A 106,989-nucleotide genomic window follows, 5' to 3' on the forward strand; every position below is an offset into this window, starting at 1 on the left:
TTTTTCACAATTGTGTTCAACCTATTTTTCACTAAAGCAGTAAGAAACGATAAGCATGTGTTATTTTGGGGACGAAAGATTAAAAATGAAGTATTATCTGATTTCTTGATCGATATTTAATGGTATAAATGGTGAAAACTATTAGAAAGTTGAAAATCTACTTAGAAAATATGATATGATTAACTTCACCATAGAAATTCTTTCAAAAACACACCATTTATTAGTTAGAAAAGTGTGTGCACAAAAGCCATGAAAAAACGCTAAGATGGGTGTTTACCTTCACAAATACCTCAGCAGTGATTGGTCATAGATATGACCCATCACAAATGAGTCATATATAACCGGTCATAACTTACGACCTATCATTGATAACGAGTCATCCCTCGTGGGTCAAAGTTATGACCTAGGAAAAATATTTGAATTTCAAATGTGCAAAAATTAAAAAAATATATTCTAATGAACATCTAGGGATGGAAACCTAGTAGGAGCCCCAACGGACAATTTTTTGAGTCAAATTCAGATATATAGGGCACATGGGTTCAAACTCAAGAGCACCTAACTTAAGCACAACGCACACTAAACATCTCACCTACAAGCACACGTCAAATAAAACAGAGTTTCTATTCATTTGACTATTCATATATGATTGAATAATGTAGACTTTATTTGATATTCCATATAATTTAAAAGAAAATATTAGTCAATCACAAACTTGTGTGCTTGAAATAAAAGATCTATAATTTACAAACACGTAGATCTTCATCCTAGGTCGTTTGAAAATTTCACAATTTTATTTTTGAAAATAAATATCACCTTGTAAAGTTAGAATTAATTTGTGAAGTAAATGATTTGAAGTGAAAATATTATCAACTATAAAGTTATTGATATGGTTAAAATTTATATATTTGATATAGGGCATGTCTTTATCTGAAATCAATTGAAAAATTCAAAATTCCAGTTTTCAAAGTTCTGATCACTGATAATGTATATTCGATGACGTCAGCTACCTCAAATAAACATATTATTATTTATAAACTTTTAGATATCGATGAGTAACTATAATTGTTTGCAAAATTTAAAATTTTGAATTTACCTTATGTTTCACGGGCCGTAGCTACCATCTTAAAACATAATGTTATGTCTAATGAGTAACTATAACGTTATCTATTATCTAACGGTGTTAGTTACGACCTATCACGTCTTGCATATAACGGGTTTCATAAGTTACGCTTCATCGGGGACCGATTATTAGCTGTAACGGGTCATTCTATTACGTGCTAGGAGTGACTTGTGCTTCCCTTTTAGGTCATCCTCAATATTAGTTTCATGGACATAATTGTTTAGAGAGACATGTCATCTAAAAAGTTTGAAACTAGGATAAACACCCTTGTCTCAATGCATATTTTCATCTATTATTGTTTTGTAGGTTACATGCAATAGACAAGTTATCTAGGTGACAATGACGTATAGAAGATTTCATCTCTATGAAACTCATTTCATATCTCTCTTTATTAAGGACACTCTATTTATTGCTAATGAAACTTCTATTGAGATTGGCCTTAGGTGTAGGTAAGGACATATCTCTAATACCGAATGTAGGGTCTAATCTATGACATATGATTAGGCCACGTGGCTCGACCTGATTTGAGAGTTTAGTCACATCCCATCCGGAAGCATCGAATTGAAAATCAATAGTATAAACGTGTGCTCTTCTAGATCTATCGTGTACAGACATTAGAGTATTTGCCTATACCAAAAACCCTTCCACGCCAAGAGCCCATGCACTCTGCTATGTCCATGGCAAAGCGTGTACCATATGGGCCGAGCAGCCAAGCTCTCGGCCATGACGTGGCGCCACGCACATCTGCATGAGCTGAGCTAAATTAAATGCATGTACCCGCTTCCATCTCCATGCACGAAATCAAGGTACCAACGTTGGAATACAGCGGAAAAAAATCTCAATGACAATTTTAAAAATACATCTAGTTATTTAATATAAAACTACAAATTTAAATTTACATGAATTTTACATTTATTGTAAATACATTGTGAAAATATTAAATATTAAAGTTTAACGATAACATCATTGTAAAAGCTAATAAATCTTATATTTTTCAACAAGAGAAAGTATCTCTACTGCGGAGTAAAAAAAATGCAAGTACATAGACACATTACATTGATTATTTAAAAATAATAATAATAATTATGTATAAGGAGGGAAGAATACGAAGTATAGATAAATACAAATACCAAAAGAGATAGAAAAATATTTTGCGCTAATTAAACAAAAATATAATTCTATAAAAGTCAGTGAGAAATGTTGCAATAAGTATGTGTGACAAAATGATAGGTTAAAATTTGGAAAAAGTAACTTAACCATTGTTAATTCCAGAATTTAGAAAATTACCATTAGAGATTAAACTGTGATTAAAGACCGAATAAGATAGGAAACATGACAATCGAATAGAAGACCAGGCGGAATATGGCTCGGATTCAGCCGATGGAGTCTGGATCGGATAAGAAATAGAGTCTGATTGGACTTAGAATATTACAGATAGATTTAGGAATAATCAGAGTCCATGTAATTTAATTTTATCTGTTAATTAGAGTTAGTTTAGATTTTTCATTTATCTCTAAGGGAGTTAGAGTCCGATCTGGATAGGTGTGTTAGAGATAGAGTTTAAATAGGAGTTTGTTATTCCTTTTTATCTATTAGGAGTTGTATGTCGTGTACAACATGGTCTAGCATCCGCCCGAGGGTATAAATATGTATGCCCATGGCCATTGTAAATCGTCTACAATTAGATCAATCAAATTTCGGCGCATTGCCACCCTCTTGTCCAAGGTTTTCAACTCCGGCGGAACTTGGCACCTGACGCGGAGCTGTATCGCTTCGATCTCCGGTGGAGAGGTACGTTCCGCCTGGCCACGGTAATCGCATCGGCTAGATTAGGACTGTCTCGGTTCGGTCAGATCTTCTAATCTAGTGCGATTGCTAGTTATCGTATCAGTTTAAACTTAGATCACTTTTGTGTTTTGAGTTGATCTGGTCGACCACTTTGGGCGATCTACGTTGGTTTGATATTTGCTATTTGACATATTCAATCTAGTATTGTCTTGGTTCGGTCTGATCTAGTAGATTACGTTTATCAGATGGTTTATATCAGATCGATGTATTTTGTTCATTGATTTATCGGAGTACCAGTCGATAAGTTATCAGTTATTGGCTCATTGACTTGATAGCAGTCTAGATCTGTTTAGTATCTAGCCTGACATTGCTAGGCGTAATCTTGAACTGTCTTGGTTGGGTCCGATCTTCTATGATTACTCTTAGCAATTCATGCTATATATTTTATAGATCTTGGTTGTTTGTCTGCCGTCTATAGCCGATGATTTTTACCGATCTACATGTTTATCATATTTACATCAATAGAGTAGTCGATTGCCTTACTGTGTTATTTTTATATTAATCGGCTTGATTTAGTTAGATTGGCAGTTATTTATGTTGCATCGGCTTGTGAGAATCATACGCAAATTGGGTCCAGCCGATCATAACATATGATTTATTGTTTATTCCAAGTAATTCGTCGGTTTATTTATTAGCCTTATCGATCTTTATGTTTCCTATATTTATATCGTGCTCGACTGCAGACTGTCTCGGTTAAGTCCGATCTTTGTATGTGTGGTTCGATCTGGTTATAGGGGCTCGTCCACTCGACTAAGATTAATAAGTAACTTGGCGAATTACTTTGGTCTAATATTTACTTTAACTCTATCTCTATTGAGTTTCTGGCCGATGCAAGCTTTTTACAGCCGATCGTTCATCCTATCGGCTAATGATTGCAACATCAACACCCGATCGGCCGGATTATTAGTTATCTATCAAGTCGATAGCCGATTGGCCAAATTTACTGTTTATATCTTGTCAGTTATAGGATCAAACTGACTGGCATGTCCGTGCATTCTAAGAATTAGGTCATGCACTGGAGTGGTCTAAGATTAACTCCCAAGCCATCGTGTGTGACACGTCAACGTTCACATTTTGACGTCAACACGTTTTTGGCATGTCCAGTGGGACCCGTGTGTCGTTTTTACTCGCAAACGATCGTCTGGTCACAAGTCGGATATGTCTTCCAAAGAAATAGATGGCAAGAACTCAATCATGATGGAGGACTTGACGGAAGAATAGAGGGAACTGGTGAGGCAACATGTGGTAGATTTTGAGAAGCGTTGCCTTGAATCTTTCATTGTTACACCAGAGGGGCTAGTTCCGAAGAGTCAATTCCCCAAGCTGATGGTCAAGACACTTCAAGATACAGTTAATGATCGGTTTGTCGTGCCTTGTTCGATTAATCTGGAGTTTTGATGAGCACATTGCTAGATTTGATCAAGACAACAATTGATGAATACACTGGTCGAGGAATTCGACTCGGGGGGCAGTATCGGCCAAAGGAATCTCATCGGTATTGGCACAATAAAGACAACACAAGGATCGATGAGTGGGTCGATAAAGTTGTTGAGATCATGAGGGAACAATTTGGGATCAAGCCAAAAAACCAAATAGATCTGTATCGGCGTCCATATCCTGAGTGGTTCGATGGAGTTCTGTTGCCTCGCCAATATAGGATCCCAGAATTCTCTTTGTTTATAGGGCAAGGTGATGCTTCCACAATTGAATGTTAGCCGATACCTAGCACAATGGGGAGAGGCATCGGCTCATGATGCTCTGAAGGTTAGGTTGTTCCCGATGTCACTTTCTAGATCGGCTTTCACATGTTTTTCGTCATTATCTCCAAATTCTATCATAAAGTTGGGCAGATATAGATAAACAATTTCAAAAATACTTCTTTGCTATTACGGATGAGATGAGATTTACAGATGTAATTTCGGTTAAGTAGCAGGAAGGAAAATCAACTATGGAATATATACAAATGTTTTGTAATGTTCGCAACCGATGCTATAGTTTGAGATTAAATAATAAACAATTGGCAGAGCTTGCATTTGGAGGATTGTTAGAACCTATCAAAGACAAATTCTTTTGTCACGAGTTTGCAAGTTTGGCCCATCTCGTTCAAGCAGTATCGAATCATGAAAGCCGATTGCGGTAGGAGGCAAACGAAGAAAAGTTTTGGAGTCATCACAGCCTGAGGAGTGAAGATAATTTTGAAGCATGAGTTCTCATACTTCAAAACTGGGGGGCATGTGTTAACGCCCGAATTTGGAAAATTGCCGTTGGAAATTAAACTGTGATTAAAGAACCGAATCAGATAGGAAACAGGACAATCAGATAGAAGACCAGGCGGAATACGACTCGAATTCAGCCGATGGAGTCTGGATCGGATAAGAAATAGAGTCCGATTGGACCTAGAATATTACAGATAGATTCGGGAATAATCAGAGTCCGTGTAATTTAATTTTATCTATTAATTAGAGTTAGTTTAGATTTTCTTTTATCTCTAAGGGAGTTAGAGTCCGATTGGGAGATGCGTGTTAGAGATAATGTTTGAATAGGAGTTTGTTATTCTTTTTATCTATTAGGAGTTATATGTCTTGTCCAACATGGCCTAGCATCCACCCGAGGGTATAAATATGTATGTCCAGGGTCATTGTAAATCATATACAATCAGATCAATCAAAATTTGGCGCATCACCACCCTCTTGTCTGAGGTTTTCAACTCCGGCGTAACTTGGCACTTGATGCTGGGCTGCATCGCTTCGATCAGCTGGATTTCTAGTTACCTACCGGCTCAATAGCTGATCGGCCTGTTTTAATGTTTCTACCTTGTCAGTTGTAGAATTAAATTGACTGGTACGTCCGTGTGTTCTAAGAATTAGGTACTGCACTAGAATGGCCTAAGATTAACTCCTAGCTCTTCGTGTGTGACATGTCAACGTTCACATTTTGACGTCAACAACCATATCGATATCCTGTATTATTATGAAAAAGTTAAACAGTCAATCCTGTTTATAAGGTTACAAGATAGTTTGGTTTTCGCTGAATTTTTATAGATATTAGTAATTAATTCTAGACACATATAAAAATCACAAGTTCTAAATAATCTCTAAGTTGTAGGAAGCGGGCCAATAGCTAGGGACGCATATTTTGTAGCGTATATATACACATGCACAGTCCGAAAACAATGCTAGCAGCCGCAAGCATATGCACAGTCATCCCACGCCTAGCTAGCTAGTAGCTCGTTTTCAGGCGGGCAAGGCCGAAATCGATGTGGAGGCTCAAGGTTGGAGAGGGAAGCACGGCGGCGGGGCTGCGCTCTGTGAACGGCTTCGTGGGCAGGGCAGTGTGGGAGTTTGACCCCGAAGCCGGTACACCGGCGGAGCGTGCCCACGTGGAGAGGCTGCGCCGCGAGTTCACCGAACGCCGCTTCCAGAAGAGGGAGGCGGAGGACCTCCTTATGAGGTTGCAGGTATATCTCCATCTACTTCTACTTAGGGAAATTTATTTCTATCGTAATAGCATATTGCAATCCAATTCTATTGAAAAAAAAATATCATTAGTATGATATTAATACTATTTTTTTATATATGATCTTTTAGTTACCGCATATACTTGTTACTAACATGCATGCGACGGGTCTATTTAATCAGATGTTTATTCTCTTCGCACCAAAAAATAGAGTACGTGTTAGTGAAGGTGATTGATATATATACATATATAGTTATTCAATATCATTGTGACGGTTAATACATTTTGCTGCAACTATAGATGTCCTCCCTCGATGAAAAAAGGTAGTTAGTGGTAGCACCTCGAGCGTTGGATAATGTTGTGCAAATTTCGCAAAACTACACCCACTCTCCCCAACTAGCAATTTAGTACGTGGTTTCTATCAGGGAACTACAAAATGTATTTCTCACTAGACGTTTGGGTTTCCCCCTTACAGTTTTAATAAGGTTCACCCAAACTCCCACGCTCTTATAAATCCTTGTTTTAGGCAAAATCAACATTTGGAGGTGTTTTATAAATAATTAAGCTAATAATACATGTGTTTTATGCTACACGCATGTAGTGCCATTATATTCGTCTTTAAAAAGAAATTCATATGCTCTTAATTTTTATTTATTGAAAATATAGTATAAAAATATGGACAAATAATAAATATAAATATCGATACTACTATAAACATGAGTAGTGGTGGTGGTGAGTGGTGAATTTGTCACCTACCCCACCACCAACTCCCACCTAATTTTTGAAAGAAAAAATAACTGAGAGCTATTATGAAACGGAGTGAGTACATAGCTTATCCACTACATTAGTAATTCACTTATCCAACTTTGTTACATTTTTAATTTTCTGATAAATATGACAAAGTACCTATAGTTTTGGTGATATTTAATTAGTCTATATATAATTTGTATATATAATTATATGCATATGATAAATTAAGGATGGTTCTTGTGCGCTTGTATTGAGTATGGACGATTTACAGACTATTAAGAAAACAAAAAAGAATATGATCGCAAGTGATGTTTAGCTTGTAATGCAGACCGAGTATTGTTTACCTTGGAATCACAAAATTATCTATGGTATGGCCTCTATTCAAAAAATACTTGTATATTTAAAAAAAACAAGGTCTAATAAAAAAAAACTATATATTGCGTGCATACGCGCGAGCATGATAAGCAGCGCACACTTAGTCGACACGTACGGGCATTGGAGACAAGTGAGACGGCATGAGTACATCTATGGAAGGGTAGTTAATTAGCAGTAGGACAGCGAGATATTTAAACAGAAGTTGGTTAATAAGGTAAATAATACTTTGGAGTGACGAGTCATTTTGGACGAAATTTGAATCCGAAAGTGACGGAACATTTTAGGACTGTGGATGTATTTCCAACCTAATAAACGTCCATGGATTAACTTGTAAGGTAATCTAGGAATATAAAATAACAGAAAAACAGATATATAGTATAATGATTGTAAGCACCCATGGCTTCCTCGATCGTCTGAATTCCATCATCAAATGCTCCGCTACTGCTGCCATCCCCTCCCCCTCCTCCACCTCACAGTCGCGGGAGTACACCCCCTATGAACCTTGTAGAAGCCGGGACAACAACAGTGGGGAGGCGGCCGGCTTGGCTTGTGGGTGAGACTTCACGCGGCTCGTCTATCATTTGCTTTGTCAGATAAATCTTTTATTGCTGGAGCTAGAGTTATTGTGCATGTCATACAGAACTGTTTGCTCCATAAACTTCTTAGCAGAACTACTGCTAGGTGAAGCTAGCTAGCGGAGTAGAGTAGGAAAAACTAGAGAACAAAACAGTGCCAAATATGCCCTTAGTTAGTATAGATAGCGGGGTATAATTATATATGTTTGGGGATTAAAACAGGACATAGCAATCAAGTTATGCATGCATAATCACTGGTTGGGGAAGAACAGTCACCAGCACAGAAGGGCAATATATAATTGTGCGAAGACTCGCTACCAACTCCAGGACCATCTACTAGCCCAGTCAGCCTTAGTGGCCACCGATATGATCTCGCTCGCTCGTATCCCCACTCATGTCACTTTTCATGGCCTCTAGCCGCCCCCAATGTCATAAGCCTTTTGCCCAGACATTGGCTAAATCTAGAAGAACAACATGGAAGGGAGTATAATCACATCATGGAGCCATGATATGAGCATCCTCTGTCCCAAAATTTATCTAGTTGAAGGGAGTAATACGGACTTTTAATTTTAGTGCACCACAAATTTATTTTGGACCATTCATTATGCCTTTATACAATGGTTGACGGTTGTCTTACCTCATCGCTGGTAAGATCTCAACACAAGGAAATATTTTACATGTCATTAAAACATCATTTAGATATGTATGTCAAGTATTAACAAGACATCATATATTGTATTTTCAAATTTAAATTATAAAATGTATAAATTTATTTACAAAGAAAATTTTATCCTCGTTCTTTCCGAATTATGTTTAAAAACAATCATGAAATTTGATACTAGAATGTTAAAATTTTAAATTTGATTGCAACTCAAATTTATTGATCATGCCGAAATAAATGACTTGTGTTTTAAAATTATAGTAGAGATTTTGAAAAACTCATATATTTGAAATATATTTATTCGAATACCACGGGTTATAAATTTAGCAATTAAAATTTGAAACACCATCGATAATAGATTGAATGGTGCAAGATTTATTTTCCTTAATTTCACCCATGCCTGATTAAATTTAGGAAAGACTCAGATGCAGTTTCTATTTAAAAAATAACATTAACAACCAATTGTTGAGATTTGTTTGTGCTCATACATGCGAGGTAGAGTTATTGGGGTGTGTTAAATGGGTGCACCTATCTGAGTGTTTGTAATGTACGTTCATGTCTAGTAGAGTGTTTTCCCATGTTATTAAGTTATTTCATATGACGCCAACAGTCCAACTACTACTGTGAGTGTACAACACTTCACGTTTTAGCACATATGTATAAGCACTTTGACTATTATTTGCCGATCTTAGCTTACCTACGTGAACCTTATTCCTACGTTGTACAGCTGTTACTTACACCGTAAAATCCAATATATGTTCGACCTTATTCCTAAGTTCCTACCTTATTCAGTACTGATTCTTGGTTATACTATGGTTGTGATCTCTGTTAGATAAAGACGAAATATTTTATTTTTAATCTATTTTATGGTACATATAAGAAAATTAACTATTACAAAGTTAAAAATATAGTTTAAAATGTGAGATGATCAACTTTTATATAGATTTTTTTTACAAAAGTATACAATTTAGTTGTTCGGAAAGTATGCATTGGAAATCCGAGGAATAATCTGGGTAAAAAGAACATAACCTGGACATGTGGGTGAGTGGGTGGGAAACCCTTATTGGTGCCAGTTTTTGTCCACCTGATCTACTCCTTCTGTTCTAAAATAAATTATTTTTTATTTTTGGATACAATGTTTGACTCGTCGTCTTATTAATTTTTTTATGTTGACTAATTTTTTGTTTATAAATTTCCTAAATAATCAAACGCTACATACAAGAAAAAAAAACTCTTTTAGAATAGAGAGAGTATTAATTATGTAGTAGTGCCAACTAGCTCGCACTCGGGCTTTCATTGGCAACTAGACCGACTAAGTTAACCGAACACCCTCATTCGCCACCACCCCTAAGTTAAGTTAACACCCTCGTTTTCTACGTGCACGCTTTACAAACTACTAACGGTGTATTTTTTGTAAAAATTTTCTATAGAAAAGTTGTTTTAAAAAATTATATTAATCTATTTTATATCTTTTTAATAAGTATTAATTTATTAATTACATATCAATTTACTACTACGTTTTTCACAACGTTTTCCACGTCAAGTAAGTTACCTTACTGGTACTCCAAACGAACGTGGCCTGGAGAGGTTGGCAGTAGCCATGGATGGGGCAATGCGCTTGGTGGTCCGCACTGTGGATGGAGGTGTTTGGTGACCGCACAAGTGGTAGACGAGCTTGGTTGGTCGAGCTCATCAATATTGGGCGGCGTATCTTTTTCTTTTTTTTTGTGAAATCGGGGGGCGTATGTTCAACGTAGTGCTCAAGACCTTGGTTCTATTATCTTTCCCATGAATATTGGAATTGTTACATCGTGTGACAGCCATATTTGGGGCACACTATTACAGAATGATGTTTTTGACGCCAGGCCCTATTATTTCTTGGCAGACCGTAAGTGGCGCCGTCTGAAAAAATCGGCAGACCGGCGTCGGGCCGTTACCCGCGCTGAAAGATACATCTTTCCGTGCTGTCGTCTTAACCCAACCGCACGGGATAATCACGTTATCTCATGCGGTTGGGTTAAGACGATCTCATGGGAAAATGATTATCCCACATAGTTGGGTTCAGTTGACCGCACGAGAAAATGTATCTTCATGTGCGGTCGTTTCAATACGTCCGTACGCAATGATGCAAACCTATATAAATTGCAGCCCAACTGCCACCTTTCCTCCTCGCCCTCATCATCGGTGCCTCCTCTCCTCCTCGCCCTCACCGACGTGCCGACGCCTAGATCCGCCGCCGTGACTTATCCTCCACCCGAAGCAGCCTCTCCTTCTCCCCCTCGTTACCACCGACCGCCTCCCCCTCAATGTCAGGCTCCACGACACCTCCTCCCCCAAGACGCTGGCCTCCACCAAGCCGCCGTCGTTGGCCTCCTCCACGACTGCTGCTAGCGTCCACAATGCATCCGCTGCCGATCTCCTCCACTAAGATGCCACCAGCCTCCTCCCCATCGGTGTCGGGTTCCACGACGCAGCCGGCCTCCTCCCCCAAGCCGCCGCCCTCCCCCTACCCAAGCCACCGACCTCCTCCCCCTCAGCGTCGCCGGCCTCGACCAAGCCGCTACCGGCACCGACCACATCTACCTATTTGATATGTGTGAAAATTGTGAGATGTGCTGTTTGGTATCTGGGCAAATTGTGAGATGTGATATTTAAAAATATTCATCTCTTTTGATGTGCGAGATGTTAATTTTTTTCAAATTATAAGATATTGTATTTCCTATATACGAAAGTTGTGACGTGAAACTTGCGACTTAGGGTGATATGTGAAACGGCTAGCATGTGCTAGGCCGAACGCAAGAGATAGCACATGCTAGAAAAATGCGATAATCCATTATCCCGTGCGATTGGGCTACCCGTACGAGAAAATATTGAATTTTTGCAAACCCTTGGATGCAGACGGGCGGGACCTCCGCACAGAAAAATGTATTTTAACCGCACAGAAAAATCCAATCTCTAGTAGTGACATCAAATGATGTAAGTGTTAACGCCAGATTTTGGCAAATCGACGTTACGAGTTGAAACACAGCTAAAAACCGAATCGGCTAAAAGAAAGCGAATCGGCTGGGGGCAGGAAACTGGATGTTGTAAGGCTGGAGCCGATAGAGGGATCCGATTGAGCCCGAGGTTTAGAGATGGATTTGATATTAGTTGTGAATCCGTGTAGATTAATTAGGCTTTGTTTTATAATTTGATTAGGATTCTTGTATTAATTAGAGTCCGAACAATGTAAGTTAGTTAGTACCGGATTCTTATCCGGATAGATTAGTTAATACCCGGGGCTATAAATATGTGTGCCTAGGGTTCTTGTAAATTATCTCCAGATCAATCTAACTTGGCGCATCGCCTCAAATCTTCGGCTTGCTTGAGCTTTCGGCGCGAGGTTTGTCAGCTTCACAACATAAGTTCTAGTTCGTCAACACCCGTCGATCAACTAGGACCGGACTGTCTGGGTTAACTCCGATCCCCTACCTGGTTGATCGGCAGGTTGAGTTCTATTATTGCTTTGATCTGTTTGGGCTTGAAGTAGTAGTAGTTCTCGATCAAGGCCTCTCAAGTTCTTCTGTCTGATTTGTTAGCATGATTCTAGTTAACCCGGTTCTTCAGTTTAGTTCGATCAATCTGGTTCAACGGGGTTTTGTCATCAGATTAGATCGGGGACTTGCGAGGGCTTATTGCTGGAGTTCTAGCCAGCATTATCTTAAGTAATCCATTGATTGGTTTGTTAGTCTCATCGATCTTCGTGTTTCTATAGTTATATCATGCTAAATTACATACTGTCTCGGTTAGGTCTGATCTATGTATGTTTGGTATGATCTGCCCATAGAAGCATGTCCGATCGGCCGGGTTTGATGAACCAATTGGTGAATTACGGTGGTTTGCCATCTTGTTATCCACATATTATAATGTTTAGTTGATATTATGTATAATTGTGCCTAGATTTGTACTGTCTCGATTAGGTTCGATCTTCTAGGTCTGGTAAGAGTATGCATGTTGTTTGTTGTTACTGTTTTATGCTGGTAATTAGTATAGCATCCCGACATATTAAATTTCATATCCAGTCTCGTATTGGCTATCGATTTCGCATGCGATAAGTCCTGTAGTGGTCCGATCGGCCGATTGATCTTAAGACTGTCTCGGTTCGGTCCGATCTTTTAAGATTAATAGGTTGGTTGATCCGTTCAGCATTTATCATGCCTCTAACTCAGCCGATTGGGCATATTTACATTTGCTATCATGAAATTTCTGTAAAGCCGATTGTCTAGTTTATCGACTATGGTCCTGGGATGGTATCGGCTACCTGGCCGATAGTGATTTCAGGGTTAACTCTTTTCCATGCTATATCTTGTCAGTTACAGGATCAAACTGACTGGTACGCCCAGTATTTCTAAGAATTAGGTCCTGCACTGGAGTGGTCTAAGATTGGTTCTCAGCCTACGTGTGTGACCGTTGATTGTTATTTTCAGCGTCAACAGTAAGCTCGGATATCCGCTAATTATAATATCTAGAATTATTAATTTATAAATCATAACAACATTATAACTGAGACTCCAAACCCACCAAGTACAACTTGAAATTATTAATTTCAAATTAATATATATATATATATTAGATATATATATATATATATTAGATATATATATATATATATTTATATAGCAAGACTAATACGTGCACCCCCTTGGTATAAGCTATTCTATACCTGCTCCCTTTAAAGGCCTCCCAAGGCCCATCCCATCTCCCACCACTTTTCATAGACCTAAAAATCATCTCCATCTCAATTAAAGGTTGGTTAAAGAGTTTCACCCGTGGGTCAACCCCTTATGGGCTTCCCCTCATGCTTATCTAAGCTCACCCCTCGTCTCACAGGATTCTGCAGTAACACAAAGGCAAAAATACAGTAACATGACAACTAATTCGCCGTAACAACGTCGAAACATACCCATGAGGGATCTACTTTTTTGAAGTATTTTTTTAACAATGTGGTACAAATATTTTTAAAAAATAATATATGAGGTGAGAGATAAAGTTGTTTAACGTTTAAAATCTTAAGAAATATCTATAGGATTTGTATTAGTACACACTAATGCTATGGCAATAGCTACAGTACCACTATACCATCATGTTACTGTAAAGTATGTGTATTGTAATGACATAATTGTAGTAACATAGTGATATAAGTGCAGTAACATGTGCATTGTTACTGCACATTTGCAGTAACGTCATGATACAAATATAGTAACATTATGATCAAAGTGTAGTAACCTGCACACTACTAATATAATACAATTAATACATATCGGAGAGCTAAAATATTGTATTCCTAATCTTTAGAAAGCAATATCTCATATGTCTTATATTATTTTTTAAAACCGTTTTCACTACAGTGGTTAAAAAACTAGATCCGTCATGGTATTGTTACTGTATTTTATAAGGCATGTTACAGTATTTTTTCCTTCGTGTTACTACACTTTTTAGATAGACATGACTTGACAAAGGTGGGGTGGGGAGGAAGGTTTGACCAGGCCAGGAGAGAGCTTTTGGGCCTTGGAAGGGGGTGTGAGGTGGGTTTGGGCCTTGTGAGGGGAGGGGACATAGAATAACTTATTTTAAGGGGGTGCACATATTAGTTTTGCTATATATATATATATATATATATATATTTTAGTAACTACAAATTTACACAAATGATTAAGTTATGATGGATTCTAATAGGTATTAGTACTTAAGATTTTGTTGAAACTAACATGATTATCTTTCCCATGAATATTGGAATTGTTACATCGTGTGAAAGCTATAGTTGGGACATCAAATGATGTAAGCTTAGATATCCGCTAATTATAATATCTAGAATTATTAATTTATAAATCGTAACAACATTATAACCGAGACTCCAAACCCACCAAGTACAACTCGATATTAATTATTTCACATTATTAAATGGTGAAAAAGATAAGATCAAAACTCCAAACTGATTAGAGACGATGCGTGCTACGAAACAATGTAGCGCGTCACACAACAATCAACCAACCACCCTGCCCACCCCCTCCCACCACCACCACCACCACCTCCAACAAAGTTAGTGGAGTTAAAAAATAACCGACATATACGAGTGTTTGAGTTTAGAAATAACTTATATATGCGTAGGGGTGTCTACTGTAGTACACTGTTGAGTTAAAATTTAACTGATGACAACGTGAAAGGAATGTGTGCGTTTACTGGTTGAGGAGTTAAAAATTAACTGATGACCTCATAGTTTACGGAGTTAAAAATTAACTAATGACAACATGAAAGGAATGTGTTCATTTATTGGTTTATTTGTAGTCGTTTGATGTGCAGTTAAATTTTAATTATTATTCAAAATGTCTGCTGAGATTGCTACCTAGGAAAATGACCTAGTTATTGTAATATTGTACTTGTTGAGATATAAAATAACTTGCTGATGATCACGACAAAAATAACTAACACACACGCCCACATCGGCACCAAATTAATAATTACATGGCTCGGTAGATGATAAGTTAAAAATTAGCATAGTGTTACTTGATGGGTGATAGAGTTAAAAAATAACTCACTCAAATAAGCATGTCTTATACCCAATCTCATTGTGTCATATTTAGTATGAGTTAAAAAATAACTAGCTCAGGTAGTATAGTGTTGCGTGTTGAGTTAAGAATTAAGTCAAAAGTGACTGCCCACTTATTTAACAATGTGTTGGTTATTTAGTTAAAAATTAACTCACGTTCACTTTGTGTCTCAGTAAGTTAAAATTTAACTGAAAAGAGTCAAAACTTAACTCAATTTATTTGGGGCACCCCGCAAGTACTTCAAATAGTTAAAATTTAACTGTATCTTGTACAGTTAAAATTTAACTTTATATATATATATATATATATTAGTAACTATAAATTTACACAAATGATTAAGTTATGATGGATTCTAATAGGTATTACTACTTAAGATTTTGTTTAAACTAAAATGAAAGAAAATCGTTCAGGGTTTGCAAAACTGTAAAAGAATACATTGTTTGTCCAACTTGCGGAGGGGCAGGAGAAAGACCAAAATGGCCTCATGACTAGTGTGGCTCCTTGCTCCAACTGGACTCACCCTCTCACAGATATTACTATCAAGAACATTCACAACATTTTTTTTTCCTACACAACAAGTCACTTACAAATATGTTCTAGCTTTTGTTTACATATTTATTAATTTTAATTATGCGCTCTGAGATTCTACCATTAGATTCTGTAATTGAACTACTATCTATTGTATTGTAGTTTGCAAAACAAAACCGCCCTCAGCCGGACCTTCGAGCCTCTAAGCTTGTAGACAGTGATGAGGTCACAGAAGAGACTATATTGGCATCATTGAGGCGAGCGCTTGCTCAACATTCTTCTCTGCAAGCACATGATGGACACTGGCCTTGTGATTTCAGTGGAATTTCGTTCAATATTCCTATCTTGGTATGTATTTCCTCAATATATGTTATTTTCCTCAATCCCGTGCCCGATTAAGATGTTAGCATACATTAGTGACCTTTGCTAACTGACGAGGACGTTACCCGATACAAATGAGGCTTTTAGCCCGTTAGAGATAAGGGATCCCGTGCCAGTGACTGAATTTGTGGACATTGCTAGCTAGGAGAAACTGTAAAGTTTTTCGGACAAGTTGGATATTTGTGTTATCTTTAAGACAGTCAACATACACAGTTGTAGGTACAAATGTCATTACTAAATTATCATCTCGCAATGCAAGAAAGTCTGTATCTTTTCAACTATTTCGGAGGCAAGTGAGTATTACCAAATAGTATTCTTTTTATTGGCAAAAACAGGGAGTACATGATCCAATAATTCACCGAAATTTAAGGGGAGTAATAATATCGAACAACAGATTAACCTAGTTTCCATGAAGAGTGTTTTTCTTTTGAGCAACAATTTCCCATCAGAACGAAATATTTATATACTAAAACTACTACATTTGATATTATACCTTCTAACATGCAATATTGCCTATCATGTGATACAGCTAGCTAGCACTGTCTTGAGATTTACGAAATAAATGGACACTTTGTATGTGTGCACATCATAATTTCAGAGGTTTCATGCTTGAATAGTGCCAGAAGATAGACTCAAATTAGTTTTCGCTCCTTTATGTGGCTCATCTCCATAGTCTATGGCGATGAAAAACTGTGCAAGTCATATGTGGATGATGCCTTTGTTGCAGATATTTTCTCTATATGTCACTGAATCACTCAATGCCGTCCTGTCGTCAGAACATAGGCGTGAGATATGTCGTTATATCTACAACCATCAGGCACGTCACAGTTAGTCGTAACTACGTACTATGTGTATTTTCACTTATATTTTTCTTTGGCATTGAAAAATGTTACTCTTTGTGCAACATAATCCATATATATATATATATATATATATATATATATATATATATATATATATATGTATGTATGTATGTATGTATGTAGAATGAAGATGGTGGATGGAGCTCATACGTGATAGGAGAAAGCACCATGTTTGGATCGTGCTTAAACTATGTCACCCTAAGGCTTCTTGGTGAGGACAAGAAAAATGATGCATTGACCAAAGGAGTTGCTTGGATCACATCTCACGGGACCGCAGCTGCAATGCCACAGTGGGGAAAGATATGGCTCTCGGTATGCCATTCAATATAAAAATTTACAATACTGTTTTTAATTTTCTGATGTGCATGAAAAGAAATGCTGTCCTCAGTTCTCTGATATAGAATAATATTCCATCTAAATTTATGGCCTTATTTAATAAAATATTTTTTCTCTTCAACTATCATTAAATCATCAATTATAAATTCAATTCTAACGCTATGGAAATAATATTTCTATTAAGTGGCAATATATAGTGCAATATATATCTTTGCACTACACATAATAAAATCTGAATAAATGTATAAAAAACTATTTTAACTAATTTTAACTATGGCTTATGAGATTACGGCCCAGTTCGGCAAGGCATGTAAGTTATCTAGATTCCTTCGTTTTTTACGCGCATGTTTTCTAAATTGTTACGGTATATTTTTTAAAAAAATTCTATAAAAAAGTTTCTTTAAAAATTGGATTAATCTATTTTATACCTTTTATAATTAATAATCAATTAATCATGTACTAATTTATTACTACGTTTTCCGTGCCAGGTAACTACCCATTATTCCTTCCATGCCTAACGCAGCCTACGTCTAGTTGGTTAGATTGCATCTTTTATTGTTTGAATTACTAGATACTGTTTTGGGATATTGTTTGTTTTCACTTTAGTATCTTGGAAGCAAAATTGTTACGGTGTTATTTTAAGTTATCTATATTCCTTCGTTTTTCACACACGTTTCCTAAACTGTTACGGTGTACTTTTTACAAAAATTTTCTATAGAAAAGTTGCTTTAAAAAGTCAGATTAATTTATTTTATATTTTTAATAATTAATAATTAATTAATCCTGTACTAATTTAATCTATTACTACGTTTTTCGCGCCGGGTAACTAGTTCCTTGCATGCCGAACGCAGCCTACGTCTGGTGTTTAATTAGATTGCATTTTATTGTTTCAATTACTAGATACTGCTTTGGGATATTGTTTGTTTTCACTTTAGTATCGTGGAAGCAAAATTGGGGTCCCTATTACATGTCTTGTAGGGATTGTTTGGTATGAACCCCAGAGTTACTGAATGTTCCGATTATTTTATGTACAATTTTATGTACTGATGAAGCAGAGTTAATTGAATCTATTCATATGTTCAAATGAAGGTGATCGGCTTGTATGATTGGTCTGGAAATAATCCGATAATTCCAGAATTATGGCTTGTACCACAGTTTCTTCCAATCCATCCAGGTAAGATAATTTTCTTATGGAATATATGTAGGCAGTTTGACACCACAACCAAATTTCCTGTGAACGAGGTTTATGCTTTAGTAGAGGAAAACCTTTGTTTTATCTATTGATTATTTCATTACGGAAAGATTATCTGTGATGATTCTGTCTGCAATAACTCTGTGGACAAAAAGGCACTTTGTTAATTCTTGAACTGAAGACCCTCTGGACAAAAAACACTAGCCAAATAAACAACTCAAGCTAGACACTGTCACATCACAACATGCTTAAATATTGAAAAATGTCTCCATTATTAGAAAACTATATGCGAAACATAAAGCATGGCTAGCTTGTAGGTACCTGATGAGGTCCTTAAAAAAACTATCATGAAAAATTTGTTGTATTAATCTTCTATGGACCGTTTGCAGAACATATTTACAATCAACATTCCATGCTTTTGGTCCTATATTTTCTTGATATTCACCGGGGTAAAACAATCTTACATATAGCTTTTTGTTGCTGAAACGTGTGCCACAGTCTGGTTAACAATGAAATAAACCCAAAAGAAGTAATATTTTGATGAGCTTACTTAGTCAAACCAAATCAATTTCCCTTTGTTTTAGAGAAGGGCATTTTTACCCGGCCTCTATAGCCAACTGGGTATAGGCAGCCATTTTTTATTTTTTATAACTCAGGAACTTAGTCCAAGTAAAAGACTTAGCCTCACTAGTACAGATCCCCTCATCTATGACGGCCCATCGTATGTCTGGACTATTGAACCGTCAGAACGAAGTCATCTCAATCAAGCCTAAAATGAGCCCGTTGTAGATGTAGTCACACAGCTGAATCCAGTTGCATATGTTTAGAGTCCGTCAGACATGATACTCATCTATGACGGGCACAAAATGTATGTCCGATTGAGATTGTCTCAATTATCTCAATCGGGCCGAACTATCAAGCCCATCAGAGATGACACTCATCTCAATCGGGCCTAGATTATGGCCCGTCATGGATGACTCTCATCTCTGACGTGCCTGATGACCATCATCTCTGACGAGCCTAAATTATGGCCCGCCACGGATGACTCTCATCTCTGACGGGCCTGATAACCCTTATCTCTGACGGGTCTAAATTATGATCCGTCACTGATGACTAGTTTTAAATATGACAACTTCAAACTATATTTTTAAATACTAAATGATTTTGAATGGAAAAATTATCAATAACAAAGTTGTATAACTTACGAAGATTTACAACTTTTATTTTGGTCATTTTTGTATATAACGTCTTTTTGAACAATTTGAATTCGAATTTAAAAATATAACAAGTTCAAAACAACATTTTCAACTACTAAATGATTTCAACTAAAAAAGTCATCAACAACGAAGTTTTATAACTTAGCAAGATCTATAACTTTTATTTTGGTTATTTTCTATATAACTTTATTTAAAACCGTTTGAATTTGAATTTAAAAATATAACAACTTCAAACAACATTTCAAATCCTAAATAACTTTAACTAAAAAAGTCATCAACAACAAAGTTGTATAACTCATCAAGATCTATAAGTTTTATGTTTGTCATTTTTTTCATCCGACAAGTAACATTGTTCATAAAATTGACATATTTGTGTTATAGTTTATAAACCAGATGAGAAATATGTGAATTTTGTGAACAATGTTACTCTCACTTTATCGGATGAAGAAATGACTGAAATAAAAGTTATAGATCTTGATGAGTTATACATCTTTGTTGTTGATGACTTTTTCAATTGAAATCATTTAATATTTCAAAATGTTGTTTGAAGTGTTCATATTTTCAAATTAAAATTCAAACTATTCAAAAACATGTTGTATAGGAAAATGAACAAAATAAAAGTTATAGATATTAATGAGTTATACAACTTTGTTGTTGATGACTTTTTCAGTTGAAATCATTTAGTATTCAAAAATATTATTTGAAGTTGCCATGTTTTTAAATTTGAATTCAAATTGTTCAAAAAATGTTTTATAGCAAAAATTTCAAAGTAAAAGTTATAGATATTGATGAGTTATACATCTTTGTTGTTGATACCATTTTCAGTTGAAATCATTTAGTATTTCAAAATGTCGTTTGAATTTATCATATTTTTAAATTCAAACTCAAACTGTTTAAAAAAAATATTCTATAGAAAAATAAACAAAATAAAAGTTATAGATATTGATGAGTTATATGACTTTTTTGTTGATAACTTTTTCAGTTGAAATCATTTATTATTTGAAAATATTTTTTTGAAGTTGTCATATTTTTAAATTCGAATTCAAATTGTTCAAAAAATGTTATATAGCAAAAATACCAGAGTAAAATTTGTATAAATGTGGTTGTGTTAAATATATTGATGGTTGTGTTTGCGAATGAATGTATATGAATTGGGGATGTTAGGATGTGACCACCTGGCCCAGGGGTTAATAGGATTAAAACGATACTTGTACCATTACAATTTCTTTCCCGGAGGCAATGTTCAAAGAACTACGAGGTTAAGCGTGCTTAGCCTAGAGCAATTCCTAGATAGGTGACCTACTGGGAAGGCACATGAGTGAGGGCAAAAGCTAACAAAATGCCTGTCAGATGAGTGACCTACCGGGAAAGCAATCAGTGACCACCAAATACACATCAGAGATGACCAAAGGCACATATATGATAAAATTTATTTTTTCGGATTATACTCATTTGGGATGGGCCATAGTCTAGGCCCGTCAGAGATGAGAGTCATCTGTGACGGGCCATAATTATTGCCCGTCAAAGATGAGAGTCCACAGATAAGAAAATTTATTTTTTTTGATTATACTCATCTGTGACGGGCTTAGATTGTGGCCCCTCAGAGATGAGAGTCGGGCCATAATCTAGGCCCGATTGAGATATTTTTTTCACATCACTGAGCCCGTTAGAGATAACCGGTTCCGTTCCAGTGCCTCTTAAATATTATTAATCTGAAATTTATGCTCATATGAAGATTTGAACCCAAGACCTTAGGTGTTATTCAGGTCACTACAACCACTATGCTATATGCCTTTCACAAATCAATTTTCTATCCAAGTGCAATACAGTTAGCGTACAGATACATATTTTTCTATAATCAGATGAAAACACACATGTACGTAGTAAGCAAATTTATATGCTTTCATCCTCCTGATCAGATAGAGGGCATTGGTCAAGACCACGCGCAACGTATGGGCCAAACGATCTTCTCTCGAACATCGATTATGCTGCATCCATCACTAAATGTTTGTTTCACGTCGTTGATTTTTTATACACGTTTAACTACTTGTCTTATTCAAAAAATTTACATAATTATTAATTATTTTTATATAATTCTATTTATTGTTAAATATACTTTTATGTATATATACAGTTTTACATATTTGACAAAAAATTTGAATAAGACGAATAGTCACGTATATAAAAAGGTCAACGACGTCAAATATTTAAGGACAGAGGTAGCAAGAAATTAAAAATCTCGAGTGAAGCAGACCCCATTGCTTAAAGAAACATAATATATATATATAGCAAAACTAATATGTGCACTCACTTAGAATAAGCTATTCTATGCATCCCTTCCCTCATGAGGCTCAAATCCACCTCCCACCCCTTTCAAGGGCCCAAAACCTCTCAACTAGCATGGTCAAAACCCTCCCCCGCCGGTCAAACCCATCTTTTGACATTCCTCCACACCCCACCTTTGTCTAGTCTTATCTATTTGAAAAGTGCAGTAACACAAAGGTAAAAATATAGTAACATGCCTTATAAACTACAATAACAATATCATGACGGATCTAGTATTTTAAATTATATTTTTTTACGCACGGTAGTGAAAACGGTTTTAAAAATAATATAAGACACATGATATATTGCTTTCTAAAGATTGGGAATACAATATTTTAGCTATCCCACATGTATTAGTTATACTGAAGCAATAGTATGCAGTCACACCTCGTATTACTGCACTTTGATCATGATGTTACTATATCTATATCATGACGTTACTGTAATTGTACAGTAACAACGCACATGTTTCTACACTTATATTACTATGTTATTGTAATATGCAGTAACAATATACATATTTTATAGTAACATGACGTTATTGCTACATAGAATGTATATTGTTACTTCAGCTATTGCCATAGCATTAGTGTATACTAATACAAATCATATAGATATTTCTTAAGATTTCAAACTTTAAACAACTTTATCTCTTATGTCGTATATTATTTTTTAAAAATATTTGTACCACATTATTAGAAAAAATGCTTTAAAAAAGTAGATCCCTCATGTGTTTAAATCCCTCATGGGTATGTTTCGACGTTGTTACTATAAATTAGTTATCGTGTTACTATATTTTTTCCTTTGTGTTACTGCAGAATTCCTGTGAGACGAGAGGTGGGCTTAGATAGACATGAGGGGAAGCCCATAAGGGGGTTGACCCACGGGTAACTATTTGACCAATCTTTAATTGAGGTGAGGGTGATTTTTGGGTCTAGAAAAGAGGGGTGGGAGGTGGGATGAGCCTTATGAGGCCTTGGAAGTGAGAGGGGTGTAAAATAGCTTATACCAAGGTACCAAGGGGTGCACATATTAGTCTTGCTATATATATATATATATATAGGAAACCTCTATCCTACTACCAGGTGTAGCTACTCTCTTCACGTCTAAGATACAGAAACACATCTATACATATTTTACTCTCTTTTAACATGAAGTACAAGCTGTATACATATAGTTGTATCATTTATATGTGATTTAATAGTGTCTATACTTTCTGTTGAGTGGAAGCAGAAATAGTTATAAAAATGTTTATCATTATGGACGTGAAGGTAGTAGCTACACCTGGTAGTAGAATCTAATTTTCCTATATATATATATACATACATATATATGTGTGCGTGTAAATTAAGCTGACATGTAGTTTAGTCTCGTTCACTCACTGATTTCGGATCAGGTTATCCATTTTGTGTAATACATTGTATATTTCTCGGCTCAAAATACTTGGTAGCATGACATCCTTGTAATTTGATATCAACGTCATTTGTTGAGTGCATGCTAGTCTGCATTTTTCGAAAATTGGTAGAAGGGAATGAATATAGAGAATTTAACATCTTCAAACATTGTATATATAATTATTTTGTAATACTTTTTCTAATAGAGGTGAACTTTTTCTTTGTCAGGACGATTCTGGTGTTTTTGCCGAATGGTTTATATGCCAATGTCATATCTGTATGGTAAAAAGTTTGTTGGGAAAATTACGCCAACAATATTAGCAATAAGAGATGAAATCTATACTGCACCATATAAGGAGATTAATTGGAAAATGGCTCGCAATATGTGTGCTAAGGTTTTGTATCAATGAGATTTTTCCTATCCTCAAACATAAACATTAGTTCGAGAAGTATTTTTTTGTGCAAATAAGTCATCTGTTCAAAATTTTTTATACGTTAAATTGTGCAAATTATTTGTTCCTATGTGCTTCGCCCCACGGTTTCCCTAGTAAATTTATGTTTCTTAATTAATCTTATACAATGACACTTGGTTCCTTCAAAACTGGAAACCAGTACAAAGACAGAAATGCTATGGCACTTGGTTCCTTTGAAATTGGAGAATCAGCTCTACATGTTGCACTGAGTTTTTAGTTGAAGTTCCTCTTACTATTGTTGATAAAGTAAGTTAACTTGATATTAGAGTGGTGTTTTTGGTGACCTAAGTTAATGTTTCGGTAATTAGAAAATATGAGAACTGTAGAATATGGAATTCTAGATTATACCGCTGAATATGGAATTCTAAATTGTGCAAAGTTTACCTCAAATTAATGGCCAATTTAATTCCACATAAGAAATAAACTTGTGGCCTTTTCACTAGTATGTATCGAGACAAATGAGCGTACAACTTTTGTAACTGCTCAACTCGCTGTTCTTTCTATTGTTGCATGCAGGAGGACCTTCGTTATCCACGGTCATTTATACAAAATATTGTTTGGACCTGTCTCAATAAAGTCGTGGAGCCAGTTTTGAATGTTTGGCCAGTTAATAAATTAAGAGGTGCAGCATTAGAAACCCTCATGAAACATATTCGTTATGAAGATGAAAGCACTAATTATATCAATTTATGCCCAATTATCAAGGTAATGTCTGCAGAAGTTCTTATGCAGCTATTGCTGTTTCCAAGCTTCATGGCTTCACCCACTAAATAAACATCAATCTAAACCCCGTTATAAAGAACTGGCAGTGACAAGAGTATCCAGATCGAACATTCAAATTTCGAAATGTACTGGCTGTAATAGTATAATTTGAATTATCACTACCGGTATGTAACCTGAACAAGCACGGACAAATTGCTGACAGTTCATCATATGAACTGGCAGTAGTGATTGCTGGGACCTTGTTTTTATGGCACTAGATCTAGGTTTGTTTGCACAAATTACTTTAATGCTTAGTATAAGTATTGGTCTGTCTAGCACTACGTTTACATCTCTAACTTTATACATTCTCGGCAATACTATTGAAACTAAATAAATTTCAGAATCACACTCATGATGTGTGTATTGGATCTACGGTTTTATTACTAAATTAAGTGTTTGACATTTAGCATTTTTCATTTCATTTCCCTTGAACAATCTAATTTTTTGGACATGATTATTTATTTTTAGGTCTAACTCGTCAACAAATAATGTTTGTTTATTTATAGGGACTCAATATGATTTGTTGTTGGGTAGATAATCCAAATTCAGATGCATTTAAGTTACATCTGCCAAGGATATATGATTTTTTATGGGTTGCGGAAGATGGCATGACGGCACAGGTATTATCGTGTGATTTCTTATACAGATCTTGGTACTTCTCTCCGTGTTCAGCATGCTAAGATTGTTATCTGAAAAAAAAAATGACGGAAAAGCATAGTACTGAGTTGTTTAGAAAGGATGACTTGACTATAAGAAATTGCACCATTCGTTCTTTCCCTAGCTGCCATGGTGAAAGCTATTCCAACAACCTACATGCATGCTTGATTGACCACAGGGTATAGTTCATACTAGCCTGCGTTGCACGGATTATTTATTGATACATATTACAAATATTAGTTGCATATTGAATATATTTTTCTTTACAGAATTGTAACGGTTTATATTAAGAGAAGAGTCTAAGAAAACTATGTTTTGATAATTGTTTAATTCATTAATCTATACTTAATGAAAATTTCAAGATGGATACAGCTACATATTATTTTTAAATTAATTTCCAAAGTTTGTAATTCTTTAATATTGGAAAACAAAAACTAAAGAACCCATGTGTATTTCAAACAATCTTTTGAATACACTATCATTCATATTTTGGATATTCACATTTAATTTTGTTTATCCTTCATATTTTTTAGAAGACAAAATATTTATTTACAAATTAGATTGCCAGATTATATTTGTCAGTCAAAACTGTTTTAATGAGAAATTAAGACAGATGGAAAAGGAATGAGTCAGAGTTTTCATTCATTGTCAATTTAATATATACAGGGGAATACAGTGTGAACCGTGGGAATACGATGTTTGAAAACGCCGTACTCGTTACAGAGAGACGTCTGTTGGAGGGAGAAACCTGAGAATAAACACGTGAATCATTCTCTCCTCCTAGTAACCTGTTTTGTACGTGGATGGATGAGATCTCTCCTATGGATGGATGAGATCACTCCAAATATTTCATAACACTCCACCTTGATCAAATCCAGATTTGGAATATCTGTAAATAAAATCTTTGAAATATAACTATAATTTATTATTTAGATAAATCTAGTAAAACTCCTCAAAACCCAATGGGAAAAATAAGGAGAATAACGTGATATATTAAGGGCTTGTGTTGATATTACCTCGTTAAAAACTTTGAATGAGAAAAACCTAAAGGTGAAAATCTCATACAAAGAAAAGAGTATAATATAATGGAAATAGGTTATTTTCTAGAGAAATACTCTCACTAAATCCTGCAGACTTTTAAGTCTCCTCATACCAATTCCTTTAATACATTTAAAGAATGTGGAATGTGGTTTTTTATGAATAAACAACAAGATTATCACCCGACTTAGTTTGCAAGATTTTTATTTCTCCATGTTGCCGATAATTTAGGAGGAATATGCTTAGTGATATTGATGTTAATATAACCAATTTTCATTTAAACAACACAAGTGGCATTATCTTTGTGGGATACCTATACTAGGGGTATCCGTAGACTACATGAATACACACGGTCATAGGGGTGTTGAATAGGAAGGAGATTATATCTGCATGGTATCAACCGGAGTTTGGTCGGAGTTGTAACTGAATTAGTATAGATATTCGTCTTATCAGATTAGAATTCTACAATATCTGTAAACCCTATGCCTCACTATATAAGGGGTATGGGGCACCCCACGGGGGACACGGTCATACACATGCATTACAATCGCCAAGCAGGATTAGGGTATTATCTCGCTCAGTCGAGAGCCTGAACCTAGGTAAATCGTTTTCTTCTTTGTTCTAACCATCGAGTTCAAGTTCAGCTCGATGGACTTCAACTCCGACGTCATGAAGATGAAGTTTCTGTTAGATTTAACCTTCAAGTTCAGCGGCATTCGGCTCCAAACTAACCAGTTCGGTGCGCTCTCCTACAGCAACTCAAGTTCCTTCAAATCTGACGAAGAGGTTTGCCAGTTCGAGCCCGGCACGAAGGTACTAGATCAAATCCTGATCTAATCTGGGTCGCACAATACTGAGATGCCATCTCCAAAGTCGGCTAACCAGCATGCTAATTATGGCATCATCCTGATGGAGGTGGAGATGAACCCCCAGTTGGTGCCGGCCACCCCGGTTGATGCTGACACTCGCAGTAGCACGAGAAGTTTCGTGCCACCAAGGGAGATCTTTACCACCGTCAAGCCGACCTCAGAAACCTCCGAGAGCCGGCATCAAGAGGAAGAGGTGGCCCGACCGGCTAAGGAGTGCCGACTTCAGGACGAGAGCGAAAACCAAGAACGAGAAGAGAGGGATCGGCGTGCGACACAGTTGCATGTCGAGCTACGAAACCAATCTTGCGGGATGTAGCGAAACCTACTTCAAACTCAAGTAGAGGGGCACGACGTCTTTAAGATGCCCCAGCAGAACGTCCGAGTGGCTGCAAATCTGCTCGGTGATGTGATCCAGCAGCAAGAACTGGCTGTGTTCGACACCACCAATAAAATCAAGGCCATGGTAACTAATGCTGCGATCCAGCATTCTCTTCAATGCACTTGGGGAACACCGACGGTTCGTTCAGAGGGTCGCTCATCTATATCGCCTTGATTTAGGCTGAACATTTCCAGGCAGCCGTCTGGTGGGCAGCAACCAACTGAAAATAGGTCACATCGTGGGTCTCCTAGCTCGGCACAAAGGAGAGACGCCGTCGACAGAAACAAGATCTGCAGACTGGACCGATAACGCCAGGATCTCAAGGCAGAGAAGAGACGACTCAGCCAAGAGGACTGCTCCGACCTCCGCCGCAAGATCGAACACCAATGCAAAGCTCGTCGGGATAGCCATGCGCCATCAGGACCGAGAACATCGTAGCCGTAGTTAGACATCTAGGCATCGGTCACCCGAAAGCTCTGACACTAACATGACTGACGGCGTCCCGGCCTTCACAAAAAATTTATGCCAGTTGACTTGGTCGACTGGTTTCAAGTTGACTGGCATTAAAAAGTATGATGGCTCTACCGACCCTAAAGCTTAGTTGACGGTGTACACCATGGCTATCTGGGCCGCAGGCGGCGACCCCAAAGCAATGACCAATTACCTACCGTCCGCTCTGGATGACTAGGCTGGACATTGGTTATCGGGGCTCCCCAAGCGATCCATCGATCCTAAATAGGAACTCGCGCTCATCACTGTTAAAGACGATGCAAAGCTGATCAAACAATGGTTGCGACGCTTCGCACGTGATTCATAAAAGAAGTCAAGTACCCTGACTAGTTGGCAAATCTGGTCTTAGTCAGAAAGAAAAACAACAAGTGGCGAATGTGTGTGGATTACACGAAGCTTAACAAGGCATTTCCTAAAGATCCGATTGGTCTTCCGCGCATCGACCAAGTTGTAGACTCGACGGCTGGCTGCGAATTCCTTAGCTTCCTCGATTGCTACTCAGGCTACCACTAGATTAGCCTAAGGAAGTCGGATCGAATGAAAACCACATTCATTACACCATTCGGCGTGTATTGCTACATCACTATGTTGCTCGGTCTGAAAAATGCAGGAGCAACCTATCAACGAATGATTCAAGGTTGCCTCCACAATCAGATTGGGCGCAACGTGGAAGCTTACGTCGACGTCGTGGTCATCAAGTCAAGGAAGAAGGACGATCTCTTAGACGATATTCAGGAAACTTTCAACAACCTTCGACGATACGAGATAAAGCTAAATCCTGAAAAGTGTGTGTTTGGTGTTCCCTCTGGGATACTTCTTGGTTTCGTCATCTCCCGACAAGGCATCAAGGCTAACCCAAAGAAGGTTCAACCCATACTCAAAATCAAGCCGCCAAGCGAGCTCTAGCATGTTCAAAATCTACCCGGGTGCATGGCCACCCTTAGTCGATTCGTCTCATGACTCAGCATACGTGGAATGCCCTTCTTCAAACTATTGAAGAGGACTGACCACTTCACATGGACCCTCAAAGCCCAACAAGCCTTCGATGACTTCAAGAAATACCTGACCTCTCCACCCGTGTTAGCTTCACTGATCCCGAGCGAACCACTCCTCCTTTATGTTTCGGCCATCGAAAAAAGTCATCAAACAAGTCGTCCGTACGATTCTAGTGGTTGAATGTGAGGAGGAAGGGCACGTCCAGACGGTAGAGTGACCGGTCTATTTCGTTATCGAGGTACTCAGGGAATCCATGTTGAAATACACCCCAAGTCCAGAAGATGTTGTATGACGTCATAATCACGGTAAAGAAGCTAGTCCACCACTTCCAAGCTCACCCGGTCTTAGTTATCACGTCATACCCACTCGGCGAAATCCTACACAACAAGGAGGTGCAGGGTCACATTGCAAAGTGGGCACTAGAGATGATGCCATATGACATCACCTTCAAGCCCCACACCACAATCAAGTCATTGGAATTGGCCGACTTCGTGGCCAAGTGGACTGACGTTCAGCTTGAGACTACACCCAGAGGAACTACCCCACTGGACAATGTATTTCGATGGATCCCTTCGGATGTCGAAGGCTGGGGTTGGAGTAGTGCTCATATCGCCCAACGGTGAAAAATTCAAATATGTGCTTCAAATTCAATGTATTTCGACGGATCCCTTCGGATGTCACATGAGGCACTCCTTCATGAGCTCTGGTTGGCTACATCCCTCGAGGTTACGCGGCTGCTGGTTCGAGGGGATTCCCAGCTTGTAATCAACTAGGTCATAAACGAGTGGATCTGCATTGAAGAAAACATGCAAGCCTACTGTCAGGAGGTGTGCAAGCTAGAAAACAAATTCGACGGACTCGAGCTAGTACACGTCCTTCGGCACAACAATGAAGCCGCAGACGAATTACTCAACCTCGGGTCAAAATGCCTACAAGTACTGACTGACATATTCGTGGAGCATCTTATGGAGCCGACAGTCAAGCAAAAGGCTGAGCCCGAGTCAAATCCGAGTGATAAAACCAATGAAGGGGAAGACAACAAGCCAGCCGAGGAACTTGGCCCCGGTGACCGCACGATCGCTGTCATAAAATTTGTAACAGAGAAAGAACTCTCGGCCGAAAGAGCGGAAGTCGAGCGTGTCAAACGACAAAGCTACTGCTACCTCGTGTCGGACAGTGAACTCCCACATCGAAGCGTGACTTGTATCTTCATGCGTTGCGTACTCACCGATGAAGGAAAGAAAATCCTTCAATCGGCCCACTCAAGTCTCTGCGGCAACCACGCCTCCGCCAAGACGCTAGTCAGGAAAGTGTACAGGCAGAGTTTTTTCTGGCCAATCGCTGTCTCGGACGCACAAGAGCTGGTTAGAAAATGCGAAGGGTGCCAATTCTTCGCAAGGCAGACACATGTGTCGACCCAGGCACTCAAACAATCCCAATCTCATGTTCGTTCGCTATTTGGGGACTCGATATAGTTGGGCCTTTCTAGCGAGCTCCAGGGGTTTTCACCCACTTGTTCTTCACCATTGACAAATTAACCAAGTGGATAGAAGCCAAGCCAGTTGCCACAATCGACTCAGCGCATGCGAGAGACTTCACACAGAATATCATCTAGTGTTTCGGCAATCCAAACCGTATTGTAGGATACCTATACTAGGGGTATCCGTAGACCACATGAGTACACACGGTCAAAGGGGCATCGAATAGGAAGAAGATTATATCTATATGGTATCGACTAGGAGTTTGGTAACTACTCGATTGCATGTCGTGTATACCAGATCCAAGTCTTATCAGATTAGGACTCCATCATATCTATAAGCCCTACCCCCCACTATATAAGGTGGTATGGGGCACCCCGCCAGGGGACGGTTACACACATATCGAATACCATAGCCGAGCAGGATTAGGGTATTATCTCACCCAGCCGAGAGCTTGAACCTAGGTAAATCACCTTCTTTTTCATCCTAACCATCGAGTTCCGAGCCTAATAGCCACCCTATAAGTTTATTGGCGACATCAATTGTCGACAGTTGGCGCGCCAAGTAGGGTGTATGCTATTCTTTTTTTTTCAAGGTTCTTTTTCTGCAAAGCTCGATGGACTTCAGCTCCAACATCATGAAGAGGAAGTTCTAGCCGGGTTCAACCTTCAAGTTCTAGCCGGGCATCTGGCTTCAAACTGACCAGTTCGGCGCGCTCTCATACACCAACTCGAGCTCCGCTAAATCCAACAACGAGGTTTGTCAGCTCGAGCCCGACACGAAGGCATCTGATCAGATCTAGATCCAATCTCGGCCGCATGATACTGAGATGCCATCTCCCAAGTCGGTCGAATAGTAGGCTAGTTAAGGCGTCGTCCTGATGGAGGTGGGGATGAAGCCCGAGGTAGTGCCGACCACTTTGGTCGACGCTTCCGAGACTCGCAGCAGCACAGGAAGCTTTGTGCCACCAAGAGAAGTCTTCGCCACCATCAAGCCGACTACGAACACTTTCAAGGGCAGACACCAAGAGAAGGAGGTGGCCTGACTGGCTGAGGAGCATCGACTCTAGGATGACAAGGAACGCCAAGAGCGAGAAGACAGAGATCAACATGCGACGTAATCACATGTCAAGTTACGAATCCAGTACTGGAAGATATAACGCAACCTGCTTCAAACACAAGTTGAGGGGCACGGCGTCTTTAAGACGCCCCAACAGAACGTCCGAGCGGCTGCCGATCTACTTGGCGTCATGATCCAGCAGCTCCCGCAGCAAGATATCCCCGTGGTTGAAACCATTAACAAGATCAAAGCCATGGTAACCACTATTGCGATCCAACATTCTCTTCAACATACCACGGGGACACGTGTGGCTTGTTTGGAGGCTTAGTCGTCTAGATCGGCAAGGTCGACTAGGATGAACGTTTCCAGGCGGCCAACTAGTTCACGGCAACCCATTGAAAATAGGTCGCATCGTAGTTCTCCCGACTTGACACAGAGGAGGGACGCCGCTGAGAGACAATGTCGCATCGACAACGAGATCCGCTGACTAGACCGGCAACGCCAAGATCTCAAGGTAGAAAAGAGGCGCCTCAATCAGGAGGACCCCTCCGACCTCCGCCGTAAGATTGAACACCAGCACAATGCCCGTCGGGACAACCCTCATCGAGACCGGGAACATCGCAGCCATAGTCAAGCGTCTAGACATCGGTCACCTAGGAGCTCTCACACTGACATGATGGATTGTGTCTGGCGTTTACAAAGAATTTAACCCAGTTGACTTGGCCGATTGGCTTCAATTCGACAAGAATAAAGAAGTATGATGGCTCGACTGACCATAAGACCTGGCTCACAGTGTACACCATGGCCATCCGGGCTACAAGAGGCGACACCAATGCAATGGCCAACTACCTACCCGTCGCCTTGGATGATTCAGCTGGACACTGGTTGTCGAGGCTCCCCAAGCAATCTATTAATTCATGGGAAGAGCTTCACGATCGGTTCATCGCCAATTTCCAGGGCAGATGTGAAAGGACAAGGACAAAGTACGATTTGTACCAAGTCAAACAAAGAAAAGCGAGTCTTTGCGGGCCTACATTAAATGGTTCTCGAAGGTTCGCAATTCCATCCCAGACATCAAGGATGACATGGTCATCGCCGCCTTTCACAAAGGTGTGAGAGATGACTCATTCATCGCCAAGTTCACGAGGAAGGAGCCAACCACCGTCAAAGACCTCTTCGACATAGCCAACTCCTGTTCAACCGCCGCCGACGCGGTGTCCACCTCGCGGGGAGACAAACACGCAGACAAGAAAGACGACGACTTCTAGGACCCGCAAGCCAAGTTAAACCACTTCTTTGGTGGCCTACTCGCCCATGCGTTGAAGCGCAAGAAGAAGCTCACTCATGGGAGATAAACACCAAAATGGTGGACGTCCCCCAGTAACTACGTTGGTTGAAGTCCCAATCACGTTCGACCGCTTGGATCATGCCGACCGAGTGGCTCACCCGGGGCGGTACCCACTGGTATTGGCCCTAGTCAACAAGAGCATCAAGTTGAAGCAGGTGCTCATCAACGGCGTAAGCACCCTCAACATCCTCTTCGCCAAGACGTTGGACGACATGAAGATCCCGAGGTTTGAGCTACGCCCCAGTAATGCACCCTTCCACGGGGTCATTCCCGAGCTATCGACAACACCACTCGGGCAAATCACTCTTCCGGTGACCTTTGGTACAAAGAACAACTATCAGACAAAGAACGTCACCTTTGAAGTCGCTGACTTCGAGATAGCGTACCATGTCATCATCGACAGACCTATGCTGGCAAAGTTCATGGGGATCTTGAACTACACGTATCTCATGGTCAAGATGCCTGGGCCCCATGGAGTCATCACTCTAGGCACCGACATCAAGCAAGCCTTCAACTGCGAAGCGGAGAGCTGCGAGATCGCACAGCATGCCGAGGAGAAGGCCGACTGAGAGCAGATACGTGAAGAATCTACTCATAAAGTAGAGGATGACGATTTGCCATCCAAAAAGACTGCGAAGATCACCTCTAACAAGAAGAAGCAGATTTCCCTCGACCCGGCCGACCCCTCTAAATTTACATTCATAGGAACCCAATTAGATCCCAAATAGGAACTCGTGCTCATCTCTTTCCTTCAAAATAATAAAGATATTTTTTCATGGAAAACATTTGATATACCAGGGGTTCCTAGGGAAGTGATTGAGAACTCCTTGAATGTCAAAGACGACGCCAAGCCGATCAAATAGCGTCTTCGCACTTCGCACAGGACAGGAAGGACGCGATCAAGGAGGAATTGACCAAGCTACTCGAGGATGGCTTCATCAAAGAAGTCAAATATTCCGACTGGTTGGCAAATCCTGTCTTGGTCAAAAAGAAAAACAATAAATGGCGAATGTGCGTGGATTATACAGACCTTAACAAGGCATGCCGTATGGTTCCGTTTGGTCTCCCGCGCATCGACCAACTCATGCATTACTCAGCTTCCTCGATTGCTACTCGAGCTATCATCAGATCAGCCTAAGGAAGTCGGATCAAATGAAAACTGCCTTCATCACACCATTCGGCGCATACTGTTCCATCACAATGTCGTTCAGTCTAAAAAACGCCAGAGCAACCTATCAACGAATGATCCAAGGTTGCCTCCATGATCAAATCGGGCGTAATGTGGAGGTTTACGTTGATGACATAGTCATCAAGTCGAGAAAGAAGGATGATCTCCTAGACGATCTGCAGGAGAACTTCAATAACCTTCAACGATATAGGATGAAATTAAATCCCAAGAAGATTGTGTTTGGCATCCCCTCTAGAATGCTCCTCGGTTTTGTCATTTTTCGACAAGGCATTGAAGCAAATCCAAAGAAAATCCAGGCCATACTCAACATGAAGCCACCCAGCAAGCTCTGAGACGTCCAGAAGCTGGTCGGGTGCATGGCAGCCCTCAGTCGGTTCGTCTCACTACTCGGCATACGCAGGATGTCTTTCTACAAGTTATTGAAGAAGACCGACCACTTCACATGGACGCCCGAAGCTCAAGAGGCCTTTGATGACTTCAAGAAATATTTAACCTCTCCCCCCGTGCTAGCTTCGCTAAACTCGTGTGGACCACTCCTACTCTACGTCTCGGCCACCGAACAAGTCGTCAGCACGATCCTTGTGGTTGAGCATCAGGAGGATGGACACGGTCAAATGGTGCAGCGGCCGGTCTACTTCGTTAGCAAAGTACCTAGGGTGTCCAAGATGAAATACCCCTAGGTCTAGAAGCTGCTCTAGGGCGTCCTAATCATGGTAAGGAAACTAGTCCACTATTTCCAAGCTCACCCGGTTTTGGTTGTCACGTCATACCCACTCGATGACATCCTTCACAACAAGAAGGTACAGGGCTGCATCGCAAAGTGAGCATTGGAAATTGTGCCATACGACATCACCTTCAAGCCTCGAACCACAATCAAGTCATAGGCGCTCGCGGACTTTGTGGCTGAGTGGATAGACGTGCAATTGGGGACCATGTCAAAAGAGCTACCGCTCTGGATGATGTACATCGGGGGCTCCCTGTGTATGTCGGGGGCTGGGGCTACAGTGGCACTCATATCGCCCAATGGCGAGAAGTTCAAATACGTGCTCTAAATCCACTTCCCAGCCTCACACAACATAGCCAAGTACGAAGCACTCCTCCATGGGCTTTGGTTGGCTATATCCCTCGGGATTAGGTGGTCGCTCGTTCGTGGGGACTCCCAACTAGTAGTGAACCAGGTTAGGAATGAATGGACCTATATTGACGAAAACATGCAAGCATACCGACAGGAGGTGTGCAAACTCGAAAACAAGTTTGATGGACTTGAGCTGGTTCATGTCCATTGACATAACAACGAAGCCGCAGACGAATTAGCCAACCTCGGATTGAAACACCTGCAAGTACCGATTGACATATTCGTTGAGCACCTCACAGAGCCAACAGTGAAGAAAAAGGCCGATGCTAAGCCAACTCTGAGTGATAAAGCTAACGAAGCAGAAAATGACGAGTCTGCTGAGTCGCTAACCCCTGACGATCACACGGTCACGGTCATCACTGAAGACTGGAGAACACCGTTCATAAAATTCCTAATAGAGGAAGAACTCCCGGCAGAAAGGGTGAAAACCGAGCGCGTCAAACAACAAAGGTACTACTACCTTGTGTCGGACGGTGAACTCCTACTTCGAAGTGCGTCGGGCATCCTTATGCGCTGTGTACTCCCTGGTGAAGGCAAGAAAATCCTAGTCAGAAAGTTATACAAGGAAGGTTTCTTCTGGCCAACTACCGTCTCGGATGCGCAAGAACTAGTCAGGAAGTGCGAAGGGCGCTAATTCTTTGCTAGGTAGACACACGTGCTGGCATAGGAGTTGCAAACAATCCTGATCTCATGGCCATTCTCTGTCTGGGGACTCGACATTGTCGGGCCCTTCAAGCGAGCCCCAGTGGGATTAACCCACCTATTTGTCGCCATCAACAAATTCACCAAGTGGATAGAAGGTGGATAGAAGCCAAACCAGTGACCACAATCGACTCGGCGCATGTGAAATACTTCATACAAAATATCATCTTGGCTTATATCGCAACCATCTAGTCAGCACGATACCTACAAGGATTATGCCGATACCATAATAAAAATGTTCGCGGGCGGGCGTTCTTGGTCGGCGACCTTGTCTTATGCAAAGTACAGACCACAAAAGACCGACACAAGGACTCTCTGATCTAGGAGGGGCGTTACATCATAGCCGAGATCACTCGGCTTGACTTATATCGGCTAAGGATGGAGGACGGAAGGCTGCTTGAAAACTCATGAAACATCAAACAACTACGTCCCTTCTACACATAGTCCATTTCTTGTATTTTTCATTTCTTTTTAAACCTTCGTCTATCCTCGCCGAGCGGTTCTCCCCTCGAGAGACTAGTCAGGGGCTGCCATGTACTTTACCTCCAGGTTCCACATCAAATAAGTCTACTGCTCATGAGCTCCTTATTTGTTAATTGAATCAATGTCTGGATATGGTTGTACAACCTCATTGCTATACCCTATTTACCGTACCGATCCGGGCAAACAACACCAAGCTCCGTGCTGGCTAAGTACGCCCGGGGGCTGTTGGGATGGGCACACGCTATGAAGTCAATCTACCACATGACAAAGAAACGCATAACGATAGAGGGATCAGGGCAAATAGATCAACAAATGTTGTCTTCTTCATGTCGGCAACTGAGTCGGTGGCCGCCTTGGCCTCGATTGTCAGTCTCCTCATCACAATCGGCGGCGAAGCCATCACAAACGGCATCCATCTCCACTCGAGGGTAGAGGGACTTGATGACAGCAATTACATGGTTGGCGTCAGCTTCGCCGTCTCCCGTAGCTCTACCCCATGAGCCGCAGGCACCTCCTTGAGCTTTCGGATGACGTCGTCCACACTGATTGACGAGGGACCCTGCGCTAGCGAATCTTTAGGTCCGATGATGGCCAGGCCAGCCGTAACAAGCTGATCCCGAGCCAGCTTAGCCGCCTTGGTCCTGGCCTCGGTGGCTGTAACATCCCAGCCCAAGGTTTAATATGATTTGATAGATACTCATACCAACAAGTTGCAACTTCTTTTTCGGAAGCTTATCTCGAGAGAACTCTAAGGTTAAGTGTGCTTGGCCTGGAGCAATCTTAGGATGGGTGACCGACCGGGAAGTCATTTCTCGGGTGCGCATGAGTGAGGACAAAGTGCGCAGAAAAGACATGTGTGTTGGTTGTGTGAGGGAAGTCTTGATGTTCTAGAGCACAGGCCCGATCTAGGGGGGTTCCTAGGGTTGGGGCGTGATAGAATGGTATCAGAGCCGACCCTCGCGGTTTCACGGGCGCCTAGGCCCTGCGGGGACACGGCATGGCACATGGGCCGGACCTGGACACACGGATGTGGCCAAGAGGGGAACGTTCCTGGTTGTTTGCCCAAGTGTGGTTATGTTGGATCGACGGGGACGTTGGGTGGGTGTATGTAACATCCCAGCCCAAGGTTTAATAGGATTTGATAGATACTCATACCAACAAGTTGCAACTTCTTTTTCGGAAGCTTATCTCGAGAGAACTTTAAGGTTAAGTGTGCTTGGCCTGGAGCAATCTTAGGATGGGTGACCGATCTCTACCACAAGATAGCGTCAATAGGGAACACAAGTGGGAACAAGCAGAAGTTGGGCTATGGCGACTTACCCACTTCCTCGGTAGTGGTAATATGTTTCTTGAGCCGAGCGCATTCAAGTTCTAACACGGCTTTTGTGGCCGTTTATAGCTAGGAGCTTGGTGCACTTGGCCTGAAGCCCGATATTCGCCTTCTTCAGCTCTCCCAACGGCCTTTGTGGCTGACAGTTGCGAGCGCTCAGTCTCAAGCTTGGCGTTTATAGCTAGGAGCCTGGTGCACTCAGCCTGAAGCCCGATATTCGCCTTCTTCAGCTCTCCCAAGGTAGCGGTTTGATCTGGCAAAAGAAAATAAGCTCAGATTGCAGGGCAAGAATCACAGCCAAAGTTAGATCATCGAACCTTTAATCCGGGCGAGATTTGATACCTCCTCCACACGAAGTTTGGCTATATCTCACCTTGCAGATGACTCACCATGGCCTTCGTGTGTTCCAGTATCTCATCGCGATCCTTTCAGATCATGGCGGGGGCTTCAAAACGAGGGCCTAGAGAACGCAAGGCCGACTTTGCCACTGAGCGAGCCTCGATAGCCTGCAAACGAAGAATGAGTCATTGGACACGTGTGGAGATAGAATTAAAGGGTAAGAGGCATACCTTCATAAGCTTGATCGAGTGTTCAATGTGGCTCTCGATCTGCGCTATGTCCCATACATCGTCGGGCAGGTCGAGGGTGATCCTGTCGGTCTAACCCTCCTTCAACTCGGTAATCTGCAAGGGTGCTTGGTAAGGGCACGGATGTGTGGAGCGGCTGAGCCAGGAAAAGGTGTTAGTCGGGGCATAGATAGAGATACGAAGCAAGTGAGGAATGCTCACCTAAGTTCGGCCCCGACAACCGGGTCAGGCGCTCCAAGAAGAACAACCTCCGAAGTAGCACCAACTGCAGGCGACTCCAGGTTAGCCGCCCCTGGGGACCCGAGTGAGGAGTCCCTTGTCCTCAGGGCATGGGCGGTGCTGACGCTGGTCGGTTGGCAAGAGACCACTGCCTCGGCTGGTACGGCGGAGGGCACAACACTAGGAGTGGTCAATGCCACCATGGCCGGGCAGCTCGTCGCAGGAATCACCGCCAAGGTGGGAGCCAGGGGTCGCACGACCCCGGACCCGGTTGGGCTAGCCGGGTCGATATCACTTGACCTCCTGAGACAATGAGGAAGGGTATCAGGACGATTGCATAATTAAAGTACTCTGTAGAAAGATTCATGCTAGTCACTTCGATCCCTGCCTATAAACAGGCTTCCTCAGGCGTTACAAAGGGGGAGGATTTGGAGACCTTGTCGGGCTAGGCGCATCGGTGTCTTCTGGTGCCCCGAGAACCTCGGTGTCAGGGTCGAAGACCAACCTCTTCACGGTAGGCTCATCAGATGATGCTCCTACCGCCCTCTTGAGCTCGGGTGAAGCCCGTCTTTGGGGATAGGAGAGATATTGGTGCTGGTCCTGAGCCAACACAAAGGCCGACAATCGACAAAGATCGTGGTGTTCGGTGCAAACAGGCGGTTGGCTTGGGACCTGATCGCTGCGGCTGACAGTACCTTGGAGACCTCTCTAATCGGGTCGTCGCTCCTACTGTAGTCGAATGTGAAGTGGACCCAGTCCTCAAGAGGTTGGATCCATCGACGAATAAAGTGCCGAGTCGCCCAGACACTAGTGAGACCAGCCCGCGGGCTTCAGGTTCTCAATCAAGTTGAGCAAAGAATTGACCTACGGCATCTGATCGGAGGTGGGTAGCGAAGACCATGAATCTTGCACTACTGGGGCATAGCCGACAAAAGGAGGGGGCGAATTGACTAGATTCGTGCAATAAAACCAAGCCGCATGCCAACCTTTGAGGGAGGTTTTCATGGGCAAGGTAAACCAAGCCTTCTTGCTCCCCTCACAGAGCTGACCGCTAGCGCCGCCGACAACTGACGGTTTATACCAATTCGGCTGCAGCTTGATGGTGAAAATGTGGCGGAAGAGGTTAAAGTGAGGGAGAATGCTGAGAAAGGTCAATTTTGTGTTAATTGTAAGGGATATTCTGAAGCTAACTAACCTATCTAACAATTATCCTTCAGAAAATGCAATAAAACTACAGTGTTCTACAGCCAATTTTTCAATACTATAGCTGTTGCATCGTCAGTAGATTGAACGGTTTTGAAAAATGTTAATTCAGCTTGCTCAACCAGTTAAATATTTTTTCATTTGTTTAAGTATTCATTTGTTTGGAACTATGCCCTCGTATAGAATTGATGCTTGCCTTCTCTTCGATGAGAAGGCTTCGGTGCTAATTCGTGTGAATTCTTTCTTAACTACTTATATGTTCCAAAATATAAACATAACTTGGCTATATAAAGTATTGAGGTAAATAGCCATAAATGCTTTTATATTAATTGGAATGGAGAGAGTATTTAAACTTCGTTTCGAATCTAATGATATTAGTTAATTTACTAATGAGATAAAATTTCTTTACAATAGGTATATGATGGTTCTCAAACCTGGCAAACTTCTTTTATTGTCCAAGCCTATTGTTCTACAGACCTTGTTAATGAGTTTCATGAGACACTTCGAAAAGCCCATGAGTTCATAAAAAAATCACAGGTTCAATCCTCTTTATCTCATAGTGTTATGTAACATAAAAGAAATTAATATTTTGATGTTGAATTTTGATATTCATTTTTGTACTTAAAGGTTCTTGAAAATCATCCTGAGAGTGGAGATTATTACCGCCATAGATCCAAGGGTTCGTGGACACTTTCAACAGCAGATAACGGGTGGTCTGTATCAGACTGTACTGCAGAAGCTCTTAAGGTGATCAATATAATCTACTTATTACACTCTTAGTCTAAGATGTAACAACTGTTATTTTCTGGTAAAACTTCACCCCCTCTGTAGAAAAAATGTAAGGCGTATATTTTGTAGTCGCTTATACCAATGATCCTCTCCTTCTACTCTCCTTATCGATAAACAAATTTCATTCCATGAGAGAGTTGGTGAAATTAGTATAGAAATAAATGACCTAGATGTCCCTCTTTAAATAAATCATAAATGTTTGCGAGTGAGATAGTGGTCACGGTAAAATAGGAAGAAATTTAAATTAGACGTTGTTGGAGGGAAAACTAGGACTCTAAATTGGCGGGGCAAATTTTGAATGCCAGTATCAATTGTTTAGTACTACAATAGTTACGTATAAATTTGTGGCTTGAAAAATGTGTGCGCCGTACATTATTTCACATTTGTTTTAAAAAAACCAAGCCATATATTTTTTATACCGAGGGAGTAACTGTTTAGAACAATAATATTATATGAAACCATTAAAGAGCACTGTTGAAATCCTTTGGAGGTCAAAGTAGCACCATTTACCTTCAGTTTCTGCATCGATAAATTTCTGCCTATGCCAAAACCTCTTAGAACGTTCAAATCTTTGATCTATAAGACATTTTTTTTGCATCAGTTATTTTTTAAAAATAAATTGAGCTACTTGTTTTTTTACTAGTCCATGTGGGGTGAAAAAAAAAATACCCATCTGAGTTGAGTTTTACAGATATACAAAGCTTCTCAGTTTTCTTCATGACTCCACTGGATTTGGCAGCTTGTAGTTTCGACTCCATGTCTCCACGCCAAGCTCTAATCTTGTCAGGCAGTCAATTCCACCAAACATCCGTGTTGCACTGTTTCAACATGCCTTGATTTTTCCGATGTTAGGGCAGGACTCAGAAGCTTGACACCTTTGCCAGGGATCTTTGTTTTGGTTTGTATCCCAAGGCCGCGCTCGACTCCAGCACTATTGACTCTAAATTCCGTTGTTTTTTTCGCGTATGTTTCCTAAGATGCTAAATGGTATAATTTTTTGTGAAATTTTTTATAGAAAAATTACTTTCAAAAATCATATTAATATAATTTTATTATTAATAATTAATTAATTATGTACTAGTTTATTACTCTATTTTTCACACCGAATATAATCCAAACTGCCGAACTTGGCCTAAATCGTCAACGCAAGATCAGCCTCGTGATCTCAGACAGCTAAGGGTCTATTTAGTTTGTAAAATTTTTTTTCCAAAAACATCATATAGAATCTTTGGACAGCTAGTGGGAAAATCATGAGACGTATATTTTGAGCCTAATTAGTTCATGATTAGCCATGGGTGCTACAGTAACCCTAATGTGCTAATGACATATTGATTTGGCTCAAAAGATTCATCTCGGGGTTTCAAGCAAGCTATAAAATTCGTTTTTTCATTCATGTATGAAAATCTCTTCCGACATCTGGTTAAACGTTTGACGTGATATCTAAAACTTTTCTTTTTGCAAACTAAATAGGGCCTAAATTATATTGGCTCATGCAACCAAAAATAAAACACTGGAGCTCAAGGCCACAACATGATCGATGATGGTGATTTCCAATTAAGCTGCCTGTGCCTCTCTTCAGCCATCCAACTAGTTACATAATCTTGGGGGTTATATATATGGACATATGATCGGTTGTTTATTATTCGTAAACACTACATGATTAGAGCATCCATTGATTCAACACTTCGATGGCTAATGACTAAATCATATCATGAGTGTATACTGTTATAAAAGTCAAAGTTAACAATATGTATTCCTATTTTTAATAGTTTCTGGTGCAAATGCTGCAAACCAGGTGGTTCTTATACATGACTCTATATGCATATTCTATCTAAATATCATGTAGGTTTGCCACAACAATTTTTTATTTGGCCGAGTCCTCAAGCCAACCAAACAGAGCCATATGCCTGGACATGGAATTCAATGCCCATTTCCATGGGCTTGTTTTCACCATATGTGTTAGTCCAATCCTAGGGTCAAGCTTGGATATGCCCTTGCTGCTAATAGCGCCCTGGGTGCTAGTTTCTATTCGACTAGATGTGATAATTAATGTTTCCATTTGTTATTTATGTAACCTATCCTTTCTTTCGATATAAGCCATTAACAACGTCTAATGTTGTAAATACGTCCTTAGGACTATAATTTTTATAATTTGACATAGTTATTCACCATAATGCCATCAAATTTTAACAAAGTTAGTTTATTCTTATTTTGTTTCTAATATTGTTATCAACAAATTCCCACAGCAATGCAGATGGTGCCATCTCTAGTATTGCCATCAATCATGTCAAGGACCACTTTTTTAGCCCACTTTGTGCTGCTTTTGTGAATGTGAATGTGGATATCTGAAAAGTTTTATAAGTTATCAATACATCAGATCATTTTTCTAATTCATTTCCAATGACTCTCTTTGATTTTCTTTAGGCACTATTCCTGCTATCTAAGATCTCTCCTGATCTTGTTGGAGATCCCATAGAAGGGGAAAGATTGTACGATGCATTGGATTGCTTGCTATCTTTTATGGTATGACTTCAACTTGAATCATTTGTAATGTGTCCTTTATTGATCTCGTGCAAGTTAAGATGGAACTTATCCAATATCAGATCTTATCCTTTAAAACCCTGTTTGGAAACTCCCATTGGATTGGATCCACACTCCACAGTGCCTCCAACTAGTTAATTATGGGCCAAAATTTCTAAACTTGCCATGGTCAAACCTTTTTCGCGAAGGTTAAATACGTACCTCACACATTAATTTTATCCCTTTTGGGAGATGTTTTCTACACATAAACAACTAGAAAAGCGTAGTAATAAATATTGGTCACTGTCAATTGGTGCCATTACATCGATCTGGCACTGTTTGTTCGAAGCACCATGTATGCTTCCACATACTTTCCACAAACATGCAATATGACAACTCCTGCTTTGTGCTATGTAGAATGTCATGCATGGCCCCGCGTTTACAAACATATATTAAATTGTGTGAACTGCTAATTAATGAAGCAAGCAACATACATCAGGCCATTTTATTATCTAAACACTCAGTTTATTTAAGTATCTTTGTTCACAGAAGTTGATGTCGTGTATAGTATCAGTGGGGTTATTTTGGGACCCTATTGGGATACTTGTCGCAGCACTTGCTGTCTTGTGGTTTGGTGGTGCAGGAGGCTTTCCAATTTAATATATCTTTTAAGACGACGAAAATTTGCACCGTCTCCATGAAAATGGAAGGATACTTGGAAAACATGCATTGTGTGATTGGTACACATGAGATGCAACAAATTGTCGATGGCAATTCTTTCAGTGGGGCGCAAGACCTATAGATACATTTTAGTGCCAATAAATAAAATTTCTTCGCAAAAATAATCAGATGAATGGTTGATGATGTGAAAAAATGATGTAGACAAGAATATTCACACGACCATCTGTTATGATATCTTATTCTCTACTATAACTGTTGTTTTGTTTGACGATATGGCATGAAGTCTTAGACATGTTATACAAATCCATTGCACTGTAACATCGATGTACTAATCCTTATTTTGCTTATTTGAAGAATAAAGATGGCACCTTTTCTACATACGAATGTAAGAGAACTACACCTTTGCTTGAGGTATGTCAATTGTCGACAACGTAATTTATTCTATGGAAAAATCAATTAAGTACATAGATTCTATGCTTATTATGCATTTCTATCATTTGGCCAATGTAAAAAAAACCATACATTATCCACAAGCATAAAACAAGGAGCGAAAAGAAATCAAAATGTAAGATATTATATGCAAAAAGTAATTTAGTTTTACTAGTGTGTGATGGGAATCACATTCCATCTATCACAAAAGTGTTGACGTCAAAAATATGATCTGACGTGTCACACACGAAGGCCTGGAGTCAATCTTAGATAGCTCCGGTGCAGGACCTAAATTCTTAGATTGCGCGGGCGTGCCAGTCAGTTTGATCTTACAACTGACAAGATAAACAGTAAAGCAAGACGTTCGGATATCGAGCCAATAGGTAACTAATAATCTAGTCAATCTAATATTGATGCCGTGACGGTTAGCAGATAGGATAAACGATCGGTTGTAAAAAGCTTAGATCGGATAGAAACTTAATAGAAATAGTCCGCAATTAAATATTAGACCAACGTAATCCGCCAAGTTACTTATTAATCTTAGTCGATCGGACGAGACCCTATAACCAGATCGAACCAAACATACATAGATCGGACTTAACCAAGACAATATGTAGTCGAGCATGATACAATTATAGGAAACATGAAGATCGATAAGGCTAATAAATAAACCGTCGAATTACTTGGAATAAACAATGAATCATATGTTACGATCGGCTAAACCCAACTTACATGTAATTCTCATAAACCGATGCAACATAAATAACTGCTGATCTAAATAAATCAAGCCGATTGGTATAAAAATAACATAGTGAGGCAATTGGCTACTCTATTGATGTAAATATGATAAGCATGTAGATCGGCAAAGATCATCGGCTATAAACGACTGACAAACGACCAAGATCTATAAAATATATAGCCTAGATTGCTAAGAATAATCATAGAAGATTGAACCCAACTGAGACAGTTCAAGATTACGACTAGCAATGTCAGGTTAAATATTAAACAAATCTAAATTGCTATCAACCCAACAAGACGATGACTAATAACTTATCAGCTGGTACTCTGATAAAATAATAAACAAAATACATTGATCTGATATAAACCATCTGATAAACACAATCGACTAGATCGGACTGAACCGAGATGGTATTAGATTAAATGTGTCAAATAGGAAATACCAAACCAATGTAGAGCGCCCAAAGTGGTCAACTAGATCAACTCAAGATACAAAAGTAACTTAAGTTGAAACTGATACGATAATTAGTAATCACACAAACAGATTAGAATATCACACTAAACCAAGACAGTTATAATTTAGCCGATGCGATTACGTTGGCCCGTCAGAACGTAGGACTTACCCCTTCGCCGAAGATCGAAGCGATGCAGCCCCGCGTTAGGTGCCAAGTTCCGTCGGAGTTAAAACCTCGGTTAGGAGGGTGGCGATGCACAGGTGGTAATCGATCTAATTGATGTGTAGATGATTTATAATGAACCTGGGCATACATATTTATACCCTCGGATGGACGCTAGTCCATATTGGACACGACATACGACTCATACTAGATAAAAAGAAATAACAAACTCATATGTAGATTCTATCTCTAACACACACGAGTCCCGATCGGACTCTAACTCTTTTAGAGATCAAATAAAATCCTAACTAACTCTAATTAATAGATAAATTTACGCCGCCATGCCTTAGTCTTCATGATTCCCTGTTGAATTTGAACTCTTCCGGATAAAACTTCTATCGGCGATTGCACCTTTTCTTATCTGAATCCAACACGAAAATTTACCAAATTTTGGTGTTAACAAAAAGCCAAATCGGAGGTTCACAATTTTTGTCTACTTTCTAGACCTTGAAATGATAACAACTAATATTATAATCATACCTTAGTGGGAAAATGAAGTGGCTCTTGTGGTGTAGTGCGTACATTTCATAATGCCATTTGAACATTAATGGTAAATGGTGTGGATTGTTCTAAAATAACTAAAAAGATAACTTAATTTTAAACTTTATGATTGTTTTTGGAGATATCCAAAATACTTCCTCAGTCCCATAATATAAGGGATTATGACATTTATTTTCAGAAATTAAGGATGTAGTAAAAGGATAAGTCATGGTACTAAAAGGTGGTTGTTGGAAGCACTAGTAGAGAACACCTTATCTGTTACGGGTAAATATCCTTATCGATAACGGGTATTGGTTCCGTTACGGGCAAATGGTTACTGATATGAAAATTCATCGGTAACGGGTAAACCCACGTGATGGAAATGATATATCCGTAATGGGTCATGATTACGAACCGTGACAGAAATGATATATCTGTGACGGGTCATGGTTACGAACCGTGACAGAAATGGTATATCTGTAACAGGTCATGATTACGAACCGTTATTGAAATACACTCGAGATAAAAAAAGAATAGTTGTATAATTTTACTATCTACCATGCTTGGAACCATTTGCACCATCTATATTCATATTCATTTGCACCATCTATATTCATATTCATATTCATCGATCATGTATATGTGCAAGTTCAGGATTCGAACTCAAGACATCCACCTCTATCTACAATTATAAGCTGTAACCATCTCACCTATGAAGCTCTTTTGATTGCTTCTTTCGTTTTATTCATTTGACTATTCATTTTGAAATCATATAATACATATTTTAATCTCTATATGATCTTAAATTAAAACGTTCTCAATTACAAAGTTGGAGTTCTGGATGAGATCTATAGTTTTCATATATGAATCTTCTTCATCCGAGGTCATTTAAAAATGAACCGGCTATCCGTAATGGACCGTATTTCCTTGAAGAAAATGAACCATTGCTGATAGAGTGTTCGGTACTAGTGAAGAAATAAAATAGTGCAAAAAGTTACTGAGTGAGCAATAAAATAATATCTCATGATAATAAAATCATTTATATTACGAAAAGAGGCAGTATTATTTTACATCCATTGAGATCTATGAAGCGCAATGCTTGCATTACATTTTCTACTTAATATGCTTACATGGATGGATGTTTTTTTGGCAATAGGTTCTAAACCCTTCGGAGAGTTTTCTTAACATTGTTGTTGACTATCCGTGAGTATAAAACATACCCTCTTCCTTGAAAAGATATCACCTTAAATTATAGTATAATATAGGAGCTAACCCATCAATTCCAATCATTATATATATAGATCTGTCGAATGCACATCGTCAGTACTTCAAGCTCTTATTATGATTAGAGAACTTTATCCAGTGTATCGCAGTGGAGAAATAGAAAAATGTATTAAAAGTGCTTCCAAATTTATTGAGCGGGAACAACGGAAGGATGGATCATGGTACGTAATTTCATGTTGTTTGTTTGTTTGTGAAAGTTGTTTTAACTCATGACGGACGCTCGCATGCAGTTAGTCACTAGCTAGATTTCTTAATGTTTTTCAAACAGGTTTGGCACTTGGGGTATATGCTTCACTTATGGGACATTTTTTGCCATAAAAGGATTAGTTTCTGCCGGGCGAACATATGAAAACAGCTCTTCCATTAGGAAAGCATGCAACTTTCTATTGTCAAACCAGCTAAGTACGGGCGGATGGGGTGAAAGTTATCTTTCTAATGAAACTTGGGTAATTCTTTTTCTTAATTATCTAACGGTATATATATGCTTTCTCATGTTTTTAGAAGGTCGTTCCTAATTTGATATTTGTTCATCTAAAATGTGGTATATATGGCAGTGAAAATTTCAATTTCGTTATACTACCTCCGTCCTAAATATCTGACGCCGTTCACTTTTTTATACAAGTTTGATCATTCGTCTTATTCAATTTTTTTCAAAATATGTAAAACTATATATGTGCATAAAAGTATATTTAAAAATAAATGAAATGATATAAAAATAATTAATAATTATGTAAAATTTTTAAATACTACGAATGGGTCAAACGTGTATAAAAAAATCAACGGCGTCAAACATTTAGGGGACAGGAGGAGTATGAATTATCGCTTCTATATGCACCACTGGCTAGTAGCTATGTATTGCTTTGTAAATATGATTACATGTAGTCCTTTGAACACTCGCACTCATATTTTGCAGGTTTACGTGAACGCTAATCGTCCTCATGCAGTGAACACAGCTTGGGCAATGTTGGCTTTGATATATGCTGGGCAAGTATGTTTTATTTATTGTCCATTTGAGTAGGTACAAATAATTTAATTACATGGATCATCTGTGATATCCAATTGACGTTTTTTTTATATCGGGGGGCATTCTAACCAGGCTGAACGAGACCTGACACCACTGTATGATGCCGCAAAAGAATTGATAAATATGCAACTGGAATCTGGCGAGTTTCCCCAACAAGTGAGTATATGTGTTTTTTCGTGGGAATTTACTCAACGCATCGTAAATTGAATTTCTTCAACACGCATATTATATGTGTTAACAATCGACACATATAACTGATATTTTTTATCAGTGGATGACCTGAATTTCTATCCACGAGTGCGTAGAAAGGATCTCGTAGTGGTAATGAGTACTCTCTATTTTTATTAATTTGGTGTCATTGACATTTAGATCTACGTTTGAGCACTAATCTTATCAAAAAATATATAATTATAAAATTATTTTTGTCATTTGATTTTTTCGTAAACATACTTTAAGCATTACTTATAATTTTCATATTTGCAAAAAAAATTAAACAAGAGGAATGAAGAAACGTAGATCCAAAAATCAATAGCGTCAAATATAAAGAACTGGAGGGAGTAGTTAACGAGGTCTTACAAAGAATCGGTTATTATAAAATGATGCTATAGATCTTAGCTTGTTTATGCTAACAAATTTGAAGTATCTACCTATATATCATGATCCTACAAACATGAATGTATCCTACCAATAAACATCAGCTATGCCATCACTGTGTGGAATTGGGCCTGTGATGCTACAACACTTGTTTGAATATCATGTTTTCATGGAACAAAATTATTAGTGCATGTAGACCTATGTTACATTGGACACATCAATTCATTGTATGTGCATGATAGGTTTTCTTCAAATTTTCCTTACAAATCTGACATCTAACAGCTCCGGAGTATATAGAAACATAATAGTTAATGTTCTTAATGTAACAAGCAAAAGTAATATAGGGAGAATGTTGTGGGGTCGAATCCATTTACCCTAAACATAAAAACCTGTCGTTTTTTGTGTTGTCTTGTTGAGGTCAAGTTAAAAGTAAACCAAAATGCAGTTTGATGCCCTTCCTTCTTTTCCCCAAATTTTATCTCTTAAATTCTATTCAAATGTGCCCTTTGATGAGAACGAACTTGTCTGCTATTTGTAAAAAAAAAAAGAAGAGAGAGAGCGAGAGAAGCGTTGCACCCAGCCAATGGTCAATTCAGACCTTGCAAATTAGTCACTCTTTTGCAATCGTTCGACGCATAAAACACTACAGATAAATGATACTGTAAATTGAGCATATCGATTCGATTTTTGTAAAGTATCCACAAGAGCACGGAATAAATACAAGCAATATCTTGTGAGAAAATCTTGTGAATAAAATCAGCAGCCATTGATAGCAGGCCATTAGCATCTAATAATATATAACAATATATGAATTGTACCTTTTGTACAGGAACATGTTGGATGCTTCAACAGTTCCTTCTGCTACAATTATGGAAACTACCGCAACTTATTCCCCATATGGGCTCTTGGAGAGTTTCGCCGCCGATTGGTTGCCAGAAAGATCTGATATGGATAAATATGACTTGGTGCTTATAATAAATCCATCTTTATATTGGAATATATTATATCCTAAATGGATGTAAGAAATATAGCAATACTTTCTACAGAAACATGGTAAGTAATTATGGAAAAAAGTTTGGATTACCAAATAAATAAGTAGGATATGTTTTCCACTGGCATGCCTACAATTTCTTCTATGCACACAGTGAGCCCAACAACTGTGATCTAAAATCCTAGATGGGACATAAATCTGTGGTGACAAAGCTCGAATGCTGGAGTATTGAACGATGTGGTGATAGAGGATATATGTTCATGAGATGTATGTAGAGTACTTTGGATTAAATTATATCAAAGTTGTGTTATTGTGCTTGTTTGCTACAGAATTCCTTCATCAAAAAGCAAGAAACATCCTAATATATATATAGGTATAAGCATTATACTTGTAGCTGTTGAGTGCTTTTAGCCCACTTCAATCGAGGCGTTGAATATATAGAAGACGTAAGTGAAAAGCCTTAAAATTAAGTAGATTATACAGCCCATCAAGAAAATCCAAGCGGTTGAGTGGTTTTAGCCCATGTACGTTGAATATATGGACCTGCTTGGATACCTCATTGGGACTGGGACTAGCTAAACGATTAATGTTTTGTTGGGCAAGGCCTAGGCTACACTGAGAACTATGGTTAGTTATAGAGCAACTCCAAATGACCCTCCAAACCAAATTATATATATATATATATATATATTATATATATATATATATATATATATATATATATATATATATATATATATATATATATATATATATATATATATATATATATATATATATATATATATATATATATATATATATATATATATATATATATATATATATATATATATATATACTAGCAAAATGACCGTGCTTTGTGACGGGCTTAAATATAACTTGGAAAATTATAAAATACTCGTTTTAAGATTATAGCTGGCCACAATGTCCATTTGCAATTTTGTATTTGAGCTTGAGTTTTTTTTAACACGGAAAAGGGACAAATTCCAAATATATGAATGAAAATATGCGGAAACGGTATTATTAATTTATTTGATGAATCCAATTATTTAGTGTTCACTTCAATACAACGTTGAAAAAAATAGAAAAACTAAATTTTAGAAACTTCATCCCTATCCAAATATGTGCAGCGAATGTTGAAAATATAGTGATATCGATTTAATGATAAATTTTATTTAATTAAAAATATCGATTTAATTACAATTTTAAAAAGTGACCAGTATTTTTTTATTTGGAAAATATGTTTTTATTTGATTGACTGATTAATGCATATACTGTTTCTAGACATGTTGATATGGTATATTGTGATGAAAAATATATCAAATCATAAATTTCTATTTTCAAGTAAACATGAATTTGAATAATAGAAGGCTTTGAGAATACTTACAAATACAATCTTGCATGATCAGGCATTGTGATAACTAAAATGGTTGGTGTTGAAGGGGTACGGATTATAGTAACGGTGGAGAACTGCTCACTGTTCTCATACATATATACATGCATGTGTAATTATTTGCATGCATGTGTAATTATTTGCAAAATCCAGTTCTCGTACATATATAGATATATCTTTAGCTGAAAAAAGGTTTAATCATAAATCAGAATGTGGACCATTAAATAGTTGAAATGAAAACTTTGATACGGTACCATCTGCATATTTCCCCTCAGCAGCATTTTCACTGGCTGGTTTGGCATTTATTCCATCAACTTCCACAACTTCATTTACAATGTTATACCTCTGGAAAACCGGCAAGGGAGTGTAAGTTCAGCATCTTGTACAAAATAAAATGATAAAGGTAATAATATTCACATATTTAATGAAGCAGAAAAAAAACAAGAGTACCTTTGTATACTGTTCATAAAGCTTCTGGTACTTCGCTTCATGCGCATCTCGCTCTTCAAAAAATTTTGCCTCAATTTCATCTTGCTGGCTTCTGTATTAGTATAGGGTTTCTTCCTCGACAAAAATATATCACAAATGTAATGGTCAATTGACTTTTTTTATAACACTAATGTAAGTCTTTATAGAATCATAGGAATTAAGGGTCACTCATAAAAAGCAGCAACGTTGTTACGTTGATAAACCTGACTACTGATTATATCCTTATAAATCATTGTCTACCAGAAGCTAAATCTAAAAGTTATATTCCAGCACAAGAATATCTGGCAAAACATTCATAAAAAACAGAAACTGTACGTGAAATTAATGGCAAGGAAAGTCCATGTCCACCTGGATCTCCCTGAAATATTCAACACGCTTCGTGACATCAAGGGGCTCAGTGACCTTAAGCTGTCCGATAACTAAAATCATGTAATTATAAATATTAGTAAAGTATATGAAATCAATCTGAGTAGACTCAATTAATAATAAAATTATAAATTCCACAATCTAATCACCGTTGGGCAGAATAGATCATGTCACAAAATAAATTTCCTAATTATATCACCGTTGGGCAGATAATAATTAAGAAGAAAAAACAAATAAATTATTGACATGAAACCATAAACAACTTTGCTCATATATCTTATATCAAAAATATTTCTTTCTGGTCAAATTTCCCGTTGGTTCCGCTTAACCATAAATATATTAAATGGTCATAAAATTTTGACTGAATTTGATAGCATATGAAATAATAAATATAAGTAAATCTTAAATTTTAAGAATTTAAATGGGCTAAAGTAATAAATAAATTTGAAATTTAAATAAATTAAAAAAAGGATTGCGCCAGAGACGCGGCTCATCACCCGCCGGTAGGGGGGGCGAGCTCGCCCAGAGACGGCGCCCAAGCCGGCTGCCTTTCCCGTCGGCGTGGTGGCCGGCGATGGTGGTGGCGCACGCACGGCGGAGCCGGCATGGCCGTGAGAGGAGCGGAGGCGGCATCACACTCGCGTGCTCGCACACGCGCGCACGGGCCGAAGTCAGCGGCGGCGGCGGCAGCCAGTTCCCGGTGTGGTGGTGACGGCGCCAACGCGCGCAAGGAAGCCGAGAGACTTTCATGGCATGGGGACAAGGACAGTGGCCACTTCCTCCTCCGGTATGTTTCTTCGTCCCACCAAATTCAACCGGATCGAATTGGATTCAATAATTTGGGGGGAATTTAGGGTTCCTGTTTCTTACGGAATTTGGGGATTTTCTTGAAATTTGGGTTTCGCAGCTGAGGGGTTTTTGACGAATTTTTCACAAAATAAATGCAAATCCTCCCGCTGCTAGTAGAAAGTGAAATTTGACAAATTATAATACAGATTGAATCTAAACAGTACGTGAACAGTGCGGGAACAGTGAATGAACCCTAAAAAGTAAGATATGATCTGAAATAAATTATTTGCACCAAAAGTGGATCAATTCGAAGATTAGATGGCTTCTCCCAAGGATGATGGGACCAATTAAGGCTAAGTTAAGCTCTGATACGACAATGTTGGGTTATCTGATCCAACGTTAATTTCTAATCTTAGCCTAATATTGATCACCTCTGCTAACGCGGAATTAATTTGATCTACTGACCTGATTGAGAAGCCATTGAATTCAAATTTTCCTCCTTGCTCTGATCTTTCCTCTCTTCTGTGATTCCTTGCTGTCTGAAGTAGGCGTTGAGGTTTCTCTCCTTTGATCAGGCGTCGACGACCTTTGGGTGCGGCGAGATTAGATTGCCGGTGATTACTTCTAAACCTGCAACCTTCTTTTGAGATTACGTCACGACCCCCTTCCAGTGCCTGATCGATCGGACAATTAGGGCTTTGGTTTTGCAACAAAGAACTTTGGCGTCCCCTCCTCCTCTGTCCCTCTATTTGTATGGCACTGGTGGGGCTCGGGGTAACCTCGAATTTGATACGGAGTTTGATTCTACCGATCACCGAAACAAACTCATATTCTATCTCTCTTTTTTTTTTGTCAGAGTAGGACACAAATTTCTTGTTTGAGTAGGAGTAGGACACGGTAGAAAAATCAGTTATGGTCTCTATCTCTAATTTCTTTTATCCGATGTCTAACGGAATAAATCAACCAACACGGATAGATCGAGGCTCCTTGTTGCTGCAATTGCAGGGGAGCTCTTCGTCGCCGATGCGCCGCCACGGAGAGGAGGGGAGAAAGCGAATGGTGCGGGCCTACGGGCTGGCGACGAGAGCGCGTGCTGGCACGGAACTAGCCCACTCGAGTGAAGCCCAGTAACGCAGGCCAACGGCCTAGGTGGCGACGGACGAAAATTTTAGACAGATTGTTACTGCTTTTTATAAGAGTATAGATATATATCCCCACTCCAACGTTCTAAAAAAAAAACCTTCTATTCAATCTGCAGCTCGTTTTCTTGCGTTTGTTGTTCTTGGACATCTACAACATTGGCTGTCGACCCATCTATCGATCGGCAGCTCGTGGCATGGCCCGCCCGCCTCGGTCTGCTGTTGGCTCACGCGTCCCATGTAGCATCGTCGTCTCGGCCGGTCTGCATTCCAGACAGCCCACCATGTCGCTCTCGCTGCAGGTGGAAGCTAGGTTGTTGCTCACCGCCTAGCCTAGATTGACGTACCCTAGTGGCGGGCGTCTCAGCACAAGACGTCTCGATTTCCTCCATCAGCAAATTAGGGCTTTTACAGCGTAAGTGGCTTCAGTCGACGACTGGTCTTAGATGCCACGTACGTGTCTTATAAATTACTAGGTACTTTCTAGTTTAGTCCTTATATATTTTCATATTTACAAGTCCAAATTTTTCACGTTAAACCCTGTAATCTAATGTAACTATATAATTCGATCTAAACATGTCCCCACCGACAAATCTCTCTGCCGCCGTCGACCGTCTCCTCCCCCTTCCTCCAACGCCATCCTCTCCCGGCCCCATCCCTGTCATGGCGGCGGCAGCCTGGCTGACGGCAGATCGGCCGGGCCTCCCCTCCCTTCCTCCAACGTCGTCCCCTCCCGCTCCGATGCATTTGGCTTTCCAATGCATCATTTCTTTAGCCTGATCGGTACTTGTAGAAATTATTGCTTAGAGATTCGAATCCGTTTTTGTTTTCCCTGCTGTGGCTGACCCTCTGCTAATTGGACAGAAATTAAGATCCTCTGCACTCCTAAAAATGACTGTAACTGAATTATACTATACTGTTGGATTCTTTTTCCAAGATTGCTTATGCTTACAATGTTCTGGAAACACTAGTTAGGGGAAACCTCCAGACGACGTCCTACACTAATCCATTTTGTTGTACAAGGATTTTCTGACGTGTTATGCAACATTTTACGGTGGTTTCTACCTGTAGTATACCATCTTTCCAAAAGATGATGTATCCGCCGAAAAGACCTGGCAGCTGGTTTTTCTGAGTCCAACATTAATTCCAGCTGGCCCATGAATTGATTTGTTCGAATGGACATGCCCAAAATATTCACGATCTCCACATAAATACGCGTCCAGTGACAGTAAAGAGGTTGATTGATTCGCTTATTTATCTGTATAAAATTGGCCCTCCCTGAAATACCCCTTACACTACTACAGAAGTAGACGAGTCATCCGTGACCACCCATTAACCCGTCAAAGACCCAAGTCCCAGTGACGGGTCAAAATTTGGTCCGTTATAAATGACCATAAGAGGCATGACCCGTCACCAATGTCATACATATTTGACGGGCCAAAATACTAGCACGACACAAGTCATCCGTGAAGGGCCAAAAACAATCGTCCGTCACCTCTGTTGCCTGATCTTTGACGGACCATATGTTACTATGGTGACGGGCAGTAACATATGGCCCGTCAAAGACGATGCATCGGTGACGAGTAGTGTTGCGGTCATCAACCGTGACTTCTTTGACGGGCTTATTACACGGCATGTCACTTATGTGTTTGACTCCGGGTTGACTCGCTCTAGAATTATCTCGGCCGGCCGACAGATACAGCTAGCACAGTAGTACTCTCGCTTTCCCTCCGCATCGGCCACTACCATCAACCGCCGTATCCTAACGATGTCGACCATCCACTACAAGAAATTTCATAATAGATGACGTTCAATTTACGTCATAAACAGTGAAAAATACTGTCATGTTTCAGAATTTGTGACGTTCGCGTGACAACAAAACGTTCGTCACCTACCATGCGTCTCTAATCATGTTCTGTGACGAAAATGTATTTTTTCGTCACAAATCTAGTGACGATCCTTATTTCGTCATTAGTTTATGACACTCGCTTTCGTCATGGTTGAGCCTAGAAAACGTCATGGATTGTACTGCAGCCTGCTAAAGGCCTTGTTCATGGGCCAATTACAACCTATTTATGGGCCAAGCCCACCTAGATTTATGCCTAGCCCATTTAGCAATTCAAATTAATTCCAGCCCCAAATACCAGGTGGAATAAGCCCATTTTAAAGGCCCGTATGACCTAATATTTGTACCCAATTAGCAGCCCATTAGATTTAGGCCTAGCCCTTGTAAGGCACAACAATTAACACTGAATTTCAATTCATTTGAATAGTATCTATTTGTAGTAGTACCATTATAATAAATGAGTCAAACTTTAATGCCCCGATAGGTCCAGGACGTAGAGTATACAAAAAGCCAAATATACAGAGTATACATACAGTCAAAGGTATATAACACAATTACATCCAAAATACAACTAAATATACAACTCTTATAAAAGAGTAAGACTAGCCTAATTAACAGTCAAGTCATGCATATCGAAATACAAGTTTAGTCACAAGTTCATACTCTGTCCTCCGAAAGATATGGTGATATTGCTTGTCATGGTCTTGTAAGACACATCATCAACCTGTATGGCATTATATTCAAAAATATAAGAAACATCGACAAATTGATCCTATTATGCATTTAGCACAAAAACATACAAGAGAAATGAAACATTGCACAAGTGTTGTAATTGTCTATCTCAGTTTACTATAATTTAAGTTGAAGTAAAGGTTGGATGCTATACTTGAACAAAAATGATGGATCAATAGACTTGTTTAACCTAATTAATTTACATGATCTGCAATAGGGTTATGTTTACTAGCTTTCATGATAGGCATACATGTAATTCCAGCAATCTCAGATATCTACCATCCCATCTTATTCAAAATAGAAACATATACAAACTACTATATGTATGATGTCAAAAACCAGATATCAGTTTTGTAGTAAGAACACAACAATGGTTTAGCAAGAACATCAAAGTATGATTCTGCAATAGCGAAGAATATGGACGTACTGTTTGAGAATTAATTTTACTTAATGCTTTTTTCCAATGTACATGTCCCAGAATTTTTTTCATATTTAGTAGTTGCATTTTCAGAAGGGCCCCAAGTCCCTGGTGACTAACTTCTAGTTTGAACTCGTGAGGCGCATGGTAGAATATAGTATCTAACTGCTAGCTGTTTGAGCCAGTAATTTAATTTTGCATTTACCAACTATCTGCTTGATCTAATCACTTTATGACAATTTGTTGCTGCTTTGCTGGGTTGATGCTGATGCCACCATCAATCTGAAGTTCTGTGAGTATTTTAACCGAACGACAAAGAAACATATCCCATTAGTTAGACAGCTGATTGGATTTTTAATACAAAGTATGGTATCTACACGAACAACATGAGACATATTTTTATTTCTAAATTCTCTTTGTACATATATGCTCCTAGTGCTGAGCTAGGTGCACTGATATAGCTTTGTTACCTTGAACAGCAATGACACCGGTACTGTATATAATGGTGGCTTATGACCTAGACAGACCCATAAATAAATTCACAAAATCACAATTGACAATTGACAATTAACAACTCAAAAAATTAATTCACAAATCACAAATCAAGCCATTCACAAATCAAGCAATTCACGTCTACATACAGACAGAGAGGAGTGACAGCCTCACACTCACTGTCTCACTAGAGTAAGACACTGATAAAAACTTGCTAAAAATCCTAAATAATCAGAACATCCCCCAACATGCTCCCGAACATATTTGTATAAATATTCACAACAATGCAACATTTCATCAAAAAATGCAATAAATTGTGTCTCGGAACCAGCAAATGCCCAACTCATCACCACACAGCCCACCCCAAGTCCTAGAAACGTTTATCAAATTGCTCGTATATTCAGACGTTTCTAACAAGGAAGCATGCAAGATGAGCAATCTGTTGATGCAACGACAAAGAAACATCAATCTGAGATGTGTTGTAATTCCTAAACCAGGATACGACGAAGCAATGTGCTGTTCCAAGTGCGTGCATACCTGGATCCGCAGGTAGAGGCGGCACACGTAGAAATCCTCCAGACCGAGGCAGATCAGCACGTAGCCCTGCCTGTGTCAGAAATACAAATATCTCCCGTCAACCAAAAAAACAGCTAAAAATCACACTGCTACCGGCACAATCCGGATCCAGGCTGCAAAGAGCACCCAAAATCGATCGCCCAGGCCTACCCTGATGTTCTTGGCCTTGAACCAATCGATGAGCTTGCAGAAGAAATCCCTGAGCTGACCGAACGCAAAGAGCAGGCCGTAGCTGGGCAGCGTCGTCAGCGCCGTGGTGTACGGCAGCCTCACCATCTCGCCTTGACCCCTCCCTCACCCACCTCCCGGGGCTCCCTTCCTTCTCGACTGAAATCCTCCTTCCTCGGGTTCTTGGCAGCCACCCCCGTGGTTTGTTCTTGGATTCCGAGATGGTGGCAGGCTCACCCCGGGGCCGTCGCAATCACTCGGGGCTGCTGACCCTAGATCCGGCTACCCCATGGCCGCCAGATCCACGCGCTGCTCGTGTCGTCGTCATCACCGCCCGTAGCATTGAGCTCCATGGTGACTGGTGAGGGGATGAGGAGGAGAGGAGAGTGGCGGCTGAGGGGGAGGAAATGGCGGTGGGGATATAGGGTTTCTGCTGAACGTGATTATATACTAGTGTGGCGCGATCAGAGCCGTCGGATTGGTGATCGACGGCCAGAAATAGTTGGGCTATTTGGGCCAAAACAGGCCTTATTTCTTTCCTGTCTTCTTAACATTTTTCTTTTCCTTTTTTATTTTGTTGCATTATTGTTAAGTAACACGTAAAAATAATTATCTCATATACACCAATGTATATTTTATATATAATAGACTGCGTATAAGTCATCTTGTAGAAGTTTCAAGAATTTTGAAATTGATTTACTATTTTCTATATGTTAAATGAATTTCTACAAGGTTAACAAAATTAATTCAAAAATGAACTGCGCGTGCATCTAATAGGATACACAGAAAATACAAAAAATCATATTTAGGCTCATAGGTTAAATCCTAACACATGTCCTTCGAATAGATGAGAAATTAAATTGTCTTCTAGGCGCAATTCAAACTTTTATCTCCCAATTACCACATAATAATTACAATAATATCCAAATTTTGTCAAAAATTTCTACAAATTTACATGACACCAAATTTTGGTCCATAAGCCTACAATAAAAAAATTACATGATTATAATAAAGTTATACCATACATTGTGCACAAATGGATACATATCTGACATAATTCCTTACAACTCAACTAAATCTTTAAGATTTGAATACTTCATAATATTTTTGGACTCATATGCACCTTAAATTTAGACATAATATTATGTTTAACATAATAATAGAGAATACAAACTTATATTAGAAATTGTTATGTCAAAAATATATTTTTTATTATTCACTTAACTAGAAGAAAACAAGCCATATGAAAAAGGTCTAAGGAATAGTAATTAACATACATAAAAATACAATTAAATGAAAGATCATGATTTTAGCAAAAAACAGAAAAAAGAACCATCAGATTTGGAGTTATTATGAGAGAGAAATACCTCTTACAAATTTTAATTACAAATTAAAAGAAGAAAGAAGAATGATGCATGTGTTCTTCATGGATGAATGTGGGCCCCACTCATCAGCCAAGCCCACATCTAGGTAAACCGGCTGGGCCAAGAGGGAGGAAAGAGAGATGATGGGCCGAAGTGGAAAATAAATTTTTTCAGCCCATAAAAAAGTGAGGAAAATGGAGAAGGGGAGGAGGTGGGCTACAGGCTGGGCTGCCATAAAAGAGGAGGGGAGAGGAAGAATTTGGGCCGAATATGGCCCATAGAGAAGAGGATGATTTATTTTAATTTCTCTTTTTAGTAGAGCACTTTAAAGAGATATTGTTGTATTAAAATTTTATTTAGACAATGTATGATATGGAGAATTTAAGAAAAATACTTTTAGCCACTTCTGGATTTAGTTGCATGTCTTTTAGGGTTTGATAATTTGCTTTTGCTTTTTAATAAAATTATATTATCCCGATTAAAGCATAATTTATGAAGGATAAATTTATTAGGTCATCACAGTTTATTTTAGACTGTTTTTAGAAAACACAAAAAGATGGTTATTATCAAAAAAATTAACCCTGCAATTTGAATATTCAAGTAGAAGTTATTTAGCCTTTCTAAAGCACGGATAATTTAACAAAACACTCTTCAAGCTACATTTGAATTTTCTTGCATAACTTTTACGGATTGAAGATTTTCTTTTGATTTTTAAATCACAATTTTATAACCATGGTGATGTTGCGGACATGACCTTGGATTATGGGATCAACTTGACCTTGTTCCAGTGGACCCACTCTAGTACATTGGGCCATGCTTGCAGTAGGTACAACGAAACAATTCTCCAATCATTTTTTACTTATGATGAAATGACACTGTTATAAACTTATGATGTTTGTTGGTTGGTCTCTAGTGACAAAATAACATTCGTCATAATATATCGTTGAGCTAGTTTATGATGATTTATAGTTGGTCTCAATGACGAACATCTTTTTTTCGTCACTAAGCCACCCGCCCCACTATGAACATCATAAATCAAGATCACATAATGACGAATAGCTCGAATGTCATGAGGAATTCATCATAGAAGACTATATTTATTGTAGTGATCACCGCCGACACCGCCAAGCTCGTCGTCGCCTCTGACCAATCATTCGTTGGGTCGAACACTGCATGCGTGCCTCTAACATCGACGCCAACCACCACCACGAGGCCTCAAAGCTCTGTCAAGCACCGGCTCCAACCGACGCTGCCGCTCCACACGCGCACCTCCGATGTTGCCGCTAACTACCGCCGGCCACGAGGCCAATCTGCTCAAGTTGCTGGCTGCCAGTAACTCTCTCTAGCTGCTCCTTCTCTCCTGTCTTTGTCTTTTCAGCTAGAATGTAATCTATTTAGAACATTTGTGAGATATATAGTTTTTACTGCTTAAACCAATTTGTGAGATATTTGTTACTAAACATTTAGAACAATTGAAATATAAATATTGTGGTTGACAATATTTCGATTTAGAACATTTGAATCATAAATAGTGTGGTTAACAACATTTTGATTTAGAACATTTGAACTACAAATATTGTGGTTGGACATACATTGATCTAGAACAATTGAAATAAAAATATTTTTGTGGCTGACAACATTTTTATTTAAAACAATTGAAATATAAATATTGTGGTTGAGAACATTTTGATTTAGAACATTTGAACTATAAATACTGTGGTTGACAACATTTCGATTTAGAACATTTTAACTATAAATATTGTGGTTGGACATATATTGATTTAGAACAATTGAAATATAAATATTGTGGTTGACAACATTTTGATTTAGAACATTTGAAATATAAATATTTAGGTTGAGAACATTTGATTTAGAACAATTGAAATATAAATATTGTGGTTGACAACATTTTGATTAGAACATTTGAAATATAAATATTTAGGTTGACAACATTTTGATTTAGAACAATTGAACTATAAATATTGTTGTTGGACATATTTTGATTTAGAACAACTGAAATATAAATATTGTGGTTGCCAACATTCTGATTTAGAACAATATAAATATAAATATTATGGTTGGACATATTTTGATTTAGAAAAATTGAACTATAAATATTGTGGTTGACAGTATTTTATTTAGAACAATTGAAATATAAATATTGTGGCTGACAACATTTTTGATTTAGATCATTTGAAATATAAAGATTGTGGTTGACAATATTTTTGTTTAGAGCATTTGAACTATAAATATTGTGGTTGACAATATTTTGATTTAGAACAATTGAAATATAAATATTTGTCATACATTATGTCTTCCTCTCTATAAACATATTTTTAACTTAGAACTTTTAGCCTATATATATGTCAAAGATAATATAGTGTGAATCTGTTAGCTCTTCTGTTGTGTTTCTTAAAAATGTCTGGACAAGACCACGCAACGTCGTCCACAACAGCTGGAACTTCTAGCCGCAGTCGACAATCACAGAATAAATTACCGGACTCTAAGTTCACTATAACCAAGGTTGACAGAACTGGAACTCCTATAGCAACTGAGGCAGCGGCTAGGAGGTTTTCAAGTATACGCCGAATTCTTGGAAGACGCTACTTGGGCATATTGCACAAGGTCGTCAACCATGTGACAGAAGCTGAGAAGGAAGAGGCATGAGAACGTTTCTCAAGGGATGTTTTGAGTTCTGTTCAGACGATGAGGCGAGGTTGAAGAAAAGGGCATTCAGCACGATAGGTACAGCTTGGAAGAATTTTAAGCATGAGCTACACACTGAATATATGCTCGACCCCAACGAATCAATCCCCCTCGAGGATTATCCTCATATCACACCGGAGATATGCGAACAATTCAAGAGATTGAAGAGGACACCGGAGTTCCAGGCCATTAGTGAGGCACATAGGCAGCTTCAGGCGAGGAATGAACACCCTCACATGCTTAGAACTGGAGGCTACATTAGGAGGATGGAGCAATGGCGCAAGGAGGATGAGGTCGCCCGACAATCTAACATACTAGCTCCATTTGCCGACATCCCTGATGAACGTGCAAGGAACTGGGATAGAGCACAGGGGGAGGTTGAATCCAGATGGAACATTTACGTTAACAAACCCTGTAGATGGACAAGTATATGACCAACTTGTGAGTACTCGAATGTTATCTCTTCCATACATAAATGTTATCGTTCAAAACTGTAATTACTAATTGACATTGAAACTCTATGTAGGTCGCTTTTATAGCGGAGCAAGAATCATCGCATGGGGTGGTGCAATCACAATTTAGGGAGGACGACTTGTTGACACACGCACTAGGAAACCCTAAGCACTAAGGACGTACAAGAGGCCTTGGGTTGTCCGTCCCTCGAAAGATTGGGCTTGCCATGTATAGCTAGCGATACAAAGAGAGGATGATCAGCAAGCAAGACAAGGAGCTCTGTATAAAGCAACAACTCCGAGAGGAACTTAGGAAGGAATTTGGTCATGAACTAAGTGCACACATGGAAGAAGTTGAGGCCAGGATTAGGCGAGAGTTTCAACAGAGACAAGAGGTAGAAGAACGACCAGTACTCGTGCGTGAATGCAATCCTACACAATGGAGAAGTAGTTGTGCATCGACTGAATAGGTCGTAGAACATCCACCAGTTCTAGCCCTAGTTTGACCAGATTGAAGTAAGTACTGTCACTATAAAAACTAATTGCTCTTATTGAAATATGAATACCTCTTTTAATTTAAAACGTGTTGTCACTTAATGCAGGAAACTGCAATGTGCATCCTCCAAGTTAGGATGGCACCTAGTTTTGTTTGTGATGCTGCCAAGGGCCAAGCATACAAGCCTACTACAACAACAAGAGTGCACGACGCAAACTTGGTGGCTGGACATGCTAAGGTCAAAGTGGGTATGGTCAAGGATAATATGGTCAATTGGCCATTACAAATACCACCCTAACGATGAGATATTGACACTGGGGCCACAAGGGGATGTTTCATCCAATGGCTAAAGGATATAATTGTGATCAAGATACATCCATAGTCGGTCACCACGGTCCAAAACCCTTCTCCTCATCACAGGCTTACTTTGTTGTAGGGTTTGATGACATCTATGATCTATTCAGACTAAGAGCGGTGGACACAGGTTTGCTAAAGTGCTATTCTTTGTTAGTATTGAAACCTTCTTCCTATTGTGGTATCACTATGCAAACAAAGTTTAGACTATGTTTTTCCTCATACGTAGGTTATGTTTGGAAGGAGACTCGTAGAACTAACAATCAAGTTGGATTTATCGATCCCTACAAAATAAATGGGACACAATTAAATAATGCCTTGGAGGATGTGCTTGAGTATATTAGAAATATCCTGTGGGCACATCAGGACAAAGAATTCATCATGTTTCCTCAGAATCAACAGTAGTTCATAAATAAATATAGAACATGCATATAACACGAATCTCGATGTTAACTTACACTATGTCAATGTCACAAGTTTCATTGGATTTTGGTATGCATAGTCCCTAAATGGAGTAAGGTTTACTACCTTAACTCTAGGCAAAGTGAGAAGTACGACTTTTCGCCATTATCTGCTGCTTTGGATGCCGCATAGGAACAATATGTACTAAAAGGTGGCAAGCATATAACACAAGGCACGCAAAACTATATCACCACCTAGACTTCCCAATCCAATAACAAGGTGGCAAAACTTGCGGTTTTCATGTGTGTCACCACATGAGGAATCTCGTAATGCAGGTGAAGAATCCAGATATTGAGGTTTGTGATTTTGAGTGGTCCAAATAGCACTAACAACAATATTTTACCCAAATAATACGTACTAAACTCACGTATCCATTATAGGCAAATGTTCGGAGCGCTCCAAAACACAATTTCGAAATATTAGAGAAGAATTGTCTGCCTTCTTGCTTGCATAAATCATATCTTCAAAAGGAAGCTTCTATTCAAAGCAATGATAGAACGACTTTAATTATGATCACCGAACAATTAACTATGGTTGTACTATTATTTATATTGTTAAGTCACATCTAGACAAAGCTTTATTAATAGACAAAGCTTTATTAATTAATTGTCTATGGTTGGTATTGTGTCGGAATGACAATTATCTATCATTTGTATTAGAAAGTCACAATTATCTAAGATTTTAACTTGTGTCGGTATGACAATTACTTTCATGTATTAATTAATTGTCTATGATTTGCAATTATCTATGATTTGCATGTATAAAATTTTGAATTGAAGAAGGAGAATTTTAATTACGTGATTGTCACACCCGGAGTTTCGTCCTAAGCCTAAATTGTAAAAAGAAATCCGTAAATTAACAATTGGCTTAATTAACTCAGGAAAAATCCCTCTAAAAGGAATTAATTCACTTAAATCGAGGCTCGCAAATCGACTAACAGGATTTAAATTCAAATTGCAGAAGAATAAAATTTGGCCAAACAAATTAATTTAAAACTCGGCAAAAGTGGGGTTTTCCTTTTTCCCTCCTTTTTCCTTTCTTTTTCCCTTCCTTCTCAAATTAGGCCGAAGTCCAATTTCCCTCCCTCTCTCTTTTTTCTTTTTCTTTTTCTTTTTCTTTTCCTTCCCGGGCCGGCCCAGCCGAGCCGGCCCGTCTTCCCGCTCGGCCGGCCCAGCCGCGCCGGCCGCTTCCCTCCCTTCGCGCGCGCTCCCGCCTGGGCCGCGGTTTCGGCCCAGCTCGCCCGCTCGCTCGTCGCCCGCACCGCGAAGTCCATCGCCGCTCCCTCCCCTCTCGCGCCACTGATAGGTGGGGCCCACCTGTCAGTGACCGTTTCGGCCGCCCGCTCGCCCGCGCCCGCGCCGGCCGAGTCCGAGTCGCCGCCGCGCCGCAACCGCCGCCGCCGCAACGGCCGCCGCCGAGACCGCGTCGTCGCCGACTCGGTCTCCAACCTCCGCCTGCCCTAGCCGGTCGCCGCCACCCTATAAATCCCCTCCGCCGCCGCGCCGTCGCTCGTTTTCCATCGTCGCTCAAGTCGCCGCCGCGCTGCCGCCGTTCGCCGCCGCCGCGCAATCTCGCCACCAGTCACCGGTCGTCGCCGCCTAGCCGCGTCACCACCTCCGTCTCTCTGTCGCCGACTTGTTGCCGCCCTCGCTGTCACCAGGGAGCCTCCTCGGCGCCGCGCGTTCCCTCGTCGCCCGGCCGCCGTCGCGTCTTGCCCGTCGCCGCCGCCGATCGATCTCCGCCGCCACCGCCGATCTCCCGCTCCCGCCCGCGTCGCCACCTTCGCCTCGGTCTCGCCGACCCGTCCGCGCCCTCGCCGCCGCCGGTGAGCCTCCGCACCCTCCTCCCCTCTTTCTCCCCCTTTTCGGCCGACCGCCGCCGAGTCGCGCGCCGTCGCCGGACGAGGCCGAAGCCCGCCGCTCTCTCCGGCCACCGTGGTCGTCGTCGCCTCCGCGTCGCCGACGTCTGGCCGCCGTCCCTTGCGCCCGCGCGTGCCGCGCCGTCGCCGCTCGCCAGTCGCCGTCGCCGCTCGCCAGTCGCCGTCGCCGCTGTCCTTCCAGCGTCGCCGTACGTCGCCGCCCCGGCCGTCGTCGCCGTCGCGCCGTCGCCGCTCGCCGGTCGTCGCCGTCGCGCCGTCGCCGTCGCGTCGCCGTCGCCGTGCGCCGCCGCCGCCGCGTCGCCCGCCGCTCCCGCCGGTCGCCGCCGTCCGCCCGAGCCGCGCTCCGCGCCTCGCTCCTCTCTGTCCTCTCTCGCTGACGAGTGGGACCCACTCGTCAGTCGCTCCCCGCGCCCGCCTCCTCTCTCTCCTCCCGGGCCCAGCTGTCAGCGCCTCTCTCCCTCTCTCTCTCACCGACAGGTGGTCCCCACCTGTCAGCCGTCAGTACCCTCTCTCCTCGCTGACGTCAGCAGCCCCATTAATTGCGCAATAATTGATTTAGGACTTTTCTGTTTAGCTAAAAAACCCAGAAAACTTCTAAAATTCATAAGTAATTCATCTAGTCTCCGTTTAGGTCCATTCAAATTTCATTAAATTCATAAAATTATCAAGAATCCATTAAAAATAGTTTCTTTTGCTGTTTTAGTAGAGTTTGTGCCTGTTTTATTTATTTTTGTGCTTTGTCGCTTAGATTCGGACCCCGCCGAAGAGCCGGTTTACTTCGAGATCGTCGCCGAAGTTCCCCAAGGGCCAGAGCAAGGCAAGTGACACTCATCCTTGAACATATTGAACCCATTATTGCAAATTCCCCGCTTATTTATTTCAAATATGCATTGTTTTAATTAAAGTACTTACTTTATGTTATTTTCGGGTAAACCTTATTATTATGCCGTTGTTTATCCAACTTTATTCGTTGCTGGACCAGGGGTAACTTGATTAGAGTCAGGCCTAGGTTAATGCTTAGCCATGCTTAGAATAAATAGCTCATGGGATCACATATAATTATGCTTAGTTCTGAATAGCCGAGACATTGATTCACTACCCGGTTCGGGTTAATGTCCACTAAAATATTGATAATGGTGGGCTATGGGTGCATGGTTTTGAGAGTCGCACCCATGGCGATTAAGGACCGGTTCACGGGAAACCCTGGAAGTAATTAAGTGCTAACCACATGCCGAAATGGGTAAGGTGGGATTTGGAGCATGACTTCGAACTATTTGACGTACCCAGGCAAGGGTAGGCGTGATGGAGTATGGACGGGCAATCGTGGTGTAACGAAAGCTTCTCCTGCTTCCGGATCTACCGAGGCACAAGAGGGGACTGCCCGACTTGGTGTAAAGGAGGGGGTGAAACCTGAAGTGTGGTACGATTAAATAGGGAGGGTTGTGTAACGGGTCCTATCACGGTCTCCTTTCCGGTATGCCGTGGTGGTATGTCGGCGCACGTTCAAGTGTAGTGGAGTCGTGTCTTGTGGGTACAGTAGTACACCTCTGATCAGAGTATAAACTATTCGAATAGCCGTGCCCACGGTTACGGGCGAACTCCCAGCTTCACTGGGATTAGTGAACCCTAATAACTTGAGTAAATTGGTTACCTCTCGGGACTACTGCAACGTGGTGTAACGTTGAGTTGTGGTTGGGCCTGTTGCAACGTGGTGTAACGTTGGACAGTGTTGTGGTACTTTACAACTGCTTACCTTATTTATGTTTTACTGTACTTAATTACCTTTATTCTCTCAATCTCTGTTATTTATTTAAATTGCTGCTTTGTCGCAACTAACCCGAGCCTGTCCTTGTTAATCCCTATGCATCATTTGTTTCCCCCTTGTCCGTGTTACTTGTTGAGTACGGTGGTTTGTACTCAGCCTTGCTTAACTTTCCCAACCCAGAGCTAGAAGCAGAGTCCGATGGAGGTGCCTCTTAGGAGTGAGTTGTTCCGCCGTCGAAGCGTCGCCTGTGGACTGGAGCCGTACCCGCTGGAGCTAGTCTACCCCTTTGTTTTTCTTTCCGCTGCATTTCCGCTAGAATAAGTGTAATTTTCAGTTGTTTCTAAGAACGATGGTTATGTAATCAACATTGTCTTTTTGTGTACCCTGGCTGGTCCTGGACAGGGATTTAATACACAATTAAGTTCAGAAATTCATGTGAGGAATTTCTGAGCGTGACAGTGATTGTGATGTATATTTTTCCTATATATAAATGCATGGTTTGATATAAATGGATGTGTGCATCTGTTAATAATGTGTGGATTGGTGTATGTGTGGCTCCATATATGCATGGATGGATATATTACTGGTGTATGTATGCCTAGGATTCTAGAATATATATAATGCTTTGTTCATTTCTGCAGAGGGCATGGCTAGCATTATCCTAAGGCTAGCCATTTTTCAAATTAATTTTTTCCCCTTGTTTTGCTATCCGTGATGGGCCATAACTCCAAGCTTGTCAGAAATGATATATCTTTGACAGGCCACCATTAACTGCCAGTCACGGATGTTATGTCTGTGACGTGTTGTAGGCATCATCGGTTATGGACTCTTGTATTGGCCTGTCAAAGATGGTAACAACGGTGATGGGCCCACTACAAGAAACCTTTTAACCTATGACGCAACAAATTCAACATAGATCACCAAAAATCCGTCGCAGAGTGTCATCTGTGATGGTTTTTCAATACGTCATCTATTACACGTCACAGATTAACCGCAGTGACGGTTTTATGAAATCATCATAGATCAACACAGTACATGATGTTTCTCAACCGTCATAGATTGTCCTAGAGCCCATAGAGCCCGACCCAGCCCAATGTTTTTGACAAAAATAAACATCATAGAAATCGTCATAGATTGTGTAGTCAAGTAACATGAATACTTACATAGATGCTGACATGGATGTTTACATGGCCACTGACATGGCTATTGACATGGCCATTTACGTGGCCATTGAAGTGGCTGATGGCATGGTCAATGATAATGACGTGGACTATGACATGGCAACTTACATCACCATCAAAGCCTTTTTTTTTCAAATAGGCCAATATCAAAAACAGGGCACTAAATTGGGGCAATATAAAATATGTCATCCCAAGGCCAAGATAGAAATCAACCATCTCATTTCAACCCAAATCAAGATATAAAATAGGCCACATCCTTCTAGCCTAGTCCAAGATATAACTCAAGCCACATCATTTTAGCCCAACGGATATAAACCAAGTCAGCCATTGCACACACACAACACTATATTCATATGTTTTACTTAATACTGCAACATATCATCACAAAGCAATAGTATATTATCATAGAACTGTATATCAACACAAGCTATGATTGACCAAAAGGAGCAATCATTGACCAAAATGTTTGTCATCTACTATGATTGTCATAACAGTTCTAACCAAAAAGAGAGATGATTGACCAAAACCTAATCTGCTGTAGAGACATCTTCAAACATATATCCTCTGTTTACCTGGTCCTCAACCTGAAAAGGCACATCATCAAACATTTGTTCAATATGTAACATAAGTATCGCAGTATATCTAACAAGCAGGACAAGAAAGGTTCAACATACCATGTGCCTTAACATGGTCGACCTTGACTTAGCAAACGCTCAAGCTTAGCATCTATCTCAGCTCGCTGCATGTTCATCTCCTCACGGTTCCTGATCCTTGCTCCTGAATTTCCTTGATTTGCTTTGACAATTCATCCATGTGTGCTCACTAGGTGTGGACAATGGATCTACGCTCACAAGTTGTCCTACTCTCTGGATCCAATTCTGATCGAACACTTGAACTAGGCTGCCCAAGCTGCATCCCCACATTCCTAAGAAACTGATTCTTTTTTGTTTTCTCAGCAAGCACATCACCTACAACCTGGGACGCGAACTTGGGCTATTCATCTTCTGATGCAGGTGTGAATAGACTGTTCTCTATTTCACTCTACCAAACAAGAAGCAAACAAGGTTCACAATCATGAGATACAACTTAAACTAAGCATTTGAAACATGTCTTACAATTGCCATATGCAAGGTAGGAGTGTACCCTTTATTTTTCTTGCTATAGTGGCATAGCTTGAACAAATCAAATGCATTAGGTCCCTGATCTTTGAACTTGTCTCCCTGAAAACCACATGTGTATGCACCAACCTTGCTTATTTGGTCCCAACACTTCATAGTAGCAAAAATTTGACAAAACAATATAAACACTTTAACCATGGTTCACTTACAAGATTGTCAACGATGAACATATTAGCTACGGGAGCAGGTTGTTTAATGGAACTTCACTTCGTCTCAGTTCTCCTTGTTCTTTTCGCATGACTCCTACATCACAAACAATTTACATGTAAGACACATGAAAGAGTGGCATATACAAGACAAGAGTTTGGTTCTTAAGAAGAAACTCACCATTTTTTCGGATCCATCCACGATTCCACAATATCAATCCACTATTTGTTATCCATGCATTTGAGAGGAGAAGTCTTCCTAACCAAATGCAGTTGAAAAGGATCGAAGTATTTCTTCTTCAGCTTGTGGCATTGTTGGCGAACAGCATAAGTCATCATCTCAAGACAACCCTTTTTAATTGCCAGATCATTTGCATCAACATCAAACTTTGTCTATTCAGACAAAAAACATGTATAAGGAATTTGATATAAAATAGAACGAACAGCTTGATAAATGGGCATGTCCACTGCTGCTTGTTGCAGATGTGCAGCAAAAGCACCTTGTTGTAGGCCAATACATCAACAGCAAGCAACATCCCATCAGTAGCAGCCAGCCCCAACATAATTTTTGTATGAGATATAGATAAACAAATCCAAAGGTACAGATTATTTTAAACAATACTGAACAGATGCATTTCCTTTTCTCAGTTATGCAACTATGAATATATTAAACAACACTAATTTCAATCATATTTTGAATATATTAAATAGCACTGATTTCAATCATTGCAAAATCGTAAGATAATCAGTAAGTTCTAATATACAGTATTTCAATGAAGCCTACAGTTGAACAAAGTTTGTAACATTTAGTTTATTTCTCATTACCAATATATTCCAGCACATACTAATTAGAAGAGGGAACCAACATTAGCTCTCAGCCAATACACAAGAGTTAAATACCAGTAAGGTCACATGATGATTAATGAACAGAAGCCTTTTAAGCCACTACATCATGTTAAGACTAGATTGACTGGATATGCTAGTATATTCTAAAACTCAAGTTCACCAAATAATAAGGGAAATGACTGAAGAATGTATGTACTTGAATCCTCATCATAAACTGAGTAAATATAGTAGGTTGTTTCTTGTACTCTTTCCAATGTGTGAGCACGAGAATGTGGTTCCTGACTATAATGTTGCATTCAGTTGCAAACTTGGCAGCAATGAGAGGTACAGTAGGCCTTGTTTTTCCTTCATCAATGCCTAGTGGCAGTTTGCCACGCCGAGCTCAGGTGATCTTTTTGGAGACCATGTCTCATGCTAGGTCCCCGTTCCCATTCATGACACTCCAATCGTCCAAGTTATAAAAGTAATTTCAAAACAGAATTAGTAAAGTCAAGAAAACGTTTATCCAATCTGATATAAGGCAAATAAATGAACTATCACCTTCACTAGTCATCTGCATCTGTTCGATAGGATGATTAGTGACATCAGCTTCATTAGCCATCAGGTTGTCTTCATCATGCTGGGCCAAACCATCTAGGAAAAAAAATCTAAGCTAATAGAATGATGGTAAGAAAGAATCACCTTCGCTGGTCATTTGGTTCTGCCCATCATGCTGAGGAATGGCATCAGCACTGTAAGAGCCCTAGGTTCATAACCAGGTATTTAGAAATTCATTTGTTGTCCTTTAGATTGTATATTTACTATATTGCAATTCGATCATATGCAATAACAAAATTAACTCTAATCGGTAAAATTGAAACCACTTCTACTTGAGCAATAACCTGATAAGAAGTATACATATTTAATATTTTATTCAAATATTAGTTTATTTATCATCACTAAATATAAATTTTGTTGAATTTTAGCTCTCTCTTTAGGCCTCCTAAAAATTCAAACCAAGTTTCAGCCTAACCAATTTCATCTTTTCACCAGATTTAAAATACTTGGAATTTATGTGTGAAACTTTGAAAAATGGAAACTAGGTAACTCAATCTATCTCAACAGCAGAACACACATTTTTCACTCTTGTAGCTTAGTCAAATTGAATTTACCAAGAGAGGGAAAGTAAATAAATCGTGAAAACTGCAAGAATGAATCTGTACTCAGTTTTTCACCCACCTCTCTCACCATCCTAAACAACCACGACTTGGGCCCACTTGTCATTGTCCTTGGGTGCCTCTTTGGCCCCACAACACACCCATGGACGTCCTCCCCACCTCAGAACTTAAGGGGGGCAGAGAGACCCCCTTTCTTCTTCCTCCTCTTTCATTTTCACTGCTTGCCCTTTCTCTTCTTCCTCAAGCTGAGCACTCATCTCACTTCTCCTCCACAAATCCCATCCAATAGCCCAAGATCCAGCCCTGCATGTCATACCACAAGATCCCCAAGATTCTAAGCTTTCCATCCATCCAAATAGCTTGCACATGCATGGAGAGTTGAGAGAGATCCAGAAGGAATAAGAGAGTGGTGTTTTCCAGCAGCAGCAGCAGTAAGTTTTCCTCCACTTTGGTGAGCTTCCTTGCCATCCATGGTGCCTATTTTTGAGTTCCCTCCCTGTTGAACATCTATAGCAACGTTCTATAGGTCATCCACTTTGTTGATGCAGCTAGAAGGTGGCTGCAACTCACCCCGATTTCATCTCTTTTGATTTCGGTTTAAGCAGCCCCTAAGTAACATCTTTTGCCATCAGCCCGGGGCTTTGCTTCATCTCTTGCCGTCATCCCGAGGCCTTAGCCTTGCACAACACCACGTCCAGGCTGCTGCCATGTGAACCAAGTCTGGTGGAAATTGGAGAAAAAGGGGAGTGAAAAGAGAAATCGATTTTCTAAAATAGTTTGAGCTGAAAAAGGTATGAACTTTGAAAATCCATAACTAATTCATATGAACTCCGATTTCAGTGAAACAAATTCTTATTGCTTCATAAAACATATCTCTTCATTGTTGTAAAATAAAAATGACCAATTTTTTACTGTTTTTCTCTGTAGGAATATAAATAGCTATATGTCTCCCTTGTGTGGTCTAGCTCTTCATAGATTCATAAGAAATTATTGGTAAAAGCTAAAATTGTGAAACCAATTTTGTTGAGCTTATATTTTGTTACTCTTTGCTGTTGTGAAAATAAGCTTGACAATAATCCCCTTAAATCATGTTTAGGAGTGTATTTAGCATTCCCATGATTTTAACTTCTAAGATCCATAAATAAATAATGACAATACATAAAGCTATGGAATATTTTTTCTTAGCACCTGTGAATGATGTACTGCCCACTAAAAATAATTATACATGTAAAAATTTGGTTTGAGTTGCAAGTTACTTGTAATGCTCTAAAGTAGACTTAATTATTTACGGAGCTGTCATTATCTGACATGAAAGCTTGTCATTTTCATATCTCCTAAACAATAAGTGATAATCTAGTGATTCTTTCACCTAAATTCAAGTTAACATGTGCTCTACTCACTGTATTTATTTCATGATTTATTGATCATTTTGCATGTGCATGTTTATTTGTCTCTTATTCGCATATTGCTTCTTTTCGGTAGATTTGGAGAATCCGGAGAGTACCGAGCCATATCCAGAGGAGGATAGTGACTACCCTCAGCAAGAAGGCAAGCACCTAAGCATATAGAACCTATGTTTTCTCAATAAATATTTTGGATGCAAAACTATAACTATATATATGCATGTGTTGCCTAGATATTAAAATGTTGGTTTTGGGTGGATTGGTAGATCCTAATTAAGCATTTTTTCCTTGTTATATTGCTGACCTTATGCCTTGTCACCACCGTATAGGAGTGTTAGGCTTGTTTACTTCATTCATGCTTAGCCATGCTTAGTGCTAATAGAAGTATAAGGATTGACAATACTATCATTGGTGTATAGACAACTTGTATTAATGGGCATAAAACTTGAGCACTTACAATAAATTATGCTTGATGAAATATGTTGGACTTGGACGGGTGGTAGGACGATGAAAGGAGGTTGGTTTCCCCTGATGCAAGTAGCCCCGTCTGGGTCGTTAAGGACCGAACATTTTGACATCTATTCAAGCACCCTTCGTACTTACCACATGCCTTATTTGGGACCGGCTTGTTCTTTACTAGCTCTACTGGGATTATTTATACCACGTTGGAGAGATATGAGGGCAGGTAGCCCTTTGGAGGGCCTCGGGTGCCTATGTTGGCCGGGGGTGCCTCTCGCGTGGTGCGCCCGCCTTGGTCACACCACACAGGCACGTGACTGAGTCGTCAGGAACACCGGCGTGGTATAGGTGGTTGGGGTGGGATTAGGAAAGACATGTAATGAGCTTGTATCACTCGCGTACCGCACTCGACAGGGTGTGTAGCTTTTGATCCTTGTTCATTTCATGTGGGCACAGAGTATAATCTATTCGAATAGCCACGCCCTCGGTTATGGACATTGCTTGATGTGTTAGACAGTTATGTTAGCATCAAATGTGGATTAATATGGATGAGTTTGTGTTTGATGGTGGTGTTGGCATGCTGTGCCATGATGGTGTGGACTTGGGTAGTCCCTTGTTGTTGGTGAGAGCGCTGTTTGGGCTCTTTTGCTTATACATTTCAAAATTGTATACTTGCTGTCCATAAGTTAAAATGATGTTTTATTTACTATTACTTAACCGCTTTAACTGTTATTTGCTCAATAAAATTGGCTTTATGCAAATATTGAACCTAGATGGCTTAAGTTAAGGTAAACCTTGCATACTCCTCTCTCCCTTTTATTTATAGGTTTGGGTAAGACTTGTGAGTACAATCTTGTACTTAATCTGGTGTCTGCATTTTTCAGGTGAGGATTCCGGGTATGAGTTGTGCTTCTTGTGTGGTCACTACTCTGCCAGGGGTGGCAAGGGCAGTGAGTGATCCCTTCTCTTGCAGCTTGGCTCTTGCCCGGTTGGTTTGCCCTTGTGGGGTTGTGGCACCGCCGGATTTTGTTTTATGCTTATGAGCTTTATTTGAGTCTTCCGCTGCTACTCATTTTGTGTATGTTGGGGCCTTGGACCCTATGTTGTATTAATTGCTTACGATGAAAATGTGAGGCTAGTCACATTCCTGGGGACTAGCTAAGCATGAGTGACAGATTTTGATCGCTTGTGATAATCGGGGATAGCGCTTTAGATCGAGTCACTGGGGTATGCTTTTGGTCGCCACCTTCGAGTGGTTGATGGGCATATGATGGAGTAGACTGGCAAGCTATCTGACGGTTATGTCTTGCGCTCACTACTCGGCATTCCGATTATTATAACAGAAGGTTGTCAACCATGATCATGGATACATTGAGGACGAGTGGCTATTTATGCGTGTATGGATCTCACTCCTCCAATAGTATGTGATGGTCATGTTGGACATTGGATGTTATAATACTCGGGGTGTCCACAAGCACTGTCAGTCATGAGGGTGTTGTCATCAAGTAGGGAAGGGTCAGCATCTCAAGAAATGGCAGAAAGTATGAGTGTGTTCATCATGTTATCAAAACTATTAGAATTATAACAGTGAACATTGTAGTATAACTAACCTTCAATAGGAGCCATACTCAGGTCATTAGTGATGTCAACAACTTCTATGGATTCACTCACATTAGGTACGATGGGGTGGCACACTGATGTCACTTCTTGACAATATTGCATTAGGTTATGCATTGATTTTCTTTGACCTTGTAACTGTAGTAAGCTCTGGATAAATTCTTTTACGAGGTCGAAACTTTACTGCACCAGGAACCAGGTCAGAAGTTTGTTTTCAACTCTTCTCCTTAGAAGCCCTGCTAGAAATAAAAGCATGTATTAGTCAACAGAGTGCACAGAAATTTATGTTACATTAGAAGCAAACAAGAAGTTAAACCATGATAAAGTTACAAATGGATGAATTAATACCTTAGCATTATTACCATCATCAGAATTTTCTTCACGAGGATTATCCTGTGTAGGATCATACTCAGATCCAGAGTCTTCTCTTGGCTTATTCCTTTTCTGATGATTGGTAGCTGCACTTGAAACCAAACTAGCCAAAGCAGGAATTCCATGTTACTGCAGCCTTGCATTGTTCCTCATGCATTGGTTGAGGCGCTCAATTTCATATGGTAACAATTGTGGATGCAGATCCAAGATGAGGGGGAAAATAATATGTTAGTATTTACATAACAATAGATAGCTTTGTGATGTAAAAGTACTTTCTTACTTATTTATTTAGACCTAAACCTTGGTTAAGTAGCAAACCCACATGTATATAAAATCAAGGTCTAATTACAACCGGATAAATGAGCTAGTTGGTAGAAGCACTTAATATTCATAGAGCACACATGTAGGATGCAATGACACGATAAGGAACAGAGCAGACAGATGCAAAACTAACTAGACAATAGCATGGTTTAAAGAAAATATCATCACCGTCGAAATTGTCCATCATTATTTCATTCACCATGCACATGTGTTGACTATGGTATATATGTTTCAGTAGAAATAGCAGACAGAAATTAGAGGACCTAAACGGCTAGGCCCTGCCTAACCGATTGCTAGAGTTCTGGCTCAGAAGCAGCAAAGCAAAACAAATTTCAAAAGAAACTGTTTCAGCTAATAGGTCTAGCACCAGTACTCAAACAGTTAGACATACATACATACACCAGCTACGATCCAAAACATGCCTAGATTACTTGGGCCGTTAGAACGAAGACACCTCAATCAGACCTAAAATAAGCCCATTGTAGATGTAATCGCACAACCGTAAGCCAGGTGTGTACGGTTAGAGTCCGTCAGAGATGATACTTATCTCCGACGGGAACAAATGTACGTCCGATTGAGATTACGTAAGTCATCGCAATCGGGCCGAGTTACCAGGCCCGTCAGAGATTACTATCATCTCCAACGGGCACGAGAGAATGCCCGATTGAGATGACTTTGCGCCCGATTGAGATAATCGGTGGCCCGTAAGAGATCTCGGAATTTGGCCCGATTGAGATAATTATTTGCAGTCTATAAATACTCAAGCTGGCAGCTGTCTCATGCTATCCCACTGTTCACAATTTTGGTGAGAGGTGTAAGCGGGTGAATTTTGTATTTTTTTAAAGAGAATATGAAAATCATAAAGTATAAAGGTTAACCAATACTTTGTTTAATTATAAGCACTCTATAAATTCAAGCATGCAAATAAATTTACCTAATATTTTGTTTTTCTAGGGACGGTTCGAAGTTGGATGTATGCGACTAGTTTGAAGCGTCATTGCAAGGAGTACAGATATGGCGTATTAAGTTTTTTGAACACCGCGAAGGAGGATAGGAAAGAAGAAACAACAAATACATGTGTTGTCCATGTAGCGATTGCAAGAATGAGTCTAAGTTTGAAAGTAGAGTTGACGTACACTCACTTTATACATCGTGATTCATGAAGGGATACACACGTTGGGTGAAGCATGGAGAGCAAGAATTAGGAAGTGGTGCAGTTCCTGATAGTAGTGGTGCAGACAATCATGAAGGAGATGACGATGAAGATGAGCATGATATGTTTATACCGTCTGCATTGGGTAGTGAAATGATTGATGTGGAACCGGATCTGCTGCAAGACATGTTACGTGACGTTGAGGACCCGTCATGTTGGTCAGTGACTCGGCGACACCTCTATATGCCGGATGCAAACCAAAACACACCAATTTGTTAGCTACCTTGGAGCTAATGGAGCTTAAGGCTAGTAGTGGATGGACCAATAAGAGTTTTACAGAACTATTGGGAATAATGAAGGTGATGCTTTCTGAAGAGAACACATTGCCACAGACGACACATGAAGCAAAGCAGTTCTATGTCCCTTGGGGTTAGAGGTTCGTACAATTCACGCTTGTTCAAATGATTGTGCATTGTACTACAAGCAATATGCGGACTTAGATGCTTGTCCTGTCTGCAAAGCATCTCGGTACAAGAGACAGAAAGGTATAGCGGTGGGAAAGAAGTCAAAGCGGGCTGGTCCCGCAAAGGTTGTGTGGTATCTACCCATCGCTCGTCATTCCAAGAGAATGTTTGCCAACCCCAAGAAAGCGGAGATAGTACGTGTCACGCCCAGAAATTCCTCACACGAATTTCTGAACTTAATTGTGTATTAAATCCCTGTCCAGGACCAGCCAGGGTACACAAAAAGACAATGTTGATTACATAACCATCGTTCTTAGAAACAACTGAAAATTACACTTATTCTAACGGAAATGCAGCGGAAAGAGAAACAAAGGGGTAGACTAGCTCCAGCGGGTACGGCTCCAGTCCACAGGCAACACTTCGACGGCGGAACAGCTCACTCCTGAGAGGCACCTCCATCGGACTCTGCTTCTAGCTCTGGGTTGGGAAAGTTAAGCAAGGCTGAGTACAAACCACCGTACTCAACAAGTAACACGGACAAGGGGGAAAATAAATGATGCAATGGGGTTAACAAGGACAGGCTAGGGTTAGTTGCGACAAAGCAGCAGTTTAAATAAATAACAGAGATTGCAAGAATAAAGGTAATTTAAATACAGTAAAGCATAAATAGGTAAACAGTTGTAAAATACCACAACACTGTCCAACGTTACACCACGTTGCAACAGGCCCAACCACTACTCAACGTTACACCACGTTGCAGTAGTCCCAAGTGATAACAGATTTTACTCAAGTTATTAGGGTTCACTAATCACAGTGAAGCTGGGAGTTCGCCCGTAACCGTGGGCACGGCTATTCGAATAGTTTATACTCTGATCAGAGGTGTACTACTGTACCCACAAGATATGACTCCACTACACTTGAACGTGCGCCGACATACCACCACGGCATACCGGAAAGGAGACCGTGATAGGACCCGTTACACAACCCTCCCTATTTAATCGTACCACACTTCAGGTTTCACCCCCTCCTTTACACCAAGTTGGGCAGTCCCCTCTTGTGCCTCGGTAGATCCGGAAGCAGGAGAAGCTTTCGTTATACCACGATTGCCCGTCCATACTCCATGACGCCTACCCTTGCCTGGGTACGTCAAATAGTTCGAAGTCATGCTCCAAATCCCACCTTACCCATTTCGGCATGTGGTTAGCACTTAACGACTTCCAGGGTTTCCCGTGAACCGGTCCTTAATCGCCATGGGTGCGACTCTCAAAACCATGCACCCATAGCCCACCATTATCAATATTTTAGTTGACATTAACCCGAACCGGGTAGTGAATCAATATCTGAGCTATTCAGAACTAAGCATAATTAAATGTGATCCCATGAGCTATTTGTTCTAAGCATGGCTAAGCATTAACCTAGGCCTGACTCTAATCAAGTTACCCCTGGTCCAGCAACGAAAAAAGTTGGATAAACAACGGCATAATAATAAGGTTTACCCGAAAATAGCATAAAGTAAGTACTTTGATTAAAACAATGCATATTTAAAGTCATAAAGCGGGGAATTTGCAATAATGGGTTCAATATGTTCAAGGATGAGTGTTACTTGCCTTGCTCTGGCCCTTGGGGAACTTCGGCGACGATCTCGAAGTAAACCGGCTCTTCGGCGGGGTCCGAATCTAAGCGACAAAGCACAAAAATAAATAAAACAGGCACAAACTCTACTGAAACAGCAAAAGAAACTATTTTTAATGGATTCTTGATAATTTTATGAATTTAATGAAATTTGAATGGACCTAAACGGAGACTAGATGAATTACTTATGAATTTTAGAAGTTTTCTGGGTTTTTTAACTAAACAGAAAAGTCCTAAATCAATTATTGCGCAATTAATGGGGCTGCTGACGTCAGCGAGGAGAGAGGTACTGACGGCTGACAGGTGGGGACCACCTGTCGGTGAGAGAGAGAGGGAGAGAGGCGCTGACAGCTGGGCCCGGGAGGAGAGAGAAGGCGGGCGCGGGGAGCGACTGACGAGTGGGACCCACTCGTCAGCGAGAGGGAACAGAGAGAAGGGGACCGAACGCGTGGTCGGGCGAACGGCGGCGACCGGCGGGAGCGGCGGGCGACGCGGCGGCGGCGGCGCACGGCGACGGCGACGCGACGGCGACGGCGCGACGGCGACGACCGGTGAGCGGCGACGGCGACGACGGCCGGGGCGGCGACGCACGGGCGGCGGTGGAAGAACAGCGGCGACGGCGACTGGCAAGCGGCGACGACGCGGCACGCGCGGGCGCAAGCGACGGCGGCCAGACGTCGGCGACGCGGAGGCGACGACGACCACGGCGGCCGGTGGGAGCGGCGGGCTTCGGCGTCGTCCGGCGACGGCACGCGACTCGGCGGCGGTCGGCCGGAAAGGGCGAGAAAGAGGGGAGGAGGGTGCGGGGGCTCACCGGTGGCGGCGAGAGCGCGGACGGGTCGGCGAAACCGAGGCGAAGGTGGCGACGCGGGCGGGTGCGGGAGATCGGCGGTGGCGGTGGAGATCGATCGGCGGCGGCGACGGGCGAGACGCGGCGGCGGCCGGGCGACGAGGGAACGCGCGGCGCCGAGGAGGCTCCCTGGCGACGGCGAGGGCGGCAACAAGTCGGCGACAGTGGGACGGAGGTGGTGACGCAACAGAGCGGCGACGACCGGCGACGGGCGACGAGATTGCGCGGCGGCGGCGAGAGGCAGCAGCGCGGCGGCGACACGAGCGACGGCGGAAAGTGGGCGACGGCGCGGCGGCGGAGGGGATTTATAGGGTGGCGGCGACCGGCTAGGGCGGGCGGAGGTTGGAGACCGAGTCGGCGACGACGCGGTCTCGGCGGCGGCGGTTGCGGCGCGGCGGCGCGGAGTCCGGCTCGGACGCGGCGCGGCGCGGGCGAGCGGCGAAGCAGTCACTGACAGGTGGGCCCCACCTGTCAGTGGCGCGAGAGGGGAGGGAGCGGCGATGGACTTCGTGGCGCGGGCGACGGGCGAGCGGGCGAGCTGGGCCGGAGCCGCGGCCCAGGCGGGAGCGCGCGCGAAGGGAGGGAAGCGGCCGGCGCGGCTGGGCCGGCCGAGCGGGAAGACAGGCCGGCTCGGCTGGGCCGGCCCGGGAAGGAAAAGAAAAAAGAAAAAGAAAAAGGAAAAAGAGAGAGGGAGGAAAATTGGACTTCGGCCCAATTGAGAAGGAAGGGAAAAAGAAAGGAAAAAGGAGGGAAAAAGGAAAACCCCACTTTTGCCGAGTTTTAAATTAATTTGTTTGCCCAAATTTTATACTTCTGCAATTTGAATTTAAATCCTGTTAGTCGATTTGGGAGCCTCGATTTAATTGAATTAATTCCTTTTAGAGGGATTTTTCCTGAGTTAATTAAGCCAATTGTTATTTACGGATTTGTTTTACGATTCAGGCTTAGGACGAAACTTCGGGTGTGACAAACCTACCCCCCTTAAACGGAATCTCGACCCCGAGATTCGGAGGCACTGGCGAAGAGGTGCGGATGGGCGGCCTTGAGCTCATCTTCTCTTTCCCATGTCGCTTCTTCTTCTGAGTGGTGACTCCACTGAGCTCTGCAGAATTTGATCACACGGTTCCGAGTCTTCCTTTCACTGGTTTCTAGAATCCGTGCTGGCTTCTCCACATAAGTTAGATCTTCCTGCAGATCGATGTGCTCGGAGTTGGTCTGTTCCTCAGGCACACGGAGACACTTCTTGAGCTGCGACACATGGAACACGTCATGGATTCCGGCCATGTTAGCGGGGAGTTCCAACTGATACGCAACTTCTCCCCTGCGTTCCATTATCCGGTATGGTCCCACGAAACGTGGTGCCAATTTTCCTTTGGTCTGAAACCGGTGTACTCCTCATAAAGGTGTGACGCGGAGGTACACATAGTCTCCTGCTTCGAAGGCTAAGTCCCTTCGATGATTATCTGCATAACTCTTTTGTCGGGTTTGAGCTGTTTTCAACCTTTCACGGATTATTCTGACCTTCTCCTCGGCCTGGCTTAGAACTTCAGTCCCAAAAACTTGACGTTCTCCTGTTTGATCCCAGAAGAGGGGTGTGCGACACTTTCGCCCATACAATGCTTCAAAAGGTGCCATTTGCAGACTGGCTTGGTAACTGTTGTTGTATGAGAACTCTGCATACGGTAGATTCTTATCCCACGTTCCACCAAAGTCGAGAGCGCAAGCTCTGAGCATATCTTCAAGAATCTGGTTTACCCTCTCTGTCTGACCACCTGTCTGGGGATGATAGGCTATACTGAAGTTCAGTCGGGTTCCCAATTCTTCCTGTAGCTTCTGCCAAAACTTTGAAGTAAACTGACTCCCACGGTCAGAAACGATCTTCTTCGGTACTCCATGTAAACACATGATCCTAGCCAAGTAAATCTCGGCTAATCTTTTCCCTGAGTAGGTAGTGTGAACTGGTATGAAATGAGCGACCTTCGTCAGTCGATCAACAATTACCCAAATCGAGTCATGACCAGCAGCAGTCCTTGGTAAACCAGTGATAAAATCCATCCCGATTTCTTCCCATTTCCATTCTGGAATCTGGAGAGGTTGCAATAGTCCTGCTGGCCTTTGGTGTTCTGCTTTGACTCGTTGACAAACATCGCACAAGGCGACGTATTCTGCAATCTCTCTCTTCATACTAACCCACCAAAACTTTTCTTTGAGGTCCTGATACATCTTAGTACTCCCAGGATGAATAGAGTACTGGGTTTGATGAGCTTCTTGGAGTATCAACTCCTTCAACTCCTTGTTATCTGGTACGCACAACCTGTTTCCCATCCAGATTGTTCCATGTTCATCTTCTGAAAAATCTCGAGCCTTACCAACTCGCATATTTTTCTTTAGTTCGGCTATCTCCGGATCATTTGCTTGGGATTGGCGTACTTGATCCACCAAAGTGGGCTGCGCTTCTAGGGCTGCCACAAAACCTTCTTCGACTAAACCCAAATTTAGTCGTTCAAACTCCTGTTGCAACTGCTTGCAAACTTCTGTTGACATCGCAGCGTTGCAGTAATTCTTTCGGCTCAAGGCAACTGCAACTACATTTGCTTTGCCTGGATGGTAATGGATACTTAGATCATAATCCTTGATCAATTCCAACCATCTTCGCTGACGGAGATTCAAATCCGGTTGTGTAAAGATATACTTTAAACTCTTATGATCCGTATATACTTCACACTTGTTACCGATCAAGTAGTGTCGCCAGATCTTTAGGGCATGCACTACAGCTGCTAATTCCAAATCGTGAGTCGGGTAGTTACCCTCATGTGGTCTCAACTGACGAGAGGCGTAAGCAACCACCTTTCCTCCTTGCATTAGCACACATCCCAGTCCTGATCTGGATGCGTCACAGTAAACCTGGAAGTCCTTCGTTTGATCCGGCAAAACCAACATGGGTGCCGAAACCAACCTTTGCTTGAGCTCTTCAAAACTCCTATCGCACTCACTTGACCACTTGAACTTCTCTTCCTTTTTCAACAACTGTGTCATTGGCTTGGCTATCTTTGAGAAATTCTCAATGAACCGGCGGTAATAGCCCGCAAGTCCTAAGAAACTCCTGATTTGGGAAACCGTCTTAGGCGGGGTCCACTTGATCACTGACTCCACATTACTGGGGTCCACTGCTACACCTTGGGCATTGATCACATGGCCAAGGAACTTCACTTCATGCAGCCAAAAATCACACTTGCTGAACTTGGCATACAACTGGTGTTCTCTTAGCTTCTCTAGCACAATCCGCAAATGTTGCTCGTGCTCTTCTTCTGACTTGGAGTAGATAAGAATGTCGTCGATGAAGACAACCACAAACTTATCCAGGTATTCCATGAACACCTTATTCATGAGATTCATGAAGAATGCCGGGGCATTAGTAAGTCCAAACGACATTACCGTACACTCATACAAGCCATAGCGAGTAGTGAATGCCGTCTTAGGGATATCTTCTTCCCGAATTTTCAACTGGTGATACCCTGATCTCAAATCGATCTTGGAGAAAACTCTGGCTCCCTTCAACTGATCAAATAGGTCATCAATCCTTGGCAGGGGATACTTATTCTTGATGGTAACATCGTTCAAAGCACGATAGTCCACACACATTCTCTTAGTTGTGTCCTTCTTCTCAACAAAAATAACCGGGGCACCCCAAGGCGAGGTACTCGGTCGGATATAACCTTTCTGAAGTTGTTCATCCACTTGCTTCTTCACTTCTGCCATCTCATTGGCGGCCATCCTGTAGGGTCTCTTATAGATCGGTGCGGTTCCGGGTACCAAGTCGATACGGAACTCGATCTCTCTTTCTGGTGGCATCGTTGTGAGATCATCTGGAAACACCTCCGGATACTCACAAACCACTGGTATGTCTTCCAACTTCTTTGGGTCTTTGTCTTTTTCCGAGGGCTGTTCTTCGGCTTCCATCTGATTCAAACAAGTCCTGGTTGACACTGACTCCAGCGACTGATAAGTCACCACTTTACCTTCTTCGCTGGTCAAGGTGATTGTACGCTTGGCACAATCAATCACTCCTTGATGCTTGGTAAGCCAGTCCATTCCCAAAATGACATCTAGGTCTTTAGATTCGAGAAGGATGAGATTGGCTAGAAAGGGTGTCCCTTGGATTTCTATGGGCACATCAGGGCTATAAAGGTCCGAGAACATACTATGCCCTGGAGTGTTAACCCGCATCGGGTCTCTTAACTTTTCCCTTTTTAACCCAAGCATTCCCACAAACTTCCTTGAAATAAAAGAGTGTGTAGCACCAGAATCAAAAAGTACTGTAGCAGGTACGGAGTTGACAGGAAACGTACCCAGTATTACTTCTGGCGTAGCCTGTGCTTCTTCGGTGGTGACGTGATTCACGCGAGCTTGCACGAACCTTTGCCCACTGCGCTTCGGCTTCGGGCACTTGTCAGCAAAGTGACCTGGGTCGCCACAGTTGTAGCACACCCCAGGCTTTGCACCTGCATCCTTCCTGGCTGGAGGAGGTTGAGCTGTCGGTGGAGGAGCATTCTGTTGCCGGGGAGCTGGTGCAGGGAGAGCGCGTTGAGGTGGAGCACGCTGGGACGAACCACTGGAGAAGTTGCTGGGGTTGTAAGGACGATGCTGGCAGACAATGAAGGTTGATTGCCCGTGGTGCTGATTCTGAGGATAGGGGCCGGTGTGGAATCGGGGCTTCTGAGGAGGCGGCTGGTTAGACCTGAACTGCGAGGCCTTCCTCTTCTTGTCCATCTGGAGGTGCTGGTCCTCTTGACGGATGGCCTTGTCTACTAGTTTCTCAAAATCAGCATAGTCGCCCGAAAGCAACTGCTTATTCAGCTCATCATCCAAGCCTCCGAGGAACTTTTCTTGCCTTTCGGCGTCGGTGCGGACATCCTCGGGAGCGTATCGCGCTAGGCGATTGAACTCATGAAGGTACTCTGTCACTGTCTTAGTACCTTGCTGCAGAGCGCGGAACTCACGCTTCTTCTGGGTGACTATCCCGTCGGGAATATGGGCCTTGCGGAAGTTAAGACAGAATTCCGCCCAAGTTACTTCCGTGGTAGCAGTGCGGGTAGCCAGGAAAGTATCCCACCAAGCAGAGGCGGGACCCATCAGTTGATGTGCGGCGAAAGAGACTTTCTCTTGGTCAGTGCACTGCAGTAGATTGAGCTTCTTCTCAATGGCATGGAGCCAATCACTTGCCTCCATGGGGTTGGTGGTGCTTGAGAAAGTTGGGGGACGGACGCGGAGAAACTCCGGCAACTTGGACTGCACTGGGGGTGGTCCCTGCTGTTGCTGGTTATTCTGACTTTGATTTAGAAGCTGCTGTAGCAGTTGTTGGTGCTGCTGCTGTTGCTGTTGCATCTGCTGCATCATCCAAGAGAGCATCTGCGTCTGGTTAGCCAGAACCTGGGCGAGCGACGGGTTCTCTGGTGGGGGCGGCGGGGGCGGCGGGGGCGGTCCTCTGGTGCTGGACTGGTCGGTGTCGCGGTTGCCGTGGCGGGTGTTCACCATCTGCGGGGCGGGAGGAACAGAAAGAGAAAGAAGAAAAAGAAACGGCTAAGCAAACAGGGGCTTTATTTAATTAGTGAACTGTAATTATCTTGCTTAAGAAACACACTTAAAAACCACACAACTCCTGGCGGCACAACCATAACCCCACTACTGCTATGGTTCACCACTAGCCCCAAGCGAAGCAACCCTAACACACCAAAACTAGCACACAACGACTAAAACGAAGCTAAGGGCGGCGTCTAGGGCACGGAAGGAGAGCGACGATCGACGACGGGAGACGGATCTTCTTCCTCGTCTTCAGAGCGGCTTCTTGAGTTGCTGGGGAGGCCATCTTCATCTTCACCAGAAGCGGACTCACTGCTGCTCGAGACCGTGACGACCCTGTTGCGGTTCCTTGCTGCGTTGAACGGGGAGACACCTTCCTCAGGCACTAGGTCGGAGAGGTTGGCACCATCTGCATCAGGGGTCCTGGTTCATCCGGGGCACCAGGGTAAGACTGAACTCTTGGCGGCCCACGGGTTCGCTTTCTTGCCGTCGTGCGACACCTTGCACCTCCGGGCTCTGGGAGTCCTTTGAGCCTGGCATTCTCCTTCTTCAAGCGGTCGACCTCATCTTGCAGGCGAACGATCTGGGTGAGCTTGGCGTCGTTCAGAGCCTTGGACGCTTCGTGGAGGTCGTGATGCATCTGGTCGAGACCCTGCAGCACCGTGCACATCCTACCGAAGGTAGGGTCTTGCTCACTTCGGGCAGACCGAAACCTACTGACCATGGAATTGGGTCCACGACCAGGGTGATACCGGTAAGCCGAATGTCGGAACGTCAGGTCATGCCTGGCCCTGAGCGTTGTCATCAGACTGTAGGCAGCTTCCTGGCAGGCATGCTCATGCGAACCTCCAGCTCCTTCTGCTTCCAAGTTAGGGAGGAAACCGGGGATTCCATGTAGTTCCAATCTTACTCAGTGGGGAAACTCGCCTTCCAGAGGATGGATCGTGGTGTACTCCGGCTCATAGGGGTATCCTGCGGTGAACGAGACTCTTGCCAACTCTGCCACGAATCCAGTTATTCCGTTTCCACGATGGTACAAGGGGTGGTCAGCCATCTAAAGAGCACAAGGATTTGGAATCAATAGATGCCAAATTTTATTTCAAGATAAATAAATCATAAAAGAAAGAAAGTAAATAAAGTTTTACCCGTAAATCGATTTACTCACGCTTTTGAACCAAAGGGGTTTTGTCTTTTTAAAACACTCACGCTTTTGAAAAGCACTAACCCATTTTCAAAACACTCCCACTTTCGCAAACTATGCACAAACATGAAAAGCAGAGGGCTCTTTGGTTTCCATTGGGCTGATCCTACGGTCAAAGGAGGCTCTGATACCAACTTGTCACGCCCAGAAATTCCTCACACGAATTTCTGAACTTAATTGTGTATTAAATCCCTGTCCAGGACCAGCCAGGGTACACAAAAAGACAATGTTGATTACATAACCATCGTTCTTAGAAACAACTGAAAATTACACTTATTCTAACGAAAATGCAGCGGAAAGAGAAACAAAGGGGTAGACTAGCTCCAGCGGGTACGGCTCCAGTCCACAGGCAACACTTCGACGGCGGAACAGCTCACTCCTGAGAGGCACCTCCATCGGACTCTGCTTCTAGCTCTGAGTTGGGAAAGTTAAGCAAGGCTGAGTACAAACCACCGTACTCAACAAGTAACACGGACAAGGGGGAAAATAAATGATGCAATGGGGTTAACAAGGACAGGCTAGGGTTAGTTGCGACAAAGCAGCAGTTTAAATAAATAACAGAGATTGCAAGAATAAAGGTAATTTAAATACAGTAAAGCATAAATAGGTAAACAGTTGTAAAATACCACAACACTGTCCAACGTTACACCACGTTGCAACAGGCCCAACCACTACTCAACGTTACACCACGTTGCAGTAGTCCCAAGTGATAACAGATTTTACTCAAGTTATTAGGGTTCACTAATCACAGTGAAGCTGGGAGTTCGCCCGTAACCGTGGGCACGGCTATTCGAATAGTTTATACTCTGATCAGAGGTGTACTACTGTACCCACAAGACACGACTCCACTACACTTGAACGTGCGCCGACATACCACCACGGCATACCGGAAAGGAGACCGTGATAGGACCCGTTACACAACCCTCCCTATTTAATCGTACCACACTTCAGGTTTCACCCCCTCCTTTACACCAAGTCGGGCAGTCCCCTCTTGTGCCTCGGTAGATCCGGAAGCAGGAGAAGCTTTCGTTATACCACGATTGCCCGTCCATACTCCATGACGCCTACCCTTGCCTGGGTACGTCAAATAGTTCGAAGTCATGCTCCAAATCCCACCTTACCCATTTCGGCATGTGGTTAGCACTTAACAACTTCCAGGGTTTCCCGTGAACCGGTCCTTAATCGCCATGGGTGCGACTCTCAAAACCATGCACCCATAGCCCACCATTATCAATATTTTAGTTGACATTAACCCGAACCGGGTAGTGAATCAATATCTGAGCTATTCAGAACTAAGCATAATTAAATGTGATCCCATGAGCTTTTTGTTCTAAGCATGGCTAAGCATTAACCTAGGCCTGACTCTAATCAAGTTACCCCTGGTCCAGCAACGAATAAAGTTGGATAAACAACGGCATAATAATAAGGTTTACCCGAAAATAGCATAAAGTAAGTACTTTGATTAAAACAATGCATATTTGAAGTCATAAAGCGGGGAATTTGCAATAATGGGTTCAATATGTTCAAGGATGAGTGTTACTTGCCTTGCTCTGGCCCTTGGGGAACTTCGGCGACGATCTCGAAGTAAACCGGCTCTTCGGCGGGGTCCGAATCTAAGCGACAAAGCACAAAAATAAATAAAACAGGCACAAACTCTACTGAAACAGCAAAAGAAACTATTTTTAATGGATTCTTGATAATTTTATGAATTTAATGAAATTTGAATGGACCTAAACGGAGACTAGATGAATTACTTATGAATTTTAGAAGTTTTCTGGGTTTTTTTAACTAAACAGAAAAGTCCTAAATCAATTATTGCGCAATTAATGGGGCTGCTGACGTCAGCGAGGAGAGAGGTACTGACGGCTGACAGGTGGGGACCACCTGTCGGTGAGAGAGAGAGGGAGAGAGGCGCTGACAGCTGGGCCCGGGAGGAGAGAGAGAAGGCGGGCGCGGGGAGCGACTGACGAGTGGGACCCACTCGTCAGCGAGAGGGAACAGAGAGAAGGGGACCGAACGCGTGGTCGGGCGGACGGCGACGACGACGGCGACGGCGACGACCGGCGAGCGGCGACGGCGACGACGGCCGGGGCGGCGACGCACGGGCGGCGGTGGAAGAACAGCGGCGACGGCGACTGGCAAGCGGCGACGACGCGGCACGCGCGGGCGCAAGCGATGGCGGCCAGACGTCGGCGACGCGGAGGCGACGACGACCACGGCGGCCGGCGGGAGCGGCGGGCTTCGGCGTCGTCCGGCGACGGCACGCGACTCGGCGGCGGTCGGCCGGAAAGGGGGAGAAAGAGGGGAGGAGGGTGCGGGGGCTCACCGGCGGCGGCGAGAGCGCGAACGGGTCGGCGAAACCGAGGCGAAGGCGGCGACGCGGGCGGGTGCGGGAGATCGGCGGTGGCGGTGGAGATCGATCGGCGGCGGCGACGGGCGAGACGCGGCGGCGGCCGGGCGACGAGGGAACGCGCGGCGCCGAGGAGGCTCCCTGGCGACGGCGAGGGCGGCAACAAGTCGGCGACAGTGGGACGGAGGTGGTGACGCAACAGAGCGGCGACGACCGGCGACGGGCGACGAGATTGCGCGGCGGCGGCGAGAGGCAGCAGCGCGGCGGCGACACGAGCGACGGCGGAAAGTGGGCGACGGCGCGGCGGCGGAGGGGATTTATAGGGTGGCGGCGACCGGCTAGGGCGGGCGGAGGTTGGAGACCGAGTCGGCGACGACGCGGTCTCGGCGGCGGCGGTTGCGGCGCGGCGGCGCGGAGTCCGGCTCGGACGCGGCGCGGCGCGGGCGAGCGGTGAAGCAGTCACTGACAGGTGGGCCCCACCTGTCAGTGGCGCGAGAGGGGAGGGAGCGGCGATGGACTTCGCGGCGCGGGCGACGGGCGAGCTGGGCCGGAGCCGCGGCCCAGGCGGGAGCGCGCTCGAAGGGAGGGAAGCGGCCGGCGCGGCTGGGCCGGCCGAGCGGGAAGACGGGCCGGCTCGGCTGGGCCGGCCCGGGAAGGAAAAGAAAAAAGAAAAAGAAAAAGGAAAAAGAGAGAGGGAGGAAAATTGGACTTCGGCCCAATTGAGAAGGAAGGGAAAAAGAAAGGAAAAAGGAGGGAAAAAGGAAAACCCCACTTTTGCCGAGTTTTAAATTAATTTGTTTGGCCAAATTTTATACTTCTGCAATTTGAATTTAAATCCTGTTAGTCGATTTGCGAGCCTCGATTTAATTGAATTAATTCCTTTTAGAGGGATTTTTCCTGAGTTAATTAAGCCAATTGTTATTTACGGATTTGTTTTACGATTCAGGCTTAGGACGAAACTTCGGGTGTGACAGTACGTTGGCATGCCACAGAGAGAAATAATGACGGATTACTAAGACATCTAGCTGATTCGATGCAATGGAGGAATGTCGATCGAAAGGACAAAGACTTTGCCGCCGACCCTAGAAACATGATCAGACAGTTTTGTGTACGGATGACATGAATCCTTTTGGAGACATGAGCAGTTCGCATAGAACTTGGCATGTTCTTATTGCGAACTATAACCTCCCTCCATGGTTATGCTTTAAAAGAGAATATATTATGTTGTGCTTGTTAACCTAAGGTCCGAAGCAACCCGGCAATGATATCGATGTGTTCTTGGAGCCTGTTATCGATGATCTTGAGATTCTGTGGAAAGAAGGCATGGAAACATGGGATGCATATAGTCAGGTGAACTTCAATCTAAGAGTTCTTCTGTTCAGCACCATTAATGACTACCCTGCACTCGGTAATCGTTCTGGACAAACTGTGAAAGGAGAGAAGGTTTGCTCGGATTGCATGGAACATGGGTCATCGGAGGTGGCTCCCTCTAAGTCACGCATTTAGAAGACAGAAGAAAATTTTCAATGGCCAGAGGGAACTTTAGTCTGCTCTAAGGGACATGTCTGGAGAAGGGGTCCACAACATGGTGAAGGATATAAGTAATGAGTTTGGATAGAAAAGAAAGCATAGTTAGACGAAGGACAAAGGTATGTGGAAGAAAAAAATCAATATTTTGGCGGCTACTGTACTGGAAAGACCTTGACGTCCGTCATTGCATTGATCTCATGCATGTAGAAAAGAATGTGTGCGAGAGTTTGGTTGGCCTGCAACTCAATATGCCTAGGAAGACAAAGGACAGGCTTAATGCACGACTAGACCTTTAGGAGATGAACATTCACCGTGAACTTCAGCGTGTTACGAATGAAGTGATGAGTAGAGTGTACCTCCTACCTACTTGCCACACTCTGTCAAAGGATGAGAAGATCTCCATGCTATACTGTTTGGCAAATATTAAAGTTCCATCCGGGTATTCAGCGTGGATCAGCAAGTACGTTGAATTGGATCATCTAAAACTGGTAGGAATGAAATCTCATGATTGCCATGTTCTAATTACACAGCTCTTGCCAGTTGCTATAAGAGGGATTCTGCCACCAAAACTCCGCCACACGATCCAACGGATGTGCGCCTTCTTCAATGCAATCGGTCAGAAGATTATAGATCTCGAAGACCTAGATGGGTTGCAGTCTGAAATTGTCTATACCCTCTGTCACATGGAGATGTACCTTCTACTGTCTTTCTTTGATATCATGATCCATCTGTCTGTTCATCTGGTGAAGCAAACAAAACTATGTGGCCCTATTTTTCTAATAGAAATGTGGTCGTTTGAGAGGTACATGGGAGTTCTAAAGTCATATGTCAGAAACAGAGTAAAACCGGAGGGAAGCATCATTGAAGGTTACATGACCGAGGAGGGTATCGCGTTCTGTGTCGATTACATGTCCAAGTCTGTTCATATCGGAGTTGCAACGTCTCATCATGAGGGAAAGGTTGTTAGATGTTGGTTAAATACGCAGAAAAAGGATTGTTCCCGATCAAGATTCTTATGCACAGGCTCATTTCGCCGTGCTTCAACGCATGGCTAAAGTGACCCCATACTTCGAGGAGCATATAGAGAAGGTTCGACGAGAGAATATGGGTCGGTCAGATACCTATATCAATAGAGAGCATAGTACTCACTTCAACAAATGGTTCAAGAATCGTATGGCATGATCGACCGATGGCCCAAGTGAGCTAATGCAAAGGTTTGCAAGGGGCCCATGTTGGGATGTTGATACATGGCAAGGCTACGATATCAATGGTTACACATTCTACACCACCATACAAGATGATAAAAGCACTGTGCAAAATAGCAGAGTCCGTATAGATGCATATCAGGATCAAGCTGGATCAAACACATAATATGGCCACATTGAGCAAATTTAGGAACTGAACTACGTTAACTTCAAAGTGTCTTTGTTTCGTTGTAGTTGGGTTAATATCTGCATGGGTGTCAAAGTCGACAAGGAAGGATTCACGTTAGTCAATCTGGCTAAAGTTGAATACGCCGATGAACCATTCGTGCTAGCCAAGCAAGTCGAATAGATTTTCTACATACAAGACCGTGCAAACAAGAAGCTTCATGTTGTTAGGGATGGCAAGCGAAGAATTGTTGGGGTTTACAACGTCGTGGATGAGGAAGAATACAACAAGAACCTTCATATCAGACCTCAAATCAACCTCGAAGATGATCCCGGAGACGATGTGGCGTATGCTCATTCGAACCATTCAGAAGGCATATCTTTGTAAATGAACTCTATGTGTAATGTACCTTGCATCTGTGCGTTAGTGATATGATTTCGTTAAATTAACACTCCCTCCGTTTCTATTAACGGCAGATTTTAGAAAATTATCGTTATGAATTGAAATGCAACTAAAGACCGAATCGGATAAGAAAAGGCGAATCGGCTCGAGACAGGAGATTGGACGCAGCAGGGGTGCAGCCGATGGAGTCTGAATCGGATAGGAATTGGAGTCCGATTGGGGCTATGGCTTAGAGATAGATTCGGTGTTAGTTGTGAATCTGTGTCGAATAATTAGGCTTTAGCTTAGAGTTTTTTAGGATTTTCATATTTAATTAAAGTCCAAACATTACAAGTTAGTTAGTAATGGATTCTTATCTGGATAGGTTAGTTAACACATAGGGATACAAATATGTGTACCCGGGGTCCTTGTAAATCATCTTCAGATCAATTCAATTCGGTGCATCGCCTCAAAACGTTCGACTTGCTTGAGCTTTCGGCGCGGGGTTTGTCAGCTTCTCAATGTAAGTTCATGTTTGTCAAAACCCGTCGATCAACTAGAACAGGACTGTCTCGGTTAGGTCTGATCTCCTGCCTAGTTGGTCGGTGGGCTGAGTTCTATTATGGCTTTGATCTGTTACGGTTTGACATAGTAGTATTTCTTGATCAAGTTCTCGTGAGTTCTTCTATCTGATCTGCTCGCACGGTTCTGGGTGGCCTGATGTTGTCTCGGTTTAGTCCGATCAATCTAGCTGGCCAGGCTTGTGTTGTCAGATTAGATTGGGAGCCCGTGAGGGTTTATCACTAGAGTTTTAGCTAGCATTATCTTAAGTAATCTGTTGAATGATTCATTAAGCTCATTGATCTCCACATTTCTATGATTATATCGTGCTAGATTGTATACTGTCTCAGTTAGGTCTGATCTATGTGTATTTGGTGCGATCTGCTTATAGAGATATGTCTGATCGGCTGGGTTTGAGGGGTTAGTTGGTAGATTACACTGGTTTGCTATTGTGTTACTCGCATGCTACAATGACTAGTTGATTTCACATATGATTATATTTAGGTCTGTACTGTCTCGATTGGGTTCAATCTTCTAGATCTAATATCGGCATATGTGTAGTTAATTGTTATTGTTCTATACTAGCAATTGGTATAGCGTTCCGGTTTATGTTAAATTCTACACTTAGTCTCCTATCGGTTGTCGATTCTACGTGCGATAAGTGCTGAATTAGTCTGATCGGCTGGTTAATCTTAAGACTGTCTCGGTTGGGTCTGATCTTCTAAGATTAATTGGTTGGTTGATCTGTTTATTGCTTATCATGCTTGTGACTCGGCTGATTGAGAACATTTATGCCCACTGTCATGAAATTCATGTAAAACCGATCGTCTAGTTCATCGGCTAGGGTCCTGGGACGGTATTGGCTATCCGGCCGATAGCGATTTCGGGGTTAACTGTTTTCTGTGTTATATCTTGTCAGTTATAGGATCAAACTGATTGGCACGCCCAGCATTTCAAAGAATTAGGTCCTGCACTAGAGTGGTCTAAGATTGACTCCTAGGCCTACGTGTGTGACCGTTGTTGCTATTTTCAGCATCAACAGTTTCATAATGTAAGATGTTTGACTTTTTTGGTTGCAACTTTAAACTATATATGACATGTATAATTTTAACGTTCTGTTATTTTCTAAAATTATTAGCAATTGTACACTACATGTGAGAAAGAAATTTAATAGCAAATTTAGTGTAGGTATATGATTTTCAAAATTTAATACAAATTTAGTGTAGGTATATGTGAGAAAGAAATTCAAAATTTAATACAAATTGTTTTAAATGTAATAGCAATGTTAACAATTCATTTTATATTAATTGTAATAGCAATGTTAATATATTTTCTAACTCTATCTCTGATAGGCACACTAGTGAGACCCGTTAGAGATTTCGTCATCTCTGACGGGCCTTAGTTAGGGGCCTGTCAGAGATGACTTAAACTCTAACGGGCTTTGGTAGTGCGCCCGTCAGAGATAGCTTCATTTAGGGTTTAGGAGCCACCCCACCCTCCTCGCACGCTCACTATCACTGTGCGCCGTTCAGATCCAGCCCTCTCATGCTGCCCAAGCCCGCCGCCGCCACCCTCCCCGACGACAGTGAAGCCCCTGAGCCGGCGACCGCCTCCCCTCCCCTCCCCTCCCCAACGCTACCGCCCGAGGCTGATGCTGCCGTCCTCCCTGAGCCGGCGACCGCCTCACCCCCCGACGCCTCCGCCTAAGGCCGACGCCGCCGCCTCCTGAGCCCTCCCCGAGGCCGCCCTAAATTGGTATATACAAAAATGATTGCTTGTTGTTAAATGACAGCTTGTTCTCGAATTGGTATATAAAAAAATGATTGCTTGTTGTTAAATTGGTATATAAAAAAATGAATGCTTCTTGTTAAATTGGTATATAAAAAAATGATTGCTTGCTGTTAAACTGGTATATAGAAAATGATTGCTTGTTGTTAAATTGGTATATAAAAAATGATTGCTTGTTGTTAATTAAATTGGTACATAAAAAATGATTGCTTGTTGTTAAATTGGTATATAATAAAATGATTGCTTGTTGTTAAATTGGTATATAATAAAATGATTGCTTGTTGTTAAATTGGTATATAATAAATATGAATGCTTGTTGTTAAATTGGTATATAAAAAAATGATTGCTTGTTGTTAAATTGGTATATAATAAATATGTATGCTTTTTGTTAATTTGGTATATAAAAAATTATTGCTTGTTGTTAAATTGGTATATAAAAAATGATTGCTTGTTGTTAAATTGGTATATAAAAAATATGAATGCTTTTCTCGAATTGGTATATAAAAACAATGATTACTTGTTGTTAAATTGGTATATAAAAAATGAATGCTTGTTCTTGAATTGCTCTATGAAAATACAAATTGAATGTGTCAAATTGATGATGTGGTGAGCAAATGAGATTTTTTTTTTGAGTGGAAGACTGCCAGGCAATCGCCCAGCAATTAATATATTAAACAAGCGGCGAAAAGGGAGTACAAAAGGCTTAAGCCTTTAAATCCAAATTACAACATTTGTGACCAATCAGAAACAAAAATTTTTTTGTCAGCCTTTAGCTCATTTCGTCTAGTCTCCTAAGATGTGTAACACATTTGGTCGCTGCCTTCATGCGGTTTGACAGGCACGTCTTAGGCTGAAGTTGACTGGCATGCTAAGGCGAAAGAACAACTACCGTACACAATAGTACTTACGACATTTTTACATTGACTAGTAAGTCATATCCAGGTCTTATCGCACAATGGTCCACTAGGCTTTAACATTAGTGTCGTACAACTCTTATACAGAAAATGATGTAGCAAGAATAGTCAAGTACAACATCGAGCCAGGCTCGTAGGAGCCAGAATAGGATTCCTAAGGAAGTCTACACTCTAACGGAGGTGGACGATATCGGATTTCCTACGACTACTGCAAAAGCGGTCAAGAAGTTCTCGACTATATGCGGAGTCCTAGGTAGGTGAATCTTCACGATTACCAAGGACCACATTGACCAGGTCGCATAGTTGAAAAAAGAGGAGACCTGGAAGCAGTTCAAGGAAAGCTTCCGAAGAGGCCAAAGAGAGACTCAAGAAGCAGGCTATCCGCAAGATGGGCAACTTGTGGAAAAACTTCAAGACTATGCTGGTGAGAGAGTACGTCCTGAACCCCGCCAAGGTCGAACTGTACGGAAAGTACTCGTTCATCACCAAGGATGTGTGGGAACAGTTCCATGCCGCCAAGTCAACACCTGAGTCTCTGGCGAAAAGCCACGCCTATAGGAACCTACAAGCAAGAAACATTCATCCACATCGGCTCGGGACTGCAGGGTACGTCAGGAAAATGGCGGAATGGATCAAGGAGGATGAAGTTGCTGCGGAAGCTAACACCCCTCATGTTTTTGGTGATATCCCGAGCACCCGAGCAAGGAACTGGGCAAGGGCTAGGATGAAGAAGAATAGGGATGCAACACATACGTTCCCAAATGCCGAAGATCAGGCGGTTTACCAGAAGATCATAAGTTTAAGACATAAATACAGTTTAATTTCATTGTATTGTCCTCTTGATTTAATTAGAAGCAACGTTACTACAGGTGGACCTGTCTACTGAGCGGCAATCCTCCCAATCGACATGCTCACAACGACGCGAGGATGACATCCTCAGTAAAGCATTGGGAACGGAAGAACATCGTAGAAGGACACGGGGTATTGGCGCCACCATTCCATGGAAGTTCGGGTTTCCCAAATGCAGGTGGCAATATAAGAGGCTCAAGACCTTGAAGGCGCAGAAAGAAGCACGTCTTAAGGAACAGCTCTGGGAGGAGATTAGAAACGAGCTCAGAGAAGAGTTCAACTCGAAGCTCCTACAAGTGGAGGCTCGGGTCGAGGCATGCTTAAGGGAAAGCGAGCCCACTCCCACTCCCGTACTAGGGACGAGCCCCATGCAGAGGCATAGCAACTACGCTTGAACTGAGGCGGCGGCAAAACCACCAATGCCCCCCACAACGGTGGACTACATAACGGTGCAACCAACACACATTTATTTTGGTGTCTTAGCACTACAATGCACTATGACATATTCTAATTGCGTGTACGATTGTATTGTCGGAACCTACCCCATGCACCTAGTCGTTAAGGTGGCTGAAGGAGTGGCAATTCCTACTGCGGAGGGTCGTGCGTTCAAGCCTACGCTAGAGACCCGAGTGCATGGGGCCCAGCTGCTAGCTAGGCATGCCAAAGTTCTGGTGGACTTAGTGCAGCCCGATTGGGTTGTCTTCACTCTCCCGCACCCACCGAACGACGAGATTCTGACACTTTGATCTGCATGTGGGACATTCATTCAATGGCCAAAGGACAAAATTCAGATCAATGTAATTCCTAGGCTAGCTCCAAGTGCTCGTCCGCCACCGCCGCCACCGCGCCCAACTCTTTTATCGGCCCCTACTGCCGTTGATGATCCGTAGTTGTAGTACCTCTCCCCTCCTGCCAAGAAGCTCAGGAGGGCAAAATCTTCCCCACCGCTGGTTCATACCCGCAAAAAAGGGACATCAATGGGGAAGGGAAGAGACAAGGTGGACCTCGATGATGGGGCAACACGATATACAACCATTCCTCGGGCCTCCGGGCTTCATCGTTGTAGACTTTAGAGATCTATGGGACCTCTACAGGTTGCGGTCGATCGACACTAACCTCCTTAAGTGCTATTCCTTGTAAGTATTGTTGCGTATAAAATATGGTAATAACAAGCTATATATTAGGCTTACTCAGACCCTTTTCTTGCATATAGGTTGACTTGGAAGCATGTCCATCGTCATGCACCGCATGTTGCCTTGCTCGATCCATCTGTCGTCAACGAGACCACTACGAAGACCGATCGAGATAGCATGGTAGATTATTTGTACGATTGTTTTTGGTCCCGTCAAGACAAGGACTTCCTTATGTGCGCCTACAATCAACAGAAAGTGTGAACCCTACTTACAATAAAAAACGATGATGTGCATATCTCTAAGTACTTATCTATCAATTTATTTACGTCGTAGGGGTCACTAGATTCTTCTGGTCATAGTGCCGAAGTGGAGTTTGGTATACTACCTTAACTCCAACATCAAAAAAAACATATACGATTGGACGAAGATCGAAGCTGCCTTGAATGACGCTTGAGCCAAGTACATGGCAAAAGGCGGAAGGCATAAGGACGAGCATCCCACACTCGGTCACAAGAAAGACTTCCCAATACATCAACAAGTCAACTACCAGTGTGAGTTCCACGTCTGCCATAACATGAGAAGCTTCACAAACAAGGTGGCCTTGCCGGACATTGAGGTGTGTGCTTCGGTTTTTTATTATGTACGTAGGATGACAACTCGCAACGTATGTAAACTAACTTGTCACCTCGCATGCAGGATAAACATTCGAAGATGCTGGAAAGCAACTTCGATATCATTTGAGAGGCACGATTCATACTTGATGATATCTTGTCAAGTAAGGGAATGTTTAGAGTCAAGTGCTAGCTAGGTTGTCTCTGAATGCTTCAACACCCAATGCTTGCGACAAATATCTAATTGTGTAATTATATAATCATTGAATTGTGTTGAACAAGAATTGTAATTAAACTACACTTAAGTCGATCTAATGTGCACTATTTGTTATTCTGGATTGTATAATGTCTCGGTTACTAATTGATTACATTTAAACTTGTTCTAGTTTATAACTCTGCTTTGGAAAGCCAAAGGATGTGAATGTACATGTATAAAATGTTGTGAATTGCTTTTGTCGTGATGGAATATGTGAATGGACTGAAATGTGTACACATGTGATGGAAATCTGTGTATATGTGATGGGAATGGACTGAAATCTAGGTTGCTGGGAATGATAAATCTATATATAAATCTATATTTTTTGCAGTGGACATGGCGCAAAGGCCTAAGGCTAGCCAAAAAAACAAATTTTATTTTTTTTACTAACCTACTCATCACTAACGAGCGTACTGCTTAAGACCGTTAGAGATAAGATCATGTGTGACGGGCTCTGTAATAGCCCGGTAGATATATAGTCATCTGTGACAGGCTTAAGACTTGAGCCTGATAGATATATGGTCATACGAGCCAGGTCAATTTTGATTCCTAACGTGGGGCAAATCTATCTGTGACAGGCTTCTGAGGTTGCCTGATAGAGATAAGTAGTTATCCGTGACGGGCTTGTTTTTTAGCCCAATTGAGATAGGACTTGACGGGTTAGGTCTGACTCCCACTGTTTGGTCAACCTGATCACTGATGGGCATGTCACTCGGCCCGATTGAGATAACATCCATCCGTGATGGCCTTGTGTCCAATTGAGATATTAGCACACATCACTGACCTTTGCTGACTGACGGGGACGCTACCCGATACAGATGAGACTTTTAGCCCATTCTAGTGATACCATTTAGCACTCCTCACCATGGATCTACTTCATTTAGCAATCCTCACCATGGATCTAGAAGTAAATTAGTCAAGAGTGAGCTGATGAAATACCTGTTGTCTGAAGTCGTTGTGGTTTCTTTGAACCACCCTTCGTCTACATGTTCGAACCACCCTTCGTTTGCATCTTTGAACCAATCTTCGTCTGCCTTGCATAGGCCAACTAAGTAAGATGTTAAGGAACGGGATCAGAAAATCACGGAGAACCTGCACCTACTGCTGTGCTTGAACTACCTCTGGTGAGCGTCCTCGACCACAAGCTCTGCACCAGTCGTCGTCGCCTCGACAGAGACGGAGGGGGCGTCTTCAGATGCGTGGGGGAGGCTTTGCGTGGGAGGAGAGGCGGCGGGAGGTAGCCGAGGAGGAGAGGCGGGGGCAGGTTACGGCCACGTTCGTTTGAGGGGTACCCTGACGCAAAAACGTAGTAGTAATAAATTTGTACATGATCAATTAATTATTAATTATTAAAAAATATAAAATAGATAAATATGAGTTTTAAAATAACTTTTATATGGAAACTTGTTTAAAAAAAATACACCGTTTAGCAATTCGGGAAGTGTACGTGCGGAATTCATGGGGATAAGTTAACTTAGAGCAGGTATAATAGCAGACTATAAGCTAGCTATAAGCATATTATAAGATGATAAGAGAGAAGAGAGAAGAGCAGCGGGGTACAGATATGTTGCGAGCTACGTGAGCCTGTCCCCATGAATTCCGCACGTACACTTCCCGAATTGCAGCGGTGAGCCTGTACAGATATGCAGCGGGGTACAGATACGTCACCACCTGTCCCGCCTCCTCGCCGACCTGTCGCAGTCGTTCCCATCGCCGGTGAGCCTCTCCGCTCCCCTCCTCCCCTCATTTTTCTCTCCGCAGGATGCAGCCGAGGCCGCCGCCGCCGCCGCCGTGCGCGCGCGTGCCTTGGGCGTTGCCATCGCCCCTCCGCTTGCCGCCCGTTCCCGCCATTCGCCGCACCGCCGCGCTCGTCGCACCGTCGTTGCCTCCCCGAGCTGCCCGGCGTCCCCGTCGTGCCGCTGCGACGCATCTGCTGCCGGCCGCCGGCCTCCGTCCCGCGCTGTTGCCGCTGGTCGCGTCGTCGCCGTCGTCGTCGGGCGCCGTTGCCGCCGTCGGCCATGTGCCTCCTCTCTTCCTCGGTCCCCGCCTAACCGCCGATCCTTAGCACCGCCCCTCGCCGCGCCGTCGGTCATCGCCGCCGTCCGCTGCCGTCGCGCCAACGTCGCCGACCACCGTTCGCCCGGCCGCCTGCCGCCTAACCGCGCCACCTCCTCCCACACGCAACCATCGCTCTGCTTTCCCCCGGTCGCGCCGTCGCTCGCAACGGTCGCCGCCGATCCCACCGCTCCGCTTGCGCCGGCCCAACAGCCGCCCGCTTGTCGCCGCCCGACGTCGTCGCCAACGCCGTCGTTGCTGCGCCGTCGCCGCCTCCCCAGCTGAACGCCGCATCCCATCCCCCTCTCCCTCGCGATGCCGTCGCTGAGCTCTCTCCGCCCACACCCGTGCGCACCCGCGCCGTCGGCTGACTCGCCGCCGCGCCGCCTCGATCCCTCCGCCCGTCGTTACCCTCGCCTCGACGTCACCTCCACGACGCTGCCCCGAGCCGCCACCGGCCGCGCCTGGGGGCGTTCGCGTTGATGGTCGCCCTCGCCGCCACGGCTCGTCTTGGCTGCTCGACGTCGCGCCGCTCGGCCGATGTCGCCACCACCCGATTCAGTCCACACTGCCGCTCCGAGCCGCACGCCACCTCCGCCTCGTCCACGCCGACCCGCTGCTGCCGTTCTCATCACCGGTGAGCCTCTCCCTTTCTCTCTTCCTCCCTCTTTTTCACTTCGGCCGCTGTCGTCGACCGGTGTGTCGCCGTCGCGTGCGCGCGCCGTTTGCCGCCACCGACGCACCCTCTCGGGACCGCCTCCATCGCCTCGCAGTCGCCGCCGTGGAACCGCCGTCCTCCGCCGCCCTCTGCGCCGCACTGCCGCCGCCCTCCTCCGCCCGGCCGAAGCCGTCCTTCCCCTCCTCTCTGTTCTGTGTGGCCGGCTAGTGGGGCCCACATGTCAGCCGGACAGCCTGCCCTCTCTCCCTCCCTTCCTCTCTCCCCTCCCTGGGCCCGCGTGTCAGCCGCCCACTTCCCCTCTCTCCCACTGACAGGTGGTCCCCACCTGTCAGCCGTCAGCCTCCTCTCTCCTCGCTGACGTCAGCAGCCCCATTAATTGCGCAATAATTGATTTAGGACTTTTCTGTTTAGCTAAAAAACCCAGAAAACTTCTAAAATTCATAAGTAATTCATCTAGTCTCTGTTTAGGTCCATTCAAGTTTCATTAAATTCATAAAATTGCCAAGAATCCATTAAAAATAGCTTCTTTCTCTGTTTCAGTAGTTTTATAGCCTGTTTTGTTTGTTTTGCCTTGTTTGTCGTAGGTTTTGACCTCGTCGCAGCGCCGTTCGTTCTCGAAGTCGTCACCGAAGTTCCTCGTGGGTCTAAGCAAGGCAAGTGGCATCCTTCTTTGATCATATTGAACCTATGTTTATAAAATCCCCCGCTTTTACATTCAAACATGCATTGTATCCAAATGTATTTACTTTATTTATCTATTGGGCATTTACCTTTATATCCGTTGATCCCCACTCATTATTATTGTCATCCCAGGGTTAATTTGACTAGAATTAGGGTTAGTCAATGCTTAGCTATGCTTAGTTCAACTAGCTCACCAATTATTATTTAATTACTGTTACACTTTGATAGACCTTTAATGGTTGAAATCATTATTCATTTCCCGAGGTGGATTAATACAACTAAAATATTGCTTATGGTGGGCTGTGGGTGCATGGTTTTGAGAGTCGTGCCCATGGCAATTAAGGACCGGTTCTCAGGAAACCCTGAAGGTCTTACACGTACTAACCACAAGCCAGAATGGGCAACGGTGAGACTCGTAATCTAGCTTGTCCCTATTCGACGTACCCAGGCAAGGGTAGGCGTGATGGAGTATGGACGGGCAATCGTGGTGTAACGAAAGCTTCTCCTGCTTCCGGATCTACCAAGGCACAAGAGGGGACTGCCCGACTTGGTGTAAAGGAGGGGGTGAAACCTGAAGTGTGGTGCGATTGTCTAGGGAGGGTTAGGTGAAAGGTGTTATCATGGTTTCCGTACTGAGGTATCGTGGTGATACGTTGGGGCATGGTAACATGCTTGGGAGCCATGTCTTGTGGGTAAAGTTGTACACCTCTGCAGAGTAAAACTATTCGAATAGCCGTGCCCGCGGTTATTGGGCGAACTGACAGATTCACTGGGATTAGTTGAACCCCTTTAATAATTTTATTAATCTTGGAACTGGTTTGACCCTGCGCAACGTGGTTTAACGTTGGGCAGAGGGTTGACCCTGTCGCTACGTGGTGTAACGTTCGACAGTGGTTTGGGCCTGTTGCAACGTGGTGTAACGTTGGACAGTGGATGATTATTTTAAATGTTACTTTACTTTTATTTCAGTCTATTTTATCTACTGTTTTGCTAAATTACTGCAGCTTTGTGCAATTTAACCTTAGCCTATCCTTGTTACCCTATTGCATTCATTATTCTCCATCTCTTGGGTGTTACTTGTTGAGTACGGTGGTTTGTACTCAGCCTTGCTTACTTTTTCCCCCACCAGAGCAAGTGCCAGAGCCTGTGTCAGAAGAAGGTTGTTCCGAAGGTTGAAGTAAGGTTCAGTCCGCTGTCGAGAGTGCCTGTGGTGTGGAGCCGTCTTCACCAGCTGAAGCTGAAGATTAGATGGTTTAGTTTGTTTTCCTTTTCCGCTGCATTTCGATAGATAATTGTTTTTATTTGTTTTTAAGTCGTGGAACTGTATATTAATTTGTCATAGTGTGTACTCGGGCTGATACCTGGACCGAGATTTAATACATGCTATTGTTCAGAAATTTGGTGTAAATTTCTGGGCGTGACAATACCTCCGGTCAGACCGAGCTGGTCAGACCGCTAGTCTGCCTGCGGTTGGACCATCGAGATCCTCGACTTTTATTGATCAACTAGTGGTTACAAAGTGCATAGAAAGCACTCCCAACAAAAACTTTCGATCTAATATCAAAATAGAGTCGTAACTATAATTTTCTCTCACAAACGGCACCAAAAAGCTCTCTAGAGGCATACCCCTCGGTACCTGTTTATAACCTCGACGTGGCTATGCAAAGCCCACATGTCTAGCATGAATTAGGACCCCCAATCTCGTGGGAAACATATCCTTATCCGTAACCTAACATATCTTTATCTCTAATACAACAGATCTTCTCAAATCAGGACTCTATCCCAATTCAACTCCATATCCCATACGCACACAATATCTCTGTTGTATGCCATATGGAATCTTCACCAACCACGTGCATTAATCTTTAGCCTAAGTATCCCGCATGATATCTGATCGCCGGACATCACCTTATATCCATGTTGACTCCCGATCCATCACCGGTATACTGTCCCGAGACATCAAGTCACCTATACATAAATCAAATAAAGAAACTATATTCCGAGACCAAACTATCTCTAACTTGACTCATTATTAGCAAAACAACAATACTCATACGTATAAAAATCAACTAGAAGTTGAATTCACGAAGAACAAATCGGAAACTGAAAAGAACACCGAAATCTGAAACTGTCGGGGCTAACCTACCGGTCTAACTGCCCACATACCTGCGGTCTAACCGTAGGTGTCCCAACGGTCTGACTGCCCATATACCTGTGGTCTGACCGCCCGGTCAATTATCAGAAAAGCACTTAACTCGAAAACCACCAATTTGTTCATCCCAAAAACATGTAGATCACTCCTTGATCTTACATGCACTTACATGCAGGACCCGAGATCTGGCACGGCAGCGGTGGAGAAGGCGGTGGGCAGCAGTTATGGAGGCCTTGCCCCTCAATGGTTCAGCAGCTCCTGCACGCCGCGGTCGCCTGCGCGTAGCCTGCCGCGCCACCTGCACGCCGCGGTGCGGAGCACCGCCTGCGCCATGCACGCCACCCTGCCTCCCACGGCGGCCTACGCCAGCGCCTCTTGCCCGCTGCACCCCAGCCCCGCAGGCCGCCTCCCGGTCGCGAGAGGCCGCGAGTGCGACGCGGCCGGCAGCGGCGGGTGCAATTTTTGGAGGGTTCGCGGTTTCGGATTAGAACAAAATTGGGAAAAGTGTGCTTCGCTGGTAGCGACATACAAGCTGTAGCGCATTTTTGGCGGGGAATGAGGTGGGTCACCATGTAAAATTCCCATTTCTCCACGTGGATGAATAAAATCGTGTGCAAACCAGTCCAATATTGTAATAAAAAAATTCTTTTGTACAGGGCATATTTATATGCACTATAGGCCAAAATAACCCTAATTTTCATGTAAGACATTGATATGTAATATCACGTCACACTATGCTTTATCATTTGATTGATATATCATGTCAAATCTGTAATTTTTGTGATAGTTTTGTCGAAGTTCCTATAATATTTTCAAATTTACTCTAATATAAATTGGATTGAAATGTATATGCGTCTATCCAATACCCACTTTTCTTTAGATTCTATATGCCTAGCGTGAAGTGAAAAGGCTCAATTTGCTCTATATAACTAGATTTTCGCTCCAAGTGTAGTTAACGCCAAGGTAATCAGTATCGGGATACTACATTACTATTGGGATATTATGGGACTTTAAAAACATATGTTTTATATATTTTTATATAGGATTTGATGAATTTAGTTGGTTTTATGTAACTTTTCAGTAAACTTATTCACATTATTTTTAGTCCATTCTATTTTTATAATACGAGTATTATTGTACAATCATATGGATCTTAATGTTAGGAAACTACCTAAGATTTTCTTGGATAGTATGGAACTAAATAGTAGAATTGTAATATAAAAAACTATAATACCAGCTAGGATCGATATTGTTTTGACTTTGTAGAATTGTCATATCGTAGCATACTAGATATGTATCGGGATGCTCACAATCTTGGTTGAATGCACTCACAGTTTTAATCTTACACGTGTCTATGCACGTATAGTCGTAGCCATGCCGCGCCATCCGACCAGCCGCCTCGCATGACTACCCATGACCTCTAGGAGGTCGGAGCCGTGTATTTTCCGAGCTATCACAACCATGATATCTGACGATTGGGTCAGCATATTACACAAAAGTATGCAAAATGTGCACATTAATTGCACAGGTCATGCCAACATTTACACACTATTTTTCTACCTTTTCTATACAGTTTTACATTTTTTATGCTTTTTTTGTACGTTTTTACGATTTTTTTGTATTTTTTCATACAGACCAAATGATTTAGAAAGAAAACAATCTGTATTTTTTTGAGTGAAAAGAACGATCTATATTTGAGGTGTTGCCATCAAATATGAATAGCATTGTTTTTACACGATAGTTTCGTCCACAAAAAATTCGTATTATATTTCAGACTACAAATTTCACTTGTTTGAATGCGCATGTCAACACAGAAACACGTTTGTATAACCTGCAAAATGTAATCGTGCTCGCTTGAAGTTAATTTCGACCATACAAAAGAGGTTGACATGTACATGGTACCGCAGCTATACAGCAACAATTTCTGAATCAAAATATACGTTTTCCTGAGAATCAAATTCCATGCCCATAACCATCTTTCCTTCTGCATAGGTTCT

General features: G+C 42.0%; 1 protein-coding gene and 2 long non-coding RNA genes across 4 annotated transcripts; 2 read left to right on the top strand and 1 right to left on the bottom strand.

Annotated features, from left to right (window-relative positions):
* Positions 1–6,224: 6,224 nt before the first annotated feature.
* Positions 6,225–50,187, top strand: LOC102703694 (achilleol B synthase-like). The gene is made up of 18 exons (XM_006656911.1): positions 6,225–6,425; positions 16,063–16,248; positions 17,009–17,098; positions 17,268–17,456; positions 18,570–18,654; positions 23,837–24,003; positions 24,598–24,786; positions 25,350–25,463; positions 40,440–40,562; positions 40,653–40,772; positions 43,239–43,337; positions 44,370–44,426; positions 47,496–47,542; positions 47,641–47,784; positions 47,892–48,069; positions 48,537–48,611; positions 48,720–48,803; positions 50,071–50,187. The coding sequence occupies exons 1-18, from the start codon at positions 6,225–6,227 to the stop codon at positions 50,185–50,187; spliced, it is 2,265 nt and encodes a 754-aa protein (XP_006656974.1).
* A 1,449-nt stretch (positions 50,188–51,636) lies between these two features.
* On the bottom strand, positions 51,637–52,537 carry LOC107304317. The gene is made up of 4 exons (XR_005812056.1): positions 52,466–52,537; positions 52,079–52,188; positions 51,883–51,973; positions 51,637–51,810 (listed from the first exon to the last, which is right to left on the bottom strand). It is a non-coding gene; the product is annotated as an uncharacterized LOC107304317 (long non-coding RNA).
* Positions 52,538–72,837: 20,300 nt separating this feature from the next.
* On the top strand, positions 72,838–74,178 carry LOC102722020. 2 transcript variants are annotated; one of them, XR_001550500.2, is made up of 3 exons: positions 72,838–73,060; positions 73,178–73,420; positions 74,112–74,178. It is a non-coding gene; the product is annotated as an uncharacterized LOC102722020 (long non-coding RNA). The 2 variants fall into 2 exon arrangements; XR_423600.3 differs by having other exon boundaries at positions 73,262–73,420.
* The last annotated feature ends 32,811 nt before the right edge of the window (positions 74,179–106,989 follow it).

The sequence above is a fragment of the Oryza brachyantha genome, chromosome 6 (assembly GCF_000231095.2).
Source record: "Oryza brachyantha chromosome 6, ObraRS2, whole genome shotgun sequence".
Taxonomy (NCBI): Eukaryota; Viridiplantae; Streptophyta; class Magnoliopsida; order Poales; family Poaceae; genus Oryza; species Oryza brachyantha.

Bases quoted from the DNA above. Each gene is read 5' to 3' on its own strand.
- LOC102703694 (XM_006656911.1), top strand. From the start codon at position 6,225: ATGTGGAGGCTCAAGGTTGGAGAGGGAAGCACGGCGGCGGGGCTGCGC. The intron at 44,427-47,495 runs GTATGTCAATTG...TTTTGGCAATAG, and splicing joins GAACTACACCTTTGCTTGAG to GTTCTAAACCCTTCGGAGAG. The intron at 47,543-47,640 runs GTGAGTATAAAA...TTATATATATAG, and splicing joins AACATTGTTGTTGACTATCC to ATCTGTCGAATGCACATCGT.